We start from the raw sequence: 144,179 nt of genomic DNA, 5'->3' as shown, positions 1-144,179 counted from the left end.
TTCCAACGGTAGTACCGCCAATATACCCTGCTCCGAGCAACATAGTAGTGAAGCCGCAGGAGTGAAAAATCTCGTTCGACGGCACTGGGAGCGTGGCCGATTTCCTTTTTAAACTGAACACCTTGTGTGAGCGCACACAATGCACGGACGAACAAATAATGGCTAGTTTCCACCTGTTTCTTTCCGGGCGGGCCGAAGAATGGTACTGGCTTTTCACGAAACAAAACCCAAACGCGACTTATGCCTTTTTGTGCTACTCATTGAAAAGAGAGTTTGGCACTTTGAAAACTGACCACGAGATCATGATGGAGATCTCCCTGCGGAAGCAAAAAGCAAGTGAGTGTTATGACGTGTTTCACACGGACATAATCTCCTTGAACGCGCGCTTAAGAGAGCCAATGTCGGAGCTTTTACTGATTGACATAATCAAAAGGAACGTCAACAGTAGCCTTAAACTAATGCTTTTTAATGCGGACGTATGGACCCTTCATGATCTACGCGATGTAGCACGCAGAGGAGAACAAGTGCTGGAAGAAAGCAAGCTGCTGGCAGCCACTTACCCAGGACGGCATGTAAACGAAGCACGCGCGACAACCCCAGACATGAGGAGGGAAAGCGAGGACGGCGAAATGGATCCACAAATAGAGGCGCTGGAATATCGACGCAACAGAAGACCGGACTATTCGGGAATCCAATGCTGGAATTGCCAGGGAATGGGGCACTCCTATATATATTGTGAAGAACCCATAAAAAATCCTTTTTGTTTTAAATGTGGGTATAAGGGTGTATTTACTCCTAAATGCCCTAGGGACCATCGCAGGCAGGGAAACCAGTAACCGAGCGAGAAGGCGGGGGAACCTCGTTCGGCTTCATAGCTCCCACATCAGCCAGTGCTCGAGGCGTCGTCCCGTGCGCTGAACCAGAGGGTAAATCTCTGCATGGAGGTGATACGCTTCCGAGGTGCAGTAATACCCTGGCAGAAGAGCCATCAAAAGTGATAATAACTTACCCTGACAGTACGGACAGTTCGAATAGTTCTGAAGCCGAGAGTCAAACGTCTTCATTCGCGATGGGCGAGCCGACTAAAGTTCTGCGACGCCGGCATAGGGATGTCGCTTGCCAGACGCAACTTTCACCAAACCTAGAAGAAAGGGAACATAGGTATGAACAAATAAGACATACCATTTTTGAACACTACCCGGTATCGGAAAATATTTTGAAGTGTAGGAAGAGATACCACAGGAGAGTACAGGAGCGTAGACTGCTGCGAGGACGAAAGGCCTTTAGTAAAGGCCAAAATTAAAGATAGTTTTCTTGTAGGGTTGTTAGACTCGGGAGCCAACGTCTCCATCTTAGGGAAAAATGGAGTAGAATTCCTAGAGGATAACGGCTTCGAATATCAGCCCTTACACGCGTTCGTATATACCGCGGGCGGCAACAAGCAAAAAATTTTAGGCTCAGTATCCCTACCAGTTACCTTCAAAAATATCACAAAGGTTATTCGTTTTTACCTTGTTCCCTCATTGCTCCAAGAAGCATACTTCGGGTTAGATTTTTGGAGAGCATTTGCGTTAGCTCCCGAAATATTCCCAAGCGTAGAGTGTTTAGAGTTTAGACTTGAGAAGGAAGAAGAACTTAACCTGCACGAATTGTCACCAACGCAAAAATTAGAATTGCAAAAGGTCACCGAGACGTTTCCTTCATACGAGAAATTAGGCCTAGGGCAAACCAAATTAGTGGAGCATCACATCGACACCGGTGATGCTGTACCTATAAAAAGCAAACATTTCCCTCTTTCGCCACCGAGGCAAGCCGAAGCTTTTAGAGAACTAGACAGGTTACTCGAATTAGGAGTTATAGAAGAATCCAACTCCCCGTGGTGTAGTCCTGTAGTACTGGTGCGGAAACCAGGTAAAGTTAGGCTGTGCATAGATTCCAGGAAGGTCAACGCAGTGACTAAGAAAGACTCGTACCCCCTGCCTCATATCAACGGCTTATTCAGCAGACTGAAAGATACGCATTTTATTAGTGGCATTGATCTGAAGGACGCGTTCTTCCAGATCAAACTGACAGAGTCCTCCAAGGAAAAAACAGCATTCGCAGTTCCGGGGAGGCCTCTGTACCACTTCAAGGTGATGCCATTTGGTCTGTGCAATGGACCGCAGACTATGAGTAGGCTGATGGACAAGGCAATCCCTTCGCGTCTGCGAGAGAATGTCTTCGTCTACCTAGATGATCTAATGGTGTGTAGTACAGATTTTGAACACCACCTGAAATTGCTGGCGGAAGTGGCTAACTGTTTGAGAGACGCAGGTCTGACAATAAACGTCGAGAAAAGTAAATTTTGCCAGAAAGAAATACGCTATTTAGGGTACCTGATAGGCAGCGGGTGTTTGAAAGTGAATCCGGGAAAAATAGAAGCAATGCAAAACTTCCCGATCCCTAAATCCCCTCGGCAAGTGCGTAGGTTTGTGGGCATGGCGAATTGGTACCGAGCCTTTATTACCAATTCTGCTGACTTGGCAGGTCCCTTGACCGACTGTCTCCGCAAGTCAGCAGGCCCGTTTAACCTTACTCCTGAAGCTATAGAGGCATTCGAAAAACTAAAAGTAGCCTTGAGTTCGGCGCCTGTCTTGGCCCAACCAGACTTTTCCAAAGAATTCGTAATACAATGCGACGCTTCCAAAATAGGTGTTGGCGGAGTGTTGTTACAAGTCGATGATGAGGGCGCTGAGCATCCAATCGCGTTCATGTCGAAAAAGCTGAATAATTCTCAACGCAATTATACAGTAACCGAGCTGGAATGTCTTGCAGCCATAATCAGCGTGAAGCGTTTCCGACCCTATGTCGAAGGATTACCTTTTCGGATTATACACAATGCGACGCTTCCAAAATAGGTGTTGGCGGAGTGTTGTTACAAGTCGATGATGAGGGCGCTGAGCATCCAATCGCGTTCATGTCGAAAAAGCTGAATAATTCTCAACGCAATTATACAGTAACCGAGCTGGAATGTCTTGCAGCCATAATCAGCGTGAAGCGTTTCCGACCCTATGTCGAAGGATTACCTTTTCGGATTATTACGGACCACTCTAGTCTCAAGTGGTTGATGACACAAAAAGACTTGAGCGGGAGGTTGGCGATATGGTCACTCTTACTGCAAAGGTACGATTTTAGAATGGAACATCGTAAGGGCACCCTGAATGTAGTACCAGACGCGCTGTCGCGCTTTGATGCCGATGAGTTGTCTTTCACTACCACACCCGGAGAAATAGATTTAGTCTCTCCCGAATTTAGCAGCAACGAGTATTTAGACTTGATTCGGACCGTCACCGAAAACGAGGAATCACTTCCGGATTTACGAGTTGTGGACGGTGTAATTTTCAAAAGAGTTAAGTTTCGCAAGGGGATGGAAGGGGAAGAAGACTCGCTGTGGCGTTTATGGTTGCCAAAAGGGTTGACTAAGGAAGCAGTGAGATTAGCACATGACGCTAACCGGAGTTACCATGGCGGATGGCAGAAAACCTTAGAACGTGTCAGGCAGCAGGCTAAGGACGTCAGGGACTACGTCCAGCGTTGTGACACCTGCAAAACGGTAAAACCCACCAATCAGCAGTCGAGACCACCAATAGGGAGTACCTTTGAATCCGAAAGGCCATTTCAGCGGTTGTATTGCGACTTTCTAGGGCCGTATCCAAGATCTAAGCGGCGTAATCAATTTCTTTTTATAGTATTAGACCATCTTTCAAAATACGTTTGGCTAAAGCCCATGCAAAGAACCACCACTGTTAACGTTATAAATTACTTCGCCTCCGAAATTTTTCCGACTGTAGGGGTTCCTGAATTTATCCATAGTGACAATGGTAAACAGTTTATCTCGAAGGAAATGAACCAATTTTTAGTAAATTACGGGGTGACGCACGTGAGGACGGGGCTATATTCTCCCCAAGCAAACGCATCTGAACGCGTCAATAGAGAAATTGTTTCTAAGATTAGGATTTTCCTGAAGGATAAGCCTGACCACACCCATTGGGATAAGCATATACCCGAAATTTTATCAGTTTTGAGAAGTGATTTTCATACGGCGATTCAGTGTTCTCCATACTTTGCATTATATGGCCAAAATATGGTCCAGCATGCCGCAACGTACAAAATTTTAGCGAAGCTCGGAAGCCTTCGGGAAGACCAAGTTACGATAGTAAGCCGAACTGACAAGTTGACTAATATTCGTGAGCAAATCCGTAAAAATTTAGATCAGGCTACGGATAGGGGAGTAACCACCTATAACAAGCGCTCTAGGCAAGTCAACTACAAGGAAGGTCAGGAAGTTTTCCGAAGAAACTTTGCCTTAAGTAACTTTAAACAGGGTATTAACGCCAAATTCCTGCCGAAATACCTTAAGTGTCGTGTGCTCCGAAAAATAGGCAATGCATTGTATGATCTCGAGGACCTAAACGGGAAATTGATAGGTCGCTTCCATGCTTCGGACATTCGTCGGCAATGAACCATCAAGGGCATTTCTTTTGCTAAATTGCAATTTGATCTTTTTTATATATCTACCAATCGGACTTTTTTTTTGTCTGGGCGTTTTGGCGGTCGGGGACATCTCGCCCAATATTCTCCCCGAGCACTGACCTCATAGGATGTTCACACGCGTACTCACCGAGGACCGTGAACACCCTGGCAGTCCACGCTTAGGTCGGACTAAGTCGGACGAGTTCGAGGTCGGAGTTTGGACGAGTTCTCCAGATCAAAATGTCTACACTTTTTCTTGTTTTGCATTCCAGTGGGAGCGATACCCACTAGAAATCATCTTTCGGAGTTTTGACGAGTTCTCCATAACAAATGTCTAATTGCCGCAAAGCCCTTTTAACTAGGAAACAGAAATAATTCCCAACTTGACTGAACTTTTTTTTGATGGACCCATGTTGCCCGGCTAGCTTCGTAGTAGGACTTTGAGACTTTTATATCAGGGGTGAGTCGTGCCACACGTTGCTTGTCGTCGGAGATCCCTGGCAGTAGCTTCCCACAGATGATCCGGTTTCCTGTTCGCTTCATCGTCAGGTCTTCAAAGCGAAGCAGGTTTGTTACGGTCTGCTGCTACGGTCTACGTCTACGATCCACTTGGGAGCGTGTTCACGCGAACACACCTAGTGATGTGGCGAAAGTTGCGATAAAAAGATATCGAAAAACAAGAAAAAGACAGACCGGCGATCACTAGCGAAAAAATTGCATGCGTTTCCGGGCTTAAAAAAACGAGAAAGGTGGAAAAGTTTTGTGAAGCTAGAAATATAGAAGACATCCATATTTCCTTTTTGCTTCACGACAACGCAAACGAAGAAATATTAGAAAAGCTACATTCACCGAAACAAATAAAGAAAAGAAGCGACATTTAAAGCCGACGGCAATGAAAAACCTATTAATTGTACACTGCTTGCCGTTTAACTGAGTCCCACATTCTTATCGACCAACTACCCGGTCAGCACATTGGTAAAATAAGTGTTGTGAATAATTTTACGCCCTTTAATTGTGGCGAAGCTTTTAACCAGTATCGAACAGTTTGGAATCTTCCGTTTTTTTTGCAATTTCCTGCGGACCAAAAAGGACATTTAAGGAACATTTAACGAATCTTGCTGATACGACAGCATCGACAAGTCCGAATCCAAATAACAACCTTTTAGTATTACAGGGTCAAGCGAATTACTAGAAGACTTTTAAACCAACACCTCCGCCTCCAGGGCCAGCAGTACGCTGCAGCGTAATACAACGAACACCCAATTAGCATCAAGTCATCCAGGTCGTAAAAGTCAACACGAAGTTTTTATTGTCACCAGGTTCACTCGATCACCTCGAACCACGAGCGCAACAACCACCAGGTGGTACCACCGACTCCAATACTACTAGCGCATCCTTATTAGCTGCGTTCATACCGGCTATAACAATACTAGCACAACCCTTATCAGCTACGACCAGATGGGCTACAATAAACCAGCTACAATGACAATCACAGGGCAGCGAATATAGGCCTGCGGCCAGTCCAATTGCGATAACGAACATCAGCGGTTAAGCGGTGAGTTCGTTCTAATACTGAACTAAAATTATGTATTTGTAGCCTTAACCTTGTCTTATAAAATTATGTTTTTGACTCCGCAACATTATATAATGTCAATATACCAACATACTCAAGTTTAAGGCTATCACCCTAGTGTAGAATTAAAGCGAATGTGAATACGAATGCAATATGAACAATGACCAAAGGAAATGAAAAGTTTAGAAAAAAAAGCAATTCTTGTTGTACGTTCAAAATTGTTGCATACAAAAAAAAAAAAATTGTTTACCCAACAAAAAAACAAAGCATATTTTAATGGTCATAGGGGTGCAATTTTTACTGCCTATGAAACAAAAAAAAGTGTTTCAGTTATTAAAATTTGCTTTGCGTTACGGTAGAATTTTACCATTACATTTTTGTTTAATTGATGCAATCGTTGCGAATATGATTTTGGAATGAGCAAAAGTGTTGATATTGTTTCGGTAAGGAATAAAGTTTTATTGGTAGTTCAAGTTCAGTTGCATTACCAGCTAAAATGCATTAAATCTATATTAAGAGACGCAGATAACAAGTAATGCGGATTAGCTTGCGTTATCAAAACAAAGACTTTCTTTTTGTATACATTTTTGTTGACTGAGTTGAACTAAACCCGAAACAATACCAACCCTGACTGTTACATGTAAAACAGTTTACGTTTCACTTGAACAAATAAAACGATTTCATTAATTGTACTATAAGTTTAAAAGGTTCATGTTTTACCTGAACCTGTAAAACAATTTCGTTGAGTTCACAATAAATTTAAAAGTTCACGTTCTACCTGAACAGGTGTATGACTCCCGTAATTTTTCCATGAATTTAAAAGCATACGTTTTACTTGAACTTGTGAAACAATATTTTTTTGAGGGGTAGGATTTACCCCAAGTTTAGTCCTAGTCGCGTTTATAATAAATTTCCTTGTGCATAGTACATATTAGTGTCATTATACTATGTGTAATACCAAATTGATGTTCTGTTAAACTTAAAGTAAATCTAATACAACAACCCATTAATTTTGTAAGGGGGCCCCAATTATCAGAAGTTGTATCCAAAATGTACAGCCCTAAGGTAGATTTGTGAAAAAAAAGAGAAAAGGGCATTTAACCAAATTTCTACAAAAAAAAGATTTTTTTTATTACACATATAGTATAGTAGATTATAAAACAAACCACTTATTATTACTTTCAATGGACCGTCGCAAAATGCGGCTCACAATAAATTTTTCTTAAAACTTACAAACAGGAATAGAGTTCCTCTTTAATTAGGCTCGCATTTTCGATTGCTATATTTTTTTATAAAATTATTTATAAGCTTAAGCATATTCAAAAACCTTGCAGTAAGAACAGAAAAAGAAAGCTATGTTAGTAATAATGAATATTGAATAAATTTGTTAACAATATGGGAATGCTGGCGTCACCATTCATTTAGAAGGCACGTAGGGTGAACAGGTAAGGGGCCACCAGAATTTTAGGTGCGACGGTGGCCATGGATTTTGAGGGTGGGCATAGCACCGGGCGTCGCAACACCACCCGCGGCGCCCCTATATATATTCGGCCCTTTTTGTTTATTTTCCTTTTGGTTCTTTTATTTTATTTTCAGCAGTTTTTTTTTGAATTTTGATTTCAGAGTAGTAACCGGTCATGTCCGGTTCGGTAATTTTTTTGGCGTTAGTTTTTTTTGAATTTCGAATTTTTGAATATGTCAACGGTCTGTCCGTGGCGTTTTAATTTGTATTGATAAGCGTTTTGAGTCGGTCTCTGCGCTTCTGTCGGTTTATTTTAAATTTGACAGCTTTTAGTTTTGATAGGCATGATAGGAATTTTTTTCTGTTTATGGCGCAGGAACAGTAAGGTTGGCAAGGACCCGCCCCAGCCGACAATGACTAGCCACTGTGCACCACAAAATCATGCCGACCGCCTTCCTTACTGCTTCCATAGTAAATGCGTTTCCATAACATAACTTAAGCTACATGTACATAATGGGGTTACAGAAGTAAATTGAAAATTATGTGTGGGTAATAGATTTGCCGACAATTTTATTAGCAGTATTTTGAATTTTTGTTTCAGTGAAAAAAAAATAAAAGTACCAAATCCGTGCCGAACAAGAACCAAAATTGAGAAAAAGGGACCAGCGGACCATATGGAGTTGAAAAGGGCCATTTTTTGTCAGCCGGCCATTTTTTGTCATTTTTGGCCAGCGGACCATATCGGGTTTAAAAGGACTTTTTTGGTCCAAATGGACTGAGGTGGCAACCGTGTTCTAAATGCTAGCTTCCACATCAAATACACATATAAGTACTTCGACATTACGAAATACATTGTCGCGTTGTAAATCGTCAAATACACGACACGAACATTTCCGCGAACATTCCCGTTATGTCATGTTTCTGCGACCTTTTCTGTCGTGTATGGTGGTGTTTGCCAGTTCGCGCAAATGTTCGCCAAAAATCAAGATATTTTAATTTTTGGCGAACATTTGCGCGAACTGTTCGTGCGTGTATGGCGAAATAGCTCATAATCGTAGTAATTTCTGAACGGAACAGACGTGCGCGGAAAAGTAAAATGGACAATAAAAAATTTCTGAGTGAATTTATTAATCTCTCTTTTTTTACGCTTAATTGCCACAGCGAGCAATATTGCTGCAGCACAATTGTTGTCCGTATTCATCGCTGTCTGAAAGAGAACTAATGTTCGGCCAAAAGTTGGTACGGTGTATGGCCAAAGCTGCGAACAAGATTGCGGAATGTTCGCGGAAATGTTCGTGTCGTGTATTTGGCGCTTAAGCCAAAGTATTTTTGCATAAAACCTTTTTATTTTGTCTCGTTATTGGCCGTTAGTGTTTAGAAAAACTGAAATTTTATAAAACCTTTTTGACCACCACAATACCACAGATTAAGTGTAAAATTTCACGAAAATAATACATTTTTTCGAAAAATCACACCGAATAACTGCAGTCCTTGTTTACGAATTTAGAAACAATGAGAATGGCAAACACGAACGAGTATGAAATATAATGTCAAAACGTATATGCACATGATTGTATTTCAATGCACGAAATTAAAGCCATTGTTTACTATATAGTTTGGCAGCTTAATTAGAGGTTATGTTGCGAATAGAGTGGAAGGCAGTGGACTAGGCAGTCGAATGTCATATAATGAAAGAATGGTGTTCGGAGTTTATTCAAAGTTAAAAAAAAAAGATAAAACCTTTAATATAAATAAAACTATTGTTTTAATAACAACAAAAATGCCTTACATATTCTATATACATAAATTCTTAAGGATTATCTCACTTTAAAATTTGAGTTAAATAATCTAAAGTTTTTTTTGAAACTGAGTCGAGAACTGTGCGTGTGAATGTGCGAATTTTCACCGATCAGCTGTTAGTTGCGCTACTTGGTAAAATTTACAATGATTAAAGCATTTTGAAGCATGAAATTGTTAAATTAAAGTTGAAAAAATGTTAAAAACTTTAATATAAATAAAAAGCTTCTTTAATAACAACAAATACGCATCAATTGGTAAGGTTTATCTCACTTTAAAATTTAAGCTAAATAGTCTAAAGTTTTTTTTTGAAATTGATTCGAGAACTGTGCGTGTGAATGTGCGAATTTCACCGATCAGCTGTTAGTTGCGCTACTTGGTAAAATTTACAATGGTCTGGTGATGGTAAGAGCAATTCACAGCTGATCGACGATTGTGAACTCCGCATCTTCAACAAATGAGTGTTTCAAGTTTTAATCAACTGCAAGTATAATAATTTATTTACATCCGCAAGCATCTTTCGTCGTGAATCCATCATCATATGTTCCTGATCTTATGTAAAATTTACAAATTGTAGGTGAATAATAGGAATATATACAATACTAGCACGACTAATTTAAGTAGAAACTATTGGCTATTTAGATGCTATTTGTGATTGTTCCCTTTTTATTTTTTACGACTAATTTATGTCGATATTGGGAAGTCTGATTATAGCGGGAGTCATTGGAGCCGTATGTCGTATCGCTGTAGTCTTATCCCTAACGTAGTCAGCTGTTTATCGTTACGACGGTATACAAAGAATCAATTGGTTGGCTACGATACGGTTACGACCTTAACGGCACCAATAATCGATTGCATTGATTCCCATAAGGTTGGTCGAATCAGCTGTTATAAGGTTACCGATACGGTTACCCATAAAGCACCAATGTCTGCAGCTTATAACTAGAGATAGGAGTTTAATCAATTTGTATCAACCGGTTGTGTCTTTAGAACAAAGTCAACAACCGATAATTTCTCTAGAACAAAATCAACAACCTATCATATCTCTAGAAGAAAATCAACCACCGGTCATGTCTCTAGAGCAAAATCAGAATTCTTCGCCCGCTCTTCAAATTCAGCATTCAAATTCCTCAGGTTTGAAACTACCCTTTTTATAATAAATATCCTCACCAATGGTTTATTTTAGATGAGACTCAATTTCGTATTAAAAATATTACTAGCGAAATTTCCAAGTATGAATATCTTATAGTATCGCTATCACAGGATATGACTGCAAAGGTTTTTGATATCATACAGGCTATTAATGATAATTGGAATTATTCGGCCTCGATAGCATATTCTACACTGAAAGAAGCTCTTTTAGAAAGAAATTCTCTTAGTGAATCTCAACGCTTAAGGGCGAATTAATGGTTACTTATAACCATAAAGCCATAACCAGATAAATCAGCTGATCGAACCTACCTTATGGAAAGGAATGTAATCGATTAATGGTGCCATACCATAACGCTAACGACATAGCCAATCAATCAGCCCAATTCTGAATATTCCCATGGGAGTTCAAATTTGTTTCTCCCAAAAATAAATTCTTCCAATTATAAACTCCGTGGGAGAAGATTTTTCCCAAAAGTTTTGGGAAGAAGAATTCGTAGTTCGAATCAGCTGTTACGGGTAAATTTGACATTTCGTTTACAAGTTTTTATTTACCGCGAGAAAGAGTTAATTTATCAAAAATTATAAAAGCGTCAATTTACCTACAAATAAATTATTACAACTCGCGTCTGGTCGACTGTGCGTACTCGCAATAAAGTAATACACTTGTAATATATTTTCTACGGTTTCTATATTTTCTAGACCCAAACTCGTAAAATTTTAAACATTTTTTTGTGCGCGGCATTTTCCAAATAAAACTGTGTTACGGAATATATTCCTTTTTTGCTAAATGCAGTGCTATTTCGCGGGGTGATCAGTTGTGGAAGTGGTTTTTGTTGTTGTTTTAGCAGTGCTTCAACCCATCAAAGTGCAAGGGGCAAGAGGATAGTATTTTGGCAGGCTCGGGGACGCGTAGCATGTAATCGGCCGGCCAATTGCTTTGTAAGTGGTAATGAGCGTTTACTCCAAGTGCTTCCGGAAAGAGATTTGAGGATTTTATTACGGCTCTGGATTTTAGGAACCAATGCAGTTGCATGCTCCATATGCCATAGATCATGGTGGGCATTGAAATCGCCGGAAGTTCTATACGACAGCATGACACTGCTAATACGCTTCCAAAAATATCGAAAGAGGTGTCAAAAGACGGGTATTAATCTCGACAACAATAATCCAAAGCCGGAAAATAAAAATTTTATCTTATTTTGTTTAAAGCTGGCTTCAGGTCAAATTGAGTAAAACACAATATGTTTAAGTTTTACTACCAATATATTTCGGCCACTCTTCCGGTAACCGTCTTCAGGGCGTAAATTGCATTTATTTACACGTCTGCTCTGTCTGACGTGGAGCTGTGTACAAATTGTAAAAATGTGTAAAAATTTTATCTCTGTCCGAAGATATTTGCAGTTGAAGTTGGCAATTTTCTTGTGGTTGTTGTAATGTTGGGTACCCACAAAAAAAGGTAAAAGTCTAGTTGAGGGGTCGACTGCTATTTTTATAAGCGCGGCCGAAGGCTGCCAACGCAGAAAGGTGTTCTGCGAAAAAATACTATGGATTCCACCCCCGGTTTCGGAGGTATCCGCGGGCCTTTTTTTCGGTTTTTCGTTAATATCTTTTGAACGGATTATTAATACTGATGTCAAGACGCATCGTTTGACAGCTTTCTCGATATTTTTGGTAGCGTATTAGCAGTCGACCCCTCAACTAGACTATTACCAAAAAAAATTGTGAACATAAGTGTTTTGCGCGGGTATAGGTTTGGGCTCCAAACCGGTGTTGGAGCCACCCAGGGTAATTTTTTATAAGCGTGGCCGAGGGCCGCCAACCCAGAAAGGTGTTCCGCGCAAAAATACGGTAATTCTTTACTTTAGCTCACAATTGCTAAAACTCGTCCTAAAATATCAGGAGAAGTCTCAAAAGACGCGCTTTGGACCCAGGATCACGAATCCGAAAGCGGAAATTGAAAATTTTATTTCGTTTCGGAGATATTTGCAAACAAAATTTAAAATTTTCATATGGTTGTTGTTGTTTTGATGATTTTGTGTACCCACAAGAAAAACTGTGGGTAAAAGTGTTTTACGCGGATATAGTTTTGGTCTCCAAACCGGTGTTGGACCCACCCAGGATAATTTTTTATAAGCGCGGCCGAAGGCCGCCAATGCAGAAAGGTGTTCTGCGCAAAAATACTATGGATCCCACCCCGGTTTCGGAGCGCTCTGGGCCATTTTTCGTTTTTTTGGAAATAACTTTTGACAGAAATAAAATTTTGAATTTCCGCTCTCGGATTCGTGGTCCTGGGATCAAAACGCGTCTTTTGACACCTCCCGATATTTTTGGTAGGGTTTTAGTAGTTGTGAGCAAAAGTAAAGAATTACCCAGTTTCGGAGGTACCTGCGGGTCATTTTTCGGTTTTTCGTTAATATGTTTTGAATTATTAAATTTTTATTTTCCGGCTTCGGTTTATTAATACTGATGTCAAGACGCGTCGTTTGACACCTCTCTCGATATTTTTGGACGCGTATTAGCTGATCCGTACTGAGTTGATCCGGATATAAACAGATCCTGCAAGCTGCCAGATTACTTTAGTGTTTTCCAAGCTGAAGAATGAGCCGTAAACAAAACAGTAGAAACACTGGAAGAGAATAGCTTAAACTGCAGATGTGTCAACTTTTATATTGAGAGTCAAGCAGCAATTAAGGCAATAATCTCGCATAGCATAGCATCTAAATGCGTGTTAGAGTGTAAGCAGTGCCTGGAGGGAATCGGGACAAGGAGAAGCATACATCTATATTGGGGCTGTAAAGTGTCGAAGATTGTAGGTCCTACAACCTGGTCAATAATATTAATTCTCTCATACCACAAAATTATTTATTTTCATTTTTTCATTAGGAGACGCTGGATACCCATTAGAACCGTGGTTGATGACACCTCATAAGTCGCCAGCGGAAGGCTCAAATCAAATGAAATTCAATGAAGCGCATGCAAAATGTCGAAACATTATTGAACGTACGAATGGTGTGCTGAAAAACCGCTGGAGGTGTATCCTAGGTGCACGAGAGCTTCACTATTCGCCGAAGAAAGCTGTGCAAATAGTGAACGTTTGCTGTACTTTAAATAATGTATGCATACATTATAAGTCGGATCATGATGTATCTGAGTGTGAGGTTTTAGATCCTTCGGACGCGGATGCAATTTCAACAATTTCATCGCAATACACGACTGTGGCGCAAGCAACAAGAGCAAACATAGGAAATAGTCTATAACTATATAATTCAACAATGATGTGGTAGCGTTTTTTAACTCAACAGTAACATACTTACTGATATATAACGATTCTTTTCTTATATTATAGAGTTTCGGCACCTGGATTGATAGTAGTGGAGATCAAACATTTATCAAAATTGATGAATCGCCCATTACAACGCACATTTTGCCGAAAGTCAATGTAGTAGCGAAAAAGAAAACCATATGTTAGTATTAAAATCGGCAGAAAAATAAAAGGATATTAATATTTCACTCTCCTTCAAATAGTACTCATTCCTACAATACCACTAACATTTCACATCATCATCAATTTGGCGATCAACAACACCAACAGCAACGGCGACGGCGACGGCAACGGCAACGTGGACGTGAACAGGCTAAAAGTCCAGGCGAACCGCATTGCTGGACCATCGTCAGACTGCGGCTCATGTGGCCAGGCTTCAGTCACCACTGAGGATCAAGTTGTCTCCACTTTTAAACCATCGAAAAGGGCTAATAATGACACTGATATAAATTCAGGTCAAATACCATCTATAGTATGTCGCCTGATTACACAAGAATCAAAATAACCAAGTGTAGCGGTCGACGTGGATTCGGTACAAGATGTACTACTACCACAATTGCAAAATTAAAACCATTATGTAAAATGAGATACTGAATTGTCAATCTTTTATTTTTTTTTTAATTCATGGATATATAGATCACAAAACAAATTCGACTATATATATATATTTCAGTAATTTTTACTAAATAATATTAAAATATAATAACAAATAATTCACAGCAACAAATTTTTTTAATAATAGTGGTGTATAAAATATTTTAAAATTATTTTCAAAAAGCCCCATCTCAAAATTTGGGAATTTGATCGAAGAACATCCTAATTTAGAATTTGTTTCAAAAAGCCCCTCAGTATAAATTCAATATATTTTGACATGAGATAGGGCGTTTTTGAAATGAATTCGTCCTGTCTGAGAATGACTTTCAAAGAAACAATTTCCTACGCCAAAATTTTTTAACATTGGTTCTGACTGGGGTGATATATTGAAAGATTTTCCAGCTCTTCTCAATGAAATCGATTTCAATCTCCCTGTTAAACACAATGTTGTCCGTCATATCATAACAAATAGTCATTTGCCTATCCACAAAGCTAGACGACTTCATCCTGCAAAGCTTAAGATTGCTAAAGAAGAGTTCGATTTTATGTGTCAGAAAGAAATCTGTCGTCCGTCTTCATCACCATGCTGGTCGCCTCTGCACATGGCGCCTAAAGGTATCGATGACTGGAGACCTTGTGGCGACTATAGGAAAGTAAACGCAATAACAATTGCAGACAGATCCTATTCCCCATATTCAAGACATTTCAAATTTTCTTGAAGGGTGTATAATTTTCTCGCCCCAGTTTCTATTAGCACTGATGCTTCAAACACAGCATTTGGGGGTGTTTTACAGCAATATATTAAAAACCAGTGGCAGCCTTCGTCATTTTTCAGTAAACAACTGAACCTAGCTCAAATAAAGTATTCCACTTTCGACAAAAACTTTTAGCTATTTAAGAAGCAATTAAACAGTTTCAATATTTTGTTGAGGGCCGAGAATTGTTGGTTCTTATGGATCATAAACCCCTTACAACAGCTCTCTTCACAAAAACGATCGCCAAGGCAAGCTCGCCAATTGGATTCCATTTCGCAATACACTGGAGATATTCGATACATTAAAGACAGTGATAATATTATTTCAGATTCATTATCGCGACCAGGAATAGATTCTGTTAAATTGGATATTCCTTACTTTGAAACTTTAGCTAAAGAAATCGGAAAGTTCGTCTTATCAATTAAGACGAATAGAATTTTCCCCCGGCAAGCTCCTTTGGTGTGATTTGTCCACTAGCATAAGCCGACCTTACGTCCCTTCCACTGTTCGAAAGAAAATATTTAATTTAATTCATGATGTTTCCCACTCTAGAATAGGATCGACTCGGAAGAAAATCACCCATTTATATTTTTGGCCTAAAATTAATAAAGATATAAATGAAAGATATAAATGAATGACACGCCTTGGCGATGGCGAGTACCGAAGAAGATTTAATGATGAGCTGTACGAGCTATACGCAGACATCAACATAGTCTAGCGAATTAAAACGCAGCGCTGCGCTGGCTAGGCCATGTTATGCGAATGGAAGATGATGCTCCGGCCAAGAAAGTGTTTTTATCGGAACCCGCCTATGGAAGCAGAGGTAGAGGGCGGCCCCCACTCCGTTGGAAGGACCAGGTGGAAAACGATTTAAACTCCCTTGGTGTGACCAATTGGCGCCGGTTGGCGGAGCGAATGAGCGACTGGTGCGCCTTGTTGGACGGCCATAACCGTTTAGACGGTTAAGCGCCAATTAAGTAAGTAAGAAATAAATGAATGGTCTAAGCAATGTTTACAATGCCAAAAATGTAAAGTTGGCAGACACACGAAATCTCAGTTAGAGAAGATACCCCCTGGTCATTTCGAACATATACATATAGACTTGGTTGGACCTTTAACACCATCCAATGAGTACCGATACATTTTGTCAGTAATTGCTCGTTTTTCAAGGTGGCCAGAAGCTTATCCTTTAAAGGACATTGAGGCTAAAACTGTTGCTCAGTGTTTGGTAAGGGAACTAGTAAGCCAACTTGTATCACAACAGATCAAGGTTCTCAATTTGAGTCCACGTTGTTTCGCGAACTCTGTAATTTTCTAGGTACTATAAGAACTAGGATATCACCCTACCATCCCCAAGCAAATGGGATGGTAGAGCGATTTAATAGGACATTAAAGACTTCAATAAGATGTTCTAACAATTCTGTTAAATGGACAGAACAATTACCATTAATTTTGCTATGTCTTAGAACCACGTTCAAAGAGGAAATTCGTGCTACTCCAGCTGAAATGCTCTATGGTGAGAATATTAAAGTTCCAGGAGCAATTTTTCCAACCAAATAGTGATCCATTAAATTTTGTTAACAAAATTCGTGATTATTTTGAAAATATACGTTTTGAAATATACGTTCATACTGATTAGAAGTCCTGCTCACACGTTTTTATTAGAATAGACAGGACGAAAAAAGGATTGGAACCATCATATGAAGGTCCATTTCCTGTGATTAGATGCTTTCGAAAAACATTCTTGGTGCGGAAAAACAATAGTAATATAAATATTTCAATCGATAGGCTAAAGCCAGCTTATATTTATTCGGAAAACAAAAAGAAGGTGGCAGATTTTAATTTATAAAATTTTCACTTAAATTTTTTTTTGGGGAGGGGGTAATGTAACGGGCTTTACTCACTTTGTCTGTTAAAACTTTGTTGATTTATTGATATTTGAAATATATAAAAAGAGATCAAATAGGCGTTAGAAAATATGTTAATAAAAATTTGTAAAACGAAAATTATTCTACAATATTTTCTCAACTTAAAAAGTTCAGTTAAATAAAATATTTGTTAATAAAATAAAATCAGCCCTATTCTGCATTTCGACTTGGATTGGAATTCTTTCGATTTAGCAATTTTGGTATTCTGTGTTCCCATCTCTTTCGATCCAACTTCGAATCTAAGTTGCAAATTTGTTGGCGGAAAAATTGTTTCTTTTTATTTTTTTTATTAGTTTATAACAGAATTTTAACAAAAATGTAAGTAAACCATGTTAAGAAACGTAAAAGGCTTGATGATGATTGTTTTTTATATGTTTCCAGGTCAAAAACAACATGTCGATATCGAAGTCCTTGGACGTATTTGCCCCGAAACATACTTGAAAGCATCCTTATTAAGTCGAAAGTTTTTTTTTGAACCTAAATAAGAAAATAAGTCATTAAACTTTACCACTTTTAAGGTCAATTTCTTACAATTCGTCACTCATCTCAAATGGATTACACAAATCTCGCAATATTTGCCTTTCCATTCTCGCCTGGCCATTTTCGTATTCGTTGCTTTCCAACTCCACAAATAATGCCGCGGCTATTGATTTATTGATTTCAGTGTAATAGACAGCTATAATTTGTGTATGTTCGTTGGGTCCAGTTATATGCCAAAGCAAGCTGCCGGAGTAGAGGAAGGTGAAGCGAAAATGAAATTAGTATCCATAAAATTCAGAAAATGTCAACTATATTTGTACAGGAATCCGTTTTAACAAAACTTGGTGGCCACGGAAAGGAATTGGCCAAAAGAACGACAAAAACACACATACAATTATGAAAGCACTTCACTCAAAAAAACATAACATATATTCTATTGCTTTGTTTTGTACAAAATGGCGTGGATAATAAAATATAAACGTTTTTCAGTGTTTTTTACAAATTTTCTTTAATTTATTTTGTTCCAATGTTCACACCATTGTAAATTTTACCAAGTAGCGCAACTAACAGCTGATCGGTGAAAATTCGCACATTCACACGCACAGTTCTCGACTCAATTTCAAAAACAAACTTTAGATTATTTAACTCAATTTTTAAAGTGAGATAATCCTTACGAATTTATGTATATAGAATATATAAGGCGTTTTTGTTGTTATTAAAACAATAGTTTTATTTATATTAAAGCTTTTAACATTTTTTTTTTTTAATTTTAAAAAAACTCCGAGCCCATTCCTTCATTATATGACATTCTTCTGCCTAGTCCACTGCCTTCCACTCTATTCGCAACATAACCTCTATTTAAGCTGCCAAACTATATAGTAAACAATGGTTCACACATTCCATACAAACAGCTGATTTCGAAAAATTATTTGCTTTTCCTCTTCTCGTTACGATTCCGTCGTAATGCAGAATACCCAACTTCGATTAAAGCGGAGCGTAGAACGGGAACGTAATCGAAATGCAGAATAGGGGTGAATATTTATTAAAACAACAAATAAAATTGGTGACTAATCCAATAAAAGGTATAACAAATATGAATATGTGAGGTTACAATAGACATAATAGTGTAAATGAGCTTTATGCGGTGTAGGGCAAATGGGAGCTCTGCGACAACGCCTTTAAATAATTTTAAGGCTGGGTGCGAGTCCGGCTAATTTTAGGTACCTAAATTAATATTCCACTGGGACTTTTCAGAACTGCAATAATTTAGGTAAAAAGCTGTCAGAACTGTGCGAGTTAAAATGATAAGAAAATTTTAGATTTTTCCCGTTTGCAATATTTATGCATGCACAGAGTAGGGAGCACCACGTTCCATGACAGGTAAATAACCTCTACAGAGAAAACATGAAGATTCAGCGGTTCCGGGGAAGTTGGCCACATTTTTATCAGCTGGTGGAGTGGAACGTCCACCATAATATTGCTGTGAACTATTTCTCACTAATACTCTAGGTCCACATGGCTGGTCATTGTGAGAAGATTGTGATGGGCGCTTGATCCTTCTAGTCTTCTAAATCCAGCATCCACCAAAAACCATTTGGAGACTGCGCCAACAGCACGGCACTATATTGGAAGCCCAGTCGCCACACCAACTAAAGCACCAGCCATCGTCCACTGAACAATACCGTACATGCCATGGTACATGCATAAGCGCAAATCAACAAAAATAAATAAAAACAAAAATCAATTTGTTTAGGTTGAAAAGTATGCTGGAAAAAATTCTAAATTTTTTCTTTTGCATTACCTTGCCGACAGTTTCCACTGATTTCGGTTTTTTGTGTATTTAGGTAGCAATTTAGGCAAATTCGCACACAGCCTAAATTATGAAGAATAAATGCATTTAACACATTTTTACGCAGAACATAATATTTCAACGTTGACGGCCTTCGACCGCTCTTTAAAAAAGAAAACCCCTCAGTGGATCCACAATCGGTTTGGGATACAAAATTAACACCTAAGACGCGGCGAGGCGGAAGATGGACGTTTAGTTTAATTTTTATTTTCTTTATCCGATGGCGGCCAATGGAATATGTAAGTTAATTTAAGAACCAAACTTGGTTTAAGGCCAAAGAAATGCTTTCCAGAGATTATAGTTACGTTCCATTGAGACTTGAACGAGATACGGATAGAAATTTAACATGCAAATGCATCAACAACGTTGTGATCCTGATATTTATCTGGTTCAATTTCTGATCTGTATAGCAGTTTTGTTCGTTTTGTTTTCTGTAGTAGATTTTTTGACAGCTAACCACTTTTGAGTTGGTAGCACTGAAATAAATATATGTATATATGTATATACATAAAAGATTTCGCCATATTTTGTTATGGTCCGCTTGGGATAGTCACCTTTGGAACGCACCCAGTGGCTAGTGATGGCAAATACATGGTTCCATGGCATGTTGATCGAAATCGGTCGCCACGGCCGCGAAAATGATAATCTCTAGTAAGAACCATGCTGTTTCCGGGAGATGGAAAAAGGAGGAACAAAAAATTTGGCACGCTGACGAAGAGGTCAGACGAAAATTACAGATTTTGCGGTTGGAAAGAAAGAATTGAAGGAGCATAGGAGTGTTTGCGGGTTCGTATGCGAGGGGCCACTTGACATATTGGCAACAACGACAATTCGAGCAAGGCGTATTAGCCAAATCGTTTGATGCCCCGAAAAGTGTTTAAATTCTGCGAAAATTATGGGTTGCGTTCGTACCAGCAGCAACGACAACAATAACCACATCACCCCTAAAATAACAACGAGAGGTAGCACCGCACCCACATTTCAGGCAGCAAAGTGTTAAAGAAGTTGGGAATACAGCAGCCAGCACAACAACAAATGCGCATGCTAGCCGACAACAATTCTATGCAATTGATAATCAATTGGTAACCCATAAGCAGCGCTGTAACCCCGCCAATATTTGGCAGACACGCCAGCTCAAATTCGCTCCCGCCAGTCGTCTTTATAACAACAAACGCGCTACCAACCGCTATAGCGCCAACGAAACCACCAGTCGTGTCCACTTTGCGTGCAAACCCGTTCACGGCTACTAGAAACCGCGCGCAACCATTATCCGTGGCGCCAACAACCCCACGAGGGCAACCACCACCCACTGCGCCAACCACCCTTGCCAGTGCCGGCAACCACTACCAGCGCGCCACCGCGCGCACGCTACCATACTCGACGGCGACATCTTCGAGCGCAACGACCACCAGCGTGCTATCATCATCGACGGAGTCATCCAACAGCGCCAACAACCACCAACCACTGGCAAAAACAAAAACAGCAGGGCCCCATCCATAGGCCTGCTGCAACGAACCCATATAGGCCTGCTGTAGCATCGACCGTTGCAACAGCAACCAGCAGACCAGCCGTGACACCAAGGCCAGCACGAAATCGGTGAGTTCGTTCCGGATACGGAAAATATCTCATAAAGTAGGTGTTTTTGAAACAGATTTTCTGTAGATGCTTCTGAAATTTTACTTATTTTTTTAATCTTAATAAGACTCATTTCCTTACTCAATGTGTATTGTAGTTACAATTACTCAAATGCACTTCCCCACAAACGAAAATTACACAAATCAATAAATGTTTGAGTTTGCGCTGTTACATTTGTTTAAAAGCTGTTAAGTACTATAAAATTATTGTTTGAGAAAATTTTGTAAGAACCTCCTATTAAGGTTATCGTCTCAAGGGGTATATTCACGATACATACATACGTACGTACATATAAAGTGTTCAATAAAAAGGTGTAATAATTGGATTTTTATAAAATACGCCTTTCCCAGATTTTTGTCTAAATAGTATATACCTATATACGTACATAAAATACCTATAAATTTAACTTGTAATTACTTGCTATGTATAAGTTACTTGACGAACATCTGCAAAATGATAATAGTTACAAAAGATAAAGCAAGCATTAATTTGGTAAAACTTAAATGGAAAAAATTAGAATTAGAATATAAGATTTAAAATAGATTTTAATTGGGAAAATAATTGGACTGGTTTAAATAGAAACAGAAAAAGAAAGTTTAAAGTTAGAAACCAGAACGTAAACTTAATTAGAGATAAGATGAAATTTTGAAGTTGGAAAAACTAAAATTTAAAATAGATATAAACTTAATTAAATACATAGAAAATGAAAATTTGGAGTAATGAAACTAAAGCTCAAAATAGACTTGAAATGGGAAAATAGTTAAACCTAATTAATTTCAACCAAACAGGAAAAGGGAGTAGAGCTTAGAAAACTAAAGTAAGATGAATTATAAATAAGGCGAGCAAAAAAATTACTTCATTTTTTTTTGGGAAATAACAAAGAAAAGTTAATAATAATAATAATAATAATAAAAATAATAAAAATAAAATAAACTTAAACTAAAATAAAATGAAATAAACGAAATTGCAAAAAAATAAATAAATATACCAAAAATAAAGTAAACTATAATAAAATAAGATGTAATGAAATAATAGAGTTCATAAAATAATAGATTTAAAAATAGAATAAAATTTAAAATTAATCCAAATCAACTGTAATAAAATAAAATTTAATTATAATAAATAGATACATTAAATAAATAAATACCAGAAATAAACACAGTAAATAATATCATAATATACGTGACTACAAAAAAAAAATTGTTTTAAAAAAATAAATTTTACTTAAAATTAATAACAAAAGAAAAAACCCCAGCAGAGCCCCAATTATAGAAATTAGGATTTAAACTTTATACTTCTAAAATATGTTTTGTGAATGGAAAAAAATTCAACCAAATTCTTACTTTGTATGTAGTATATTTACTATACATAAACACATTTATTTACATATTTTTCTTACACAAAGTGTTTATACCGATTATCAAAAAACATAAATATATGTATAATTTGAAACATTATGAGCAAAAGTAAGAGAAAAAAACCTCCCAACAGAACAAGCTTCGCCAGACTTAAGTATTCATATTCCCATTGTCCCCATATACATCCACGCATTAAATAATCAAAGTTAAGATGCAATGTTGCTATGAGTCATCATGTTATATTACAACAATTAATAATTTTTACTGTTTAGGTAAAACCAGGATTTCGTTTTCGATTTCGGCCCAATAAAGTGTGAACTGTTGAATCATTTTTTTTCTCACTTTATACACTACATACTCTTACATACATTTTCATAGTGAAAATAGCTGTTCGTAGTTCAGCATTTTTGTTTCTCGTTCTGAATTTGTCTTGGGACGATGCTATAAGCAGCCTTGTTTTGGCTTTGGAGCCTATGCTGTAGCCCCCTGGTTAAAAAACCTAAACTATCTTATTTTTTAAGCTGCATACATACGTTAATACCAATGAATTGTAAATAAAATATTGAAGTAATGGGAATGCTGGCGTCCACCTTTATTAAGAAGGCACTTAGGTATTCAGGTAAGGGGCCACCGAAATTTTAGGTGTGACGGTGGCCATGGTTTTGAAGGTGGGAATAGCACCGGGCGTCGCAACAACATTCGGCCTTTCCCTTCCTTTCTATTTTCAGCTTTTTTTTATTTTCAGCGTTTTTTTTTTTTTGTATTTTAAATTTTATCAGTTAGTAACCGGTCATTTCCGGTTCGGTTAGTTTCGTCTTCTTTTGCGTTAGATTTTTTTTTGAATTTCTTTTTTTTGAATTTTAAATTTTGAATGTTTAACGGTCTGTCCGTGGCATCCGGTTCTGCCGGATGTCGTTTTAGTTTGAATTTATAAGCGTTTTGAGTCGGCTCTGCGCTTCTGTCAGTTTTTTGAATTTGACAGCTGTTAGTTTTGAAAGGCATGATAAGAACTTTTTTTTTGTTATGGCGCAGGAACAGTAAGGTTGGCAAGGACCCCGCCCAGCCGACATGACTAGCCACTGTGCACCACCAGATCATGCCGACTGCCTTCTTTACTGCTCCCTTAGAAGATGCGAATCCATAACAGATGGCGCCCAACGTGGCTCTTGAGGCGCTGGTCGCGAGGGCCATTTCGGGTCAGCTTGTGAAGTTGACCATCCCACCAGTCCGAGGTGGGCAGCCGCAGGAGCAGCCACCTGCGTTGCGGTGGGATGGTTGACGGATCAAGTTGTCCGGAGGGCCATCGGGGGCAGTAGCTGAGGCATCCACGTGACTTAACGTCAGTCCTCCGGATTTTTGTATTCAACCGATGAGGCAGTGCTGAACGCACTTAGTTTTTTTTTAGATTTGAGGTTTTTTTTGTTTTCCCGGAAGTTGTCCGTTAGTCGGCTTAGGTAAAATATATGTCCGCTAATTGGGGTTTTTTTGTCTGCTTAGAAAATGTTTATTTCTTTTTTTTTGCCGAATTTGTGTCGTTGGTGTGAGTGCGTGAGTGTGTGAGTTGTAGGACCCCAGCTCAGTTTTTAATACCGATACTAGGATTTGACAAATAGCATCTTTTTCCCTGATTATAATGTCGCGTGACCAGTCATTTGGGCACCCGGGCCGGAATACTCCGTTCGGGAGTGCGGGGAACTTCAAAGGACACCAGAACCCGGGTGGAAATAATAGGGGGCTTTTTCAAAGACCAAGCGTCCCCTGGTGATGCATACGCCAGTAGGTGGCCAGTGTGGTGACCCCGCTAGGACGAATGTAGGCTCGGACTTAAACGACCCCGCGAAAAATTGGATAGACCGGGAAGCACCAGTAATTTGAACGCGCCCCTACTAAACGCGCATGATATCTCGGGGCTAATGACCAATGTGTCGACCTACGCACCGGAGGGAGCTGGTGCTTTACCACCAAATCATGGAATCGGAAATTTTAGAGAAGCTGCAAGCGACAGGACGAATACCCCACGGATCTATAACGAAGCTCCTCGTGGGGACTCGTGGGCGGAAGTGTTACACCAGCTATTCAGGACCTCGCAGGAAGAGATGCGGAGGGAGACGGGGACGATCCGAAGCAATATGGACCAGCTCAACGCCGCTCTCGGATCTGCGCAGCAATCCATGTATTTGAACCGGAACGCGAATAGAACGGAACGCAATCCACTTCCAGCAGTAGTACCACCAATGAACCCTGCTCCGAGCAGCATAGTAGTGAAACCTCAAGAGTGGAAGATATCGTTCGACGGTACTGGAAGCGTGGCAGATTTTCTTTTTAAGCTAAACACCCTGTGTGAGCGCACACAATGCACGGACGAACAAATAATGGCTAGTTTCCACCTATTCCTTTTTGGGCGGGCCGAAGAGTAGTACTGGCTGTTCACGAAACAAACCCCAAATGCGACATATGCCTTTTTGTGCTATTCCTTGAAGAGAGAGTTCGGCACTCTAAAAAGTGACCACGAGATCATGATGGAGATCTCCATGCGGAAGCAAAAAGCAAGTTAGTGCTATGACGTATTCCACCCGGATATAATCTCCTTGAACGCGCGCTTAATAGAACCCATGTCAGAGGTTTTGCTGATTGACATCATAAAAATGAACGTCAACAGTAGCCTTAAGCTTATGCTCTTCAACGCAATGTAAGAACCCTTCATTACCTAGCAAGCTGTTGGGAGCCACTTACCTAGGACGGCATGTGAACGAAGCCCGTGTGACAACCCCGGACATGGGGATGGAAGGCGAGGATTGTGAAGTGGATCCGCAGATAGAGGCGCTGGAATATCGACGCAGCAGGAGACCGGACTATTCAGGAATCCAATGCTGGAATTGCCAGGCAATGGGCCATTCTTATATATACTGTGAGGAACCCATTAGGAATTATTTTTATTTTAAATGCGGCCATAGGGGAGTATTAACTCCAAAATACCCTAGGGACCATCGCAGGCAGGGTAACCAGTACCCGAGCGAGAAGGCGTGCGAAACTCGTTCGGCATCATAGCTCCCACACCAGCCAGTGCTCGAGGCGTCGTCCCGTGCACTGAACCAGAGGGTGGATCTCTCGCAGGTACCGAGTTGCATGGAGGTGGTGAGCTTCCAAGGTGCAGTAGTACCCTGGCGAAATAATCCCCAAATGTAATAATAACCTTCCCGGACAGCGCGGATAATTCCAATAGTTCTGAATCCGATAGTCAAACGTCATCATCCGTGAGGGACGAACCGACCAAAATTCTGCGACGCCAGCATAGGGATGTCGCTTGCCAGACACATCTTGCACCTGATCTAGAAGAAAGGGAACATAGGTACGAGCAAATAAGACATGCCATTTTCGAACAACAACCGGTATCAGAAAATATTTTGAAGTGCAGGAAAAGATACCACAGGAGAGTACAGGCCTCTCGTAAAGCCAAAAATCAAGGATAGTTTTATTGTAGGGTTATTGGACTCGGGAGCCAACGTCTCCATCTTGGGGAAGAATGGTGTAGAATTCCTAAAAGATAACGGCTTCGATTACCAGCCCTTACATGCATTCGTATATACCGCGGGTGGCAACAAACAAAAAGTCTTAGGCTCAGTATCTCTACCCGTCACTTTCAAGAAACCCCAAAGGTTATTCGTTTTTACCTTGTTCCTTCACTTCTCCAAGAAGCTTACTTCGGGGTAGATTTTTGGAGAGCATTTGCGTTAGCTCCCGAAATATTCCCAAGCATAGAGATTAGAAATGAAATGGGCGAAGAACTTAATCTCCATGATTTGTCACAAACCCGGAGAATAGAATTACAAAAAGTCATAGAGACGTTCCCCTCATTCGAAAAGTTAGGCCTGGGGCAAACGAAGTTAGTGAAGCATCACATTGACACCGGTGATGCCGTTCCTATAAAAAGCAAACATTTCCCTCTTTCGCCACCGAGGCAAGCCGAAGTTTTTAGCGAATTAGATAGGTTACTCGAATTGGGAGTTATAGAAGAATCAAACTATCCGTGGTGTAGTCCTGTGGTACTGGTTCGGAAACCAGGTAAAGTTAGGCTGTGTATAGATTCCAGGAAGGTCAACGCGGTGACTAAGAAGGACTTATACCCCCTGCCTCATATCAACGGCTTATTGAGCAGACTGAAGAAAACGCATTTTATTAGTGGCATTGATCTGAAGGACGCGTTCTTCCAGATCAAATTGACACAGTCCTCCAAGGAAAAAACAGCATTCGCAGTTCCGGGGAGGCCTCTGTATCAGTTCAAGGTAATGCCATTTGGTCTGTGCAATGGACTGCAAACTATGAGTAGACTGATGTACAAGGCAATCCCTTCGCGTCTGCGGGAGAATGTCTTCGTCTACCTGGACGACCTGATGGTAGGTAGTACAAATTTTGAAGACCACCAGAAATTGCTGGCGGAAGTGGCAAAATGTTTGACAGACGCAAGTCTGACAATAAACGTAAAGAAAAGTAAATTTTGTCAGAAGGAAATACGATACTTAGGGTACTTGATAGGCAGCGGGTGTTTGAAAGTGGATCCAGGAAAAATAGAAGCGATACACAACTTTCCGATCCCTAAATCCCCTCGGCAGGTAGGTAGGTTTGTGGGCATGGCGATTTGGTACAGGGCGTTTATTACCAATTTTGCTGACTTGGCAGGTCCCTTGACCGACTGTCTCCGTAAGTCATCAGGCCCGTTCAAGCTTACCTCTGAAGCTATAGAGGCCTTCAAAAAACTAAAAGTAGCTTTGAGTTCCGCTCCTGTCTTGGCCCAACCAGACTTTTCCATAGAATTCGTAATCCAATGCGACGCGTCCAAAGTAGGTGTTGGCGGAGTGTTGTTCCAGGTCGATGACGAGGGCGCTGAGCATCCAATCGCGTTCGTGTCGAAAAAGCTGAATAATGCTCAACGCAGTTATACATTAACCGAGATGGAATGTCTCGCCGCCATAACAAGCGTGAAGCGTTTCCGACCCTATGTTGAGGATGTACCGTTTCGGATTATCACGTACCACTTCAGTCTCAAGTGGTTAATGACACAAAAGGACTTGAGCGGGAAGTTAGCGAGGTGGTCACTTCTGCTGCAAAGATACGACTTTAAAATGGAACATCGCAAAGGCACCCCAAATGTAGTACCCGATGCGCTTTCGCGGTTTGATGCCGATGAGTTGACTTTCACTACCACACCCGGGGAAATAGATTTAGTCTCTCCCGAGTTTAGCAGCCACGAATATCTAGATTTGATTCGGACCGTCACCGAAAACGAGGAATCGCTTCCGAGTGGTGGACGGTGTAATTTTCAAAAGAGTTAAATTTCGTAAGGGAGTGGAAGGGGAAGAAGACTCGCTGTGGCATTTGTGGTTGCAGAAAGGGTTGACTGAGGAAGCAGTGAGATTAGCACATGGCGCTAACCCGAGTTACCATGGCGGGTGGCAGAAAACCTTAGAACGTGTTAGGCAAAAGTACTTCTGGCCACAGCAGGCTAAGGACGTCAGGGACTACGTCCAGCGTTGTGATACCTGCAAAGCTGTAAAACCCACTAATCAACAGTCGAGACCACCTATAGGGAATACCTTTGCATCCGAGAGGCCATTTCAGCGATTATATTGCGATTTCCTAGGGCCGTATCCGAGATCTAAGTGGCGAAATCAATTTCTTTTTATAGTACTAGGCCATCTTTCAAAATACGTTTGGCTAAAGCCCATGCAGAGAGCCACCACTGTTAACGTTATAAATTGCTTCGCTTCAGAAATTTTTCCCGCTGTAAGGGTCCCTGAGTTTATTCATAGCGACAATGGTAAACAGTTTATCTCGAAGGAAATGAACCAATTTTTAGTAAATTACAGGGTGACGCATGTGAGGACGGGGTTATATTCTCCTCAAGCGAACGCATCCGAACGCATTAATAGAGAAATTGTTTCGAAGATTAGAATTTTCCTGAAGGATAAACCAGACCATACCGATTGGGATAAGCAATTACCTGAGATTTTATAAGTTTTGAGAAGTGATTTTCACACGGCGATTCAGTGCTCTCCTTATTTTGCATTATATGGCCAAAATATGGTCCAACATGCCTCAGCGTACAATATTTTAGAGAAACTCGGCAGCCTTCGGGAAGACCAGGTTACGATAGTGAGCAGAACTGACAAGTTGACCAATATTCGGAAGAAAATTCGCCGGAATTTAGATCAGGCAAAAGATAGGGGGATAAACACCTATAACAAGCGCTCTAGGCAAGTCAACTACAAGGAAGGTTAGGAAGATTTCCGGAAAAACTTTGCTTTGAGTATTTTCAAACAGGGTATTAACGCCAAATTCCTGACAAAATACCTTAAGTGTCGCGTGCTCCGAAAAATAGGCAATGCACTGTATGATCTTGAGGACCTAAACGGGAAATTCATAGGTCGCTTCCATGCTTCGGATATACGTCCACAATGAACCAACAAGAACATTATTTTTGCTAAATTACAAATTGACTTTTTTTTATATAAACCTACCAATCGGACTTTTTTGTCTGGGCGTCTTGGCGGTCGGGGACATCTCGCCCAGTATTCTCCCCGAGCAATGACCTCATGGGCTGTTCACACGCATACTCACCGAGAACCGTGAACAGCCTGGCAGTCCATGAGTGGGTTGGACTAGCCTTTCGGAGTTTGGACGAGTTCTCCTTATCACAATGTCTACACACATAATTTTTTGTTTGCCTTTCTGTGGGGGCGATAACCACTAGAACTATACGGAGTTTTGACAAACGTCTAACTGCCGCAAAGCCTTAAACTAAGAAACAAAATTAATTCCCTACTTGACTTAACTTTTTTTTTGATGGACCTATGTTGCCCGGCTAGCTTCGCGGTAGAACGTTGAGACTCTTATCTTAGGGGTGAGTCGTGCCCCACGTTGCTTGTCGTCGGAGGTTCCTGCCAGAGGCTTCCCACAGATGATCCGGTTTCCTGTTCGCTTCACCGTCAGGTCTTCAAAGCGAAGCAGGTTTGTTGTGGTCCTCTTGGGAGAGACCTTTGGAACGTACCTAGTGGCTAGTGATGGCAAATACATGGTTCCATGGCATGTTGATCGAAATGAACACTAGAGGTCGCCACGGCCGCGAAAATGATAATATCTAGTAAGAACCATGCTGTTTCCGGGAGATCGAAAAAAGGAGGAAAAAAAATCTGGCACGCTGACGAAGAGGTCAGACGAAAATTACAGATTTTGCGGTTGGAAAGAAAGAATTGAAGGAGCATAGGAATGTTTGCGGGTTCGTATGCGAGGGGCCACTTGACATATTGGCAACAACGACAATTCGAGCAAGGCGTATTAGTGTAAGTATGGGTTGCGTTCGTACCAGCAGCAACGACATCACCCCTAAAATACCAACGAGAGGTAGCACCGCACCCACATTTCAGGCAGCAAAGTGTTAAAGAAGTTGGGAATACAGCAGCCAGCACCTCGTCGTCGTGCACCTCACAATTTGTCGACAAATGCGCATGCTAGCCGACAAAAATTATATGCAATTGATAATCAATTGGTTACCCATAAGCAGCGCTGTAACGCCCGCCAATATTTGGCAGACACGCCAGCTCAAATTCGCCCACGCCAGACGTCTTTATAACAACAGCGCTACCAACCGCTATAGCGACAACGAAACCACCAGTCGTGCCCACCTTGCGTGCAAAACCGTGCACGGCCACTAGAAACCGCGTGAAACCATTAGCCGTGGCGCCAACAACCCCACGAGGGCAACCACCACCCACTGCGCCAACCACCCTTGCCAGTGCCCGCAACCACCACCAGGGCGCCACCGCGCGCACGCTACCATACTCGACGGCGCCATCTTCGAGCGCAACGACCACCAGCGTGCTATCATCATCGACGGAGTCATCCAACAGCGCCAACAAACACCAACCACTGGCAAAGACAACAACAGCAGGGCCCCATCCATAGGCCTTCTGCAACGAACCCATATAGGTCTGCTGTAGCATCGACCGTGGCAACAGCAACCAGCAGACCAGCCGTGACACCAATATCAGCACGAAATCGGTGCGTTCGTTCCGGATACGGAAAATATCTCTTAAAGTAGGTGTTTTTGAAACAGATTTTCTGTAGATGCTTCTGGAATTTTACTTATTTTTTTTTAATCTTAATAAGATTCATTTCCTTACTCAATGTGTATTGTAGTTACAATTATTCAAATGCACTTCCCCACAAACGAAAATTACACAAATCAATAAATGTTTGAGTTTGCGCTGTTACGTTTGTTTAAAAGCTGTTAAATACTATATAATTATTGTTTGAGAAAATTTTGTAAGAACCTCCTATTAAGGTTATCGTCTCAAGGGGTATATTCACGATACATACATACGTACGTACATATAAAGTGTTCAATAAAAAGGTGTAATAATTGGATTTTTATAAAATGCGCCTTTCCCAGATTTTTGTCCAAATAGTATATACCTATATACGTACATAAAATACCTATAAATTTAACTTGTAATTATTTGCTATGTATAAGTTACTTAACGAACACCTGCAAAATGATAATAGTTACAAAAGGTAAAGCAAGCACTAATTTGGTAAAACTTAAATGGAAAAAAATAGAATTAGAATCTAAGATTTAAAATAGATTTTAATTGGGAAAATAATTGGACTGGTTTCAATAGAAACAGAAAAGGAAAGTTTAAAGTTAGAAACCAGAAAGTAAACTTAATTAGATATAAGAGGAAAATTTGAAATTGGAAAAACTAAAATTTAAAATAGATATAAACTTAATTAAATACATAGAAAATGAAAATTTAGAGTGATGAAACTAAAGCTCAAAATAGACTTGAAATGGGAAAATAATAAATTAGATATTTGGAGATAGTCCTGTGATTTCCAACAAGCACTCTATAAATTTGTATGGAAAGCCTTTGAGCCCTAATGAAACATCAAGTTCGGATTCCAGCAGTTCGCAACCAACACCACGAAATTCGGAGCAAACACCAAGCACTTCGCAGACTACGTGAACCACTTCGGAGATAATGCCAATCACTTCAAGAGTTGATTCTTCGAGTTTGCAGCCAACAAATGGTAGCAGACACCGACCCAATTTTAAACAAAAAATGTCGGCCATGAAGTTACAACAGAAAAAGGAAGCTGCTGAAAAAAAACCGAAACTGCTGGAGGATTACACCAAGAAGAAGCTGGAGAAAATGGAATAGGCGCAGCAGCTTAAGCAGAAACGCCATGAAGAAAAAATGGCCATGTTAAAAGCTTTCATGGATTCTAGAAAGATGTGACCGTGTTTATGGTGAATGTATTTTTTGTGTGATATTTCTTTTTAATAGCTAAATTAATTTTTTAGTTAACATGTAAATATGTGATATTTTATCTATATATGGTGAAGGTATTTATAAGAATAATTGAAATGTCCTTTTTTATCTAGTTAGAATGTAAATATGTGATATTTTGTCTGTATATAGTGGAGGTATTTATAAGAATAATTGAAGTCTCGTTTTTGTTGTATTGTGTAAATAGAATAGCTTTAAGAAATTTTTAGTCTGGGTTATTTTGTATTTATAATAGTTTTAAGAAAATTTAAGTCAGATATTTTTGTTATTTTGTGTATATCGAACACTTTTACGAAAGTTTGAATTCTGAGATACTTTTTTTTATATTTGATGCAAACCAAAGGGAAATTTATGTTATGGATTTTAAGTAACCTTAGTAAACCCAAATTCACGTTAAATTTTTAACACTGTAAATATGTACTACTTTTATTGCAAACTTTGCGGCACAGTCAAAAGCTTTTGTTGTCTTGAATTATTTAAATAAAAACAAAGAGGATTTATTTATTGAACCATACAAACCTTTATTTTCATTATTTTCTTATATGGATTAAAATTTTCAACAAAAGAGATGGTTTATATTTGAAGCAAGAGAAATGCTAATGCAAATGGATAACATTTAAATTTATAAGCTCTTGAAAAATTACGTCACGCCGATTTTCAGATGAATTATCATTGTCTTCAGAACGCCCAATATTCACAATCTCTTCTTCTATCCGAGATTCATCTTCAATACTGTCGTGCTCTAAACAGCAAATGTTGTGAAGAATAAATCCGCATATACTTATTTTGACTACTGAACTTAAATCTACAATTACGTTGAATGAAGTAATCGTCGGAATCTTGTTTTGAGCAGCCCGTATGCATTTTCAACAACAATTCTTGTAGAAGAGTGTATAAAATTAAACTGCCTTTGTGCCGGTGTCAAACATCCATTATCAAGAAAGGGACTTATTAACCATTGGGAATTTCCATACGCTGAGTCCCCAAGCAAAAACGAATTAAAAGGAAATGTCGATTCCATATCACCCGTCGCTCTTTCATATAAGCTGGAACGTCTCAAAATTCGACTGTCGTGTAACGAGCCTGGTTCCCCGGCGAATACATTTATAAACATTTTATCCGCATCCACAACGGCTTGCAACTGCAGACTATAAAAGTGCTTTCGGTTGAAATAAGCCTTGTTATTTGAAACTGGAGTTTTGATTTTAATATGAGAGCAATCAATGCATCCCACAACATTCGGTATATTCTTCGTCGCTTTAAATTTTCGCATATTATCTTGTACCTTGGAAGCAGAAGGCCATTGAATATACTCGTGGCCAATCGACAACAACCACTCGACCACTCTCCTTAATATACTCCATGCGGATGTTTTGGACATATTGAAAAGATTTGCAATCTCACGAAATGTATTCGTGTTTGCCATATACCATAGCAGTATATATATTTCTTTGGATGCACCAACCTTAGGCAAACCACCATGCTCCTTGTATGTATAAAAAGAGCTTGTATTATAGCGATCTATAAAAAAAAAGATATTGTATAAATAATGAAGGAACTTTTTTATGTAAAATTTACCAATTAACATGCGTGCCGTTGAACGATTCAGTCTAAAATGCCGTCTGAATTCTTGATCAGTATAACTTTCTATAACTTGTGGAAAATTTGTTATTTTATCTCGCTCCTCTTCATTTTCAGAAGTGTCTACTGTATTCGCAGAAGAATCTAGAAATTCCTCCGTCATGCCGCTGGTGTTTGCCGATTCGGACGATGACGTTTCACACATCAGGTATAAATTTATAATTAAATAAAAAATTATAGTAATCCCTTTAAAATATTTGATATTACTTACTTCAAAGAATTGATCTTCCATTTTCTCTTTTTTAATTTTGCGTTTTGCTATCTGTATCTTTAATTTTTGTGTACGTTTCTTCTTCTTATTTTCAACAAAACAGATGTTTTATATTAGTGCTGCCAGCTCTCATAAAGTTGATCCAGATCGTTCCAATGAGATTTGAGCCAGAGGGAGAGCTCGATAAGCCAATGGAACGGCCCTTATATTTTTGAAGGGAGCATGCCCATGAATGCCATATTAAAAAGCAAGCTGCGAATATTCTTAAGTGTTATGAGAAAAATCGCCCACCGAGGATGAGGTTTCACATAAGATTAATGAAATGATGGGAAGTATGTATAAGATAATTGGCATCAGTTTGAGCATGCTATCTGAACGTTTTACCTGTCAGTATTATGATAAAACCAAAGCTTATCAATCGATTGGGCCAATGACTCCTTTAGAGTTTAACGAAAACGAAGTTAAACCATTAAAGCTTTATGATTAAACTTATACAACTTTTTGGTTGTGCTGTAACCTTTGTTTACGTTTTGTATTCTCTATTTCCTTTTGACAATCCCAACGACCATGCAATAAATAAAATAAAATCAGCTGATGCGATGAGCCAACTATATAATTGAGCCATGAATGTAAGCTATCGATAGTTTTGAACTCCTCCATTAAAAAGTTGAAGCTGACATTGTTCTTGAACGGAATTAGGTATAATGGAATTGTCTCCTGGAGGACAACCCGTGGATAAAAAACCAATTTTAACCCCAGACGGCCTTATACAAAATCCAACATCCATCGGCAACAGCACAATACTTGAACAAAATTCCACTCCGTCGTCGCCACAAACAAACGGCAACACAAATTTGACAGCGATCTTACCCGTCATATACGAAATAATTCGCTGGTGAGTGCAAAAAGGTACATCGATACCATCATAAATAAAAGCAATTTCCAGTTCATATTTGCCGTTTTACTTACTAAGCACATAGTTTTGTGATAAAACATTGGTAATAGTCTAGTTGAGGGGTCGACTGCTAATACGCTACCAAAAATATCGAGAGAGGTGTCAAACGACGCGTCTTGAAATCAGTTTTAACGCGTTCAAAAGATATTAACGAATAACCGAAAAAAGGCCCGCGGGTACCTCCGAAACCGGGGGTCGGATCCATAGTATTTTTGCGCAGAACATCTTTCTGCATTGGCGGCCTCCGGCCGCGCTTATAAAAAATAACCCTGGGCTACGCCATGCCAAGTCCGGGTGTGTAGTATAACCGTGGCTACCGCCACGGTGATGCATAATTTTTTTTGGGGGTACGAACACAACAACAACCACATGGAAATCGCCAACTTCAAATGCAAATATCTCCGCACAGAGATAAAATTTTTTTTTTTCCCGCATCGATATTTTTGGTAGCGTATTAGCAGTCGACCCCTCAACTAGACTATTACCAAAACATTATGTAATGATTTAAATTTCAGTGTGGAAAAGGATCCTCTTGACAACGCGGCAAAACAACGGGAGTCACAGGAAGGTAGTCAAAAGGTAATTACGAAACTTAGTACGTGCATTTTTAAATTAAAAATATATGTTCTTAAAACAGATCCTAGAACTGCAGAAACGTTTTGATATTGCCAGAGCTGAAGTAAAACAATTGCCAGGGATAGACTACAATAAAGAGGAACAACTTAATAAATTGGAACTCCTACGTAATCAGCTTTTACTAAAACAACAACTTATTCGCAAATACAAAGACATTCAACTTTAGGAAAAAACCGTTCCCCAATATTGGTTAGTAAAACCTGGCTGTTATATGTCAATCTAAACAACTTGGGAGATGGTACTTCGGTTTTTACTGCGCTACTTGGCAAATAATGATCACCTTGTTCAACGTATGGCCGAAAGTTATCCACTGCGACGTGCTGCTCAAATGGTTGTATCCATAATGTATCGTGCCAAGAATATGGCCCAGGAACGAGGCTTGTATGAAATGAACCCCGAACGTTTTAAGTGAGCTATGGAGGAAAATATCTAAATACTTTAACTATATAATTTAAAATTTTAGATCCTTCATAGCACTTTTTAAAAATAATCTTAAAAAGGAAATAGGAGGAGTAAAAGACGAAATAAAGAAAAAACCATTTAGGTAAAACCATTTCCTCATGCTACAAACCGTCATTCTCCTAACGAAAAGACGGTTGCACTATTTTGATTGTTGATGTGACTTTATTATAAAAAAAATATGTAAAAGAAAATTAAATATTTGTTTGCAATATTTAGTAACTAGGCAACCAATTCTTTAATCCCATACCCGGCGCTACAAGGCAAGCAGGCAAACTGTTATACGGCGTCCACCACATGCATGTATTATACACATATTTGAAAGAATAAACGCTGTAGGCCTGTCAAAGCGCTGCAATCGGAACTGCCACCGGATATCTCCTTATAACCCCCGAACACCACCTACATCACAGGGCCACAGGGTGGTGTCCTATCCCCACTTTTGTTTAATTTCTACATATCTAAGCTACCTTCACCACCGGAAGGAGTCACAATCGTTTCCTACGCCGATGACTGCACAATAATGGCCACAGGCCCAGGCCCAAAGATCGATGCGCTATGCAATAAAATAAACGGCTACCTCCCTGATCTCTCCAATTTTTTCGCCTCGCGAAACCTGGCATTATCACCGACTAAATCTTCCGCGACCTTATTTACAACATGGACGTCCCAAATGTCGACTACCGACTGTCTTACACCCCAAAATCTTGGGTGTGACGTTTGATTAGAATCTACATTTTGGTGAGCACGCAACCGCAATTGTTCCGAGAATTCAGAGCCGTAACAAAATCCTCAAATCCCTCGCTGGCAGTACCTGGGGAAAAGATAGAGAAACGCTCATGACTACATACAAAGCAATTAGCCAGCTGATTACGTGCTACGCGTCACCCATATGGTCGCCAAGCCTAAAAATTACCCACTGGAAGAAACTAAAGGCCTGCCAAAATACTGCTCTCAGAATCGCCACGGGCTGTCTTCTTATGTCCCCAGAACACCATCTGCATAACGAGGCGAGAATACTCCCCATCAGGGAGAGAAATGAGATGCTGACCAAACAGTTCCTGTTGAATACCCAGAAACCTGAGCATCCCAACAGACATCTTATTGATGAACCAGCACCGCCTAGGGGCATAAGGAGTCATCTCCGTAAGCATTTTGAGGAAATACGGGACGTGAGAACCCAGCCGTATCAAGCGAACTCCATAAACAGGCCTCGGACCCTTATGCCGGGAATTGCCCGATGAATCCAGTACTTAAAGAAAAGTATCCAAAACTCGCGGAAGAGGAACGCATGCAGGGAAACGCGTGTCACTCTTGCTCAACTTCGTTCTGGATACTGTAACAGGTTAAACTCTTACCTATCCAGAATCAACCCCGACATTCAAAACGCTTCCCAAGGCAGTCGGTTCTATGTACCGGAGCAACTCGGGATTTTTCTCGACCAAGGACTGTCATCTCAGTGTAACCTCATTTATTTTGTTGCGTCCCTCCCACAAATTGTCATCCTCCCAGCAGCTCCTTGCAGCAGGACTGCTCCATATTCTCTTGCTCCGGGAAGGTATCGACCCCCAAATAAGGGATATAAACCAACGCATCAGATTGCTTGTAGATGAACACAAGCGGGCGAAATGGGAGGAGCACCTAAGAGGTTGTAACCTCTCTACCGGTGTGGGTAAACTTTGGTCCACCGCAAAGTCCCTATCGAATCCGACTAAGCACAAAGACAAAGTTTCCATCGCCTTTGGCGACAAAGTGCTGTCGGACGCGAAAAAATGTGCGAGCGCTTTCTGCCGACAATATATAATGCATCCTACGGTCGACAAAGATAGACGGAGAGCCAATAGACGCGCACATAAACACAAATTCAGCGCGTCACCAATCACCATCACCGCTAAAGAGGTTGAGGACGCCATTGGTCGTGCTAAACCATCCAAAGCAGTGGGCCCAGACGGCATAGCCATGCCGATGCTTAAAAACCTAGGGAAAGAGGGGTTCAAATATTTAGCACATGTCTTCAATCTGTCTCTTTCCACCTTTGTCGTACCTGAGAAATGGAAAATGGCCAAGGTGGTCCCGCTACTAAAGCCTGGGAAACCAGCTAACATAGGTGAGTCGTATCGTCCGATATCTCTCCTATCGCCAGTGGCAAAGACGCTTGCAGCCATTCTGCTCAAACAGGGGGTGCCACAGGGTGGTATCCTATCCCCACTTTTGTTTAATTTCTACATATCTAAGCTACCTTCACCACCGGAAGGAGTCACAATCGTTTCCTACGCCGATGACTGCACAATAATGGCCACAGGCCCAGGCCCAAAGATCGATGCGCTATGCAATAAAATAAACGGCTACCTCCCTGATCTCTCCAGTTTTTTTGCCTCGCGAAACCTGGCATTATCACCGACTAAATCTTCCGCGACCTTATTTACAACATGGACGCCCCAAATGTCGACCATTTTGAACATCCACGTCGATGGCACTACGCTACCGACTGTCCGACACCCCAAAATCTTGGGTGTGACGTTCGATCAGGATCTACATTTTGGTGAGCATGCAGCCGCAATTGTACCGAAAATCCAGAGCCGTAATAAAATCCTCAAATCTCTTGCTGGCAGTACTTGGAGAAAAGATAAAGAAACGCTCATTGCCACTTACAAAGCAATTGGCCAGCCGATTGCATACTACGCGTACCCGATATGGTCGCCAAGCCTAAAGACTACTCACTGGAAGAAGCTACAGGCCCGCCAAAATACTGCCACCTTTAAAACCACGAATTGTATAAATTAGGAACGTTTTGGTTTAACAATTGGAGACTTCCATGGAACTCTGCCCGAACTACCTGCCGAACTTATTAAGACTTCCAGTATAGATAACCATAGGCTCGGGTCCTATTGGCTTTCCGGCCGCTGCCAACATGGCAAGCTCGTCCGCTCGCTCGTTACCATCCACTCCTCTGTGTCCAGGTACCCATGCCAGATGGATGGTGTTATTGACTCCTAGATTGTTTAACCTCTCCACGCACTCAAGGACTGTTGATGATTTAATCCCAACCGAAGATAATGCCTTGAGTGCAGCCTGACTGTCGCTGAGTATAGCGATTTTCTCGTTGGTATATCCCCGCTGTAAATTTATCTCTGCACACCGGCTTATGGCGACAACTTCGGCCTGGAAGATGCTCGGATATTTTCCGAGTGGTAGGGATATTTTGGTTCGGAGCCCGAAGATCCCCGCTCCTATGCCCTCCGGTGTCTTCTAGCCATCGGTGTACCATATTAGAGTGTGTTCCTGGTGAAGCGCTTCAATCCTGGAGGTGTCCCACGTACATTTGTTCCCCAGCTCTATTTTGAAGCGCTTCTCAAACTTAATTATCTTGCTCGTATCATCTCTGGGAAGTTGGATAGGTGGAATCTGCTCCTGCAGCTTCGCCATGCTCCGTGACTGTATCACTTTGCCTCTTCCACATCCCTTTTTAGCTATGTTTACTAAAGTACTCCTGGCTGCCTGCTCAATTATTATATTGTAACGAATTTGCTGCAAATCCTCTTATTTGCAATCCTCTGCTAAGTTCGAATCACTAAACTGTTGAATAAATAACTCCAATTTGTAATAATGCAAAATGGCCTTTATTAAAGTACTTCACAATACACTCAAACTGTGCAACGAATAGCTTGCTTAATAACCACACTGATTGATAGCTCAATGAAACTCTACTATTCAAAATAATACTGCTATTGCTCGCTAGATATCGTCTTAATCGCAACTGCTTGACAACTCAAATCAAACTGAATTACTTCTTACTCGCCTGCCCCGCTTTTATAGTTTACGCTGCATACTTCTAGGCTCTTCCATTTCCAGAACTTACCAACTATATTCGTGTGTGTATAGTTCTCATATAGTTTCTACTTATTTACAATTGTCTACTTTTTAGCGCTTCTCAGATGTACATATGTGAGTTTGTAGTTTACAGTCTCCCGCACACACATAAGCGTATAAGTAAATTCATCTGTGTGTGACATCTCATCTCTCGCTGCCTGGTATGTAAATGTTGCTCGTCGGAATGTGTACATATGTGTAGACGCAATTATTGATTCGCCCATGCAGACACATAATGATTGAACTACTGATGTGAATTCACGTCACCGCCTAGCATCGCCTAGAGATAGCAGCACCCCTTTGTTTTGTCAATATTCGTAACACTGCCCTCCACCTAAGTCTGATCGTCCCGATCAGACAAATCTCCCGATCTAACTGCCGCTAGCATCTCCAAATGTACCACTCTTCTAATCCGTGGTTTCCCAGTGGTTTGTATGCGGTAGATGGTATCACTGATCTTCTTCACAACTTTGTACGGGCCTTCCCAACTGCACCGAAATTTAGCTGGAACACCTTTCCGCCGGTGAGGGCTGTTTAACAGTACCAAATCTCCCGCCAAGAAACCTTCCGAATTAAAGTTCTTGTCATGCCAGTGTTTCATCTTACTACTCATTACCCTTGGCCGTTCCTTCACACTCTGTTGTTTGGTCAATGAACCACTTCGTAGAGATTGCGCTGGACGGATTTGCTTTGCATAATCGGTATCGTTCCCACATTTCACAACAGTAGTGCGCTCCGGCTTGAAACTACCCTCGCATTCTTTCCCGGAAATTCGTTGCTTCGTTTTCCTGCGTCTTTTAGGTTTTGTCAATGACAGTGTTTCTCTCGCAGGTACTTTTGATTTTGATTTATTTGGCCCATTCGATCTATCAACCTTTGCCTTTGACTTTTTTTTTTTTTTTTTTTTTTAATGGACGTTGTGGCAGGGCGCTGCCCTCAAGTGGCCCAATGAAACCAGGCTAATCCTGTTCACGCGATCGATTTATATATATATATAATAACTTTTTTTTTTTTTTTTTTGCCGAGTCTTTGATGGGCAGCGGTTTGTCAAGCGTCACGATCTGAGACTGCTCAGCTACAGAAGAAATTTCATCAGCCAAGCGTAATACTTAAAGAGAACAGAAGCAAACGTATTATACATTAATTTAGAGAAGTGAGAACAATCTTTTTTATAGAAAAAAGGGAGTCCGAGCTATCAAATGTGTTTGAGTGAGAGTTATAATCTTGGCATAAACGCCGAAAAGGTTCATTTTGTTCGAAATTCGTTCTACATTGTTTCAGCAGAAGAGGTTTGAAGTGTCTCGATGTCCGAGAGGGAACGCAAAAGTTCACTTCATTCAGAAGGAATGGGCTCGAAATTGATCCATTTAAAAGTTTTGTCATAAATATCACACCAAGCATTTCCCTTCGACTAGCAAGAGTTGGAAGATTGATAAGCTTTAATCGATTAGTATAAGGTGGAAGATTAGTTAAAGAGTCCCATTGGAAATTTCTTAAGGCAAATAGTAAAAATTGTTTTTGTATTGATTCGAGACTGTCTGCATGGACTTGATAACGCGGATTCCAAATTATCGAGCCGTATTCTAATATTGGCCTAACTAATGTTGTAAAAAGTGCTTTAGTTATGTAAGGGTCGTTAAATTCTTTTGACCACCGTTTAACAAATGCAAAAACACCTTTGCCTTTATTCACTGTAGCATTAATATGAAGATTGAAACTAAGTTTGGAATCCATCATGACTCCCAAGTCAATAAAATTATTTACAGTTTCTAGACTATAGTTGTTAATTGTATATGAAGCTGGTGGCGAAACTCTCCGAGAAAAACACATGAATTTACATTTTTTGAGATTGAGCGGCATATAATTTACATTGCACCAGGTAACCAAGTGATTTAAATCCATTTGAAGCAAGGAATGTTCCTCAACCGAGGCAACTTTCGTGGTCTTTGTCGAGTCTTTTCCACCAGTACCCGATTACTGCTGAACCCTTTTTCCAAACTAAAGTTAAGTGGTATGTCCTGGTTCTTATAGCGCATAATTTTTCTCTGCATATCGATCCTGATGTCATGGTCAACCAAGAAGTCCACTCCCAATATGACTTCATCAACGATATGACACACAACGAATTTGTGTAGAACAATGACTTTCCCAATTAATACCTCACATACCACTTCGCCTTGGACTTGATTATACTCGCCTGTGACCGTACGCAACCTTGCTCCAGGTAATGACTTGACTCTCCTGTAGACCAAATCAGATCGAATCAAGGAATGAGATGCCCCCGTATCTACAGTCAGTACACGCTCTTTACCATCCACACTCCCTCTGATGGTAAGACTGCTTGATTTCCTTCCAATCTGCGACACAGATATCACAGGACATTCAATAGCCGGGACAAGCTTTCGTTCTTTACATTCGACACGCTCTTGCTCATTTCCGCCAGCTTTGCGTTTACGGCCACCCACATTGTTGGAACTATTGGAATTGCTACTGCAATGACGTGCAATGTGACCTAGGTTACCGCACTTGAAACATTTCATAACTCCGGCATTTTTCTCTTGTGATCCCTTCAGAGCTTCCAAAATTGTATCTACCCAATCTGGTCTTTCCACTTCCACACGATGAGCTTTGTATGCTGGTTTACTCAATAGTGAGGCCGTTTCCTGAGTCAATGCATGTGATACCGTTTCAGAAAATGTCAGTTTTGGGTTTGCGTATGTAGCTCGTTTCGTTTCCACGTCTCGTATGCCATTTATAAAACTCTGGATTTTTACCCTCTCGGTGTATTCCACGGGTGCGTCCGCATTTGCGAGATGAGCCAACCTTTCAACATCTGAAGCAAACTCTTGCAATGTCTCATTTGCTTTTTGGTAGCGGTTTTGCAACTCAATTTGGAATATCTGTTTTCTATGCTCGCTTCCATAACGTCTCTCGACAGCGGCCATCAATGCTTCATAGTTGTTCCGCTCTCCTTCGGGAATCGTCTGTAGGATTTCGGCTGATGGCCCTTTCAATGCCACGAACAGAGCTGCAACTTTATCTTCAGCATTCCAGTTATTCGCTGCCGACGTCTTCTCAAATTGGAGCTTAAATACCTGGAATGGAACAGAACCATCAAACTTTGGGGATTTTACCTTCAGAGTAGACGTTGAAGTGATTGGACGGTTCAATTGTAACTCCTGAATCCGATCTTTCAAAGCATCCATCTCGGCCTCCACTTTATTTTGTCGTTCACTAACAGCCTCCAGCTGCGATGAGAATTTTGTTTCCTGTGCCTCCAGCTATGTTGATATACGCTCTTCTTGTGCTTCGAGCTGTAATGTTATGCGTGCCTCTTGTTCTTTTAATTGTTCTGCAATTTGTGACGCCATGTGTGTTTTCTGTTCTTCCATCTTCGATGTTATTCGTGTCTCTTGGGATTCCATCTGTGATGACATATACGTTTTCTGTTCTTCTAGTTGAGATGACATATACGTTTTCTGTTCTTCTAGTTTAGATGACATTGTCGATGTTTGAGCAGATATTGCAGCCAAAATCATGTTCAAGTCTGTGCTCGTAACTGTCTGCGTAACTGTATCTTCCATTTTTGTTGTTTCCTCGCCATCAAGATGAAAGTCATACTCTTCCACGTCAATTCCTTCTACTTCCATTGCCTCTCGTAGCCGTGCCTGAAGTTCAAGTTTAACGCCGCTTGTATTCAATCCACGGCTCTCCAACTCCCTCTTCAGTTGCTGGATCTTCAATTCACTGAACTTTGCCATGTCCTTGTTGTCCTCTGGAATTTATTCAACAATTCCTCTTCTGACACCAATTGTAACGAATTTGCTGCAAATCCTCTTATTTGCAATCCTCTGCTAAGTTCGAATCACTAAACTGTTGAATAAATAACTCCAATTTGTAATAATGCAAAATGGCCTTTATTAAAGTACTTCACAATACACTCAAACTGTGCAACGAATAGCTTGCTTAATAACCACACTGATTGATAGCTCAATGAAACTCTACTATTCAAAATAATACTGCTATTGCTCGCTAGATATCGCCTTAATCGCAACTGCTTGACAACTCAAATCAAACTGAATTACTTCTTACTCGCCTGCCCCGCTTTTATAGTTTACGCTGCATACTTCTAGGCTCTTCCATTTCCAGAACTTACCAATTATATTCGTGTGTGTATAGTTCTCATATAGTTTCTACTTGTTTACAATTGTCTACTTTTTAGCGCTTCTCAGATGTACATATGTGAGTTTGTAGTTTACAGTCTCCCGCACACACATAAGCGTATAAGTAAATTCATCTGTGTGTGACATCTCATCTCTCGCTGCCTGGTATGTAAATGTTGCTCGTCGGAATGTGTACATATGTGTAGACGCAATTATTGATTCGCCCATGCAGACACATAATGATTGAACTACTGATGTGAATTCACGTCACCGCCTAGCATCGCCTAGAGATAGCAGCACCCCTTTGTTTTGGTCAATATTAGTAACAATATGTAGAGGCGTTAACTCAAGCAGCACTTCTATTGCTGCCGTCGGCCATGTTCGCATGGCTCCCGTAATGCAGACACACGCTAAGCGTTGAAGCTTCGTGAGCGATTTTTGTACGGTCACCATGGTTGTTCTTGATGCCCACGCAACTGCTCCGCACACTATGATAGGTCTCACTATCATAGTGTACATCCATCTTAGGATCTTTGGGCTGCATCCCCAGGATCTTCCTGCAATACGTCTGCACACCATTATTGCTCTTGTGGCCTTTGATATGGTGTTGTCGACGTGTTTCTTCCATAAGAGCTTAGAGTCAAACGTGACTCCCAAGTATTTCACCTCAGACGTGTACTCCATCTGTACTCCATCCATTGTGATTTGCCTAATCCCTTCCAGCTTCCTTTTCCTGGTGAAGGGCACAATGGATGTCTTGTTAGGGTTGATGCTTAGCCCTACCTCAGTACACCATTCTTTCGTTAACCTCAATGCCCTTTGCATTATGTCGCAAAGGGTGCTCTCAAATTTGCCCCTTACAATGATAACAATATCATCCGCGTACCCTTGACATCGGATTCCGTTGTCTGAGAGCCTCTGTAGAAGTTCATCTACTACCAGGCTCCACAGCAGGGGTGAAAGGACGCCCCCTTGTGGACATCCTTTCGTTGTTTTAATCTCTACTGTACCGTCCCCACTTGAGGTTTCGGCAATCCTCGTACGCAATAATACGGATTGGACGCTGTATCTCTCTTCTCTCGAGTACCCGATTCACACTTTCGTGTGTCGTGTTGTCGAAAGCCCCCTCTATGTCCAAAAATGCGCATAGAGTTATTTATTTATTTATTTATTATTTAAAGTCGACGACAAACTATGGTCGACTGCATAATATAAAAGATATATAAATATACAACTCAAAAGATAAAATTTAAGATATATCGAGCTTTCAACAATGTTATATTACAAACAAAGAAATATTAATGAACATTACTATTTAATTTCAGAATATAATAATAATAAGAAATATGAGCAGAAATAAGATCTTATGCCGAAATCTTATACTGGCGGAATGCATCAGATTCCGCTCAGCATGATTTCGGAGTGCAGTGGATTCCAATCTCCCTGTTGGAATGCAACAAGATTCCAATCAGCATGTCATGGGAATCCGGCAGTGCTAAGAGTAGTGTAATGAGGATACGCCATCACAAGGCATAAAAAAGTAACATGACCTGTGTTGTTGGAATGCACCGGATTCCAATCAGCTCGATGCCTGACCCATAAGATTATACTGCCGGAATGCATACGATTCCGGTCAGTGACTCTTGAAAAAGCATGTTTTTTACGTTGTTGGAATGCACCAGATTCCAATCAACACAGTACTGTCTTGTTCCTTCTTAATGATACATGTTGATAAATGTTCCTCCATCCTTAAGCGAGATAGTTCCTGTTTTTTTTCGAAGGAATAAAATGCCGGCAAATTAAATTAGCTTGTATCTCTTTAATTAGATAGGCAAGTATTGCATTACGTATAGTGGCAAAAGTACATTCAAGACTGATGCAGCTATACAAGTCATTGTAGTGCGCGCACCAGATAAGAAGAGAATTATTTTTAGCAAAGTTTCGTCGACAAAGGGGTAAATAGAAAGGAACGTAGTGTCTGGATACTCTAGGGGGAACCGCAAAAAACAAGCGGCTGAGGAGGTCCGCGGAATCAATTTCTCCAATAATGAGCTTATGGATGAACAATACCCCCAGTAATATTCTCCGATTTTCCAGAGTGGGTAAGTTAATAAGAAGAAGTCTACTTCTGTATGGAGGAAGGTGGAGACTTGAGTCCCAATTAAGGCCGCGCAATGCAAATATCAAAAATTGCTTTTGAACTGACTCAAGACGCTTTATATGCTTTTGAGAAACAGGGGACCAAACGCATGAGCAATACTCGAGTATTGGACGAACCAGCGATGTGTAAAGAACCGTAGTGAGGTACGGATCATAGAACTCTTTAGCCCATCTTTTAACAAATCCAAGTAAACCCAACGCTTTGTTGGCTATAGATGAAATATGCATGTTAAAATACAATTTCGGATCAAAAAGGACACCTAGATCATTTGCAATAGATATACGCTCCAAAGGCGTACCATCTATTACATAAGATTTCAATGCTGGCTTCACTCGGTGAAATGTCATATGCTTACATTTAGAGCAATTTAAAGCTAATAAATTTGTTGTGCACCAACATTGGAACGAGTCCAAGTCGGCCTGAAGAAGATCCAAGGAACTCAATTCGGTAGGACAGTAAGTGTAGCAAAGTTTTACATCATCCGCAGTTATCTCCCCGCACTCGAACACACTTTGGATTTCTGTGGACAGCTGATACAGTGCAGTTTCTGTCGACCTGCCTGTTCTGTATGCATGCTGATTTTTATGTAGTGGCACTCTATCGAGAGCCTTTGATCTAATCTCATGGTCTACAATATTCTCCATTGCTTTGAGAGCAAAGGATGTCAGGCTTATAGGCCTAAAGGACTTAGTAGTCCTTTTTAGCCACCTTAGGTATAAAGACCACTTTTGCTCTTCTCCACACCGTCGGGATGTATGCCAGTGCGAGGCTATCCCTCATAATCCTGACCAGGTGTGGGATCAATTCCTCGCCCTGCTGCAGAAAGGTTGGATATATACCATCCACTCCCGGAGATTTGTAGCTCTTGAAAGACTTTACTGCCCACTTAACTGTGCCATCGTTGAAGAGTTCTTTAGCGAGGTTCCAATCTGTGGGTGTTGGTCTCCCTTCTCGAGCCTCCTCCGTTGAGGTATCCGAGGATGCGTCCGTGAAATGAGCTGCAAGCAGGGCACGTGCTCTTTCTTCCTCAGTCCTTGAGTAGGTTCCATCAGGGAGCTTAATTGATAGTCGTGTCTCCCTTTGGTCCTTGGCTAGGGCTTTGTGGAGCCTTGCCGCCTCTGGAACCTCCGAAATACCCTCGAAAAATTTCCTGAAGCTCTTTCTTTTAGCTTTTCTAATCTCTTTGTTATATGCTGTTAGATTCGCTGTGTATTGCTCACAGTTTCTCGTGCGCCTCGCTTGGTTGAAGAGTTTGCGCACGGTTTTCCTCATTTCCGAGAGTTTCCTCGACCACCAGGGGGTTTTATTTCCTGGGCCTTTGGATTCTCGACAGCTAGAGTTAAACGCTTCAATAATGACACGGTTGAAGTTATTAACTCTTGTCTCTAATCCCATATAACTTGTTCCTCTGTTCCTACTATCTATAATAGAAAGATTTCCCTGTATTATGTTCCTGAACATGTCCCAGTTTGTGTTCCTGGGATTTCGCCTTGGTGGTCCTTCTATGGGTATAGCTCCGATGACGAACTGGATAATAAGATGGTCCGACATTGAGGGTTCAGAGGAAACCCCCCATCCAGAGACCAGCTCATCAGCCAGATCGTTACCCAGGGTTATGTCCAGGACTTCTTCTCTAGACCTAGTGATGAAGGTTGGTGAATTCCCAACGTTGTATATGCTTAGGTCATTACTAATAATAAATTCAAGAACGGACTCACCCCTCGAATTGGTGTCTGTACTGTTCCATACCTCGTGGTGCGCATTCGCGTCGCATCCCATGATCAACGGTAATTTTGCCCATCTGCAGTATTCCGTCAGTTTCTTCACACCCTCTGGAGGGACCTCGTAGTTGTCTCCCGCAAAGTAGGCCGCTGCGAAGACGATGTTCGTTGACTCTCCTAGTATTACCATCGTCGCCTGAACTGCTACGAGGTCTTGACTCATAAACTCTGTAATGCAAAGATAGTTAATGGAGTTGTTAAGCACTACACACGCTCTTGGTCTTTCTTGAGAAAGATCCTAAATTACCTTATTATTTTTCTCTTTTAAGCCTCTCACCTGACCTTTGTACACCCAAGGTTCTTGGATGAGTGCTATGCCCAGATCTTCCGAGGCAAATCTGCGTGCTATTACTGCCGAAGCAGCTTTAGCATGGTGCAGGTTGATCTGGGCAACCTTTGTGTATGGGCCGCTCAGTGCTGAAGCCTTACCGGCTCGTCCTCATCGGACAGCCGCAGGTTTTCCTCTCCTCTGTCCTCCAACCCTAGGTGTTCTAAGTTTAGACCTTCCAGCAGCTCATCTGTTGATGGAGCTTGCGTAGGCTCTTTACCGGTGATTAACCCAACTGTTGACCCTGTGGCTGACGAGACACTGGTTGGGCACTGGTTGGATGTTGCTGCCCTGCATGTTGTTGCTGCCTCCTCGCTTTGCTCCCCAGTGCTCTGGACTTGTCCTGTAACGTGGGTTGTTCCACACTGGCTGAGGCTTTTTGCTTCCAAGGTCTGACCGGGACGAAGATGAACCGGTAGTTCACCTTGAAGCTAGCCTCCTTTTTTTTAATGAACGATGCCTCGTCAATTACCATGTTTACCCGCAGGCCCCCCTGCTCAGCACTGCTGCTGATTATACGCCACATCCCAACATTTAAGAAGATGTTCTGTGCCTTCAGCAGTTTAAGTGCGAATTCTTGGTCACTACTTCTGGGGAGATACATAGTGGCGGTATGCGTCGGCGGTATATCATCCCCTTTCCTCGTAATAAGGGCGGGGCCCTCCCAACTATGCAGAGTTGGTGTGACTCTGGCCAGCCATTCGGCTGTTTCCTCATCCTTGCAGTCTACAAGGAGTAATCCTGGCCTAAAGTACACGCCGCAGAAAGCCAGAGATTGCTTTACCCATCCCTTCGATACCTCGATCATTATCGTGTCTTGCAGCCGCGTCAGCTCTTCCTGGCTCAAGACCTCCGCCGGGTATTGCTTTGGAAGCACCGCCATCCGTATGCCCTTTAAGGCATCCGAGTAGCCTTGCATTTTTGGCCTCCCCTGCGCAGTTGATGTACCAGGTGCTGGCAGCGGCGCATTCGCTCTTCTCGAGGTAGACGGTGTGGGGTAAGCTCTCTGTCCCCTGGTCTGTGTTGCGTCCTCCCGTCGTGCCTGACCTCTTCTCCGGTTGTCAGCGGGAGCGCTTTGCTTCTCATAACGGCTTCTTTGTTGATGCCCGCGGTTATGTGACCCGCGGTGGTGCGATGCGTGCTCGCCTCTTGCCGTATCCCTCTCACCCGCCTTGATTTCCAGGCGGATGGGTTCTTCTTGCTCGGCCTCATGTGTTGCAGTGCCTTCTCGCGTGCACTGTCCGGAGTCCTTCTCTGCTTCAGATATCGAAGGTACCACTTCTTTCCTGCTCCACTTAGCCCGATTCTTCTTGGGTCGTCGAAGCCACCTGGCTCCCCCGTGGCGATGCTCTGTGCCAGAGTCCTCGAACGACGATGACCTTGCTCTGGCGTTCGCACTTTCCTTTGGTGATCGTCTTCCGCGTTCTAAACTCGACCTCTTCCTTCCTCCGTCACGGTCGGCTTTGTCGTCCCTTGACTTGGAACGTCTTCTTTCCCCTAGGTACTGGCGATAATGCACTTCACCCAGGTGTCTCTTGGCCGCTCACTCCCTGCTACTATGGCGATGTCTCTCCCTTGAGGTTGAGCGTTTGCGGTTGTGACTTTCCCGCTGCTCTTCCGTCTCCTCTCGGGGTCTCCTTTGCCGGGTTTCGCAAAGGCTGTTGCTGGCTGCGCTTTTTGCCTCTGCCCGGCTTGGCCCACTGGTGATTAACCCACCATGCTGTGGTTTGACGCTGCTCTCCGCTTTGGTGGTGCTCTGCCCACTGTGCTTCTGATATCTGCTGGCTGTGTTATTCTTCACGGTGGTGATTAACCCACTGTGATGTTTGCCTTCTCTATTCGCCTTGGTGGTGCTCTGCCCACTCTGGTGCTGGTTCTTGCCTGCCGTGTCTTTTTTGACCTTCTTGACCGTCTCGCTTCCGGACGTTTGGTCATCGTCGTCCCTGGCATGCTCCTCAAAAAGGGCAAGTTCTTCCGCAGTCAGGTTTAGGTGGCTTAGGGAGTAAGTTCTCACGCCATGCTTTTCCCTTCGGCGTTTGTTGTTACCGCCACTCTTTGCGCTCAACTTGTTATCCCTCCCTTCAGTTTGTTTTTGTTGATTTTTGTTGTTGTTGTTGTTTTTATTTGTGTTTGTATTCATCATCTTGTTCGTACGAACACATGCCTGCCGTGGCAAGCGTAGTGATCTATTTAGTATAATAGGGGAACTCGGTTCGTTCACCGCGGCAGAGCCCCTTGACGCGTTAAGGCCATAGTTACTCCCCAAGGTGGCCCGGTGTCAGGGAGGCGTCGTTATAATACAGCCGGTGTTGTAAACCTCCTGGCTACAAACCAGTCCAATGGGCACGGTGTCGCATAACACCCTGGATTAGGAGGTGACAGTTCCTAGTTACCGCTCGCATGCGCGACGAATCAGTCGGATGTGAGTAGCGAGGCTGCTCCCATCCGGCCGGCTCGCGACAACTTGTGATCGGCGTAAGCCCCTGCACCACTACAAGGTGTCTGTCAAAAAAAAAAATGCCCCTAAATTCCTGTGGGCCTACTGGCAGGAACGGTTCGGGACCAATGGGTCGTGTCGTTGCTGCCTCTCTGGCCAGGCTGTCCACCTGCTCATTACCCTCAACTCCCCTGTGACTTGGGACCCAGGCCACCAGTAGTTCGTTGTGTGCTCCTAGTTGGTTTAGCTTTTCAACGCACTCAAGGACCAGTGCTGACAATTACAATTATTGTAATTGTAATGTTTTATTATTTATTTATATATATTTATATATTTTTTATTTATATATATTTATATATTATTTATTTTATATTGTTGTTGTTATATTATGTAATTATTGTAATTGTAAATGTAATGTGGAACCAACGCCTCTAACACCCCTTTCATTATGGTCCACCACTGTCGAAACAGCAAGTTTCCTTGGACTCCGGTTAGAGGATATTGATGACAATTTGTGATCGGTCGCAGCTATTAGGTGGGGCAAAACAATGGTACAACAACAACAACAAACAGTGCTGACATCCCAGCGGGTTAGGGGGTCAGAATATAGCCGCGGTAGGTATGCCTGTCGTAAGAGGCAACTAAAATACCAGATTCAAAGGGTTATGTAGCGCAACCCTTCAGGTTGCCAGCGCAATATACAGCTGCTCCAAACCCAATTGTCAACATCACCTATCCGCGGCGAATCCTGGTTCACTAACAGGCGAGGCTCTGGCGACCCAAGCTCCTCATGGAACTTGGGGTTGGGGAGGAAGGGATGATGGCCTGAAGGTTTAATGTGGCCATATAAATCGTGACCGAGATGGTCGGGCTAGCACCTTAATTAATGGTGCTTGTTACCGGAGCGTACCGGATCTGTATCTGGCAAAGGAACATTACATTGATAACACTCCCCGAAGGCTTTGGGCAACCTTATCGCTACAACAACAACAGCAATAATCAGTGCTGACTTTATTTTTAACGCCGAGACTGAGGGCCGACTGACTGTCACTGAATATAGCGATTGTTCCATTGGAGTATTCGCGCTGGAGGTTCAGGCCAGTGCACTGGCTTATGGCGAATACTTTTGCTTGAAAAATGATCGGATATGCTACCAGAGGTGCTGATAACTTGGCTTTGGATCCGAAGACTCCGGCTCCAATCCCCTCTGACTTCTTCGAGCCATCGGTGTACCATACTATTTTATGTAGCCGCTGAATGCTCTCAAGTCTACTTTCCTTCCATGTCTCCCAATTCTACTTTATACCTTTTCTCAAAAACTATCTGCCTCCGTATATCACCCCTCGGGGTGACAACAACAACAGTGAAGATATTGGGATCTCTCTGAGTTCTTCCATACTCCGGGACGATATATCTTTACCTTTTCCCGAGCCCTCCTTTGCGATATTCAGGAGGGTTCGCTGGGCTGACAGCTATCGATATGTGCAGCGGCGTTAGATCGAGGATAGCCTCAAGGACGTTGTGGAGCATGTGCCCATAGCTCCAGTGATGCACACACATGCCAGTCGCTGAAGTTTTGTCAGTGCTTGCCTCGTCGTGGCTCGAGTTGTTCTCGATGCTCAGGCTATCGAGCCATATGTTATCATAGGTTTTACTATCATGGTATACATCCATCCTAGTACATGTGGGTTGCAGCCCCATGATTTGCCTGCTAGACGTTTGCATACCATGATGGACTTCATGGCCCTAGATTTCATGGATTCGAAGTGTTGCTTTCAGACGAGCTTGATGTCAGATATGACACCCACATCTATTGTTATTGCTGGTTGTTGTTGTAGCAGTGCTTCGCCCCATCCAATAGGTGCGGCCGATCACAAATTGTCGCTTCCCAAGGCAGTCGGTTCTATGTACCGGAGCGACTCGGGATTTTCCCGACCAAGGACTATCATTTCAGTGTAACCCCATTTAATTTGTTGCGTCCCTCCCACAAATTATCATCCTCCCATCAGCTCCTTGCAGCGGGACTGCTCCATCTTCTCTTGTTCCGGGAAGGTATCGAATCCAATCCGGGTCCGTCTCCTGACCCCGGTCCTGGGAAATGGTTTTGCTGCGTCTGCCAGAAAAGAATCTTTTTGCGACGGTCATACTCTTGTCAGTGTGTCTCGTGTAAAGGATGGTTTGCCAGCACAGAATATATATGTTTGCGATATTCGACCAATGCACCTCTAGCCTTGGACGGTGCCACTTTCCTAGATGTTCTGGTCTCCGCTACGGCAACCCCCCTACGGGTTTCATTGCACCATGTTGCCAGGCCGCATATCCAAATACACCGGGTACCCCAATGCTTACCCAAGGACGTCTAGTCCCAGGGCCACAACAGCAGTTGCGTTCTAGCCTTTCACAACCCAGGCGTAGTCACCCGCCACTTACTCCCAGAGTGACGGCGTCTCCCCCGTTGCACTTCAGAATTCTGCAGTTCAACTGTAATGGATTAACTGGGAAGATCACGGAGACAGTCGATTTCATGAAGCGGCACAACATCCGCATTGCTGCGATTCAAGAGACTAAACTCACAGCTCTGGGTATAATGTCCACAGAAAAGATTGCGGGGGCGGAAATGGAGGCGGTCTCGCGTTTATCATACACCACTCTGTGCAATATCATGTATTTGATCCCGACATCGGCCGCAGGGACAGTGTCTTAGAACGTCAAGGCTTATCTGTCCGGTCAGGCGATGCAAACCCAGAAATCATCAATATCTACATACCTCATGCCACCTGTTGCCCCAGTGGATACCGCCCTAATATCAGCGCCTTACTCACTGGCAATAATAGCATTATCTTGGGCGATTTCAATGCCCATCACGATTTATGGCATTCAAACTTGCAGGCATACACTAGGGGTGAGATGTTGGCGGATCAAATAGAAGAAACGACGTTCTGCACAATAAACGGAGACGCCCCCACACGTATGGTAGGAAGCTGTCACAGTTCGCCGGATATATCAATCGTGAGCGCAGGACTCGCAAACTGCGTCAACTGGCAGCCGATAGTAACATTGGCATCTGACCACCTGCCTATACTTATTTCGCTCGAGCGTACCGCCGACTTCATCGTCACAGGAAAACGCACTTTTATAAACTTCAAAAAAAGGAAAGTGGTACGAATACAAATCCTTTACAGACAACCGCTTTGCTGACCTCCCTATCCCGACTGATGCTCGCCAAGGGGAACGTTCTTTCCGCAAGGTCATTGAATCCGCCTCGGCTCGCTTGTTGTTGTTGTTGATGTAGCAATGTTTCGCCCACCTAATAGCTGCGACCGATCACAAATTGTCATCAATATCCTCTAACGGGAGTCCAAGGAAACTTGGTGTTTCGACAGGGGTGGACCATAATGAAAGGGGCGTTAGAGGTGTTGGTTCCACATTACAATTAAAGAGATGGTTGGTGTCATGTGGGGACACATTGCAAGCGGGGCATACATTTTGTATGTCGGGGTTGATTCTGGATATGTAAGAGTTTAACCTGTTACAGTATCCAGAACGAAGTAGAGCCAGAGTGACTCGCGTTTCCCTGGGGAGTATGCGTTCCTCTTCCGCAAGTTTTGGGTCCTGTTCCCCGAGTACTGGATTCACCGGGCAATTCCCGGCATAAAGGTCCGACGCCTGATTGTGGAGTTCACCAAGGACCTGCTTGTGTTTTTTTGCTTCATACGGCTGAGTTCTCAGGTGCCGTATTTCCTCAAAATGCTTACGGAGATGACTCCTTAAGTCCCTAGGCGGTGCTGGCTCATCAATCAGATGCCTGTTGGGATGCCCAGGTTTCTGGGTATTCAACAGAAACTGTTTGGTTAGCATCTCATTTCTCTCCCTGATGGGGAGTATTCTCGCCTCATTATGTAGATGGTGTTCTAGAGCCACCCTTGGTCCACCTTTATGGCGATATCTCGAAAAGGCGAACTTAGGCCCACTCCCTTTTAAAATTATCATTAACACATTTCATTTGATACCCATATCGTACAAACAAATTCTAGAGTCAGGCCTGGTCCACCTTTATGGCGATATCCCTAAATGGCGTCCATCTATAGAACTATGGCCCACTTCCTCTTAAAATACTCTTTAATACCTTCCATTTGATACACATGTCATACAAACACATTCCAGGGTTACCCTAGGTTCTTTTTACAACGTGGTGATTTTCCCTTACTTTGTCTCCACAGCTCTCAACTGAGTATGTAATGTTCGGTTACACCGGAACTTAGCCTTTCTTACTTGTTTTAATTAATATTTTCTATAACATGCAAAATAATACAGGTGGTCGGATTCCAATGTTACCATCGGTTGCCAGTTGATGCAGTTTACGAGTCCTGCGCTCACGATTGGTATATCTGGCGAACTGTGACAGCTTCCGACCATACGTGTGGGATCGTCTCCGTTTATTGTGCAGAACGTGGTTTCTTCTATTTTATCCGCTAACATCTGACCCCTACTGTATGCCTGCAAGTTTGAATGCCATAGGTCGTGGTGGGCATTGAAGTCGCCTAAAATAATGCGATTATTGCCAGTGAGTAAAGCGCTTTTGTTAGGGCAGTATCCACTGGAGCAGCAGGTGGAAGGAGGGATGTAGATGTTGCTGATTTCTAGGTTTGCGTCGCCTGAACGGACAGATAAGCCTTGACGTTCTAAGACACTGTCCCTGCGGCCGATGTCGGGATCAAATATATGATATTGCACTGAGTGGTGTAAGATAAACGCGAGGCCGCCTCCATTTCCGCTCTCGCGATCTTTTGTGTGGACATTATACCCAGAACAGGTCTGCAGAGCAGATCTTGCTGTGAGTTTAGTCTCTTGAATCGCAGCAATACGGATGTTGTGCCGCTTCATGAAATCGACTATCTCCGTGATCTTCCCAGTTAATCCTTTACAGTTTAACTGCAGAATTCCGAAGTGCAACGGGGGGACGTCGTCACTCTAGGAGTAAGTGATGGGTGACTATGCCTGGTTGTGAAAGGCTAGGAGGCAATTGCTGTTGTGGCCCTGGGACTGGACGTCCTTGGGTAAGCATTGGGGTACCCGGTGTGTTTGGGTTTCCGACCTGGCAACATGGCGCACTGAAACCCGTCGGGGGTTGCCGTCGCGGAGACCAGAACAACTAGGAAAGTGACACCGTCCAAGGCAGGAGCTGCATTGGGCGGATGTCGCAAACATATATATACTGTGCTGCCAAACGGTGCAAAAGGGGGTAGGGACTAAGAGTCTGTTTGTCTGTTTCCCTGACCTACGGGGCAAGAGAATATGGAGCAGTCCCGCTGCAAGGAGCTGGTGGGAGAATGACAATTTGTGGGAGGGACGCAACAAATTAAATGGGGTTTCACTGAAATGACAGTCCTTGGTCGCGAAAATCCCGAGTAGCTCCGTTACATAGAACCTACTGCCTAGGCTGCTCTTAGGGCGCCGTTTTCAATCGCGAGGCTGATAGGTGGGCCTCCAGTTGAGCAAGACGTTTCTCCATGGGTTGGAGATTGATGACTATACTGATTTCATTACGGTGCTCGGCGTTATTGGCGATTCCAGTGGCATTGGAATCCTTGGCTGGCATACTTACATTGTTGGATTGGGTGTTTGAAGTGGATGCCCCATCACCAAATTACTTCACTTCCATTGTGGATAAATTCAAACATATATATGGGGTATTCCATTCCATTTCAACCAATTTTGAACCCGACCCCTTTAGAATTGGCTGAAAGTTTTTCTTCTTTTTCTAGCTTACGAAAGACGTTTTTCAGAATTTTTTCAAATTTTTTCATCCAACTCAAAAAAAGTTATGAATTTAAAAAAAAACACCGTTCTTGCTTTCAAATTCTATAACTTTTTCAAAAATTGACCGTTTGGGATCTTTTTTTTTTTTAATTTTTCTTTAAATGTACTTTTCGGAAAAAATACAAAAAAATTTGTAAAGATTTTTTTTTTTTTTGTAATTTTTCAGTTTTCGAGATTTTTCGAATTTCGTTGGAAGAAGAAAAACTTTCAGCCAATTCTAAAGGGGTCGGGTTCAAAATTGGTCGAAATGGGATGGAATACCCCATATATATATATATGATGAGTAGGCAATAAGGATAAAGAAGTTTCAAAAAGAAATGAAAAAAAGGGAGGACGGGCTGTGCCGAAGACTTCATACCTTTCATGAATTAACGTGAACAATAATCTTATCCCATTCGTAATCTCCAAATAATCGGCTGTATAAGATAAGAAATATATAATGAACAGATGTACATACCTATAAGATAAATATAAAATAAAAAAATAGGTAGGTACTTTGTGTGAGGATGCAAAGTTTCACGTGTTTTGTGGTCTGCATGTATAAACTATGATTAAGAATCACGTATTTCAACAATATATTACATAAACGTAAGTATCTGATGAAATTTGAATCTTCTAGCCGTAAAAAAGGGACAAAAATTACAGTTTATATGGGGTATATAATATATGTACCACCGACACAAATCACACACAGAAGATTGCGCATTGCACATGTAAACAAAAGATCAGCTGTTTTTGATGACGTAGCAATTGCTCATTTTCATTTAGCCGCGCTTTGATATACGTATATTTTTGAAGGTTTTAATTAAATAATTATATTAATAATGCATTGTTCTGTGTTTGGGTGTGATAACGACAACAAGAAAACCAGTGAAAAGAAATGGAGATTTTTCCATTTTCCAAAGGATGCAGTAGTGGCTAAGAACTTGCTTAGTTTTTGCCACCGAAGGGGCGTAGTGAATCTCAAAACAGCATGCATATGTGAAGTGCAATTCAGTCCCGAAGATTTCGAAAGAAATATGCAATATGAATTAATATTTTATAATTACATATATAATATAATTATTAATAGCAGCCTAAAATAAATTTGATATATGATATGATTATTAATATATCCACATCTTTTTATAAACACCACTGTCCGGTATGGAGTCTTCTGTTTGTTGCGTAGATGCTGGTTGTTCGGCGGATGCACCCGCTGCTGAACCTGATTGTGGTGTGTCTGTTTTTTGGTGGTCCGATTGGTAAATTTGGCGGTCACCGTAGTGTGATGGTAGCGTGCTCCGCCTACCACACCGTATGCCCTGGGTTCGCACCCCGGGCAAAGCAACATCAAAAATTTTAGAAATAAGGTTTTTCAATTAGAAGAAAATTTTTCTAAGCGGGGTCGCCCCTCGGCAGTGTTTGGCAAGCGCTCCGAGTGTATTTCTGCCATGAAAAGCTCTCAGTGAAAACTCATCTGCCTTGCAAATGCCGTTCGGAGTCGGCATAAAACATGTAGGTCCCGTCCGGCCAATTTGTAGGGAAAATCAAAAGGAGCACGACGCAAATTGGAAGAGAAGCTCGTGCCTTACATTTATTTATTTTTTTTTTTTTAATTGGTAAATTTTCCTCGAAAATTTCACGTAAAACACGAAATTTGTTTGGTTCTCCTATATCCACGAATAAATCATGCTTAACACCATATTCTAGTGGATATTCCCACACCCAAGCTTGTTAAGCTTCCTCGTACCGGGAAGGATGTTGTAATACAGATGGCGGCATTAATATATCATCAAGAAATCCAAGGGTATGTATGTATGGGAAGCGCCATCCCCCTGTAGGATTATTAAATCTTTAAGCGATACGATATCTTTGAGCACAATGCAGAGACCCAAATTTAATAAAACCTGTTACATTAAAATGCAAGTTTAGTAATTTCACATACACATACACATATATTGAACTTACTTTATTGGCCAATTTTCGTCCCTTATTGCCTCCATCAATTCCAAGTGAAATTGATCCGGTGCTATTCGGATGGTGTCCTTCAATTCTGCGTTCTGTAAAAATTAAAGTGGTTATTAAAAGTGTATAGGGCATTAATAGACCTCTCGAAAGATAACCTAAGAATCCTAACAACTATTCTTACAGGACACTGTAGACTGAACAGTCACATGCAAAAGCTGTGTATATTTTCGAACAACACATACCGATTTTGTGATCGTACTGAAGCCAATTTCATTTCCCAATTCCTCGCCCATTTCTGAGCTATAGGCGCTGCAACCCACATGGCACCTACACGTCCAGGTTGTGTAAAACATATTTGTAAAACCAGCCACAACTATTCAAATCTGAGAATATGAGATATTAAGTTTTTAATTTTTCAAATTCTGATATATTTTACCTGATGCTCCTTTACTGCAGCTATTAGATCCTCTTTAAATGGATTAACGATATTGAATATAATTTAGCACCATTGCGTGCTATTATCTGTATCAAGTCATTGATTATAGACTTGCAACAAACTCAAATGGTCACCATGCATATGATTGAAGTTCTTACGAGCTGTACCGGCATGTATTTTATCTTTTGGACGATAGAATATTGCGCTATTCACAGAAAGCATCGCTGCAATTTAAACCAATTCTTCGGAACATTTGTACCTAAAATTACGGAATTCAAATTTAATAATCCGGTTTACAAAGTATGGAATTCCGAGTATTAAATCAAACTAAATTATACGCATTAGTTAATTACATTTCAAACTCGTAAAGCAAAATTTTCCAAACTTCTACTACTTCTCACTAGCAAATAGCATTTTACCCATCATTGGATCAACTGGAAATTCGGCCATACGTCTACCCAATTTCGTTAGTTCACCATGATGGTTGAGAGCACCCAAAGCGTATAATTACTAAGGCAAGCGGTTCATGTGGCTGTGGATTTAAAAAGTCAAAGTGAATTAGATAACTTACACCAAGTGCTTTAAGCATAAGCACAGCATTCCCAAGATTTATGCGCCGTATCTCTGGTACAGAGCTGTAAAACTGTGCAATCATTTGAAATTTGTTATCATTGATTTAAGAATGCTTGCTCTTCAATCATTCATCCCTTGTTATACGCCAATTACACGGCTAAAGTGTCCGTGTGCCAATTACCAATTTGCACAAGGATTTGCCCGGTGTATGCACTGGTTGCGCTATTTGCGCAGAGAACTTCGCTTAAATCAAAACGAGTTTGATATTTACGCATGTCTGCAAATATCGCACATGCTTTTTTCTTCGTGTGTGGTGAATGTTATACAGTTTACCTGTGGTTTCTGATAATATAAAATCAGTAATTATTGCTTAAAAATGTTAATATCGAAGGCGTAAGGACCATCTCTAGCTTGTAACAGGAATTCACACAAATTCAATAATACATAATAATTTAAATGAATATTGCGCAGTGCTGCAATGAGTTGAACTGGTCTTGCAACTAAACTATATACATATATTATAAATGCAATAGAAAATAAACACTTCTGGTGCGAGTTTTTCGACTTATACTGTGAATTACCAGCACTGTGGAAAATAAAGACTGGTTTTTTATACAATTAGTGCCTTTTTTATACATTTAAAACACATGTTTCATTTGTTGCGCTACTTTAAAACTGAATATTGCGCAGTGTTTTTGAGCCGTTTATGTCAAAATTTTCATTTGCACAAATTTCGTCGTTTTATATTTGCGCATGGCTTTTGTGTCATGTATGGGCCGTACTAAGGAATGTGGCTTAAAAGTAAACCCATTCTTCGTTCAGTAGTGGAAAAAAGAATAATTCCTGAACTCATTAGAAAAACAATGAAGTAATTGAATGAAACAAACATTTTTCAACACAGAATAAGCGTTCAAATGAATGCAGCCTTTGCTGAGTGTGCACACACTTTTCTAGTACCAATCAATTATGAAAAATGTCGTACATGCACAAAACCCTTTCAAATAACACATGGTTGTATTTAATTAAAGCCCCTTCAAAATATAAACCCAAAAACTTAATTATTGTACGTGATGACCAGTTTATTCGTTATTTAAATGGTAATAAAGCACAAAGAAGTTGAAAAGTATTTTTATTGAACTTTTCCTAAAAATTTAATAATAAAAAAAGCAAATGACAAATATTACAACATCCCTGTTTGTCATCGTTTCAAATAAGTGTTGCCAATGTGCCACATAAAAGGTGCTTGCATGAAAAACTACTAACCTACATTTGAACGTCCTCAGTTGGTGATTAAACAATTGAAGAAAAGGCAATTCAAAAAAAAAAGCTCTTAAGTTCCTTCATATATTCTTCTTAGCGGTATATGGTCAAATACTGTATCTATACTGGTTTGTGGGTTTGTAAATTGTAATAGCAATATACTATTTTTCTCTAATTTCTAAGAAAAATATTCTTCTAAACACAATAGTTTGTAATTGCAATCAACTAACCTAGGCTCTATTGGTAGCAAAGAAAAGTGACTTTGAATAAAAATCTGCTCAAGTAAGATAGAATTCGGCGGCCACCGTGGTGTGATGGTAGCGTGCTCCGCCTACCACACCGTATGCCCTGGGTTCGCACCCTGGGCAAAGCAACATCAAAATTTTAGAAATAAGGTTTTTAAATTAGAAGAAAATTTTTCTAAGCGGGGTCGCCCCTCGGCAGTGTTTGGCAAGCGCTCCGGGTGTATTTCTGCCATGAAAAGCTCTCAGTGAAAACTCATCTGCCTTGCAGATGCCGTTCGGAGTCGGCATAAAACATGAAGGTCCCGTCCGGCCAATTTGTTGGGAAAATCAAGAGGAGCACGACGCAAATTGGAAGAGAAGCTCGGCCTTAGATCTCTTCGGAGGTTATCGCGCCTTACATTTATTTTTTATTTTAAGATAGAATTCAACCATCCAAAGCAATTTCAATATTTTACCAATGCTGTGCAAATAGGCATATAGACTAATGGTCCTTGTCAATCACTCGGGTCCTATATTTATATCCCGTCAAATACTGTCAAAACATCAGCTTTAAAAAAACTGTAGTCCGATGGAGGCAGTCAATCTCTTTGTGGGGAGGGAAATTAATAACCTCTGCAGAGCTTCTACCAATTTTTGTGGCACAGATGAAGGAAAACGGGGAAGGTGACTGAGGTGAATAGAAAAAGCCTGAATCGCTGTAGGACGATGCCATGGAAATAGACATAATTTTATCGAAATTCTCTGAACTAGGAAGCTCCAAAGAAATCGCCGATAGACCTATGTACTTTGATGAATTTAAATGACTTAAACTCAAGTATTTGTTTTTGTTATATGATCGACAAAAAACAACCACATATTACTCTATTTGGTCAATGCACAATGTGTTCATTTACATAATCAATTTTACAGCAATAGCAAAATAAGTAGGACATATAGTAACATCTTGACACATAGGGAGAAAGCAATAGATTGTCTTTGCGAAGTTTCAGCAAAATTCGACTATATCTTTATGTTTTTAGTATACTTTATATAATCAAGAGCCCTATGCTTTTATATATGCAAGTTATCCGCGAGATATACCAAAAAAGGAAACCAGTCAACCCACAAGAGCCTAAATTTTTTTTATCTTACACGATTAATGAAAGAAACATCAAGCCAATCATGATGTATACAAAATCTGCTATGAAGTACTATTTCTTGTAAGTCTTATGTTTGGACACCATGAAGATGATTTAAGACTTTCTAGTTTTATAATAATTAACTTGAATATTTAGAAGGGGTTATTATTTCTATTGACCAGTTTTACGCCTTTTGTGCACCCAACTCCTAAATTGATTTAACATATCTGGGGGCAATGAAAGTATACAAAAAAAATAACCTTGGGGAAAAATATTTAGTACTGAATGAAAAAAAATGTGCATTCATTTCAAGTTTACACTCAATAAAGATTGCGAATGGTTCGTAAATTCACACTCTATATTGAATTATATTTTAGCATTCAATAACATACACAATTTGGTTTTGAGTTGAAAGTATTTTAAGCCATTCAGGAATGGAGATTTATAATATGCAACCAAACAATTACAATTTTTAAAAGAATGCTGAGATAATGCACACTCAATTGATTCAATCTTTTTATAGCTCTGCTCTGGTACAGTATTATCTTCTGATTAATGTTTGTAAGCCCAAGCAGTATAGAGGCGAAAGCATTTGCCTGGCGCAGTGCGTCCAGTACGTTCTCCACGCTGATTTGCTGTTGCTTTAGAAATCGGTACATGATTCAATACCAGTACGATAATTAAAATTAATTCGCTTGGCAAAACCAGGATCTATCACATATGTATATAATGTTGTCAATTGTGAGCGAAGTTTCGGCGATATTTGTTTAGATATGATACAATTATAGTTGACCGATAAGAACGATATATTTACGGTTAAAAACATTTTAGTGATTAAATTATTAATTAAAATAGAATAAATTTACAAAAAAACATGCTCTTGTATTTTTCAATAAAAACAGCATATCAGCTGTTCGAAGCAATTTTGAACTCGTGAACATAGTGTACAAGTGTGTTGACTTCTTTCTGACAGGCACTCGATTAAGTGAGCATAACGGGAAAATCTTAGTTGCCATTGTTATTTCGGTTGAAAACGGATCTTAGGGTTCTGTGCAGAGACGTATAAGATTGAAACAGGGTTTATGTAGTCACAAAAGTGTTGCTCCTGTTCCACAGCATTTTAATTTTATATCATGTGGAAAAGTGTTCAGTTCAGAGTTATTGATTTTCATTAAAAGTTTAATTTATTACGGAGGGTCACTCCTTTAAGTTTAAAAAGCAGAGAAAACGTTAAGTTTTTCAAATTATTGTGAAAAACTTTTTAATTTGAATTTCTGTACCCAAGTTCACTATATCTGTGTAACACAAGAATCTGGAGGTCAATTCCTTAATACTGAAAAATGTACACTTATTGAAAACTCATTTGCACACACAATTTACACTTTGAATTAAGTTGTGTTTTTATGCAGAAAATTTTTAAACTAAAAATAAAATTTTCATTTGTCAGAAAAAATAAAGAAAAAACAGCCTAATGTCAAAAAACCCTTTCGAAATACAAACTGGCTTGTTTGTTTCTTATGAACTACGTTGTATTTTTCTTGTATTTCGTTAGTTTTTTTTAAATATAGTTCACACATTTACACCAATACTGAAACCTTATTGGCTCCCTCGACAAAAAATATAAGAGAAAATACAAGAAAAATACATAGAAAATAAAGTAGTGTCATATAGGAGTTTGATTTGTTTGCACTTACAGCACCATTTTATTTGCAGGAGACTTTTACAGCTACAACAATTAAGGCGGATTTACACAGACGCTTTGGTTGTGTTGCATTCATTAGTTCATCTGTCGGGCGAAGTATCGAAAAATTTACATAAATGCTTTGGTTGCGTGCCTACGCTTTGACAACGCCAGACAAAAACAATGAAATGCCGTACGTTATCTTTGCATTGAAGCGACCAAAGCCTTTATATAATTTTGCCCTTCTGCATTTGTATAAACAGCCTTATACTAATTTCACACAGACGGCTTATTGAATAATAAAGGCAATTTTCTACATTAAGACGCTTATTGAGCTCCATCTTCCCTACAAAATTCGAATCTATTATTATTTCATTAGTAGCTAATCGAATGCCTAATGAAGTCCAAAGCACAATGCAACTCGGTTGGCAGCGTTCCGCTTCCGTTTCCGCTTCTTAGTTTTCAAAGCAAATGTCATTGTCTGCATGGCGGAACGATACAAGGTGGCCGCATCGAACAGCTGATTATAACCTTTTTTATTTGATTTGATACATCAACTGCCGGCGCAGTACGATTTTGACATTTGTCCATCGAATTTACAAGTACATGGCATTTTTGTTGTTTGTAGGTATGTCACCATGCTCCCACCTTGTATCATTTCGCAATGATTGTCTGTCTCATCCTTCATACTAATCGAGCAGTTACTTCTGTGTGAAAGCAAAAAAATTACGATTTCATTAGCAGGTGAAATGAGATCATTAAGTTTCTGTGTGAAAACAGTATTGGAAGTGAAATTTTTCCATGTTACTCGTGTGGCGCTTTATATTTTGACTCTAATTTAAATAAATTTTTCTTCCCGTATGTTGTTGCAGGCTAGAAATCTTCTAGTATTCTTATTTCCGCGGAAATATATGCAACTATTTCATCTGTAAATACTACAAAGTTTTATTAAACTATCAAATGCAACTCAGCTTGAAGTACTCTTGCGTACCAAAAATGCAACCCTAGACCTGAGATTTGCATCAGGTGAGCGAGGCTCTTTGTAGTTTTGACGTTTATCGCTTAGCTGACACACTTGTATAGGTACACTATGCTCGTTAATGCGCAATCTTGGTAAGTGATTTGTGTACCACCGATCTCTATGATTTTTTTAGACAACAATATCTGCTATATAAGTAAGCATTTGGTGAAATTTGAAGCTTCTAGCTGTTATGATGGGGTAGAAATTGCGAACAGTTTCTTATCTGAACAAATGTTTGTATGAGATATATACTTTATATACCACCGATCTGTATGATTTTTTCAGACAACAATATATGCTATATACGTAAGCAATCGTTGAAATTTCAATCTTATAGCTTTTAAAATGGGGCAGTAATTACGAAAAGTTTCTTATCTGAACAATCGGTTGTGGGGGATATATGGTATATATACGACCGATCTCATCCATTTTTTCAGACAACAATATGTGCAATATTGTTTAGGTCAGGACCTAAATATCTTTATACTGCAAACACGGCCACCCTAATACATAACTTATTTAGTGCAAATACATTCTTACATCATTTCATGTACTGCACACCCACATGCATAACAAATATCCATTGGAAAACCCTCGCACGATCTCCAGTTCGACAACACGGAGATCACTTTCCATTTTCTGTTCTATTTCAACCAAGGAGGAAGAAAGTCGCTGCTGCTGTCACGCCACATCATATACCAAAGGTAAAATATTGTACCAACTTAACACAAAATAAAATTAATTATTGTCATCATTACTAATATAACTATTTGCCTTTTATTTCTTTTTCCATATCCACATATATATATATATATTCTCCGTGCTACCACGCACCGTGCGAGAATATACATTTGATCCTTTCTCACCGTGAGATTTTTTTACAAGCGACAAGAACTTTACATATACAGTCCACATCACAGAAAAGGCAAATAAAGATTATCTATTATAATTTTTGGCACAACAAACAAGACCTTCGAGATAGAGCAGCATTTGGAATAAAAACAAAATCATCTTTGCAAACCATCTACCAAGCATAGATAGCCGCAACAACAAACAAGGTACGTGGTTATAATTTACAGCGCACAATTTTTTTTAAGTGAACATTTTTTTTTAAGTGAATTAAGTGTTAAAAAGGCCTTTTGTCTATCAGCATTATCCCCCCACCCGCGGTAAGGTTTTGCTGACACAGCTTAAGGTAACATAGTGCAGAATTTTTAGTAGAAACAATATTAATTTTAAGTTAAACTGCACTATTTTCGGTTTCACATAACCATATATTCTTTTTAGTTTCCTTGTTTGTTAATTTTCAACAACAACAACAGCACTTCACTTTGGTTCACATACCCAACAAAAAATTCTGCAATAATTTTAACTGCTTATTTGTTGCTTATTATTTTTACACTTTGCCTTTTTTTTGCGGTTAACATATACTGGATTAACACAACGAAGTCCAGGTTTTTTGTTGTAAAAAATAACCATTACATCTGTGTGGGTGGCGAATCGGCATTTTTTATATACATCCGCGCATACAAAATTACACTAAAAGAAATAGATAGTGAAAATTTAAAAACTGCATTGCATTTTAGTCTGCGTTTGCTTTTGTTGCCCTCCTTTCTCTAGCTTTCTTTTCAGTAGCTTAGCTAGTTATACGAGTCGGTGGAATTTTAACACCTATTATTACGCAATTGCGGGTTTCTCCTTAATTGCGTTAACATTTTGCTAGGTATACGAGTCGGTGGGTTTCTACCACCGATCAATACGCAACTGAGGGTTTCTACCTTACTTGCGGTAGCACTTAGCTAGGTATACGAGTCGGTGGGTTTCTACCACCGATCAAAACGCAACTGAGGGTTTCTACCTTACTTGCGGTAGCACTTAGCTAGGTATACGAGTCGGTGGGTTTCTACCACCGATCAAAACGCAACTGAGGGTTTCTACCTTGCTTGCGGTACTTAATTACATAACACTAGCTGAGCAGAGAGGGCAACAAGAGGTTTTTACCTCAAAAGTATACATTAAATCTTCCGGATTTCTATCTGTATACATATCATAAGTAAAAATGGATGCATACATACTTTTTGCTGAGGCAATTGTCGAATTCGAATCAGATATCGGTATCGTGACTGATCTCGATAAACACACTCTTTCCTTTCAACAAGAGGAGTTAAAAAATATGTGAGTAAAAACCAAAAATGCTTATGACGCGTTAATCTCCGCGGATTTGTCCAAAGATGAAATTAAAGCCATAAAAAAGAAGCATAAGCTTTCTATGGCTAGTTATTTTAAATGTATGTCTGCTATGTCGGCTCAGACAGAGACCCTTAATAAGGCAGAAACAGAGAAAATTGACCAGCCTGCCCAAAAACAGACTGATCGCAAACACCATCTTCGCCTCCCTCCATGTGATACCGAAGTCTTCAAGGGTGACTATTTGTCTTGGCCAACATTCCGAGATATGTTTACGGCCATTTACATTTCGAACGACGATATTTACCCCATTGAGAAACTATATTACCTCAGTCAGAAAACAAAGGGGGAGGCCAACGAAATTGTTAGCAACGCACCTGTCACAAATGAAGGGTTTGAAATGGCGTGGAAGAACCTCACTGAAAGGTATGAAAACATGCGTAGTTTAGTTAAAGCTCAGCTCGACACTGTCTTCGGAATAAAACCTATTGAAACGGATTGCGGTAAATCTATTAAAGATTTACAATTAAAATTAAATAATTGCATGAATGCATTAAAAGGGCATAATATAGATTTATGGGATGCACTTTTTGTGTACCTTTGCGCAGAAAAATTGCCCGAAAGCAGCCTCTCGCTTTGGGAACAGTCTTTGGGGAACAAGACAGAGATAGCTAAATGGGAGGACATGAATAAATTTCTTTCTGACCGATTTCTTCCGTTGGAAAACGTGTCTGGCCATAGAGGCAATAAGACTTCAAAAAGTTTTAAGCCTCATATTACAAAACCAACTCCTGAACCCCAACAAAAAAAGGTTGGCAGCTTCCAAACAAGCGTCAAGAAATTTAATTGTAAAATGTGTCACACAAATGAGCATAAACTACGCAACTGCACGAAATTCCTTAAACTTTCACCTGCCCATAGAGTCGATTTTATTAAGAGCAATAATAGCTGCCTGAATTGTTTATCGTCTGGACATACTGTGTCGAAATGTACTAGTTCTTATAACTGTAGTACATGCCATTCTCGACACAACACGCTCCTACATATACAAAAAATTCAGCAAAAAGCAGCAGTTCATAGAAGTAAGGAAGATGATACCCCTTCAACATCGCGACAAGCACGAGAGAAGCAAAACTCAAAGTCCAATGACAAGCAAACCTCCAATGTGCAATCTTGCCATGCGCATAATACCGCTGGTGTACTGTTAGGCACCGCTCGTATCAACATACATTATAACAATACCAAAATTTCAGCCAGAGCCCTAATTGATTCAGGTTCTGAATGTTCATTTATTACCGAACGTCTCAAACGTCGAATTAACCTGGCATCCAAGAAAATTCGCGCTCAAGTTTCCAGTATAACTAACTCATTCTCTGCACAGGTCAAAGAGTCTTGTTCAATAGAATTGCGGTCACTAATTGACCCATTATTTTCTTTGAACACAAAAGTTCTTGTCCTGCCAAAGCTTACAGGGGATCTTCCAACATGACAGATCAGTGCGATGACCAGACAATCATTCCCTGATCTCGAGTTGGCAGATAAAAGATTCTTTGTCAACGAACCAGTGGATCTAGTTCTTGGAGGGGACATTTACCCTTAAATCATCTTGAACGGATTGCAGAAGAATGTCCTTGGTACGCTCTTAGCACAATAAACTGTTTTCGGCTGGATACTTACAGGCCGTAAAGATGTGCAAGAGCAACCCAAAGAAATCGTCTCCTATTACAGTGACGTATCGTTGGATAAGCAATTATCCACCTTTTGGGAACTGGAAGAAATCCCTAAAAACAAACGCTTTAATGCGGACGAACAATACTGCGAGGAATTATACAGAAGTACCACCACTAGGGATAATACCGGGAAATACACAGTCTCATTACCTTTTAAACGAGAATTCCTCTCAAATATATCCCTAGGGCCTTCTCTTAAAAGAGCATGCTCTCAGTTCTTCCGGAACGAGACACGCCTCGCGAAAAATCCTACTTTACAAACGGAGTACAATCGAGTTGTGACCGAATACGAGGAATTGGGACATATGTCAAGGATCAACAGCTGTGTGCCACCAGACTTCTCTGACCATTATTTTCTACCTCATCACGCCGTCATCAAGGACGAAAGTACCTCCACGAAAGTTCGCGTTGTTTTTAACGCATCTAGTCGGACCGCAAACGGAGTAAGTCTGAACGACGTTTTGTATACAGGTCCTACGCTACAAGCTGACCTAACTATTCTTATGATTCGCTGGAGACTTTACAAATATGTCTTCAACAGCGATATCGAGAAAATGTACCGACAAATTATGGTACAACCAAACCAAACCATATACCAGCGCATAGTATTACGTACTAGCTCTGAAAGCCCTGTCAGCCTTTACGAACTGAAGACTGGGGTTAACTGTGCTCCTTATCTAGCAATAAGGACACTTTTACAATTGGCAAAGGACGTCGAAGACACCTTTCCAATTGCATCCACAATACTAAGAGAATACATGTATGTGGATGATATTCTTGCTGGTGGACACTGCATCCAATCAACAATTACTGCCAGAGATCAAATATCTCAGGCATTGCAATCAGCCGGCTTTCCACTAAGAAAATGGACAGCCAATTCCGACCAAATACTAAAGGATATCCATAAACAGCATCTCCTTAACAAATATTTCCTGGAATTCGAAGACGCAAGTTCAGTGAAGGCACTAGGAATCAGGTGGAATGCACATAATGATGAGTTTTACTTCATCGCAAAACCAATGGAAAATTGCGACACTTTAACCAAAAGAGCGATCTTATTGGCAATCCGTTAACTGTTCGACCCATTAGGATGGCTTGCTCCAATAGTAGTTGTAGCCGAAATAATCATGCAAAACATTTGGCTTGAAGGTACAAAATGGGATGAAGATGTATCACCAACTACTAGGGAACGTTGGAACACCCTTATGGAAAAGTATCATGAAATTAATAACATTGGGATACCGCGCTGGACTCACTTTTCCCCGCACAACAAAGTGGAAATTCACGGTTTTTGTGACGCATCAGAGAAAGCGTATGCCGTGGCGGTATACCTGCGAGTGGAAAACAACGACCAAGTTCTGACCAAGTAGCTCCTGTAAAAACTATATCGCTTCCCCGACCGGAATTATGCGGAGCCGCACTACTCTCCGAAATGATGGAAACAATTCTAACAAATCTCAACTTAGGGAATCCAAAAACCTACTTATGGACCGATTCAACGATTGTACTGGCATGGATACGAAAACCCCCTTGTTCGTGGTCAACTTTCGTAGCACACCGTATCACGAAAATCGTCGAAAAGGTAGGAAAGGATAATTGGCGTCATGTGGATTCGGGATCAAATCCAGCCGATATGGCTAGCAGAGGACTCCCTGCACATGAACTGGTCAACAATTCCTTGTGGTGGCAGGGACCTTCTTGGTTACAAGAAGATATCTCAAAATGGCCTACACAAGATATATCTCCCAACACAACCATCGAGGAGAAACGAGTGCAAGCACATGCAGTAACTACCAAAACGGATTTTGATATTCTGGATAGATTTTCGAACCTACCCCGAGCCTTAAGGGTGATATGTTATGTCTTGAGATTTCTCGAAAGAACTCATCCAAAGACAATATTATTTTAATAAAACGTCATATCTGGTTTCATCAGATGAAATCGAAATCGCTACGCAACGCTTAGTTAAGATGTCGCAACAAATGTTTTATCCCACAGAATACAAAAATCTGAAGTCAGGCAAGCTAGTAGATTGTAAAAGCGAAGTGCTTCCTCTTGACCCTTTTCTAGACAAGTATGGCATTATAAGGACTGGTGGTCGCATCCGCGCGGCTCTAGACCTACCATACAATAATCCTACCTTACACAAGCAAATTTTCTCGCATGAAATCTCTTTACATGGAGAAAATCAACTAATGTTTAGGCTTATTAGAACCCAATACTGGATTCCTAGGGTTAAAAATATGATAAAATCCATCATTCACAATTGTAAGGTCTGCACAATCTATAAAAAACGTGTACAAACCCAACTTATGGGTAACCTTCCCAAGGAACGTACCACATTTTCCCGACCATTTACTAATTCAGGGGTAGATTTTGCAGGACCATTCGACATAAAAAGTTATAGAGGTAGAGGTTGTCGAATTTCGAAAAGTTATGTCTGTCTGTTTGTCTGCTTGACAACGAAAGCCATACATTTGGAAGCCACGACCTTAGCACCCAATCCTTTCTCGCGGCACTCTCCAGATTTATCGCCAGGCGAGGATGTCCGAAAAATATATATTCCGACAATGGGACTAACTTTGTCGGAGCCTCACGATCACTTAGATCTGAGTTTAAAGCATTTATAGCTGATTCGCGTGAGAACGCATTGTCTAAATATGCTCATCAACTTCTGCAATGGCATTTCATCCCTACTGCCTCTCCTCATATGGGAGATCTGTTGGAAGCAGGAGTAAAAAGTTTCAAAAGCCACTTTCGAAAAGTGGCAGGTAGGGATAAATATACTTTTGATGAATTCACAACCCTACTTTGTCGAATAGAGGCTTGCCTCAACTCGCGACCATTAAGTCCAGCGTCGAACGAATCGACCGACTTAGAACCCTTAACCCCTGGTCATTTCCTGGTAGGCGGACTTCTTCTCGCTCCTCCAGAAATAGATTCCAACGAGAATCCTGCCTACATAGTCAATAGGTGGCATAAATTAAAAGCTTTGCATCAAACCTTTTGCAAAAGATGGAAAAGAGAATATCTCTTAGAAATGCAAAAGCGGGTCAAATGGAAACACCCGAAAGCAAACATCAAAATAGGGGATTTCGTCGTCGTGAAAGACGACAATGTATCTCCAAACGAATGGAGACTTGGAAGAGTGGTCAAACTCCACCCGGGAGCAGATGACCTTGTACGAGTTGTCGACATCACGACTGAAAAAGTTCAAATTACAAGGCCCTTGGCCAAACTGATTCTACTTCCACCAGCCAATGAAACAAGTGGAGAGGTATCCACCGATGACCAAACCGATCCTTAAATTAGGACATTACACTTCTTTAAAATATGTAATGCCACTTCGAATTATCGGCATAAAATAAAAATTTATTGAAACGAAACCCTCGCAGATAGCCAAGCTTATCCGCCACAGAATGAAAAATAATAATTAAAAACATTAACTAACTACAAGCCAAACTACACAACAATCTACAAACAGTTTACCACGTTTTCGTCCATAAGCTGCAGGAAAATAAATTCAATTCGCCATTTTTATTTCAAAAATCGGCCATCTTTATTTTCTTCATCAAAATGTACCTAAATAAAAAAGGGTTTAATGTTTCAATTACAAGGTACAACTACAACAACTTAAAAATTTCACGTCACGTTGGTGTAATTGGACAACTACCATACATAAGCATTTTTTTCTTATTCAATTCCATTATTTTTCATTAAAAACCAAATTCGCAAGTAGGTATAAACCTCACATGCAATCGGGTATAAACCCACCACTCGTTCAGAGTATTAATAATGCGTAGCATTGAAATTGCAAACAAATTTACATCTTTATTTTAAACGGGAATCGATTATAATATTTTTAGAGTTTAATTGCTGTTTCTTATTGCTCATAATAACTTACAACATTTTGTGTAGGGCATTGGGAGACACAGCAAATGAACCAGAAACAATACAAATAACGTGCTTATTTTCCACTCAAAATAACACAATTGTGCACAAAGCATTTATTTCCGGATTTCCTAATCAATTAAATTATGCAAACCTGATGGACGAACTCCATTAATTAGTCCTTAAGGTTTATTCTTGCCTACTCTTTGTTGTTGTTGGCTGTGCAGCGACCGGTAATACTGCAACTTAAATCCCTTCTTGGGTGTTAATTGCAGCATAGTGTATATGCATACATATGTACACACAGGGACATCATTTAATTGGCATAATCTGAAAAGAAAGGTAAATACAAGTTAGTGAAATCATACAATTAATGTAAATTACAAAATTCCTCTATGTTTACCTACCGGCATGTTTACATTTCGCTTTTGTCATTTACATGACATTTTCATCTACGTGGTATGGTATTACCATAGCGAACATTTTTTTTTACACCAATATGGCTGTTTAAGTGGAACATGATCCGTTCCAAATTTTTTTTAATGATTGTAACTACTGATTTCACGAATACTTTAGTGAAAACAGTATTACAAAATAAGTACAAATTGCAAGAAAATCGTTCAAAACTCGAAAGGCTTGAATTTTTTCGCAACAAAAATTTTTTCAACTACAATATTTTTACCGAAATCCACGAACTTAGGTGGAAAAGGCGAAACTTTCTTGGGTGGCAGGAAACTTTGTGACAAATTAAATCACAAAAATAAAAACCAAATTATAAATTTTCGATCAGATTCGAATATACAAATTTTTATTTATTGTTTTCAGTAGAAATTATAAATTAATCACTCGCAAGTGTAATTTATTGATTTTCTATGTATCCAATGCAGAAACACGAAATTTAATACAAAGAAGAGATAGGATGTACTCAGGGAGCACTTAGAAAGTGATCAATAACCCATTGATAAACAGTTGTGCGCTCACGCGGTCATTCTTGCATCACTGCCCGAACTTTGGACAACCCATAAGCAGGTCCATGCACATGGTCAATCTGCTATAAGCGCCTGTCGGAGGGTCAATACGAATATAAAGAGTTTCATATCAATATGTATGCCATTCAGCGTTCGCCACCAAACCAAAAATTAAAATTCACATATAATATAACAAAATAAATCCAATCTGGCACGGAGACACGTCCTTTTCGTCTGGATATAACATTTAACCTCATAAAGTTAAAATCTGGAACAGAGACTTGGCCTCTTTGTCCAGATGGAAAATTAATTGTCACATAATCTAACAAAATAAATCCAATCTGGCACGGAGACGCGTCCTCTTCGTCTGGATATAACATTTAACCTCATAAAGTAAAATCTGGAAGAGAGACTTGGGCTCTTTGTCCAAATGGAAAATTAATTTACATTCGTCGAAATCTGGAACGGAGACGTCCAGACTACGAAAAATCTCGGAACACAAAAGAGATAAATACAGTCCAAATATGTATACTGTATAAGGTGCGCTGAATTATAACCCGTTCTTGTTTTCAGCTTTAATATGTTGCTTCTTTTTCCTACAGCGGCTACTATATGCAAACAAGTCCGGACGTGATCAGCCAACAAATTTTCATTCAATAATACAAACATATTGTATCTAGTTTTAAGTAATACGTCCGCGTGACCGCTTCAGCATGACTCCTTCATTTTAAGATGTTGCTTACCGCAAGGGGGCCGGCATGTTTAGGTCAGGACCTAAATATCTTTATACTGCAAACACGGCCACCCTAATACATAACTTATTTAGTGCAAATACATTCTTACATCCTTTCATGTACTGCACACCCACATGCATACACATTCATGTATGTTCATCACATATATTCAACGTTAACACGGGTAACTGAGTTTTCCATCGGATAACAAATATCCATTGGAAAACCCTCGCACGATCTCCGGTTCGACAACACGGAGATCACTTTCCATTTTCTGTTCTATTTCAACCAAGGAGGAAGAAAGTCGCTGCTGCTGTCACGCCACATCATATACCAAAGGTAAAATATTGTACCAACTTAACACAAAACAAAATTAATTATTGTCATCATTACTAATATAACTATTTGCCTTTTATTTCTTTTTCCATATCCACATATATATATATATATTCTCCGTGCTACCACCCACCGTGCGAGAATATACAATATGGTGAAGTTTGAAGCTTCAATCTGATAAATTGAGGAAGATATGACAAAAATCCTCTTTTTGTGAAAAATCTGTTGTATGGAGGATATATGCTAAAGTGGTCCGATCCGGCCGGTTCCCACAAATGTCTAATCGGACACCTAAATACACCCACACCAAATTTTATCAAGATATCTCAAAAATTGAGGGACTAGTTTGCATACAAACAGACAAACGGACATGGCTAAATCAACTCAGCCCTTCATCCTGATTATTTCGGTATACTTAATGGTGGGCCTATCTATTTTCCTTTAAGGACTTACAATTTTGGGATTCGTGACGAAATTAATATATACAATTTCATTTTCATAAAAGGTGTAACGGGCTTTACTCACTTTGTTTGTTAAAACTTTGTTTATTTATTGATATTTTAAATATATAAAAAGAAATCAAATAGGCTTTAGAAAATATGTTAATAAAAATTTGTAAAACGAAAATTAGTCTACAATATTTTCTCAACTTAAAAAGTTCAGTTAAATAAAATATTTGTTAATAAAATAAAATATTTATTAAAACAACTAATAAAATTGGTGACTATTCCAATAAATTGGTGACCCCGATAAAAAGAACATTCTTAAGCAGTTCCAGCGGAGGAACGACCTAATTTCCTGCAACAATGGCATACTTCAGCAGGATTCTACTTCAATGAATATTATCATCTATAATCCGTCCACTAGCATCAACAACTCATCGTTTTCTGCATTTAAGCCAACGGATACAAATTCATAAAACCTATTTATACAGCAGCTAACCAGACCGATGGATAATTTTGTATACACAAAATAGTTGCTGATTTCATTGCAAAGGTCTACAAGTAGGATATGAAGCAACACGCACATACACAGCCACGCTCGCCTGATAAAATGCTTGTTCTTGTTCGTTTTTTTTTGTGGATGCTAAATCTGTTGCTTTAGAAATCGTTACAACCATTAATGATTCCATACCAGTACGATAATTAAAATTATTTCCAAGAAAAGTGTAGTAGCTGCTAACGAAAACTGCGTAAAATTTTTATAGTAAAATTACAAAGAAATATCCTTATTTACTTCGAAACGAGCACTTAATTACATCTCTCTTTAAAATCCATATGTTTTGGACAATTTTAATTAACAAATTGTAATACTTTATTACCGGGGACGATTGATAAAACACGACTAAATCCGTCGGGGGAGGTCTTAATAGACGCGTTTTTGCCTCGCTTCCAATAATTTGAATACTTTTTCGCCTTTGGACTATTGATAACAGGACAAAATCCGTCTTTTCATTTCTCTCCCCAGACCTCGGTTTCAAACTGTTTTTCGCGGAGAACTATTGAACGGGTAGAAAAACTTAGCACCGGTGTTTGTATTCTTAATACTGGAATAAGTACGCGTCCTCAGATACCCTAATTGAAGACTTTTGTATAATTTTCTGTAGAACCCTTATAGGTAAACTACATTTTCATACTAAATTCGTTCAAAAAAATTTACCATCACAGCAACCCATATATAATATTCCGCTCCTTTGTTTGTTTCCCTGCGTCGCTTTCCACGACGGCAACCCCGATATTTTTGACATTTCGGTCACTGTCAAACGCATGTTCCACGCCCGTTCCACTGAGTTCCACAATAGTTTCACACTGACCGAAGTGTCAAACGGCAGTGTGTTGGAAAGAGAAAGGAATCGTTTCCTTCTCATACATATCATACTTGTAAACCTGCCAAAGATCACTTGATACGAAACTCTCTCACTTTTTGCGCTCTCACGAGGGATTTATCTCAAATTTGTGCTGGCAACAATCACAGATAAATACCTCGCGCCAGCTGAAGCGGGTGCCAGAACAAAAAATGTGCGAGCCAAAACGGAAAACGGGCCAAAAATTTCGGTAAACTTTTGTTTGACCTAAAACTGTAGAATAGCTTTCAGACATTATGGGAAAAGGGATAAAAATACTTTTTTTAGTGTAAATATTATTAGTTCGAAGGCGGAAGGTAAATATTATTTCCCAATCAAAATTTATCACTAAAAACAGGTTTTGTAAATATGAAGTCCCGATGCAACCAGTCCATTTTGATCACAGAACCTGGAACATCAGACATGTAAGATAAAACCTATCCACTAAATGATGTTAACTATTATATCCTAGGTCCGATTTACTCAAATTTCAAAAGAATATTTGGTTTTCACTGTGAGTTAAATGCGTTACAATTTTTGACCAATTGATTTAATCAAAATATAAATTTTACTTAGATTTGTTTATTTTTAACTCTAACTAGTGGTATTATTGTAAAATAAGTTTAAAGAAATGAATATTTTACGACTATCATTTTATTAAATGATTGAAACTATAATCGCCGAAATGTATGTCAAAAATCCCCATATTCAAATCTATTCATTTTCGTTTGGAATGGCACAATTGACAAAAATTTGCATTTTGACAGCGCTCTCTCAAAACAAAGAGTTGCAAATCCAATCATCTATGCGTACGACACATGTCGGTGCATACTTGCAGCCATTGTAAAGATCTACAAGTACGATATGTAGCAGCACGCACATACACAGCCACGCTTACCTGATAAAATCCTTGTTCTTGTTCGTTTTTTTTGTGGATGCTATTTGGCACTGTTGTACTTTTTAGGTCCAAGAAAAGTGTAGTAGCTGCTAACGAAAACTGCGTAAAATTTTTATCGTAAATTTACAAATAATTTTCCTTATTTACTTCGAAACGAGCACTTAATTACAAATTGTGATACTGACCGAAGTGTCAAACGGCAGTGTGTTAGAAAGAGAAAGGAATCGTTTCCTTCTCATACATATCATACTTGTAAACCTGTACTATGGCCGAATTCATGTTATATGGTCAATATACATATTAATGTACTACGCTAATTACATGATATTTTAAAGAAAGAAAGTCTGGTGCATTGTTTACTTTATAGTTTGGCAGCTTAAATAGAGCTTATGTTGCGAATAGAGTGGAAGGCAGTGGACTAGGCGGTCGAATGTCATATAATGAAGGAATTGATGTTCGGAGTTTTTTCAAAATTTGTCCGAAATCCTGAATCACAAAAGGGAGTGTAGTTAAGTACGAAAATGAAAAAATATAGTTAGGTTTTGCTCCTTTTTAGCAGGAGATTTTCATTTTAAAAATGTAATATACAAACCAATGTTCATTCTATTACTTTTTAGCAGGAGATTTTCATTTTAAAAATGTAATATATAAACCAATGTTCCTTCTATTACTCATTTTATCTATGGAGCTTCACATGCACTTTATAAAAACGTGCTTTTTATTTTTACGAACTTATTCCTCAATGAAAATAAATGAAACACCTATTAATGTAAGCATTAATCATGTTTCTTACTTCTTAAATGTTCTTCTTAAATATTATAAATGTGTTAAAAGTAGCAGGACTAAAATAATATTGACAAATCTGATATGTCAAACTAATTTTATATAATAAAAATGAATTCATAAATTGCATGCATTTTATACATATGCATTATATTTTAAATTTTCTCTAACTATTCGTTTTGTGCTGACTAAATTTTGCTTATGCATAACTTTCTTTGGCTATATAAGATAACAATTCCAAGGGGCCGTTTTCACCATCTTCGGTGAACGCTAACAAATACTTTATTTGAAAGAAATCGTTCAGTGAATCGTCAAATAAGGGTTACTTTAAAATAACGGACGTTAAAAGTTCCCCTGTTACATGAGGAAAAATGAAATACAACTATTTTTATAACTTGAATATAGATAGAAAATTTATTGGAGATTCCACTGCGACCGTTGATCTATTGTGCCCTCATCAGATTGCGTCGCGTTCCAGGAGGATATGTTCCACCGTGTCTCCTGATCGATCACGAAATCGCCATTAATACAAAATTATGTTTTTTATTTAGTTGAACGGCAATAGAAATTCTTATATTTTTCAAGAAATCCTAAGTTTTTAATTATTTGTGTTTTGCTTTGATGTTGGCGGTGCGTTTCTTATAGATTGATGTACTTAAAGCGCGTGGGTTCAAAGTCAGATGTAAACGCAACGCAAGTTTAGTTGCTTCACGTGTTATTCATCATTATTAATTAAAATTGCTGGATCTCGTAAGAAGCTAAACTTAGTCCAGATACACACGAGACATAGACATAGCTTCGTAGACGCGTACAAAATATGGAATGCAGCTACGATTTTCTGCGCCTCAAGATTTCTTATGCTGTACCTAATACCCGTCTATGAAGATACGCCTCGTGTGCATCTTCCCTTAGATTATTTTCAAAGAAAAAATGCTTTGTTTTTTAAACTTTGCTAATATTCACATACATGTCTACTACTATGGCTCTCGCTTCCATAATACTATTTCATTATTAAAAAAAAAAAATTTGTTCTGAAAAATGAAACCTTGTCCCATGCGTTCCCAAACACGGTTGCCACACCTTGTTTTCATTTAGGACCAAAATGCATCGGAAAAAAGACCGGATCACAAAAAAAAAGGAGCAAATTTTAGGTTTTTTATTGGTATACAAACAATTGGGATGTTTCAATGGTTTAATATATAAAATTGTAATGAAGTAGAAACTTGGTTTTAATTCAAACTGCACAAATAAAAATAAAGTGCATCTTTAGGTATTATATGTTCACATTTCTAGGATTAGTCTATGTCTTTCACCAACCAAACGTTGTGAACCTAGTTTTGCTTGATTGCAATGGAATAAAGTACATAGCGCAGTTATACGGCCCATACATGACACAAAAACCATGCGCAAATATAAAACGACGAAATTTGTGTAAATGAAAATTTTGACATACACGGCTCAAGAACACTGCGCAATATTCATTTTTAAGGTAGCGCAACAAATGAAACATGTATTTTAATTGTTTAAAAAAGGCACTAATTGTATAAAAAATCACTCACTATTTTCCACAGTGCTGGTAATTCACTGTATAAGTTGAAAAACTCGCACAGAAGCGTTTATTTTGCATTGTATTTATAAAATATATATTTTAGTTGCAAGACCAGCTCAACTCATTGCAGCACTGCGCAATATTCATTTTTCAACTAGCGCAACAAATGAAACATGTGTTCTAATTGTATAAAAAATTATTATTTATTATTGAATTTATGTGAATTCCTGTTACAAGCTAGAGATGGTCCTTGCGCCTTCGATATTAACATTTTTAAGCAATAATTTCTGATGTTATATTATCAGGAACCACAGGTAAACTGTGTAAGATCCACCACACACGAAGAATAAAGCATGTGCAATATTTGCAGACATGCGTAAATATCAAAATCATTTTGATTTTAGCGCAGTTCTCTGCGCAAATAGCGCAACCAGTGCACACACCGGGCAAATCCTTGTGCAAATTGGTAATTGGCACGAGGATACTTGAGCCGTGTAATTGGCGTATTAGGTTTTATTAAAGAACGGTTAAAAAATTTGCGTTGTGGCAAACTCAGTAAATCGTAAATAAAACTAAGCAGTGGTGTTAATTCTATTTTTATAGATGTTTACTTTTTCCCTAACAGTTTAAACTTCATACCAGAGCCTAGATTCAGTAAGTGTGAGTTGGAACTCAGACTAAAAATCAAGCGTCTTAAAAGTTTCAACTATGTAATAACTGCATACTGATCGAAATATCTAACCACTAAAACAAATCTTTTTTCTGATAAGTCTGTTGTTTTATCAAAAATTAATGACAATGTGTTTGCCCGCACATTCAAGACTTCCCTTTTTAATGCCTTGCCTAAATTATCTACTGTGTGAAATGTCATTGTTCTGCTACATTTTATAGATAGAGGAATTTTCGTGGTAAGAATTCCATTGAAGTGTAAATTGGTTAGGTATTTCAATTATTTTATACGATGTTTAATGATTAAGTTGAAACACGACTTTTCTAGTGTTTAGATTTACCGGAAGTGCCGGCCACCATATTTATTTTCAAGGTTGCCCTCTATTTTCATATCGATAGTTTTACAATATTTACAATAACTTAACTTCTAATAACTGTTACGGTCTGCTGCTACGGTCTACGTCTACGATCCACTTGGTAGCGTGTTCACGCGAACACACCTAGCGATGTGGCGAAAGTTGCGATAAAAATATATCGAAAAACAAGAAAAAGACAGACCGGCGATCACTAGCGAAAAAATTGCATGCGTTTCCGGGCTTAAAAAACGAGAAAGGTGGAAAAGTTTTGTGAAGCTAGAAATATAGAAGACATCCATATTTCCTTTTTGCTTCATGACAACGCAAACGAAGAAATATTAGAAAAGCTACATTCACCGAAACAAATAAAGAAAAGAAGCGACATTTAAAGCCGACGGCAGTGAAAAACCTATTAATTGCACACTGCTTGCCGTTTAACTGAGTCCCACATTCTTATCGACCAACTACCCGGTCAGCACGTTGGTAAAATAAGTGTTGTGAATAATTTTACGCCCTTTAATTGTGGCGAAGCTTTTAACCAGTTTCGAACAGTTTGGAATCTTCCGTTTTTTTTGCAATTTCCTGCGGACCAAAAAGGACATTTAAGGAACATTTAACGAATCTTGCTGATACGACAGCATCGACAAGTCCGAATCCAAATAACAACCTTTTAGTAGTACAGGGTCAAGCGAATTACTAGAAGACTTTTAAACCAACACCTCCGCCTCCAGGGCCAGCAGTACGCTGCAGCGTAATACAACGAACACCCAATTAGCATCAAGTCATCCAGGTCGTAAAAGTCAACACGAAGTTTTTATTGTCACCAGGTTCACTAGATCACCTCGAACCACGAGCGCAACAACCACCAGGCGTTACCACCGACTCCAATACTACTAGCGCATCCTTATTAGCTGAGTTCATACCGGCTATAACAATACTAGCACAACCCTTATCAGCTACGACCAGATGGGCTACAATAAACCAGCTACAATGACAATCACAGGGCAGCGAATATAGGCCTGCGGCCAGTCCAATTGCGATAACGAACATCAGCGGTTAAGCGGTGAGTTCGTTCTAATACTGAACTAAAATTATGTATTTGTAGCCTTAACCTTGTCTTTTAAAATTATGTGTTTGACTCCGCAACATTATATAATGTCAATATACCAACATACTCAAGTTTAAGGCTATCACCCTAGTGTAGAATTAAAGCGAATGTAATATGCACAATGACCAAAGGAAATGAAAAGTTTAGAAAAAAAAGCAATTCTTGTTGTACGTTCAAAATTGTTGCATACAAAAAAAAAAAATTGTTTACCCAACAAAAAAACAAAGCATATTTTAATGGTCATAGGGGTGCAATTTATACTGCCTATGAAACAAAAAAAAGTGTTTCAGTTATTAAAATTTGCTTTGCGTTACGGTAGAATTTTACCATTACATTTTTTTTTAAGTGATGCAATCCTTGCGAATATGATTTTGGAATGAGCAAAAGTGTTGATATTGTTTCGGTAAGGAATAAAGTTTTATTGGTAGTTCAAGTTCAGTTGCATTACCAGCTAAAATGCATTAAATCTATATTAAGAGACGCAGATAACAAGTAATGCGGATTAGCTTGCGTTATCAAACAAAGACTTTCTTTTTGTATACATTTTTGTTGACTGAGTTGAACTAAACCCGAAACAATACCAACCCTGACTGTTACATGTAAAACAGTTTACGTTTCACTTGAACAAATAAAACGATTTCATTAATTGTACTATAAGTTTAAAAGGTTCATGTTTTACCTGAACCTGTAAAACAATTTCGTTGAGTTCACAATAAATTTAAAAGTTCACGTTCTACCTGAACAGGTGTATGACTCCCGTAATTTTTCCATGAATTTAAAAGCATACGTTTTACTTGAACTTGTGAAACAATATTTTTTTGAGGGGTAGAATTTACCCCAAGTTTAGTCCTAGTCGCGTTTATAATAAATTTCCTAGTGCATAGTACATATTAGTGTCATTATACTATGTGTAATACCAAATTGATGTTCTGTTAAACTTAAAGTAAATCTAATACAACAACCCATTAGTTTTGTAAGGGGGCCCCAATTATCAGAAGTTGTATCCAAACTGTACAGCCCTAAGGTAGATTTGTGAAAAAAAAAGAGAAAAGGGCATTTAACCAAATTTCTACAAAAAAAAGATTTTTTTTATTACACATATAGTATAGTAGATTATAAAACAAACCACTTATTATTACTTTCAATGGACCGTCGCAAAATGCGGCTCACAATAAATTTTTCTAAAAACTTACAAACAGGAATAGAGTTCCTCTTTAATTAGGCTCGCATTTTCGATTGCTATATTTTTTTATAAAATTATTTATAAGCTTAAGCATATTCAAAAACCTTGCAGTAAGAACAGAAAAAGAAAGCTATGTTAGTAATAATGAATATTGAATAAATTTGTTAACAATATGGGAATGCTGGCGTCACCATTCATTTAGAAGGCACGTAGGGTGAACAGGTAAAGGGCCACCAGAATTTTAGGTGCGACGGTGGCCATGGATTTTGAGGGTGGGCATAGCACCGGGCGTCGCAACACCACCCGCGGCGCCCCTATATATATTCGGCCCTTTTTGTTTATTTTCCTTTTGGTTCTTTTATTTTATTTTCAGCAGTTTTTTTGTGAATTTTGATTTCAGAGTAGTAACCGGTCATGTCCGGTTCAGTAATTTTTTTGGCGTTAGTTTTTTTTGAATTTCGAATTTTTGAATATGTCAACGGTCAGTCCGTGGCGTTTTAATTTGTATTGATAAGCGTTTTGAGTCGGTCTCTGCGCTTCTGTCGGTTTATTTTAAATTTGACAGCTTTTAGTTTTGATAGGCATGATAGGAATTTTTTTCTGTTTATGGCGCAGGAACAGTAAGGTTGGCAAGGACCCGCCCCAGCCGACAATGACTAGCCACTGTGCACCACAAAATCATGCCGACCGCCTTCCTTACTGCTTCCATAGTAAATGCGTTTCCATAACATAACTTAAGCTACATGTACATAATGGGTTTACAGAAGTAAATTGAAAATTATGTGTGGGTAATAGATTTGCCGAAAATTTTATTAGCAGTATTTTGAATTTTTGTTTCAGTGAAAAAAAAATAAAAGTACCAAATCCGTGCCGAACAAGAACCAAAATTGAGAAAAAGGGACCAGCGGACCATATGGAGTTGAAAAGGGCCATTTTTTGTCAGCCGGCCATTTTTTGTCATTTTTGGCCAGCGGACCATATCGGGTTTAAAAGGACTTTTTTGGTCCAAATGGACTGAGGTGGCAACCGTGTTCTAAATGCAAGCTTCCACATCAAATACATACACATATAAGTACTTCGACATTACGAAATACATTGTCGCGTTGTAAAGCGTCAAATACACGACACGAACATTTCCGCGAACATTCCCGTTATGTAATGTTTCTGCGACCTTTTCTGTCGTGTATGGTGGTGTTTGCCAGTTCGCGCAAATGTTCGCCAAAAATCAAAATCAAGATATTTTAATCTTTGGCGAACATTTGCGCGAACTGTTCGTGCGTGTATGGCGAAATAGCTCATAATCAGAGTAATTTCTGAACGGAACAGACGTGCGCGGAAAAGTAAAATGGACAATAAAAAATTTCTGAGTGAATTTATTAAATATTCTCTCTTTTTTTACGCTTAATTGCCACAGCGAGCAATATTGCTGCAGCACAATTGTTGTCCGTATTCATCGCTGTCTGAAAGAGAACTAATGTTCGGCCAAAAGTTGGTACGGTGTATGGCCAAATGTGCGAACAAGATTGCGGAATGTTCGCGGAAATGTTCGTGTCGTGTATTTGGCGCTTAAGCCAAAGTATTTTTGCATAAAACCTTTTTATTTTGTCTCGTTATTGGCCGCTAGTGTTTAGAAAAACTGAAATTTTATAAAACCTTTTTGACCACCACAATACCACAGATTAAGTGTAAAATTTCACAAAAATAATACATTTTTTCGAAAAATCACACCGAATAACTGCAGTCCTTGTGAACTCCGCATCTTCAACAAATGAGTGTTTCAAGTTTTAATCAACTGCAAGTATAATAATTTATTTACATCCGCAAGCATCTTTCGTCGTGAATCCATCATCATATGTTCCTGATCTTATGTAAAATTTACAAATTGTAGGTGAATAATAGGAATATATACAATACTAGCACGACTAATTTAAGTAGAAGCTATTGGTTATTTAGATGCTATTTGTGATTGTTCCCTTTTTATTTTTTACGACTAATTTATGTCGATATTGAGAAGTCCGATTATAGCGGGAGTCATTGGAGCCGTATGTCGTATCGCTGTAGTCTTATCCCTAACGTAGTCAGCTGTTTATCGTTACGACGGTATACAAAAAATCAATTGGTTGGCTACGATACGGTTACGACCTTAACGGCACCAAAAATCGATTGCATTGATTCCCATAAGGTTGGTCGAATCAGCTGTTATAAGGTTACCGATACGGTTACCGATAAAGCACCAATGTCTGCAGCTTATAACTAGAGATATATATATACAGGCTATTAATGATAATTGGAATTATTCGGCCTCGATAGCATATTCTACACTGAAAGAAGCTCTTTTAGAAAGAAATTCTCTTAGTGAATCTCAACGCTTAAGGGCGAATTAATGGTGACTTATAACCATAAAGCCATAACCAGATAAATCAGCTGATCGAACCTACCTTATGGAAAGGAATGTAATCGATTAATGGTGCCATACCATAACGCTAACGACATAGCCAATCAATCAGCTCAATTCTGAATATTCCCATGGGAGTTCATCTCCCACAAATTTGTTTCTCCCAAAAATAAATTCTTCCAATTATAAACTCCGTGGGAGAAGATTTTTCCCAAAAGTTTTGGGAAGAAGAATTCGTAGTTCGAATCAGCTGTTACGGGTAAATTTGACATTTCGTTTACAAGTTTTTATTTACCGCGAGAAAGAGTTAATTTATCAAAAATTATAAAAGCGTCAATTTACCTACAAATAAATTATTACAACTCGCGTCTGGTCGACTGTGCGTACTCGCAATAACGTAATACACTTGTAATATATTTTCTACGGTTTCTATATTTTCTAGACCCAAACTCGTAAAATTTTAAACATTTTTTTATGCGCGGCATTTTCCAAATAAAACTGTGTTACGGAATATATTCCTTTTTTGCTAAATGCAGTGCTATTTCGCGGGGTGATCAGTTGTGGAAGTGGTTTTTGTTGTTGTTTTAGCAGTGCTTCAACCCATCAAAGTGCAAGGGGCAAGAGGATAGTATTTTGGCAGGCTCGGGGACGCGTAGCATGTAATCGGCCGGCCAATTGCTTTGTAAGTGGTAATGAGCGTTTACTCCAAGTGCTTCCGGAAAGAGATTTGAGGATTTTATTACGGCTCTGGATTTTAGGAACCAATGCAGTTGCATGCTCCATATGCCATAGATCATGGTGGGCATTGAAATCGCCGGAAGTTCTATACGACAGCATGACACTGCTAATACGCTTCCAAAAATATCGAAAGAGGTGTCAAAAGACGGGTATTAATCTCGACAACAATAATCCAAAGCCGGAAAATAAAAATTTTATCTTATTTTCTTTAAAGCTGGCTTCAGGTCAACTTGAGTAAAACACAATATGTTTAAGTTTTACTACCAATATATTTCGGCCACTCTTCCGGTAACCGTCTTCAGGGCGTAAATTGAATTTATTTACACGTCTGCTCTGTCTGACGTGGAGCTGTGTACAAATTGTAAAAATGTGTAAAAATTTTATCTCTGTCCGAAGATATTTGCAGTTGAAGTTGGCAATTTTCTTGTGGTTGTTGTAATGTTGGGTACCCACAAAAAAAAGGTAAAAGTCTAGTTGAGGGGTCGACTGCTAATACGCGTCAGAAAATATCGAGAGAAGTGTCAAAAGACGCGTATTAATCCGAAGGCGGAAAAGAAATTTTATCTCTGCCCAGAGATATTTGCAGTTGAAGTTGGCGATTTTCATATGGTTGTTGTTGTGTTAATACCCACAAAAAAATTGTGCATCACCGTGGCGGTAGCCACGGTTATACCACACACCCGGTCTTGGCATGGCGGCCCGAAGGCCGCCAACGCAGAAAGGTGTTCTGCGAAAAAATACTATGGATCCCACCCCCGGTTTCGGAGGTATCCGCGGGCCTTTTTTTCGGTTTTTCGTTAATATCTTTTGAACGGATTATTAATACTGATGTCAAGACGCATCGTTTGACAGCTTTCTCGATATTTTTGGTAGCGTATTAGCAGTCGACCCCTCAACTAGACTATTACCAAAAAAAATTGTGAACATAAGTGTTTTGCGCGGGTATAGGTTTGGGCTCCAAACCGGTGTTGGAGCCACCCAGGGTAATTTTTTATAAGCGTGGCCGAGGGCCGCCAACCCAGAAAGGTGTTCCGCGCAAAAATACGGTATTTCTTTACTTTAGCTCACAATTGCTAAAACTCGTCCTAAAATATCAGGAGAAGTGTCACGAATCCGAAAGCGGAAATTCAAAATTTTATTTCGTTTCGGAGATATTTGCAAACAAAATTTAAAATTTTCATATGGTTGTTGTTGTTTTGATGATTTTGGGTACCCACAAGAAAAACTGTGGGTAAAAGTGTTTTACGCGGATATAGTTTTGGTCTCCAAACCGGTGTTGGACCCACCCAGGATAATTTTTTATAAGCGCGGCCGAAGGCCGCCAATGCAGAAAGGTGTTCTGCGCAAAAATACTATGGATCCCACCCCGGTTTCGGAGCGCTCTGGGCCATTTTTCGTTTTTTTGGAAATAACTTTTGACAGAAATAAAATTTTGAATTTCCGCTCTCGGATTCGTGGTCCTGGGATCAAAACGCGTCTTTTGACACCTCCCGATATTTTTGGTAGGGTTTTAGTAGTTGTGAGCTAAAGTAAAGAATTACCCGGTTTCGGAGGTACCTGCGGGTGATTTTTCGGTTTTTCGTTAATATGTTTTGAAGGAGTTAAATTTTTTATTTTCCGGCTTCGGTTTATTAATACTGATGTCAAGACGCGTCGTTTAACACCTCTCTCGATATTTTTGGACGCGTATTAGCTGATCCGTACTGAGTTGATCCGGATATAAACAGATCCTGCAAGCTGCCAGATTACTTTAGTGTTTTCCAAGCTGAAGAATGAGCCGTAAACAAAACAGTAGAAACACTGGAAGAGAATAGCTTAAACTGCAGATGTGTCAACTTTTATATTGACAGTCAAGCAGCAATTAAGGCAATAATCTCGCATAGCATAGCATCTAAATGCGTGTTAGAGTGTAAGCAGTGCCTGGAGGGAATCGGGACAAGGAGAAGCATACATCTATATTGGGGCTGTAAAGTGTCGAAGATTGTAGGTCCTACAACCTGGTCAATAATATTCATTCTCTCATACCACAAAATTATTTATTTTCATTTTTTCATTAGGAGACGCTGGATACCCATTAGAAGCGTGGTTGATGACACCTCATAAGTCGCCAGCGGAAGGCTCAAATCAAATGAAATTCAATGAAGCGCATGCAAAATGTCGAAACATTATTGAACGTACGAATGGTGTGCTGAAAAACCGCTGGAGGTGTATCCTAGGTGCACGAGAGCTTCACTATTCGCCGAAGAAAGCTGCGCAAATAGTGAACGTTTGCTGTACTTTAAATAATGTATGCATACATTATAAGTCGGATCATGATGTATCTGAGTGTGAGGTTTTAGATCCTTCGGACGCGGATGCAATTTCAACAATTTCATCGCAATACACGACTGTGGCGCAAGCAACAAGAGCAAACATAGGAAATAGTCTATAACTATATAATTCAACAATGATGTGGTAGGGTGTTTTAACTCAACAGTAACATACTCACTGATATATAACGATTCTTTTCTTATATTATAGAGTTTCGGCACCTGGATTGATAGTAGTGGAGATCAAACATTTATCAAAATTGATGAATCGCCCATTACAACGCACATTTTGCCGAAAGTCAATGTAGTAGCGAAAAAGAAAACCATATGTTAGTATTAAAATCGGCAGAAAAATAAAAGGATATTAATATTTCACTCTCCTTCAAATAGTACTCATTCCTACAATACCACTAACATTTCACATCATCATCAATTTGGCGATCAACAACACCAACAGCAACGGCGACGGCGACGGCAACGGCAACGTGGACGTGAACAGGCTAAAAGTCCAGGCGAACCGCATTGCTGGACCATCGTCAGACTGCGGCTCATGTGGCCAGGCTTCAGTCACCACTGAGGATCAAGTTGTCTCCACTTTTAAACCATCGAAAAGGGCTAATAATGACACTGATATAAATTCAGGTCAAATACCATCTATAGTATGTCGCCTGATTACACAAGAATCAAAATAACCAAGTGTAGCGGTCGACGTGGATTCGGTACAAGATGTACTACTACCACAATTGCAAAATTAAAACCATTATGTAAAATGAGATACTGAATTGTCAATCTTTTATTTTTTTTTTTTAATTCATGGATATATAGATCACAAAACAAATTCGACTATATATATATATTTCAGTAATTTTTACTAAATAATATTAAAATATAATAACAAATAATTCACAGCAACAAATTTTTTTAAAAATAGTGGTGTATAAAATATTTTAAAATTATTTTCAAAAAGCCCCATCTCAAAATTTGGGAATTTGATCGAAGAACATCCTAATTTAGAATTTGTTTCAAAAAGCCCCTCAGTATAAATTCAATATATTTTGACATGAGATAGGGCGTTTTTGAAATGAATTCGTCCTGTCTGAGAATGACTTTCAAAGAAACAATTTCCTACGCCAAAATTTTTTAACATTGGTTCTGACTGGGGTGATATATTGAAAGATTCTCCAGCTCTTCTCAATGAAATCGATTTCAATCTCCCTGTTAAACACAATGTTGTCCGTCATATCATAACAAATAGTCATTTGCCTATCCACAAAGCTAGACGACTTCATCCTGCAAAGCTTAAGATTGCTAAAGAAGAGTTCGATTTTATGTGTCAGAAAAAAAACTGTCGTCCGTCTTCATCACCATGCTGGTCGCCTCTGCACATGGCGCCTAAAGGTATCGATGACTGGAGACCTTGTGGCGACTATAGGAAAGTAAACGCAATAACAATTGCAGACAGATCCTATTCCCCATATTCAAGACATTTCAAATTTTCTTGAAGGGTGTATAATTTTCTCGCCCCAGTTTCTATTAGCACTGATGCTTCAAACACAGCATTTGGGGGTGTTTTACAGCAATATATTAAAAACCAGTGGCAGCCTTCGTCATTTTTCAGCAAAAAACTGAACCTAGCTCAAATAAACTATTCCACTTTCGACAAAAACTTTTAGCTATTTAGGAAGCAATTAAACAGTTTCAATATTTTGTTGAGGGCCGAGAATTGTTGGTTCTTACGGATCATAAACCCCTTACAACAGCTCTCTTCACAAAAACGATCGCCAAGGCAAGCTCGCTAATTGGATTCCATTTCGCAATACACTGGAGATATTCGATACATTAAAGACAGTGATAATATTATTTCAGATTCATTATCGCGACCAGGAATAGATTCTGTTAAATTGGATATTCCTTACTTTGAAACTTTAGCTAAAGAAATCGGAAAGTTCGTCTTATCAATTAAGACGAATAGAATTTTCCCCCGGCAAGCTCCTTTGGTGTGATTTGTCCACTAGCATAAGCCGACCTTACGTCCCTTCCACTGTTCGAAAGAAAATATTTAATTTAATTCATGATGTTTCCCACTCTAGAATAGGATCGACTCGGAAGAAAATCACCCATTTATATTTTTGGCCTAAAATTAATAAAGATATAAATGAAAGATATAAATGAATGACACGCCTTGGCGATGGCGAGTACCGAAGAAGATTTAATGATGAGCTGTACGAGCTATACGCAGACATCAACATAGTCTAGCGAATTAAAACGCAGCGCTGCGCTGGCTAGGCCATGTTATGCGAATGGAAGATGATGCTCCGGCCAAGAAAGTGTTTTTATCGGAACCCGCCTATGGAAGCAGAGGTAGAGGGCGGCCCCCACTCCGTTGGAAGGACCAGGTGGAAAACGATTTAAACTCCCTTGGTGTGACCAATTGGCGCCGGTTGGCGGAGCGAATGAGCGACTGGTGCGCCTTGTTGGACGGCCATAACCGTTTAGACGGTTAAGCGCCAATTAAGTAAGTAAGAAATAAATGAATGGTCTAAGCAATGTTTACAATGCCAAAAATGTAAAGTTGGCAGACACACGAAATCTCAGTTAGAGAAGATTCCCAAACCCCCTGGTCATTTCGAACATATACATATAGACTTGGTTGGACCTTTAACACCATCCAATGAGTACCGATACATTTTGTCAGTAATTGCTCGTTTTTCAAGGTGGCCAGAAGCTTATCCTTTAAAGGACATTGAGGCTAAAACTGTTGCTCAGTGTTTGGTAAGGGAATATGTCTCTAGATTTGGTGTGCCAACTTGTATCACAACAGATCAAGGTTCTCAATTTGAGTCCACGTTGTTTCGCGAACTCTGTATTTTTCTAGGTACTATAAGAACTAGGATATCACCCTACCATCCCCAAGCAAATGGAATGGTAGAGCGATTTAATAGGACATTAAAGACTTCAATAAGATGTTCTAACAATTCTGTTAAATGGACAGAACAATTACCATTAATTTTGCTATGTCTTAGAACCACGTTCAAAGAGGAAATTCGTGCTACTCCAGCTGAAATGCTCTATGGTGAGAATATTAAAGTTCCAGGAGCAATTTTTCCAACCAAATAGTGATCCATTAAATTTTGTTAACAAAATTCGTGATTATTTTGAAAATATACGTTTTGAAATATACGTTCATACTGATTAGAAGTCCTGCTCACACGTTTTTATTAGAATAGACAGGACGAAAAAAGGATTGGAACCATCATATGAAGGTCCATTTCCTGTGATTAGATGCTTTCGAAAAACATTCTTGGTGCGGAAAAACAATAGTAATATAAATATTTCAATCGATAGGCTAAAGCCAGCTTATATTTATTCGGAAAACAAAAAGAAGGTGGCAGATTTTAATTTATAAAATTTTCACTTAAATTTTTTTTTGGGGAGGGGGTAATGTAACGGGCTTTACTCACTTTGTCTGTTAAAACTTTGTTGATTTATTGATATTTGAAATATATAAAAAGAGATCAAATAGGCGTTAGAAAATATGTTAATAAAAATTTGTAAAACGAAAATTATTCTACAAGATTTTCTCAACTTAAAAAGTTCAGTTAAATAAAATATTTGTTAATAAAATAAAATCAGCCCTATTCTGCATTTCGACTTGGATTGGAATTCTTTCGATTTAGCAATTTTGGTATTCTGTGTTCCCATCTCTTTCGATCCAACTTCGAATCTAAGTTGCAAATTTGTTGGCGGAAAAATTGTTTCTTTTTATTTTTTTTATTAGTTTATAACAGTATTTTAACAAAAATGTAAGTAAACCATGTTAAGAAACGTAAAAGGCTTGATGATGATTGTTTTTTATATGTTTCCAGGTCAAAAACAACATGTCGATATCGAAGTCCTTGGACGTATTTGCCCCGAAACATACCTGAAAGCATCCTTATTAAGTCGAAAGTTTTTTTTGAACCTAAATAAGAAAATAAGTCATTAAACTTTACCACTTTTAAGTTCAATTTCTTACAATTCGTCACTCATCTCAAATGGATTACACAAATCTCGCAATATTTGCCTTTCCATTCTCGCCTGGCCATTTTCGTATTCGTTGCTTTCCAACTCCACAAATAATGCCGCGGCTATTGATTTATTGATTTCAGTGTAATAGACAGCTATAATTTGTGTATGTTCGTTGGGTCCAGTTATATGCCAAAGCAAGCTGCCGGAGTAGAGGAAGGTGAAGCGAAAATGAAATTAGTATCCATAAAATTCAGAAAATGTCAACTATATTTGTACAGGAATCCGTTTTAACAAAACTTGGTGGCCACGGAAAGGAATTGGCCAAAAGAACGACAAAAACACACATACAATTATGAAAGCACTTCACTCAAAAAAACATAACATATATTCTATTGCTTTGTTTTGTACAAAATGGCGTGGATAATAAAATATAAACGTTTTTCAGTGTTTTTTACAAATTTTCTTTAATTTATTTTGTTCCAATGTTCACACCATTGTAAATTTTACCAAGTAGCGCAACTAACAGCTGATCGGTGAAAATTCGCACATTCACACGCACAGTTCTCGACTCAATTTCAAAAACAAACTTTAGATTATTTAACTCAATTTTTAAAGTGAGATAATCCTTACGAATTTATGTATATAGAATATATAAGGCGTTTTGTTGTTATTAAAACAATAGTTTTATTTATATTAAAGCTTTTAATATTTTTTTTTTTTAATTTTAAAAAAACTCCGAGCCCATTCCTTCATTATATGACATTCTACTGCCTAGTCCACTGCCTTCCACTCTATTCGCAACATAACCTCTATTTAAGCTGCCAAACTATATAGTAAACAATGGTTCACACATTCCATACAAACAGCTGATTTCGAAAAATTATTTGCTTTTCCTCTTCTCGTTACGATTCCGTCGTAATGCAGAATACCCAACTTCGATTAAAGCGGAGCGTAGAACGGAAACGTAATCGAAATGCAGAATAGGGGTGAATATTTATTAAAACAACAAATAAAATTGGTGACTAATCCAATAAAAGGTATAACAAATATGAATATGTGAGGTTACAATAGACATAATAGTGTAAATGAGCTTTATGCGGTGTAGGGCAAATGGGAGCTCTGCGACAACGCCATTAAATAATTTTAAGGCTGGGTGCGAGTCCGGCTAATTTTAGGTACCTAAATTAATATTCCACTGGGACTTTTCAGAACTGCAATAATTTAGGTAAAAAGCTGTCAGAACTGTGCGAGTTAAAATGATAAGAAAATTTTAGATTTTTCCCGTTTGCAATATTTATGCATGCACAGAGTAGGGAGCACCACGTTCCATGACAGGTAAATAACCTCTACAGAGAAAACATGAAGATTCAGCGGTTCTGGGGAAGTTGGCCACATTTTTATCAGCTGGTGGAGTGGAACGTCCACCATGATATTGCTGTGAACTATTTCTCACTAATACTCTAGGTCCACATGGCTGGTCATTGTGAGAAGATTGTGATGGGCGCTTGATCCTTCTAGTCTTCTAAATCCAGCATCCACCAAAAACCATTTGGAGACTGCGCCAACAGCACGGCACTATATTGGAAGCCCAGTCGCCACACCAACTAAAGCACCAGCCATCGTCCACTGAACAATACCGTACATGCCATGGTACATGCGTAAGCGCAAATCAACAAAAATAAATAAAAACAAAAATCAATTTGTTTAGGTTGAAAAGTATGCTGGAAAAAATTCTAAATTTTTTCTTTTGCATTACCTTGCCGACAGTTTCCAGTGATTTCGGTTTTTTGTGTATTTAGGTAGCAATTTAGGCAAATTCGCACACAGCCTAAATTATGAAGAATAAATGCATTTAACACATTTTTACGCAGAACATAATATTTCAACGTTGACGGCCTTCGACCGCTCTTTAAAAAAGAAAACCCCTCAGTGGATCCACAATCGGTTTGGGATACAAAATTAACACCTAAGACGCGGCGAGGCGGAAGATGGACGTTTAGTTTAATTTTTATTTTCTTTATCCGATGGCGGCCAATGGAATATGTAAGTTAATTTAAGAACCAAACTTGGTTTAAGGCCAAAGAAATGCTTTCCAGAGATTATAGTTACGTTCCATTGAGACTTGAACGAGATACGGATAGAAATTTAACATGCAAATGCATCAACAACGTTGTGATCCTGATATTTATCTGGTTCAATTTCTGATCTGTATAGCAGTTTTGTTCGTTTTGTTTTCTGTAGTAGATTTTTTGACAGCTAACCACTTTTGAGTTGGTAGCACTGAAATAAATATATGTATATATGTATATACATAAAAGATTTCGCCATATTTTGTTATGGTCCGCTTGGGATAGTCACCTTTGGAACGCACCCAGTGGCTAGTGATGGCAAATACATGGTTCCATGGCATGTTGATCGAAATCGGTCGCCACGGCCGCGAAAATGATAATCTCTAGTAAGAACCATGCTGTTTCCGGGAGATGGAAAAAAGGAGGAACAAAAAATTTGGCACGCTGACGAAGAGGTCAGACGAAAATTACAGATTTTGCGGTTGGAAAGAAAGAATTGAAGGAGCATAGGAGTGTTTGCGGGTTCGTATGCGAGGGGCCACTTGACATATTGGCAACAACGACAATTCGAGCAAGGCGTATTAGCCAAATCGTTTGATGCCCCGAAAAGTGTTTAAATTCTGCGAAAATTATGGGTTGCGTTCGTACCAGCAGCAACGACAACAATAACCACATCACCCCTAAAATAACAACGAGAGGTAGCACCGCACCCACATTTCAGGCAGCAAAGTGTTAAAGAAGTTGGGAATACAGCAGCCAGCACAACAACAAATGCGCATGCTAGCCGACAACAATTCTATGCAATTGATAATCAATTGGTAACCCATAAGCAGCGCTGTAACCCCGCCAATATTTGGCAGACACGCCAGCTCAAATTCGCTCCCGCCAGTCGTCTTTATAACAACAAACGCGCTACCAACCGCTATAGCGCCAACGAAACCACCAGTCGTGTCCACTTTGCGTGCAAAACCGTTCACGGCTACTAGAAACCGCGCGCAACCATTATCCGTGGCGCCAACAACCCCACGAGTGCAACCACCACCCACTGCGCCAACCACCCTTGCCAGTGCCGGCAACCACTACCAGCGCGCCACCGCGCGCACGCTACCATACTCGACGGCGCCATCTTCGAGCGCAACGACCACCAGCGTGCTATCATCATCGACGGAGTCATCCAACAGCGCCAACAACCACCAATCACTGGCAAAAACAAAAACAGCAGGGCCCCATCCATAGGCCTGCTGCAACGAACCCATATAGGCCTGCTGTAGCATCGACCGTGGCAACAGCAACCAGCAGACCAGCCGTGACACCAAGGCCAGCACGAAATCGGTGAGTTCGTTCCGGATACGGAAAATATCTCATAAAGTAGGTGTTTTTGAAACAGATTTTCTGTAGATGCTTCTGAAATTTTACTTATTTTTTTAATCTTAATAAGACTCATTTCCTTACTCAATGTGTATTGTAGTTACAATTACTCAAATGCACTTCCCCACAAACGAAAATTACACACATTAATAAATGTTTGAGTTTGCGCTGTTACATTTGTTTAAAAGCTGTTAAGTACTATAAAATTATTGTTTGAGAAAATTTTGTAAGAACCTCCTATTAAGGTTATCGTCTCAAGGGGTATATTTACGATACATACATACGTACGTACATATAAAGTGTTCAATAAAAAGGTGTAATAATTGGATTTTTATAAAATGCGCCTTTCCCAGATTTTTGTCTAAATAGTATATACCTATATACGTACATAAAATACCTATAAATTTAACTTGTAATTACTTGCTATGTATAAGTTACTTAACGAACATCTGCAAAATGATAATAGTTACAAAAGATAAAGCAAGCATTAATTTGGTAAAACTTAAATGGAAAAAATTAGAATTAGAATATAAGATTTAAAATAGATTTTAATTGGGAAAATAATTGGACTGGTTTAAATAGAAACAGAAAAAGAAAGTTTAAAGTTAGAAACCAGAACGTAAACTTAATTAGAGATAAGATGAAATTTTGAAGTTGGAAAAACTAAAATTTAAAATAGATATAAACTTAATTAAATACATAGAAAATGAAAATTTGGAGTAATGAAACTAAAGCTCAAAATAGACTTGAAATGGGAAAATAGTTAAACTTAATTAATTTCAACCAAACAGGAAAAGGGAATAGAGCTTAGAAAACTAAAGTAAGATGAATTATAAATAAGGCGAGCAAAAAAATTACTTCATTTTTTTTGGGAAATAACAAAGAAAAGTTAATAATAATAATAATAATAATAATAATAATAATAATAAAAATAATAAAAATAAAATAAACTTAAACTAAAATAAAATGAAATAAACGAAATTGCAAAAAAATAAATAAATATACCAAAAATAAAGTAAACTATAATAAAATAAGATGTAATGAAATAATAGAGTTCATAAAATAATAGATTTAAAAATAGAATAAAATTTAAAATTAATCCAAATCAACTGTAATAAAATAAAATTTAATTATAATAAATAGATACATTAAATATATAAATACCAGAAATAAACACAGTAAATAATATCATAATATACGTGACTACAAAAAAAAATTGTTTTAAAAAAATAAATTTTACTTAAAATTAATAACAAAAGAAAAAACCCCAGCAGAGCCCCAATTATAGAAATTTGGATTTAAACTTTATACTTCTAAAATATGTTTTGTGAATGGAAAAAAATTCAACCAAATTCTTACTTTGTATGTAGTATATTTACTATACATAAACACATTTATTTACATATTTTTCTCACACAAAGTGTTTATACCGATTATCAAAAAACATAAATATATGTATAATTTGAAACATTATGAGCAAAAGTAAGAGAAAAAAAACCTCCCAACAGAACAAGCTTCGCCAGACTTAAGTATTCATATTCCCATTGTCCCCATATACATCCACGCATTAAATAATCAAAGTTAAGATGCAATGTTGCTATGAGTCATCATGTTATATTACAACAATTAATAATTTTTACTGTTTAGGTAAAACCAGGATTTCGTTTTCGATTTCGGCCCAATAAAGTGTGAACTGTTGAATCATTTTTTTTTTTCTCACTTTATACACTACATACTCTTACATACATTTTCATAGTGAAAATAGCTGTTCGTAGTTCAGCATTTTTGTTTCTCGTTCTGAATTTGTCTTGGGACGATGCTATAAGCAGCCTTGTTTTGGCTTTGGAGCCTATGCAGTAGCCCCCTGGTTAAAAAACCTAAACTATCTTATTTTTTAAGCTGCATACATACGTTAATACCAATGAATTGTAAATAAAATATTGTAGTAATGGGAATGCTGGCGTCCACCTTTATTTAGAAGGCACTTAGGTATTCAGGTAAGGGGCCACCGAAATTTTAGGTGTGACGGTGGCCATGGTTTTGAAGGTGGGAATAGCACCGGGCGTCGCAACAACATTCGGCCTTTCCCTTCCTTTCTATTTTCAGCTTTTTTTTTATTTTCAGCGTTTTTTTTTTTTGTATTTAAAATTTTATCAGTTAGTAACCGGTCATTTCCGGTTCGGTTAGTTTCGTCTTCTTTTGCGTTAGATTTTTTTTTTGAATTTTAAATTTTGAATGTTTAACGGTCTGTCCGTGGCATCCGGTTCTGCCGGATGTCGTTTTAGTTTGAATTTATAAGCGTTTTGAGTCGGCTCTGCGCTTCTGTCAGTTTTTTGTATTTGACAGCTGTTAGTTTTGAAAGGCATGATAAGAACTTTTTTTTTGTTATGGCGCAGGAACAGTAAGGTTGGCAAGGACCCCGCCCAGCCGACATGACTAGCCACTGTGCACCACCAGATCATGCCGACTGCCTTCCTTACTGCTCCCTTAGAAGATGCGAATCCATAACAGATGGCGCCCAACGTGGCTCTTGTGGCGCTGGTCGCGAGGGCCATTTCGGGTCAGCTTGTGAAGTTGACCATCCCACCAGTCCGAGGTGGGCAGCCGCAGGAGCAGCCACCTGCGTTGCGGTGGGATGGTTGAGGGATCAAGTTGTCCGGAGGGCCATCGGGGGCAGTAGCTGAGGCATCCACGTGACTTAACGTCAGTCCTCCGGATTTTTGTATTCAACCGATGAGGCAGTGCTGAACGCACTTAGTTTTTTTTTAGATTTGAGGTTTTTTTTGTCCGTTAGTCGGCTTAGGTAAAATATATGTCCGCTAATTGGGGTTTTTTTGTCTGCTTAGAAAATTTGTATTTCTTTTTTTTTGCCGAATTTGTGTCGTTGGTGTGAGTGCGTGAGTGTGTGAGTTGTAGGACCCCAGCTCAGTTTTTAATACCGATACTAGGATTTGACAAATTGCATCTTTTTCCCTGATTATAATGTCGCGTGACCAGTCATTTGGGCACCCGGGCCGGAATACTCCGTTCGGGAGTGCGGGGAACTTCAAAGGACACCAGAACCCGGGCGGAAATAATAGGGGGCTTTTTCAAAGACCAAGCGTCCCCTGGTGATGCATACGCCAGCAGGTGGCCAGTGTGGTGACCCCGCTAGGACGAATGTAGGCTCGGACTTAAACGACCCCGCGAAAAATTTGATAGACCGGGAAGCACCAGTAATTTGAACGCGCCCCTACTAAACGCGCATGATATCTCGGGCTAATGACCAATGTGTCGACCTACGCACCGGAGGGAGCTGGTGCTTTACCACCAAATCATGGAATCGGAAATTTTAGAGAAGCTGCAAGCGACAGGACGAATACCCCACGGATCTATAACGAAGCTCCTCGTGGGGACTCGTGGGCGGAAGTGTTACACCAGCTGTTCAGGACCTCGCAGGAAGAGATGCGGAGGGAGACAGGGACGATCCGAAGCAATATGGACCAGCTCAACGCCGCTCTCGGATCTGCGCAGCAATCCATGTATTTGAACCGGAACGCGAATAGAACGGAACGCAATCCACTTCCAGCAGTAGTACCACCAATGAACCCTGCTCCGAGCAGCATAGTAGTGAAACCTCAAGAGTGGAAGATATCGTTCGACGGTACTGGAAGCGTGGCAGATTTTCTTTTTAAGCTAAACACCCTGTGTGAGCGCACACAATGCACGGACGAACAAATAATTGCTAGTTTCCACCTATTCCTTTTTGGGCGGGCCGAAGAGTAGTACTGGCTGTTCACGAAACAAACCCCAAATGCGACATATGCATTTTTGTGCTATTACTTGAAGAGAGAGTTCGGCACTCTAAAAAGTGACCACGATATCATGATGGAGATCTCCATGCGGAAGCAAAAAGCAAGTTAGTGCTATGACGTATTCCACCCGGATATAATCTCCTTGAACGCGCGCTTAATAGAACCCATGTCAGAGGTTTTGCTGACTGACATCATAAAAATGAACGTCAACAGTAGCCTTAAGCTTATGCTCTTCAACGCAATGTAAGAACCCTTCATTACCTAGCAAGCTGTTGGGAGCCACTTACCTAGGACGGCATTTGAACGAAGCCCGTGTGACAACCCCGGACATGGGGATGGAAGGCGAGGATTGTGAAGTGGATCCGCAGATAGAGGCGCTGGAATATCGACGCAGCAGGAGACCGGACTATTCAGGAATCCAATGCTGGAATTGCCAGGCAATGGGCCATTCTTATATATACTGTGAGGAACCCATTAGGAATTATTTTTATTTTAAATGCGGCCATAGGGGAGTATTAACTCCAAAATACCCTAGGGACCATCGCAGGCAGGGTAACCAGTACCCGAGCGAGAAGGCGGGCGAAACTCGTTCGGCATCATAGCTCCCACACCAGCCAGTGCTCGAGGCGTCGTCCCGTGCACTGAACCAGAGGGTGGATCTCTCGCAGGTACCGAGTTGCATGGAGGTGGTGAGCTTCCAAGGTGCAGTAGTACCCTGGCGAAATAATCCCCAAATGTAATAATAACCTTCCCGGACAGCGCGGATAATTCCAATAGTTCTGAATCCGATAGTCAAACGTCATCATCCGTGAGGGACGAACCGACCAAAATTCTGCGACGCCAGCATAGGGATGTCGCTTGCCAGACACATCTTGCACCTGATCTAGAAGAAAGGGAACATAGGTACGAGCAAATAAGACATGCCATTTTCGAACAACAACCGGTATCAGAAAATATTTTGAAGTGCAGGAAAAGATACCACAGGAGAGTACAGGCCTCTCGTAAAGCCAAAAATCAAGGATAGTTTTATTGTAGGGTTATTGGACTCGGGAGCCAACGTCTCCATCTTGGGGAAGAATGGTGTAGAATTCCTAAAAGATAACGGCTTCGATTACCAGCCCTTACATGCATTCGTATATACCGCGGGTGGCAACAAACAAAAAGTCTTAGGCTCAGTATCTCTACCCGTCACTTTCAAGAAACCCCAAAGGTTATTCGTTTTTACCTTGTTCCTTCACTTCTCCAAGAAGCTTACTTCGGGGTAGATTTTTGGAGAGCATTTGCGTTAGCTCCCGAAATATTCCCAAGCATAGAGATTAGAAATGAAATGGGCGAAGAACTTAATCTCCATGATTTGTCACAAACCCGGAGAATAGAATTACAAAAAGTCATAGAGACGTTCCCCTCATTCGAAAAGTTAGGCCTGGGGCAAACGAAGTTAGTGAAGCATCACATTGACACCGGTGATGCCGCTCCTATAAAAAGCAAACATTTCCCTCTTTCGCCACCGAGGCAAGCCGAAGCTTTTAGCGAATTAGATAGGTTACTCGAATTGGGAGTTATAGAATAATCAAACTATCCGTGGTGTAGTCCTGTGGTACTGGTTCGGAAACCAGGTAAAGTTAGGCTGTGTATAGATTCCAGGAAGGTCAACGCGGTGACTAAGAAGGACTTATACCCCCTGCCTCATATCAACGGCTTATTGAGCAGACTGAAGAAAACGCATTTTATTAGTGGCATTGATCTGAAGGACGCGTTCTTCCAGATCAAATTGACACAGTCCTCCAAGGAAAAAACAGCATTCGCAGTACCGGGGAGGCCTCTGTACCAGTTCAAGGTAATGCCATTTGGTCTGTGCAATGGACTGCAAACTATGAGTAGACTGATGTACAAGGCAATCCCTTCGCGTCTGCGGGAGAATGTCTTCGTCTACCTGGACGACCTGATGGTAGGTAGTACAAATTTTGAAGACCACCAGAAATTGCTGGCGGAAGTGGCAAAATGTTTGACAGACGCAAGTCTGACAATAAACGTAAAGAAAAGTAAATTTTGTCAGAAGGAAATACGATACTTAGGGTACTTGATAGGCAGCGGGTGTTTGAAAGTGGATCCAGGAAAAATAGAAGCGATACACAACTTTCCGATCCCTAAATCCCCTCGGCAGGTAGGTAGGTTTGTGGGCATGGCGATTTGGTACAGGGCGTTTATTACCAATTTTGCTGACTTGGCAGGTCCCTTGACCGACTGTCTCCGTAAGTCATCAGGCCCGTTCAAGCTTACCTCTGAAGCTATAGAGGCCTTCAAAAAACTAAAAGTAGCTTTGAGTTCCGCTCCTGTCTTGGCCCAACCAGACTTTTCCATAGAATTCGTAATCCAATGCGACGCGTCCAAAGTAGGTGTTGGCGGAGTGTTGTTCCAGGTCGATGACGAGGGCGCTGAGCATCCAATCGCGTTCGTGTCGAAAAAGCTGAATAATGCTCAACGCAGTTATACATTAACCGAGATGGAATGTCTCGCCGCCATAACAAGCGTGAAGCGTTTCCGACCCTATGTTGAGGGATTACCGTTTCGGATTATCACGGACCACTTCAGTCTCAAGTGGTTAATGACACAAAAGGACTTGAGCGGGAAGTTAGCGAGGTGGTCACTTCTGCTGCAAAGATACGACTTTAAAATGGAACATCGCAAAGGCACCCCAAATGTAGTACCCGATGCGCTTTCGCGGTTTGATGCCGATGAGTTGACTTTCACTACCACACCCGGGGAAATAGATTTAGTCTCTCCCGAGTTTAGCAGCCACGAATATCTAGATTTGATTCGGACCGTCACCGAAAACGAGGAATCGCTTCCGAGTGGTGGACGGTGTAATTTTCAAAAGAGTTAAATTTCGTAAGGGGGTGGAAGGGGAAGAAGACTCGCTGTGGCGTTTGTGGTTGCAGAAAGGGTTGACTGAGGAAGCAGTGAGATTAGCACATGGCGCTAACCCGAGTTACCATGGCGGGTGGCAGAAAACCTTAGAACGTGTTAGGCAAAAGTACTTCTGGCCACAGCAGGCTAAGGACGTCAGGGACTACGTCCAGCGTTGTGATACCTGCAAAGCTGTAAAACCCACTAATCAACAGTCGAGACCACCTATAGGGAATACCTTTGCATCCGAGAGGCCATTTCAGCGATTATATTGCGATTTCCTAGGGCCGTATCCGAGATCTAAGTGGCGAAATCAATTTCTTTTTATAGTACTAGGCCATCTTTCAAAATACGTTTGGCTAAAGCCCATGCAGAGAGCCACCACTGTTAACGTTATAAATTGCTTCGCTTCAGAAATTTTTCCAGCTGTAAGGGTCCCTGAGTTTATTCATAGCGACAATGGTAAACAGTTTATCTCGAAGGAAATGAACCAATTTTTAGTAAATTACAGGGTGACGCACGTGAGGACGGGGTTATATTCTCCTCAAGCGAACGCATCCGAACGCATTAATAGAGAAATTGTTTCGAAGATTAGAATTTTCCTGAAGGATAAACCAGACCATACCGATTGGGATAAGCAATTACCTGAGATTTTATAAGTTTTGAGAAGTGATTTTCACACGGCGATTCAGTGCTCTCCTTATTTTGCATTATATGGCCAAAATATGGTCCAACATGCCTCAGCGTACAATATTTTAGAGAAACTCGGCAGCCTTCGGGAAGACCAGGTTACGATAGTGAGCAGAACTGACAAGTTGACCAATATTCGGAAGAAAATTCGCCGGAATTTAGATCAGGCAAAAGATAGGGGGATAAACACCTATAACAAGCGCTCTAGGCAAGTCAACTACAAGGAAGGTTAGGAAGATTTCCGGAAAAACTTTGCTTTGAGTATTTTCAAACAGGGTATTAACGCCAAATTCCTGACAAAATACCTTAAGTGTCGCGTGCTCCGAAAAATAGGCAATGCACTGTATGATCTTGAGGACCTAAACGGGAAATTCATAGGTCGCTTCCATGCGTCCACAATGAACCAACAAGAACATTATTTTTGCTAAATTACAAATTGACTTTTTTTTATATAAACCTACCAATCGGACTTTTTTGTCTGGGCGTCTTGGCGGTCGGGGACATCTCGCCCAGTATTCTCCCCGAGCAATGACCTCATGGGCTGTTCACACGCATACTCACCGAGAACCGTGAACAGCCTGGCAGTCCATGAGTGGGTTGGACTAGCCTTTCGGAGTTTGGACGAGTTCTCCTTATCACAATGTCTACACACATAATTTTTTGTTTGCCTTTCTGTGGGGGCGATAACCACTAGAACTATACGGAGTTTTGACAAACGTCTAACTGCCGCAAAGCCTTAAACTAAGAAACAAAATTAATTCCCTACTTGACTTAACTTTTTTTTTGATGGACCTATGTTGCCCGGCTAGCTTCGCGGTAGAACGTTGAGACTCTTATCTTAGGGGTGAGTCGTGCCCCACGTTGCTTGTCGTCGGAGGTTCCTGCCAGAGGCTTCCCACAGATGATCCGGTTTCCTGTTCGCTTCACCGTCAGGTCTTCAAAGCGAAGCAGGTTTGTTGTGGTCCTCTTGGGAGAGACCTTTGGAACGTACCTAGTGGCTAGTGATGGCAAATACATGGTTCCATGGCATGTTGATCGAAATGAACACTAGAGGTCGCCACGGCCGCGAAAATGATAATATCTAGTAAGAACCATGCTGTTTCCGGGAGATCGAAAAAAGGAGGAAAAAAAATCTGGCACGCTGACGAAGAGGTCAGACGAAAATTACAGATTTTGCGGTTGGAAAGAAAGAATTGAAGGAGCATAGGAATGTTTGCGGGTTCGTATGCGAGGGGCCACTTGACATATTGGCAACAACGACAATTCGAGCAAGGCGTATTAGTGTAAGTATGGGTTGCGTTCGTACCAGCAGCAACGACATCACCCCTAAAATAACAACGAGAGGTAGCACCGCACCCACATTTCAGGCAGCAAAGTGTTAAAGAAGTTGGGAATACAGCAGCCAGCACCTCGTCGTCGTTCACCTCACAATTTGTCGACAAATGCGCATGCTAGCCGACAAAAATTATATGCAATTGATAATCAATTGGTTACCCATAAGCAGCGCTGTAACGCCCGCCAATATTTGGCAGACACGCCAGCTCAAATTCGCTCACGCCAGACGTATTTATAACAACAGCGCTACCAACCGCTATAGCGACAACGAAACCACCAGTCGTGCCCACCTTGCGTGCAAAACCGTGCACGGCCACTAGAAACCGCGTGAAACCATTAGCCGTGGCGCCAACAATCCCACGAGGGCAACCACCACCCACTGCGCCAACCACCCTTGCCAGTGCCCGCAACCACCACCAGGGCGCCACCGCGCGCACGCTACCATACTCGACGGCGCCATCTTCGAGCGCAACGACCACCAGCGTGCTATCATCATCGACGGAGTCATCCAACAAACACCAACCACTGGCAAAGACAACAACAGCAGGGCCCCATCCATAGGCCTGCTGCAACGAACCCATATAGGTCTGCTGTAGCATCGACCGTGGCAACAGCAACCAGCAGACCAGCCGTGACACCAATATCAGCACGAAATCGGTGCGTTCGTTCCGGATACGGAAAATATCTCTTAAAGTAGGTGTTTTTGAAACAGATTTTCTGTAGATGCTTCTGGAATTTTACTTATTTTTTTTAATCTTAATAAGATTCATTTCCTTACTCAATGTGTATTGTAGTTACAATTATTCAAATGCACTTCCCCACAAACGAAAATTACACAAATCAATAAATGTTTGAGTTTGCGCTGTTACGTTTGTTTAACAGCTGTTAAATACTATATAATTATTGTTTGAGAAAATTTTGTAAGAACCTCCTATTAAGGTTATCGTCTCAAGGGGTATATTCACGATACATACATACGTACGTACATATAAAGTGTTCAATAAAAAGGTGTAATAATTGGATTTTTATAAAATGCGCCTTTCCCAGATTTTTGTCCAAATAGTATATACCTATATACGTACATAAAATACCTATAAATTTAACTTGTAATTACTTGCTATGTATAAGTTACTTAACGAACACCTGCAAAATGATAATAGTTACAAAAGGTAAAGCAAGCACTAATTTGGTAAAACTTAAATGGAAAAAAATAGAATTAGAATCTAAGATTTAAAATAGATTTTAATTGGGAAAATAATTGGACTGGTTTAAATAGAAACAGAAAAGGAAAGTTTAAAGTTAGAAACCAGAAAGTAAACTTAATTAGATATAAGAGGAAAATTTGAAATTGGAAAAACTAAAATTTAAAATAGATATAAACTTAATTAAATACACAGAAAATGAAAATTTAGAGTGATGAAACTAAAGCTCAAAATAGACTTGAAATGGGAAAATAATAAATTAGATATTTGGAGATAGTCCTGTGATTTCCAACAAGCACTCTATAAATTTGTATGGAAAGCCTTTGAGCCCTAATGAAACATCAAGTTCGGATTCCAGCAGTTCGCAACCAACACCACGAAATTCGGAGCAAACACCAAGCACTTCGCAGACTACGTGAACCACTTCGGAGATAATGCCAATCACTTCAAGAGTTGATTCTTCGAGTTTGCAGCCAACAAATGGTAGCAGACACCGACCCAATTTTAAACAAAAAATGTCGGCCATGAAGTTACAACAGAAAAAGGAAGCTGCTGAAAAAAAACCAAAACTGCTGGAGGATTACACCAAGAAGAAGCTGGAGAAAATGGAATAGGCGCAGCAGCTTAAGCAGAAACGCCATGAAGAAAAAATGGCCATGTTAAAAGCTTTCATGGATTCTAGAAAGATGTGACCGTGTTTATGGTGAATGTATTTTTTGTGTGATATTTCTTTTTAATAGCTAAATTAATTTTTTAGTTAACATGTAAATATGTGATATTTTATCTATATATGGTGAAGGTATTTATAAGAATAATTGAAATGTCCTTTTTTATCTAGTTAGAATGTAAATATGTGATATTTTGTCTGTATATAGTGGAGGTATTTATAAGAATAATTGAAGTCTCGTTTTTGTTGTATTGTGTAAATAGAATAGCTTTAAGAAATTTTTAGTCTGGGTTATTTTGTATTTATAATAGTTTTAAGAAAATTTAAGTCAGATATTTTTGTTATTTTGTGTATATCGAACACTTTTACGAAAGTTTGAATTCTGAGATACTTTTTTTTATATTTGATGCAAACCAAAGGGAAATTTATGTTATGGATTTTAAGTAACCTTAGTAAACCCAAATTCACGTTAAATTTTTAACACTGTAAATATGTACTACTTTTATTGCAAACTTTGCGGCACAGTCAAAAGCTTTTGTTGTCTTGAATTATTTAAATAAAAACAAAGAGGATTTATTTATTGAACCATACAAACCTTTATTTTCATTATTTTCTTATATGGATTAAGATTTTCAAGAAAAGAGATGGTTTATATTTGAAGCAAGAGAAATGCTAGTGCAAATGGATAACATTTAAATTTATAAGCTCTTGAAAAATTACGTCACGCCGATTTTCAGATGAATTATCATTGTCTTCAGAACGCCCAATATTCACAATCTCTTCTTCTATCCGAGATTCATCTTCAATACTGTCGTGCTCTAAACAGCAAATGTTGTGAAGAATAAATCCGCATATACTTATTTTGACTACGAACTTAAATCTACAATTACGTTGAGTGAAGTAATCGTCGGAATCTTGTTTTGAGCAGCCCGTATGCATTTTCAACAACAATTCTTGTAGAAGAGTGTATAAAATTAAACTGCCTTTGTGCCGGTGTCAAACATCCATTATCAAGAAAGGGACTTATTAACCATTGGGAATTTCCATACGCTGAGTCCCCAAGCAAAAACGAATTAAAAGGAAATGTCGATTCCATATCACCCGTCGCTCTTTCATATAAGCTGGAACGTCTCAAAATTCGACTGTCGTGTAACGAGCCTGGTTCCCCGGCGAATACATTTATAAACATTTTATCCGCATCCACAACGGCTTGCAACTGCAGACTATAAAAGTGCTTTCGGTTGAAATAAGCCTTGTTATTTGAAACTGGAGTTTTGATTTTAATATGAGAGCAATCAATGCATCCCACAACATTCGGTATATTCTTCGTCGCTTTAAATTTTCGCATATTATCTTGTACCTTGGAAGCAGAAGGCCATTGAATATATTCGTGGCCAATCGACAACAACCACTCGACCACTCTCCTTAATATACTCCATGCGGATGTTTTGGACATATTGAAAAGATTTGCAATCTCACGAAATGTATTCGTGTTTGCCATATACCATAGCAGTATATATATTTCTTTGGACGCACCAACCTTAGGCAAACCACCATGCTCCTTGTATGTATAAAAAGAGCTTGTATTATAGCGATCTATAAAAAAAAAGATATTGTATAAATAATGAAGGAACTTTTTTATGTAAAATTTACCAATTAACATGCGTGCCGTTGAACGATTCAGTCTAAAATGCCGTCTGAATTCTTGATCAGTATAACTTTCTATAACTTGTGGAAAATTTGTTATTTTATCTCGCTCCTCTTCATTTTCAGAAGTGTCTACTGTATTCGCAGAAGAATCTAGAAATTCCTCCGTCATGCCGCTGGTGTTTGCCGATTCGGACGATGACGTTTCACACATCAGGTATAAATTTATAATTAAATAAAAAATTATAGTAATCCCTTTAAAATATTTGATATTACTTACTTCAAAGAATTGATCTTCCATTTTCTCTTTTTTAATTTTGCGTTTTGCTATCTGTATCTTTAATTTTTGTGTACGTTTCTTCTTCTTATTTTCAACAAAACAGATGTTTTATATTAGTGCTGCCAGCTCTCATAAAGTTGATCCAGATCGTTCCAATGAGATTTGAGCCAGAGGGAGAGCTCGATAAGCCAATGGAACGGCCCTTATATTTTTGAAGGGAGCATGCCCATGAATGCCATATTAAAAAGCAAGCTGCGAATATTCTTAAGTGTTATGAGAAAAATCGCCCACCGAGGATGAGGTTTCACATAAGATTAATGAAATGATGGGAAGTATGTATAAGATAATTGGCATCAGTTTGAGCATGCTATCTGAACGTTTTACCTGTCAGTATTATGATAAAACCAAAGCTTATCAATCGATTGGGCCAATGACTCCTTTAGAGTTTAACGAAAACGAAGTTAAACCATTAAAGCTTTATGATTAAACTTATACAACTTTTTGGTTGTGTTGTAACCTTTGTTTACGTTTTGTATTCTCTATTTCCTTTTGACAATCCCAACGACTATGCAATAAATAAAATAAAATCAGCTGATGCGATGAGCCAACTATATAATTGAGCATGAATGTAAGCTATCGATACATTGTTCTTGAACGGAATTAGGTATAATGGAATTGTCTCCTGAAGGACAACCCGTGGATAAAAAACCAATTTTAACCCCAGACGGCCTTATACAAAATCCAACATCCATCGGCAACAGCACAATACTTGAACAAAATTCTACTCCGTCGTCGCCACAAACAAACGGCAACACAAATTTGACAGCGATCTTACCCGTCATATACGAAATAATTCGCTGGTGAGTGCAAAAAGGTACCTCGATACCATCATAAATAAAAGCAATTTCCAGTTCATATTTGCCGTTTTACTTACTAAGCACATAGTTTTGTGATAAAACATTGGTAATAGTCTAGTTGTGGGGTCGACTGCTAATACGCTACCAAAAATATCGAGAGAGGTGTCAAACGACGCGTCTTGACATCAGTTTTAACGCGTTCAAAAGATATTAACGAATAACCGAAAAAAGGCCCGCGGGTACCTCCGAAACCGGGGGTCGGATCCATAGTATTTTTGCGCAGAACATCTTTCTGCATTGGCGGCCTCCGGCCGCGCTTATAAAAAATAACCCTGGGCTACGCCATGCCAAGTCCGGGTGTGTAGTATAACCGTGGCTACCGCCACGGTGATGCACAATTTTTTTTGGGGGTACGAACACAACAACAACCACATGGAAATCGCCAACTTCAAATGCAAATATCTCCGCACAGAGATAAAAATTTTTTTTTTCCGCCATTGATATTTTTGGTAGCGTATTAGCAGTCGACCCCTCAACTAGACTATTACCAAAACATTATGTAATGATTTAAATTTCAGTGTGGAAAAGGATCCTCTTGACAACGCGGCAAAACAACGGGAGTCACAGGAAGGTAGTCAAAAGGTAATTACGAAACTTAGTACGTGCATTTTTATATTAAAAATATATGTTCTTAAAACAGATCCTAGAACTGCAGAAACGTTTTGAAATTGCCAGAGCTGAAGTAAAACAATTGCCAGGGATAGACTACAATAAAGAAGAACAACTTAATAAATTGGAACTCCTACGTAATCAGCTTTTACTAAAACAACAACTTATTCGCAAATACAAAGACACTCAACTTTAGGAAAAAACCGTTCCCCAATATTGGTTAGTAAAACCTGGCTGTTGTATGTCAATCTAAACAACTTGGGAGATGGTACTTCGGTTTTTACTGCGCTACTTGGCAAATAATGATCACCTTATTCAACGTATGGCCGAAAGTTATCCACTGCGACGTGCTGCTCAAATGGTTGTATCCATAATGTATCGTACCAAGAATATGGCCCAGGAACGAGGCTTGCATGAAATGACCCCCGAACGTTTTAAGTGAGTTATGGAGGAAAATATCTAAATACTTTAACTATATAATTTAAAATTTTAGATCCTTCATAGCACTTTTTAAAAATAATCTTAAAAAGGAAATAGGAGGAGTAAAAGACGAAATAAAGAAAAAACCATTTAGGTAAAACCATTTCCTCATGCTACAAACCGTCATTCTCCTAACGAAAAGATGGTTGCACTATTTTGATTGTTGATGCGACTTTATTATAAAAAAAATATGTAAAAGAAAATTAAATATTTGTTTGCAATATTTAGTAACTAGGCAACCAATTCTTTAATCCCATACCCGGCGCTACAAGGCAGGCAGGCAAACTGTTATACGGCGTCCACCACATGCATGTATTATACACATATTTGAAAGAATAAACGCTGTAGGCCTGTCAAAGTGCTGCAATCGGAACTGCCACCGGATATCTCCTTATAACCCCCGAACACCACCTACATCGGAGAATTAAACAAGGGGTGCCACAGGGTGGTGTCCTATCCCCACTTTTGTTTAATTTCTACATATCTAAGCTACCTTCACCACCGGAAGGAGTCACAATCGTTTCCTACGCCGATGACTGCACAATAATGGCCACAGGCCCAGACCCAAAGATCGATGCGCTATGCAATAAAATAAACGGCTACCTCCCTGATCTCTCCAGTTTTTTCGCCTCGCGAAACCTGGCATTATCACCGACTAAATCTTCCGCGACCTTATTTACAACATGGACGTCCCAAATGTCGACTACCGACTGTCTTACACCCCAAAATCTTGGGTGTGACGTTTGATTAGGATCTACATTTTGGTGAGCACGCAACCGCAATTGTTCCGAGAATTCAGAGCCGTAACAAAATCCTCAAATCCCTCGCTGGCAGTACCTGGGGAAAAGATAAAGAAACGCTCATGACTACATTCAAAGCAATTAGCCAGCTGATTACGTGCTACGCGTCACCCATATGGTCGCCAAGCCTAAAATTACCCACTGGAAGAAACTAAAGGCCTGCCAAAATACTGCTCTCAGAATCGCCACGGGCTGTCTTCTTATGTCCCCAGAACACCATCTGCATAACGAGGCGAGAATACTCCCCATCAGGGAGAGAAATGAGATGCTGACCAAACAGTTCCTGTTGAATACCCAGAAACCTGAGCATCCCAACAGACATCTTATTGATGAACCAGCACCGCCTAGGGGCTTAAGGAGTCATCTCCGTAAGCATTTTGAGGAAATACGGGACGTGAGAACCCAGCCGTATCAAGCGAACTCCATAAACAGGCCTCGGACCCTTATGCCGGGAATTGCCCGATGAATCCAGTACTTAAAGAAAAGTATCCAAAACTCGCGGAAGAGGAACGCATACAGGGAAACGCGTGTCACTCTTGCTCAACTTCGTTCTGGATACTGTAACAGGTTAAACTCTTACCTATCCAGAATCAACCCCGACATTCAAAACGCTTCCCAAGGCAGTCGGTTCTATGTACCGGAGCAACTCGGGATTTTTCTCGACCAAGGACTGTCATCTCAGTGTAACCTCATTTAATTTGTTGCGTCCCTCCCACAAATTGTCATCCTCCCAGCAGCTCCTTGCAGCAGGACTGCTCCATATTCTCTTGCTCCGGGAAGGTATCGACCCCCAAATAAGGGATATAAACCAAAACATCAGATTGCTTGTAGATTAACACAAGCGGGCGAAATGGGAGGAGCACCTAAGAGGTTGTAACCTCTCTACCGGTGTGGGTAAACTTTGGTCCACCGCAAAGTCCCTATCGAATCCGACTAAGCACAAAGACAAAGTTTCCATCGCCTTTGGCGACAAAGTGCTGTCGGACGCGAAAAAATGCGCGAGCGCTTTCTGCCGACAATATATAATGCATCCTACGGTCGACAAAGATAGACGGAGAGCCAATAGACGCGCACATAAACACAAATTCAAACAAAGAGGTTGAGGACGCCATTGGTCGTGCTAAACCATCCAAAGCAGTGGACCCAGACGGCATAGCCATGCCGATGCTTAAAAACCTAGGGAAAGAGGGGTTCAAATATTTAGCACATGTCTTCAATCTGTCTCTTTCCACCTTTGTCATACCTGAGAAATGGAAAATGGCCAAGGTGGTCCCGCTACTAAAGCCTGGGAAACCAGCTAACATAGGTGAGTCGTATCGTCCGATATCTCTCCTATGGCCAGTGGCAAAGACGCTTGCAGCCATTCTGCTCAAACAGGGGGTGCCACAGGGTGGTATCCTATCCCCACTTTTGTTTAATTTCTACATATCTAAGCTACCTTCACCACCGGAAGGAGTCACAATCGTTTCCTACGCTGATGACTGAACAATAATGGCCACAGGCCCATGCCCAAAGATCGATGCGCTATGCAATAAAATAAACGGCTACCTCCCTGATCTCTCCAGTTTTTTCGCCTCGCGAAACCTGGCATTATCACCGACTAAATCTTCCGCGACCTTATTTACAACATGGACGCCCCAAATGTCGACCATTTTGAACATCCACGTCGATGGCACTACGCTACCGACTGTCCGACACCCCAAAATCTTGGGTGTGACGTTCGATCAGGATCTACATTTTGGTGAGCATGCAGCCGCAATTGTACCGAAAATCCAGAGCCGTAATAAAATCCTCAAATCTCTTGCTGGCAGTACTTGGAGAAAAGATAAAGAAACGCTCATTGCCACTTACAAAGCAATTGGCCAGCCGATTGCATACTACGCGTACCCGATATGGTCGCCAAGCGTAAAGACTACTCACTGGAAGAAGCTACAGGCCTGCCAAAATACTGCCACCTTTAAAACCACGAATTGTATAAATTAGGAACGTTTTGGTTTAACAATTGGAGACTTCCATGGAACTCTGCCCGAACTACCTGCCGAACTTATTAAGACTTCCAGTATAGATAACCATAGGATCGGGTCCTATTGGCTTTCCGGCCGCTGCCAACATGGCAAGCTCGTCCGCTCGCTCGTTACCATCCACTCCTCTGTGTCCAGGTACCCATGCCAGATGGATGGTGTTATTGACTCCTAGATTGTTTAACCTCTCCACGCACTCAAGGACTGTTGATGATTTAATCCCAACCGAAGATAATGCCTTGAGTGCAGCCTGACTGTCGCTGAGTATAGCGATTTTCTCGTTGGTATATCCCCGCTGTAAATTTATCTCTGCACACCGGCTTATGGCGACAACTTCGGCCTGGAAGATGCTCGGATATTTTCCGAGTGGTAGTGATATTTTGGTTCGGAGCCCGAAGATCCCCGCTCCTATGCCCTCCGATGTCTTCTAGCCATCGGTGTACCATATTATAGTGTGTTCCTGGTGAAGCGCTTCAATCCTGGAGGTGTCCCACGTACATTTGTTCCCCAGCTCTATTTTAAAGCGCTTCTGAAACTTAATTATCTTCCTCGTATCATCTCTGGGAAGTTGGATAGGTGGAATCTGCTCCTGCAGCTTCGCCATGCTCCGTGACTGTATCACTTTGCCTCTTCCACATCCCTCTTTAGCTATGTTTACTAAAGTACTCCTGGCTGCCTGCTCAATTATTATATTGTAACGAATTTGCTGCAAATCCTCTTATTTGCAATCCTCTGCTAAGTTCGAATCACTAAACTGTTGAATAAATAACTCCAATTTGTAATAATGCAAAATGGCCTTTATTAAAGTACTTCACAATACACTCAAACTGTGCAACGAATAGCTTGCTTAATAACCACACTGATTGATAGCTCAATGAAACTCTACTATTCAAAATAATACTGCTATTGCTCGCTAGATATCGTCTTAATCGCAACTGCTTGACAACTCAAATCAAACTGAATTACTTCTTACTCGCCTGCCCCGATTTTATAGTTTACGCTGCATACTTCTAGGCTCTTCCATTTCCAGAACTTACCAACTATATTCGTGTGTGTATAGTTCTCATATAGTTTCTACTTGTTTACAATTGTCTACTTTTTAGCGCTTCTCAGATGTACATATGTGAGTTTGTAGTTTACAGTCTCCCGCACACACATAAGCGTATAAGTAAATTCATCTGTGTGTGACATCTCATCTCTCGCTGCCTGGTATGTAAATGTTGCTCGTCGGAATGTGTACATATGTGTAGACGCAATTATTGATTCGCCCATGCAGACACATAATGATTGAACTACTGATGTGAATTCACGTCACCGCCTAGCATCGCTTAGAGATAGCGGCACCCCTTTGTTTTGTCAATATTCGTAACACTGCCCTCCACCTAAGTCTGATCGTCCCGATCAGACAAATCTTCCGATCTAACTGCCGCTAGCATCTCCAAATGTACCACTCTTCTAATCCGTGGTTTCCCAGTGGTTTGTATGCGGTAGATGGTATCACTGATCTTCTTCACAACTTTGTACGGGCCTTCCCAACTGCACCGAAATTTAGCTGGAACACCTTTCCGCCGGTGAGGGCTGTTTAACAGTACCAAATCTCCCGCCAAGAAACCTTCCGAATTAAAGTTCTTGTCATGCCAGTGTTTCATCTTACTACTCATTACCCTTGGCCGTTCCTTCACACTCTGTTGTTTGGTCAATGAACCACTTCGTAGAGATTGCGCTGGACGGATTTGCTTTACATAATCGGTATCGTTCCCACATTTCACAACAGTAGTGCGCTCCGGCTTGAAACTACCCTCGCTTTCTTTCCCGGAAATTCGTTGCTTCGTTTTCCTGCGTCTTTTAGGTTTTGTCAATGACAGTGTTTCTCTCGCAGGTACTTTTGATTTTGATTTATTTGGCCCATTCGATCTATCAACCTTTGCCTTTGACTTTCGTGGTCTTTGTCGAGTCTTTTCCACCAGTACCCGATTACTGCTGAACCCTTTTTCCAAACTAAAGTTAAGTGGTATGTCCTGGTTCTTATAGCGCATAATTTTTCTCTGCATATCGATCCTGATGTCATGGTCAACCAAGAAGTCCACTCCCAATATGACTTCATCAACGATTTCCGCCACAACGAATTTGTGTAGAACAATGACTTTCCCAATTAATACCTCACATACCACTTCGCCTTGGACTTGATTATACTCGCCTGTGACCGTACGCAACCTTGCTTCAGGTAATGACTTTACTCTCCTGTAGACCAAATCAGATCGAATCAAGGAATGAGATGCCCCCGTATCTACAGTCAGTACTCGCTCTTTACCATCCACACTCCCTCTGATGGTAAGACTGCTTGATTTCCTTCCAATCTGCGACACAGATATCACAGGACATTCAATAGCCGGGGCAAGCTTTCGTTCTTTACATTCGACACGCTCTTGCTCATTTCCGCCAGCTTTGCGTTTACGGCCACCCACATTGTTGGAACTATTGGAATTGCTACTGCAATGACGTGCAATGTGACCTAGGTTACCGCACTTGAAACATTTCATAACTCCGGCATTTTTCTCTTGTGATCCCTTCAGAGCTTCCAAAATTGTATCTACCCAATCTGGTCTTTCCACTTCCACACGATGAGCTTTGTATGCTGGTTTACTCAATAGTGAGGCCGTTTCCTGAGTCAATGCATGTGATACCGTTTCAGAAAATGTCAGTTTTGGGTTTGCGTATGTAGCTCGTTTCGTTTCCACGTCTCGTATGCCATTTATAAAACTCTGGATTTTTGCCCTCTCGGTGTATTCCACGGGTGCGTCCGCATTTGCGAGATGAGCCAACCTTTCAACATCTGAAGCAAACTCTTGCAATGTCTCATTTGCTTTTTGGTAGCGGTTTTCAACTCAATTTGGAATATCTGTTTTCTATGCTCGCTTCCATAACGTCTCTCGACAGCGGCCATCAATGCTTCATAGTTGTTCCGCTCTCCTTCGGGAATCGTCTGTAGGATTTCGGCTGATGGCCCTTTCAATGCCACGAACAGAGCTGCAACTTTATCTTCAGCATTCCAGTTATTCGCTGCCGACGTCTTCTCAAATTGGAGCTTAAATACCTGGAATGGAACAGAACCATCAAACGTTGGGGATTTTACCTTCAGAGTAGACGTTGAAGTGATTGGACGGTTCAATTGTAACTCCTGAATCCGATCTTTCAAAGCATCCATCTCGGCCTCCACTTTATTTTGTCGTTCACTAACAGCCTCCAGCTGCGATGAGAATTTTGTTTCCTGTGCCTCCAGCTATGTTGATATACGCTCTTCTTGTGCTTCGAGCTGTAATGTTATGCGTGCCTCTTGTTCTTTTAATTGTTCTGCAATTTGTGACGCCATGTGTGTTTTCTGTTCTTCCATCTTCGATGTTATTCGTGTCTCTTGGGATTCCATCTGTGATGACATATACGTTTTCTGTTCTTCTAGTTGAGATGACATATACGTTTTCTGTTCTTCTAGTTTAGATGACATTGTCGATGTTTGAGCAGATATTGCAGCCAAAATCATGTTCAAGTCTGTGCTCGTAACTGTCTGCGTAACTGTATCTTCCATTTTTGTTGTTTCCTCGCCATCAAGATGAAAGTCATACTCTTCCACGTCAATTCCTTCTACTTCCATTGCCTCTCGTAGCCGTGCCTGAAGTTCAAGTTTAACGCCGCTTGTATTCAATCCACGGCTCTCCAACTCCCTCTTCAGTTGCTGGATCTTCAATTCACTGAACTTTGCCATGTCCTTGTTGTCCTCTGGAATTTATTCAACAATTCCTCTTCTGACACCAATTGTAACGAATTTGCTGCAAATCCTCTTATTTGCAATCCTCTGCTAAGTTCGAATCACTAAACTGTTGAATAAATAACTCCAATTTGTAATAATGCAAAATGGCCTTTATTAAAGTACTTCACAATACACTCAAACTGTGCAACGAATAGCTTGCTTAATAACCACACTGATTGATAGCTCAATGAAACTCTACTATTCAAAATAATACTGCTATTGCTCGCTAGATATCGCCTTAATCGCAACTGCTTGACAACTCAAATCAAACTGAATTACTTCTTACTCGCCTGCCCCGCTTTTATAGTTTACGCTGCATACTTCTAGGCTCTTCCATTTCCAGAACTTACCAATTATATTCGTGTGTGTATAGTTCTCATATAGTTTCTACTTGTTTACAATTGTCTACTTTTTAGCGCTTCTCAGATGTACATATGTGAGTTTGTAGTTTACAGTCTCCCGCACACACATAAGCGTATAAGTAAATTCATCTGTGTGTGACATCTCATCTCTCGCTGCCTGGTATGTAAATGTTGCTCGTCGGAATGTGTACATATGTGTAGACGCAATTATTGATTCGCCCATGCAGACACATAATGATTGAACTACTGATGTGAATTCACGTCACCGCCTAGCATCGCCTAGAGATAGCAGCACCCCTTTGTTTTGGTCAATATTAGTAACAATATGTAGAGGCGTTAACTCAAGCAGCACTTCTATTGCTGCCGTCGGCCATGTTCGCATGGCTCCCGTAATGCAGACACACGCTAAGCGTTGAAGCTTCGTGAGCGATTTTTGTACGGTCACCATGGTTGTTCTTGATGCCCACGCAACTGCTCCGCACACTATGATAGGTCTCACTATCATAGTGTACATCCATCTTAGGATCTTTGGGCTGCATCCCCAGGATCTTCCTGCAATACGTCTGCACACCATTATTGCTCTTGTGGCCTTTGATATGGTGTTGTCGACGTGTTTCTTCCATAAGAGCTTAGAGTCAAACGTGACTCCCAAGTATTTCACCTCAGACGTGTACTCCATCTGTACTCCATCCATTGTGATTTGCCTAATCCCTTCCAGCTTCCTTTTCCTGGTGAAGGGCACAATGGATGTCTTGTTAGGGTTGATGCTTAGCCCTACCTCAGTACACCATTCTTTCGTTAACCTCAATGCCCTTTGCATTATGTCGCAAAGGGTGCTCTCAAATTTGCCCCTTACAATGATAACAATATCATCCGCGTACCCTTGACATCGGATTCCGTTGTCTGAGAGCCTCTGTAGAAGTTCATCTACTACCAGGCTCCACAGCAGGGGTGAAAGGACGCCCCCTTGTGGACATCCTTTCGTTGTTTTAATCTCTACTGTACCGTCCCCACTTGAGGTTTCGGCAATCCTCGTACGCAATAATACGGATTGGACGCTGTATCTCTCTTCTCTCGAGTACCCGATTCACACTTTCGTGTGTCGTGTTGTCGAAAGCCCCCTCTATGTCCAAAAATGCGCATAGAGTTATTTATTTATTTATTTATTATTTAAAGTCGACGACAAACTATGGTCGACTGCATAATATAAAAGATATATAAATATACAACTCAAAAGATAAAATTTAAGATATATCGAGCTTTCAACAATGTTATATTACAAACAAAGAAATATTAATGAACATTACTATTTAATTTCAGAATATAATAATAATAAGAAATATGAGCAGAAATAAGATCTTATGCCGAAATCTTATACTGGCGGAATGCATCAGATTCCGCTCAGCATGATTTCGGAGTGCAGTGGATTCCAATCTCCCTGTTGGAATGCAACAAGATTCCAATCAGCATGTCATGGGAATCCGGCAGTGCTAAGAGTAGTGTAATGAGGATACGCCATCACAAGGCATAAAAAAGTAACATGACCTGTGTTGTTGGAATGCACCGGATTCCAATCAGCTCGATGCCTGACCCATAAGATTATACTGCCGGAATGCATACGATTCCGGTCAGTGACTCTTGAAAAAGCATGTTTTTTACGTTGTTGGAATGCACCAGATTCCAATCAACACAGTACTGTCTTGTTCCTTCTTAATGATACATGTTGATAAATGTTCCTCCATCCTTAAGCGAGATAGTTCCTGTTTTTTTTCGAAGGAATAAAATGCCGGCAAATTAAATTAGCTTGTATCTCTTTAATTAGATAGGCAAGTATTGCATTACGTATAGTGGCAAAAGTACATTCAAGACTGATGCAGCTATACAAGTCATTGTAGTGCGCGCACCAGATAAGAAGAGAATTATTTTTAGCAAAGTTTCGTCGACAAAGGGGTAAATAGAAAGGAACGTAGTGTCTGGATACTCTAGGGGGAACCGCAAAAAACAAGCGGCTGAGGAGGTCCGCGGAATCAATTTCTCCAATAATGAGCTTATAGATGAACAATACCCCCAGTAATATTCTCCGATTTTCCAGAGTGGGTAAGTTAATAAGAAGAAGTCTACTTCTGTATGGAGGAAGGTGGAGACTTGAGTCCCAATTAAGGCCGCGCAATGCAAATATCAAAAATTGCTTTTGAACTGACTCAAGACGCTTTATATGCTTTTGAGAAACAGGGGACCAAACGCATGAGCAATACTCGAGTATTGGACGAACCAGCGATGTGTAAAGAACCGTAGTGAGGTACGGATCATAGAACTCTTTAGCCCATCTTTTAACAAATCCAAGTAAACCCAACGCTTTGTTGGCTATAGATGAAATATGCATGTTAAAATACAATTTCGGATCAAAAAGGACACCTAGATCATTTGCAATAGATATACGCTCCAAAGGCGTACCATCTATTACATAAGATTTCAATGCTGGCTTCACTCGGTGAAATGTCATATGCTTACATTTAGAGCAATTTAAAGCTAATAAATTTGTTGTGCACCAACATTGGAACGAGTCCAAGTCGGCCTGAAGAAGATCCAAGGAACTCAATTCGGTAGGACAGTAAGTGTAGCAAAGTTTTACATCATCCGCAGTTATCTCCCCGCACTCGAACACACTTTGGATTTCTGTGGACAGCTGATACAGTGCAGTTTCTGTCGACCTGCCTGTTCTGTATGCATGCTGATTTTTATGTAGTGGCACTCTATCGAGAGCCTTTGATCTAATCTCATGGTCTACAATATTCTCCATTGCTTTGAGAGCAAAGGATGTCAGGCTTATAGGCCTAAAGGACTTAGTAGTCCTTTTTAGCCACCTTAGGTATAAAGACCACTTTTGCTCTTCTCCACACCGTCGGGATGTATGCCAGTGCGAGGCTATCCCTCATAATCCTGACCAGGTGTGGGATCAATTCCTCGCCCTGCTGCAGAAAGGTTGGATATATACCATCCACTCCCGGAGATTTGTAGCTCTTGAAAGACTTTACTGCCCACTTAACTGTGCCATCGTTGAAGAGTTCTTTAGCGAGGTTCCAATCTGTGGGTGTTGGTCTCCCTTCTCGAGCCTCCTCCGTTGAGGTATCCGAGGATGCGTCCGTGAAAAGAGCTGCAAGCAGGGCACGTGCTCTTTCTTCCTCAGTCCTTGAGTAGGTTCCATCAGGGAGCTTAATTGATAGTCGTGTCTCCCTTTGGTCCTTGGCTAGGGCTTTGTGGAGCCTTGCCGCCTCTGGAACCTCCGAAATACCCTCGAAAAATTTCCTGAAGCTCTTTCTTTTAGCTTTTCTAATCTCTTTGTTATATGCTGTTAGATTCGCTGTGTATTGCTCACAGTTTCCCGTGCGCCTCGCTTGGTTGAAGAGTTTGCGCACGGTTTTCCTCATTTCCGAGAGTTTCCTCGACCACCAGGGGCTTTTATTTCCTGGGCCTTTGGATTCTCGACAGCTAGAGTTAAACGCTTCAATAATGACACGGTTCAAGTTATTAACTCTTGTCTCTAATCCCATATAACTTGTTCCTCTGTTCCTACTATCTATAATAGAAAGATTTCCCTGTATTATGTTCCTGAACATGTCCCAATTTGTGTTCCTGGGATTTCGCCTTGGTGGTCCTTCTATGGGTATAGCCCCGATGACGAACTGGATAATAAGATGGTCCGACATTGAGGGTTCAGAGGAAACCCCCCATCCAGAGACCAGCTCATCAGCCAGATCGTTACCCAGGGTTATGTCCAGGACTTCTTCTCTAGACCTAGTGATGAAGGTTGGTGAATTCCCAACGTTGTATATGCTTAGGTCATTACTAATAATAAATTCAAGAACGGACTCACCCCTCGAATTGGTGTCTGTACTGTTCCATACCTCGTGGTGCGCATTCGCGTCGCATCCCATGATCAACGGTAATTTTGCCCATCTGCAGTATTCCGTCAGTTTCTTCACAAAGTAGGCCGCTGCGAAGACGATGTTCGTTGACTCTCCTAGTATTACCATCGTCGCCTGAACTGCTACGAGGTCTTGACTCATAAACTCTATAATGCAAAGATAGTTAATGGAGTTGTTAAGCACTACACACGCTCTTGGTCTTTCTTGAGAAAGATCCTAAATTACCTTATTATTTTTCTCTTTTAAGCCTCTCACCTGACCTTTGTACACCCAAGGTTCTTGGATGAGTGCTATGCCCAGATCTTCCGAGGCAAATCTGCGTGCTATTACTGCCGAAGCAGCTTTAGCATGGTGCAGGTTGATCTGGGCAACCTTTGTGTATGGGCCGGTCAGTGCTGAAGCCTTACCGGCTCGTCCTCATCGGACAGCCGCAGGTTTTCCTCTCCTCTGTCCTCCAACCCTAGGTGTTCTAAGTTTAGACCTTCCAGCAGCTCATCTGTTGATGGAGCTTGCGTAGGCTCTTTACCGGTGATTAACCCAATTGTTGACCCTGTGGCTGACGAGACACTGGTTGGGCACTGGTTGGATGTTGCTGCCCTGCATGTTGTTGCTGCCTCCTCGCTTTGCTCCCCAGTGCTCTGGACTTGTCCTGTAACGTGGGTTGTTCCACACTGGCTGGGGCTTTTTGCTTCCAAGGTCTGACCGGGACGAAGCTGAACCGGTAGTTCACCTTGAAGCTAGCTTCCTTTTTTTTAATGAACGATGCCTCGTCAATTACCATGTTTACCCGCAGGCCCCCCTCCTCAGCACTGCTGCTGATTATACGCCACATCCCAACATTTAAGAAGGTGTTCTGTGCCTTCAGCAGTTTAAGTGCGAATTCTTGGTCACTACTTCTGGGGAGATACATAGTGGCGGTATGCGTCGGCGGTATATCATCCCCTTTCCTCGTAATAAGGGCGGGGCCCTCCCAACTATGCAGAGTTGGTGTGACTCTGGCCAGCCATTCGGCTGTTTCCTCATCCTTGCAGTCTACAAGGAGTAATCCTGGCCTAAAGTACACGCCGCAGAAAGCCAGAGATTGCTTTACCCATCCCTTCGATACCTCGATCATTATCGTGTCTTGCAGCCGCGTCAGCTCCTCCTGGCTCAAGACCTCCGCCGGGTATTGCTTTGGAAGCACCGCCATCCGTATGCCCTTTAAGGCATCCGAGTAGCCTTGCATTTTTGGCCTCCCCTGCGCAGTTGATGTACCAGGTGCTGGCAGCGGCGCATTCGCTCTTCTCGAGGTAGACGGTGTGGGGTAAGCTCTCTGTCCCCTGGTCTGTGTTGCGTCCTCCCGTCGTGCCTGACCTCTTCTCCGGTTGTCAGCGGGAGCGCTTTGCTTCTCATTACGGCTTCTTTGTTGATGCTCGCGGTTATGTGACCCGCGGTGGTGCGATGCGTGCTCGCCTCTTGCCGTTTCCATCTCACCCGCCTTGATTTCCAGGCGGATGGGTTCTTCTTGCTCGGCCTCATGTGTTGTAGTGCCTTCTCGCGTGCACTGTCCGGAGTCCTTCTCTGCTTCAGGTATCGAAGGTACCACTTCTTTCCTGCTCCACTTAGCCCGATTCTTCTTGGGTCGTCGAAGCCACCTGGCTCCCCCATGGCGATGCTCTGTGCCAGAGTCCTCGAACGACGATGACCTTGCTCTGGCGTTCGCACTTTCCTTTGGTGATCGTCTTCCGCGTTCTAAACTCGACCTCTTCCTTCCTCCGTCACGGTCGGCTTTGTCGTCCCTTGACTTGGAACGTCTTCTTTCCCCTGGGTACTGGCGATCATGCACTTCACCCAGGTGTCTCTTGGCCGCTCACTCCCTGCTACTATGGCGATGTCTCTCCCTTGAGGTTGAGCGTTTGCGGTTGTGACTTTCCCGCTGCTCTTCCGTCTCCTCTCGGGGTCTCCTTTGCCGGGTTTCGCAAAGGCTGTTGCTGGCTGCGCTTTTTGCCTCTACCCGGCTTGGCCCACTGGTGATTAACCCACCATGCTGTGGTTTGACGCTGCTCTCCGCTTTGGTGGTGCTCTGCCCACTGTGCTTCTGATTTCTGCTGGCTGTGTTATTCTTCACGGTGGTGATTAACCCACTGTGATGTTTGCCTTCGCTATTCGCCTTGGTGGTGCTCTGCCCACTCTGGTGCTGGTTCTTGCCTGCCGTGTCTTTTTTGACCTTCTTGACCGTCTCGCTTCCGGACGTTTGGTCATCGTCGTCCCTGGCATGCTCCTCAAAAAGGGCAAGTTCTTCCGCAGTCAGGTTTAGGTGGCTTAGGGAGTAGGTTCTCACGCCATGCTTTTCCCTTCGGCGTTTGTTGTTACCGCCACTCTTTGCGCTCAACTTGTTATCCCTCCCTTCAGTTTGTTTTTGTTGATTTTTGTTGTTGTTGTTGTTTTTATTTGTGTTTGTATTCATCATCTTGTTCGTACGAACACATGCCTGCCGTGGCAAGCGTAGTGATCTATTTAGTATAATAGAGGAACTCGGTTCGTTCACCGCGGCAGAGCCCCTTGACGCGTTAAGGCCATAGTTACTCCCCAAGGTGGCCCGGTGTCAGGGAGGCGTCGTTATAATACAGCCGGTGTTGTAAACCTCCTGGCTACAAACCATTCCAATGGGCACGGTGTCGCATAACACCCTGGATTAGGAGGTGACAGTTCCTAGTTACCGCTCGCATGCGCGACGAATCAGTCGGATGTGAGTAGCGAGGCTGCTCCCATCCGGTCGGCTCGCGACAACTTGTGATCGGCGTAAGCCCCTGCACCACTACAAGGTGTCTGTCAAAAAAAAAAATGCCCCTAAATTCCTGTGGGCCTACTGGCAGGAACGGTTCGGGACCAATGGGTCGTGTCGTTGCTGCCTCTCTGGCCAGGCTGTCCACCTGCTCATTACCCTCAACTCCCCTGTGACTTGGGACCCAGGCCACCAGTAGTTCGTTGTGTGCTCCTAGTTGGTTTAGCTTTTCAACGCACTCAAGGACCAGTGCTGACAATTACAATTATTGTAATTGTAATGTTTTATTATTTATTTATATATTATTTATTTTATATTGTTGTTGTTATATTATGTAATTATTGTAATTGTAAAATTATGGTCCACCACTGTCGAAACAACAAGTTTCCTTGGACTCCGGTTAGAGGATATTGATGACAATTTGTGATCGGTCGCAGCTATTAGGTGGGGCAAAACAATGGTACAACAACAACAACAAACAGTGCTGACATCCCAGCGGGTTAGGGGGTCAGAATATAGCCGCGGTAGGTATGCCTGTCGTAAGAGGCAACTAATATACCAGATTCAAAGGGTTATGTAGCGCAACCCTTCAGGTTGCCAGCGCAATATACAGCTGCTCCAAACCCAATTGTCAACATCACCTATCCGCGGCGAATCCTGGTTCACTAACAGGCGAGGCTCTGGCGACCCAAGCTCCTCATGGAACTTGGGGGTGGGGAGGAAGGGATGATGGCCTGAAGGTTTAATGTGGCCATATAAATCGTGACCGAGATGGTCGGGCTAGCACCTTAATTAATGGTGCTTGTTACCGGAGCGTACCGGATCTGTATCTGGCAAAGGAACATTACATTGATAACACTCCCCGAAGGCTTTGGGCAACCTTATCGCTACAACAACAACAGCAACAATCAGTGCTGACTTTATTTTTAACGCCGAGATTGAGGGCCGACTGACTGTCACTGAATATAGCGATTGTTCCATTGGAGTATTCGCGCTGGAGGTTCAGGCCAGTGCACTGGCTTATGGCGAATACTTTTGCTTGAAAAATGATCGGATATGCTACCAGAGGTGCTGATAACTTGGCTTTGGATCCGAAGACTCCGGCTCCAATCCCCTCTGGCTTCTTCGAGCCATCGGTGTACCATACTATTTTATGTAGCCGCTGAATGCTCTCAAGTCTACTTTCCTTCCATGTCTCCCAATTCTACTTTATACCTTTTCTCAAAAACTATCTGCCTCCGTATATCACCCCTCGGGGTGACAACAACAACAGTGAAGATATTGGGATCTCTCTGAGTTCTTCCATACTCCGGGACGATATAACTTTACCTTTTCCCGAGCCCTCCTTTGCGATATTCAGGAGGGTTCGCTGGGCTGACAGCTATCGATATGTGCAGCGGCGTTAGATCGAGGATAGCCTCAAGGACGTTGTGGAGCATGTGCCCATAGCTCCAGTGATGCACACACATGCCAGTCGCTGAAGTTTTGTCAGTGCTTGCCTCGTCGTGGCTCGAGTTGTTCTCGATGCTCAGGCTATCGAGCCATATGTTATCATAGGTTTTACTATCATGGTATACATCCATCCTAGTACATGTGGGTTGCAGCCCCATGATTTGCCTGCTAGACGTTTGCATACCATGATGGACTTCATGGCCCTAAATTTCATGGATTCGAAGTGTTGCTTTCAGACGAGCTTGATGTCAGATATGACACCCACATCTATTGTTATTGCCGGTTGTTGTTGTAGCAGTGCTTCGCCCCATCCAATAGGTGCGGCCGATCACAAATTGTCGCTTCCCAAGGCAGTCGGTTCTATGTACCGGAGAGACTCGGGATTTTCCCGACCAAGGACTATCATTTCAGTGTAACCCCATTTAATTTGTTGCGTCCCTCCCACAAATTATCATCCTCCCATCAGCTCCTTGCAGCGGGACTGCTCCATCTTCTCTTGCTCCGGGAAGGTATCGAATCCAATCCGGGTCCGTCTCCTGACCCCGGTCCTGAGAAATGGTTTTGCTGCGTCTGCCAGAAAAGAATCTTTTTGCGACGGTCATACCCTTGTCAGTGTGTCTCGTGTAAAGGATGGTTTGCCAGCACAGAATATATATGTTTGCGATATTCGACCAATGCACCTCTTGCCTTGGACGGTGCCACTTTCCTAGATGTTCTGGTCTCCGCTACGGCAACCCCCCGACGGGTTTCATTGCACCATGTTGCCAGGCCGCATATCCAAATACACCGGGTACCCCAATGCTTACCCAAGGACGTCCAGTCCCAGGGCCACAACAGCAGTTGCGTTCTAGCCTTTCACAACCCAGGCGTAGTCACCCGCCACTTACTCCCAGAGTGACGGCGTCTCCCCCGTTGCACTTCAGAATTCTGTAGTTCAACTGTAATGGATTAACTGGGAAGATCACGGAGACAGTCGATTTCATGAAGCGGCACAACATCCGCATTGCTGCGATTCAAGAGACTAAACTCACAGCTCTGGGTATAATGTCCACAGAAAAGATTGCGGGGGCGGAAATAGAGGCGGTCTCGCGTTTATCATACACCACTCTGTGCAATATCATGTATTTGATCCCGACATCGGCCGCAGGGACAGTGTCTTAGAACGTCAAGGCTTATCTGCCCGGTCAGGCGATGCAAACCCAGAAATCATCAATATCTACATACCTCATGCCACCTGTTGCCCCAGTGGATACCGCCCTAATATCAGCGCCTTACTCACTGGCAATAATAGCATTATCTTGGGCGATTTCAATGCCCATCACGATTTATGGCAGTCAAACTTGCAGGCATACACTAGGGGTGAGGTGTTGGCGGATCAAATAGAAGAAACGACGTTCTGCACAATAAACGGAGACGCCCCCACACGTATGGTAGGAAGCTGTCACAGTTCGCCGGATATATCAATCGTGAGCGCAGGACTCGCAAACTGCGTCAACTGGCAGCCGATAGTAACATTGGCATCTGACCACCTGCCTATACTTATTTCGCTCGAGCGTACCGCCGACTTCATCGTCACAGGAAAACGCACTTTTATAAACTTCAAAAAAAGGAAAGTGGTACGAATACAAATCCTTTACAGACAACCGCTTTGCTGACATCCCTATCCCGACTGATGCTCGCCAAGGGGAACGTTCTTTCCGCAAGGTCATTGAATCCGCCTCGGCTCGCTTGTTGTTGTTGTTGATGTAGCAATGTTTCGCCCACCTAATAGCTGCGACCGATCACAAATTGTCATCAATATCCTCTAATGGGAGTCCAAGGAAACTTGCTGTTTCGACAGGGGTGGACCATAATGAAAGGGGCGTTAGAGGTGTTGGTTCCACATTACAATTAAAGAGATGGTTGGTGTCATGTGGGGACACATTGCAAGCGGGGCATACATTTTGTATGTCGGGGTTGATTCTGGATATGTAAGAGTTTAACCTGTTACAGTATCCAGAACGAAGTAGAGCCAGAGTGACTCGCGTTTCCCTGGGGAGTATGCGTTCCTCTTCCGCAAGTTTTGGGTCCTGTTCCCCGAGTACTGGATTCACCGGGCCATTCCCGGCATAAAGGTCCGACGCCTGATTGTGGAGTTCACCAAGGACCTGCTTGTGTTTTTTTGCTTCATACGGCTGAGTTCTCAGGTGCCGTAGGCGGTGCTGGCTCATCAATCAGATGCCTGTTGGGATGCCCAGGTTTCTGGGTATTCAACAGAAACTGTTTGGTTAGCATCTCATTTCTCTCCCTGATGGGGAGTATTCTCGCCTCATTATGTAGATGGTGTTCTGGGGACATAAGAAGACAGCCCGTGGCGGTTCTGAGCGCAGTATTTTGGCAGGTCTGTAGCTTCTTCCAGTGGGTAGTTTTTAGGCTTGGCGACCATATAGGGGACGCGTAGCACGCAAACGGCTGGCCAATTGCTTTGTATGTGGTAATGAGCGTTTCTTTGTCTTTTCCCCAAGTACTGCCAGCAAGGGATTTGAGGATTTTATTACGGCTCTGTATTTTCGGAACAATTGCGGCTGCGTGCTCAGCAAAATGTAGATCCTGATCAAACGTTACACCCAAGATTTTGGGGTGTAGGACAGTCGGTAGCGTAGTGCCATCGACGTGGATGTTCAAAATGGTCGACATTTGGGACGTCCAAGTTGTAAATAGGGTCGCGGATGATTTAGTCGGTGATAATGCCAGGTTTCGCGAGGCGAAAAGACTGGAGAGATCAGGGAGGTAGCCGTTTATTTTGTTGCAAAGCTCATCGATCTTTGGGCCCGGGCCCGTGGCCATTATTGTGCAGTCATCGGCGTAAGAAACGATAGTAACTCCTTCTGGTGGCCAAGGTAGTTTTGATATGTAAAAATTATACAAAAGTGGAGATAGGACACCACCCTGAGGCACCCCTTGTTTAATTCTTCTTGTCTTTGATATTTCGTTTCTGAATTGTACCGATGCCTGCCGACCACCCAGATAATTTGCGGTCCACCTTTTAAGACATGGGGGAAGGGTAGACCCTTCCAAGTCTTGCAGTAACGTGCCATGGTTGACCGTATCAAAAGCTTTTGATAGGTCTAGCGCTACGAGTACTGTTCTATGTTGGGGCTTCTGATTTAAACCACAATTTATCTGGGTGCCAATGGCATTCAGCGCGGTGGTGGTGCTATGGAGTTTTCTAAAGCCATGCTGATGACTCGGCTAGCTTTATTCCTGCCGGTAGAATTCCCGAAATTCGGCCTCATTTTCCGGCGGAGGCCGCAAACTTTGCGAGAGAACGTGACCTTATAAGACAGCTCGATCACGGCGACCTCCAAATAAGGGATATAAGCCAACGCATCAGAGTGCTTGTGGATGAAAACAAGCGGGCGAAATGGGAGGAGCACCTAAGCGGTTGTAACCTCTATATAATGCATTCTACGGTTGACAACGTTAGACGGAGGGCCAACAGACGTGCACATAAACATAAATTCAGCGTGTCACCAATTACCATCACCCCCAAAGAGATTGAGGATGCCATCGGTCACGCAAAACCATCTAAAGCAGTGAGCCCAGGCGGCATAGCCATGTCGATGCTTAAAAGCCTAGGAAAAGAGGGTTTCAAATGTTTAGCACATGTATTCAACCTGTCTATTTCCACCTTTGTCATTCCCGAAAAATGGAAAATGGCCAAGATGATCCCGCTACTAAAGCTTGGGAAACCAGCTAACATAGGAGAGTCATAATGGCCAGCAGCTAAGACGCTTGAAGCCATTTTGCTCCCCACTTCAAAGCAAATTTGCAACTAGCCTGTCATCAGCATGGCTTTAGAAAACTTCATAGCGCAACCACCGCGCTAAATGCCATTAGCACCCAGATAAATTGCGGTTTAAATCAAAACCCCCACCATAGAACAGTACTCGTTGCGCTGCACCTATCAAAAGCTTTTGATATGGCCAACCACGGCACGGTACTGCAAGACCTGGAAGGGTCAGGCGATGCAAACCTAGAAATCATCAACATCTACATCCCTCCTGCCACCTGTTGCCCCAGTGGATACCGCCCTAATATCAGAGCATTACTCACTGGCAACAATCGCATTATCTTAGGCGATTTCAATGCCCATCACGATCTATGGCATTCAGGGGTGAGATGTTGGCGGATCAAATAGAAGAAACGACGTTCTGCACAATAAACGGAGACACCCCCACACGTATGGTAGGAAGCAGTCACAGTTCGCCAGATATCTCAATCGTGAGCGCAGAACTCGTAAACTGCGTCAACTGGCCACCGGCTGCCAGTAACATTGGCATCCGACCACCTGCCCATACTTATTTCGCTCGAGCGTACCGCCGACTTCATCGTCACCTAAAAACGCACTTTCATAAACTTCAAAAAAGGAAAGGGGGAAGTAATTGATATTAGAGAAAATTTGTAAGTTTACAAACGGCGATGGTTACTAGGACATGTTTCTGAATTTCACTTCTTCATGAGATAGCTTTTCGGGAACTGAGCGTTGAACTCGAATCTCCAACATTCATATCAGTGCAAGCCTTTAGCTGCTACGCCATATGAATGTTCCGTTGTTCGCTGTACAATTGGTCTCTAAGAGTTGCCTTTTTGCGCTTCCCAAGGCAGTCGGTTCTATGTACCGGAGCGACTCGGGATTTTTCCCGACCAAGGACTGTCATTTCAGTGTGACCCCATTTAATTTGTTTCGTCCCTCCCACAAATTGTCATCCTCCCAGCAGCTCCTTGCAGCAGGACTGCTACATATTCTCTTACTCCGGGAAGGTATCGAACCCAATCCGGGTCCGTCTCCTGACCCCGGTCCTGAGAAATGGTTTTGCTGCATTTGCCAGAAAAGAATCTTTTTAGGACGGTCATACTCTGTTCAGTGTGTCTCGTGCAAGGGATGGTTGCATCGGACAGGTTGTTCTGGGCTTGATCCCAAAACCCGACGTCCACGTAACTTTTATAAATCTTTTGTGGCTCCTTGCTGCTCACGCCCAAGGGCGTCCCGTAGTCTACGCCTAAGCGTATCCCCACTACCTTCCAGCAGCTTCGCTGCTCAGCAAGCCACAACAAGTACCCGCTGCTGCTCGCGCCCCGCGGCGCCAACAACTCAAACAGCTGATACCACTCATAACTACTACCTTCGTAGCAGAGTTGGTAGCAATGCTGAGCATCAGCCCCTGCCCCCGTCTTCTTCTCCCCCCCCCCCCCCCCCCTCTTTTCTGGCAGCAATCGTGCAGGTCAGGGAAACAGACTCTTAGTCCCTGCCTCCGTTTGCACCGCCTGCCAGCACAGAATATATAGGTTTGCGACATCCGCTCAATGCAGCTCCTGCCTTGGGTGGTGCCACTTTCCTAGATGTTCTGGTCTCCGCGACGGCAACCCCTCGACGGGTTTCATCGCGCCATGTTGCCAGGTCGCAAACCCAAATCATCCGGGTACCCCAATGCTTGCCCAAGGGCGCCCAGTCCCAAGGCCACAACAGCAATTGCGTCCTGGCCTTACACAACCTAGGCGTAGTCACCCCTCACTTACCCCTAGAGTGGCGGCGTCACCCCTCATGCACTTCAGAATTCTGCAGTTCAACTGTAATGGACTAACTGGGAAGATTACGGAGATAGTCGATTTCATGAAGCGGCACAACATCCGCATTGCTGCGATTCAAGAGACTAAACTCACAGCAAGATCTGCATTGCAGACCTGCTCTGGTTATAATGTCCACAGGAAAGACCGCGAGAGCGGAAATGGAGGCGGTCTCGCGTTTATTATACACCACTCTGTGCAATATCATATATTTGATCCTGGCATCGACCGCAGTGACAATGTCTTAGAACGTCAAGGCCTATCTGTCCGGTCAGGCGATGCAAATCTAGAAATCATCAACATCTACATCCCTCCTGTCACCTGTTGCCCCAGTGGATACCGCCCTAATATCGAGGCCTTACTCACTGGCAACAATCGCATTATCTTAGGCGATTTCAATGCCCATCACGACCTATGGCATTCAAACTTGCGGGCGGACAGTAGGGGTGAGATGTTGGCGGATCAAATAGACGAAACGACGTTCTGCACAATAAACGGAGACGCCCCCACACGTATGGTAGGAAGCTGTCATAGCTCGCCAGATATCTCAATCGTGAGCGCAGAACTCGTAAACTGCGTCAACTGGCAGCCGATGGTAACATTGGCATCCGACCACCTGCCCATACTTATTTCGTTCGAGCGTACCGCCGACTTTATCGTCACCGAAAAACGCACTTTCATAAACTTAAAAAAAGGAAAGTGGGAAGAATATAAATCTGCAACAGACAGCAGCTTTGCTGCCCTCCCTATCCCGACTGATGCCCACCAAGGGGAGCGTGCCTTCCGTAAGGTCATTGAATCCGCCTCGGCACATTTCATTCCCGCCGAGAGAATTCCCGAAATCCGGTCCCACTTCCCGGCGGAGGCCGCGAGCTTAGCGAGGGAACGCGACCTTATAAGACAGCTTGATCCAGGCGACCCCTAAATAAGGGATATAAACCAACGCATCAGATTGCTTGTGGACGAACACAAGCGGGCGAAATGGGAAGAGCACCTAAGAGGTTGTAACCTCTCTACCGGTGTAGGTAAACTTTGGTCCACTGTAAAGCCCCTATCGAATCCGACTAAGCACAAAGACAAAGTTTCCATCGCCTTTGGCGATAAGGTGCTGTCGGATGCGAAAAAATGCGCGAGCGCCTTCTGCCGACAATATATAATGCATCCTACGGTCGACAAAGATAGACGGAGTGCCAATAGACACGCACATAAACACAAACTCAGCGCGTCACCAATTACCATCACCGCTAGAGAGGTTGAGGACGCCATTGGTCGCGCTAAACCATCCAAAGCTGTGGGCCCAGACGGCATAGCCAAGCCGATGCTTAAAAACCTAGGGAAAGAGGGTTTCAAATATTTGGCGCATGTCTTCAACCTGTCTCTTTCCACCTTTGTTATACCCGAGAAATGGAAAATGGCCAAGGTGGTCTCGCTACTAAAGCCTGTGAAACCAGCTAACGTAGGTGAGTCATATCGTCCGATATCTCTCCTATCGCCAGTGGCAAAGACGCTTGAAGCCATTTTGCTCCCTTATTTCCAAGCACATTTGCAGCTAGCCCCTCATCAGTATGGCTTCAGAAAACTCCATAGCACTACCTCCGCGCTAAATGTCATTAGCACCCAGATAAATTGCGGTTTGAATTAATATCCCCACCATAGAACAGTACTCGTAGCGTTAGACCTATCAAAAGCTTTTGATACGGTCAACCATGGCTCGTTACTGCAAGACCTGGAAGGGTCTACCCTTCCCCCATGTCTTAAAACGTGGACCGCAAATTATCTGGGTGGTCGGCAGGCATCGGTGCAATTCAGAAACGAAACATCAAAACAAAGGAGAATTAAACAAGGGGTTCCACAGGGTGGTGTCCTATCCCCGCTTTTGTTTAATTTCTACATATCTAAGCTACCTTCACCACCGGAAGGAGTCACAATCGTTTCCTACGCCGATGACTGCACAATAATGGCCACAGGCCCAGGCCCAAAGATCGATGAGCTATGCAATAAAATAAACGGCTATCTCCCTGATCTCTCCAGTTTTTTCGCCTCGCGAAACCTGGCATTGTCACCGACTAAATCTTCCGCGACCTTATTCACAACATGGACGCCCCAAATGTCGACCATATTGAACATCCACGTCGATGGCACTACGCTACCGACTGTCCTACACCCCAAAATCTTGGGTGTGACGTTTGATCAGGATCTACATTTTGGTGCGCACGCAACCGCCATTGTTCCAAGAATTCAGAGCCGTAATAAAATCCTCAAATCCCTTGCTGACAGTACCTGGGGAAAAGATAAAGAAACGCTCTTGACCACATACAAAGCAATTAGCCAGCCGATTACGTGCTACGCGTCACCCATATGGTCGCCAAGCCTAAAAACCACCCACTGGAAGAAACTACAGGCCTGCCAAAATACTGCTCTCAGAATCGCCACGGGCTGTCTTCTTATGTCCCCAGAACACCATCAGCATAATGAGGCGAGAATACTCAGGGAGAGAAATGAGATGCTGACCAAACAGTTTCTGTTGAATACCCAGAAACCTGGGCATCCCAACAGACATCTGATTGACGAACCAGCACCGCCTAGGGGCCTAAGGAGTCATCTCCGTAAGCATTTTGAGGAAATACGGCACCTGAGAACCCAGCCGAATGAGGCGGACAAACACAAGCAGGTCCTTGGTGAACTCCATAGACAGGCGTCGGACCTTTATGTCGGGAATTGCCCGGTGAATCCAGTACTTGAAGAAAAATATCCAGAACTCGCAGAAGAGGAACGCATACTCCCCAGGGAAACGCGTGTCACTCTTGGTCAACTTCGTTCTGGATACTGTAACAGGTTAAACTCTTACCTATCCAGAATCAACCCCGACATACAAAATGTATGCCCTGCTTGCAATGTGTCCCCACATGACACCAACCATCTCTTTAATTGTAATGTGGAACCAACGCCTCTAACACCCCTTTCCTTATGGTCCACCCTTGTTGAAACGGCAAGTTTCCTTGGACTCCCGTTAGAGGATATTGATGACAATTTGTGATCGGTCGCGGCTATTAGGTGGGGCGAGCATTGCTACAACAACAACAACAGTTGCCTTTTTGTTTATATTCCTTTTGATCACCATGTAGGCACATACACTCTGTATGTAGTTTATTCCTAATGGTGTGGATATGATTTTTAGGCGCGCTTTTGAAAGCTTAGTAACATTTGTTCGGATTTTTAAAGTATTTGTTTTTAATACTTCCGCTGTTACTATTATATCAACATGATCATATGTATTTAATTAGCGAGCTTTGCTCATATTGCTTTATACAATGGTTTTTGTAATTCATATTAGAGAAAAATTGTAAGTTTACAAACGGCGATGGTTACTATGACATGTTTCTGAATTTCACTTCTTCATCAGCTAGCTTTTCGGGAGCTGAGCGTTGAACTCGAATCTCTAACATTCATATCAGTGCAAGCCTTTAGCTGCTACGCCATATGAATGTTCCGTTGTTCGCTGTACAATTGGTCTCTAAGAGTTGCCTTTTTGTTTATATTCCTTTTGATCACCATGTAGGCACATACACTCTGTATGTAGTTTATTCCTAATGGTGTGGATATGATTTTTAGGCGCGCTTTTGAAAGCTTAGTAACATTTGTTCGGATTTTTACAGTATTTGTAATAGTAACAGCGGAAGTATTAAAAACAAATACTGTAAAAATCCGAACAAATGTTACTAAGCTTTCAAAAGCGCGCCTAAAAATCATATCCACACCATTAGGAATAAACTACATACAGAGTGTATGTGCCTACATGGTGATCAAAAGGAATATAAACAAAAAGGCAACTCTTAGAGACCAATTGTACAGCGAACAACGGAACATTCATATGGCGTAGCAGCTAAAGGCTTGCACTGATATGTATGTTGGAGATTCGATTTCAACGCTCAGCTCCCGAAAAGCTAGCTGATGAAGAAGTGAAATTCAGAAACATGTCCTAGTAACCATCGCCGTTTGTAAACTTACAATTTTTCTCTAATATCAATTACAAACACCATTGCATAAACCAATATGAGCAAAGCTCGCTAATTAAATACCTAGGAAAGTGGGAAGAATATAAATATTTTACAGACAACCGCTTCGCTGCCCTCCCTATCCCGACTGATGCCCGCCAAGGGGAGCGTGCCTTCCGTAAGGCCATTGAATCCGCCTCGGCACGTTTCATTCCCGCCGGGAGAATTCCCGAAATCCGGCCCCACTTCCCGGCGAAGGCCGCAAACTTAGCGAGAGAACGTGACCATTGTACAGGTTTACAAGTATGATATGTATGAGAGGGAAACAATTTCTTTCCCTTTCTAACACACGGCAGTTTGACACTTCGGTCAGTGTCAAACTAGCGTGGAACCCAGTGGAACATGAGTTTTGACACTGAACGAAGTGTCAAAATTACCGGGGTTGCTTCGTCGAAAGCGACACAGGGAAGCAAAAAAGGGATCGGAATATCAGATATGGGTTGCTGTGATGGTAAATTTTTTTGTACGAATTTAGTAGGAAATTTTAAGTGCACCCATATGAGTCCTTCAGAAAATTATAAAAAAGTCTTCAATTGGGGTATCTGAGGACGCGTAGTTATTTCAGTATTAAGAATACAAACACGTGAGTTAAGTTTTTCTACCCGTTCAAAAGTTCTCCGAGAAAAACAGTTTGAAACCGAGGTCGACTGCAATAACCCGTCCAAAAAAGTGGAAAGAAAAATGAATAGACGCATTTTGTCCTGTTGTCAATAGTCCGAAGAGAAAAGTATTCGAATTATTGGAAGCGAGGCCAAAACGCGTCTATTAATACCTCCCCCGACGGTTTTGGTCGTGTTTTAGCAATCGTCCCCGGTAATAAAGTATCACAATTTGTTAATTAAAATTGTCCAAAATATATGGTTATTAAAGAGAGATGTAATTAAGAGCTCGTTTGAAAGTAAATAAGTATATTTCTTTGTAATATAAGAAAAAAAAATTTTAAGCAGTTTTCGATAGCAGCTACTAAACTTTTTTTGCTCCTAAGAAGTACAACAGTGCCAAATAGCATCCACAAAAAAAACGAACAAGAACAAGCATTTTATCAGGTGAGCGTGGCTGTGTATGTGCGTGCTGCTACATAGCCTACTTGTAGACCTGTACAATGAACGTGACCTTATAAGACAGCTTGATCCAGGCGACCCCCAAATAAGGGATATAAACCAATGCATCAGATTGCTTGTGGACGAACACAAGCGGGCGAAATGGGAGGAGCACCTAAGAGGTTGTAACCTCTCTACCGGTGTGGGTAAACTTTAGTCCACCGTAAAGTCCCTATCGAACCCGACTAAGCACAAAGACAAAGTTTCCATCGCCTTTGGCGACAAAGTGCTGTCGGATGCGAAAAAATGCGCGAGCGCTTTCTGCCGACAATATATAATGCATTCTACGGTCGACAAAGATAGACAGAGAGCCAAAAGACGCGCACATAAACACAAATTCAGCGCGTCACCAATCACCATCACCGCTAAAGAGGTTGATGACGCCATTGGTCACGCTAAACCATACAAAGCAGTGGGCCCAGACGGCATAGCCATGCCGATGCTTAAAAGCCTAGGGAAAGAGGGTTTCAAATATTTAGCGCATGTCTTCAACCTGTCTCTTTCCACCTTCGTCATACCAGAGAAATGGAAAATGGCCAAGGTGGTCCCGCTACTAAAGCCTGGGAAACCAGCTAACATAGGTGAGTCGTATCGTCCGATATCTCTCCTATCGCCAGTAGCAAAGACGCTTGAAGCCATTTTGCTCCCTTATTTCCAAGCAAATTTGCAGCTAGCCTCTCATCAGCATGGCTTCAGAAAACTCCATAGCACTACCACCGCGCTAAATGCCATTAGCACCCAGATAAATTGCGGTTTAAATCAATACCCCCACCATAGAACAGTACTCGTAGCGCTAGACCTATCAAAAGCTTTTGATACGGTCAACCATGGCTCGTTACTGCAAGACCTGGAAGGGTCTACCCTTCCCCCATGTCTTAAAAGGAGGACCGCAAATTATCTGTGTGGTCGGCAGGCATCGGTGCAATTTAGAAACGAAACATCAAAACCAAGGAGAATTAAACAAGGGGTGCTACAGGGTAGTGTCCTATCCCCACTTTTGTTTAATTTCTACAAATCTAAGCTACCTTCACCACCGGAAGGAGTCACAATCGTTTCCTACGCCTATGACTGCACAATAATGGCCCCAGGCCCAGGCCCAAAGACCGATGCGCTATGCAATAAAATAAACGGCTACCTCCCTGATCTCTCCAGTTTTTTCGCCTCGCGAAACCTGGCATTATCACCGACTAAATCTTCCGCGACCTTATTTACAACATGGACGTCCCAAATGTCGACCATTTTGAACATCCACGTCGTTGGCACTACGCTACCGACTGTCCTACACCCCAAAATCTCGGGTGTGACGTTTGATCAGGATCTACATTTTGGTGAGCACGCAGCCGCAATTGTTCCGAGAATTCAGAGCCGTAACAAAATCCTCAAATCCCTCAAATCCCTCGCTGGCAGTACCTGGGGAAAAGATAAAGAAACGCTCATGACTACATACAAAGCAATTAGCCAGCCGATTACGCACTACGCGTCACCTATATTGTCGCCAAGCCTCAAAAGTACCCACTGGAAGAAACTACAGGCCTGCCAAAATGCTGCTCGCAGAATCGCCACGGGCTGTTTTCTTATGTCCCCAGAACACCATCTGCATAATGAGGTGAGAATACTCCCCAAGGCAATCGGTTCTATGTACCGGAGCGACTCGGGATTTTTCCCGACCAAGGACTGTCATTTCAGTGTGACCCCATTTAATTTGTTTCGTCCCTTCCACAAATTGTCATCCTCCCAGCAGCTCCTTGCAGCAGAACTGCTCCATACTCTCTTACTCCGGGAAGGCATCGAATCCAATCCGGCTCCGTCTCCTGACCCCGGTCCTGAGAAATGGTTTTGCTGCATCTGCCGGGAAAGAATCTTTTTAGAACGGTCATACTCTGTTCAGTGTGTCTCGTGCAAGGGATGGTTGCATCGGACAGGTTGTTCTGGGCTTGATCCGAAAACCCGACGTCCACGTAACTTTTATAAATCTTTTGTGGCTCCTTGCTGTTCACGCCCAAAGGCGTCCCGTAGTCTAGGCCTAAGCGCCCCCCCCCCACTACCTTCCAGCAGCCCCGCTGCTCAGCAATCCACAACAAGTACCCGCTGCTGCTCGCGCCCCACGGGCCAACAACTCAAACAGCTGATACCACTCATAACTACTACCTTCGTAGCAGAGTTGGTAGCAATGCTGAGCATCAGCCCCTGCCCCCGTCTTCTCCCCCCTCTTTTCCGGCAGCAATCGTGCCGGTCAGGGAAACAGACTCCTAGTCCATACCTCCGTTTGCACCGTCTGCCAGCACAGAATATATAGGTTTGCGACATCCGCCCAATGCAGCTCCTGCCTTGGGTGGTGCCACTTTCCTAGATGTTCTGGTCTCCGCGACGGCAACCCCCCGACGGCTTTCATCGCGCCATGTTGCCAGGTCGCAAACCCAAATCATCCGGGTACCACAATGCTTGCCCAAGGACGCCCAGTCCCAGGGCCACAACAGCAATTGCGTCCTGGCCTTCCACAACCCAGGCGTAGTCACCCGACACTTACCCCCAGAGTGGCGGCGTCTCCCCTTATGCACTTCAGAATTCTGCAGTTAAACTGTAATGGACTAACTGGGAAGATTACGGAGATAATCGATTGCATGAAGCGGCACAACATCCGCATTGCTGCGATTCAAGAGACTAAACTCACAGCAATGCATTGCAGACTTGCTCTGGGTATAATGTCCACAGGAAAGACCGCGAGAGCGGGAATGGAGGCGGCCTCGCGTTTATCATACACTACTCTGTGCAATATTATATATTTGATCCTGGCATCGACCGCAGGGATAATGCCTTAGAACGTCAAGGCCTATCTGTCCGGTCAGGCGATGCAAACCTAGAAATCATCAACATCTACATCCCTCCTGCCACCTGTTGCCCCAGTGGATACCGCCCTAATATCAGGGCCTTACTCACTGGCAACAATCGCATTATCTTAGGCGATTTCAATGCCCATCATGATCTATGGCATTCAAACTTGCGGGCGGACAGTAGGGGTGAGATGTTGGCGGATCAAATAGAAGAAACGACGTTCTGCACAATTAATGGAGACGCCCCCACACGTATGGTAGGAAGCTGTCACAGTTCGCCAGATATCTCAATCGTGAGCGCAGAACTCGTAAACTGCGTCAACTGGCAGCCGATGGTAACATTGGCATCCGACCACCTACCTATACTTATTTCGCTCGAGCGTACCGCCGACTTCATCGTCACAAAAAAACGCCCTCTCATAAACTTCAAAAAAGGAATGTGGGAAGAATATAAATCTTTTACAGACAACCGCTTTGCTGCCCTCCCTATCCCGACTCATGCCCGCCAAGGGGAGCGTGCCTTCCGTAAGGTCATTGAATTAGCCTCGGAACGTTTCATTCCCGCCGGGAGGATTCCCGAAATCCGGCCCCACTTCCCGGCGGAGGCCGCAAACTTAGCGAGAGAACGTGACCTTATAAGGCAGCTTGATCCAGGCGACCCCCAAATAAGGGACATAAACCAACGCATCAGATTGCTTGTGGATGAACACAAGCGGGCGAAATGGGAGGAGCACCTGAGAGGTTGTACCCTCTCTACCGGTGTGGGTAAACTTTGGTCCACCGTAAAGTCCCTATCGAATCCGACTAAGCACAAAAACAAAGTTTCCATCGCCTTTGGCGACAAAGTGCTGTCGGATGCGAAAAAATGCGCGAGCGCTTTCTGCCGACAATATATAATGCATCCTACGGTCGACAAAGATAGACGGAGAGCCAATAGACACGCACATAAACACAAATTCAGCGCGTCACCAATCACCATCACCGCTAAAGAGGTTGAGGACGCCATTGGTCGTGCTAAGCCATCCAAAGCAGTGGGCCCAGACGGCATAGCCATGCCGATGCTTAAAATCCTAGGGAAAGAGGGTTTCAAATATTTAGCGCATGTCTTCAACCTGTCTCTTTCCACCTTTGCATACCCGAGAAATGGAAAATGGTCAAGGTGGTCCCGCTACTAAAGCCTGGTGAGTCGTATCGTCCGATATCGCTCCTATCGCCAGTGGCAAAGGCGTTTGAAGCCATTTTGCTCCCTTATTTCCAAGCAAATTTGCAGCTAGCCCCTCATCGCATAGCTTCAGAAAACTCCATAGCACTACCACCGCGCTAAATGCCATTAGCACCCAGATAAATTGCGGTTTAAATCAATACCCCCACCATAGAACAGTACTCGTAGCGCTAGACCTATCAAAAGCTTTTGATACGGTCAACCATGGCTCGCTACTGCAAGACCTGGAAGGTTCTACCCTTCCACCATGTCTTAAAAGGTGGACCGCAAATTATCTGGGTGGTCGGCAGGCATCGGTGCAATTTAGAAACGTTTAGAAAAAATAAACGGCTACCTCCCTGATTTCTCCAGTTTTTTGGCCTCGCGAAACCTGGCATAATCACCGACTAAATCTTCCGCGACCTTATTTACAACATGGACGTCCCAAATGTCGACCATTTTGAACATCCGCGTCGATGGCACTACGCTACCGACTGTCCTACACCCCAAAATCTTGGGTGTGACGTTTGATCAGGATCTACATTTTGGTGAGCACGCAGCCGCAATTGTTCCGAGAATTCAGAGCCGTAACAAAATCCTCAAATCCCTCGCTGGCAGTACCTGGGGAAAAGATAAAGAAACGCTCATGACTACATACAAAGCAATTAGCCAGCCGATTACGTGCTACGCGTCACCTATATGGTCGCCAAGCCTAAAAATTACCCACTGGAAGAAACTACAGGCCTTCCAAAATACTGCTCTCAGAATCGCCACGGGCTGTCTTCTTATGTCCCCAGAACACCATCTGCATAATGAGGCGAGAACACTCCCCATCAGGGAGAGAAATGAGATGCTGACCAAACAGTTCCTGTTGAATACCCAGAAATCTGGGCATCCCAACAGACATCTGATTGATGAACCGGCACCGCCTAGGGGCTTAAGGAGTCATCTCCGTAAGCATTTTGAGGAAATACGGCACCTGAGAACACAGCCGTATGAAGTGAAAAAACACAAGCAGGTCCTTGGTGAACTCCATAGACAGGCGTCGGACCATTATGCCGAGAATTGCCCGGTGAATCCAGTACTTAAAGAAAATTATCCAAAACTCGCGGAAGAGGAACGTATACTCCCCAGGGAAACGCGTGTCACTCTTGCTCAACTTCAACAGGTTAAACTCCTACCTATACAGAATCAACCCCGACATACAAAATGTATGCCCCGCTTGCAATGTGTCCACACATTACACCAACCATCTCTTTAATTGTAATGTGGAACCAACGCCTCTAACACCCCTTTACTTATGGTCCACCCCTGTTGAAACGGCAAGTTTCCTTGGACTCCCGTTAGAGGATATTGATGACAATTTGTGATCGGTCGCGGCTGTTAGGTGGGGCGAGCATTGCTACAACAACAACAACAATACTCCCCATCAGGGAGAGAAATGAGATGCTGACCAAACAATTCCTGTTGAATACCCAGAAACCTGAGCATCCCAACAGACATCTGATTGATGAACCAGCACCGCCTAGGGGCTTAAGGAGTCATCTCCGTAAGCATTTTGAGGAAATACGGCACCTGAGAACCAGCCGTATGAAGCGAAAAAACACAAGCAAGTCCTTGGTGAACTCCATATACAGGCGTCGGACCTTTATGCCGGGAATTGCCCGGTGAATCCAGTACTTAAAGAAAAGTATCCACAACTCGCGGAAGAGGAACGCATACTCCCCAGGGAAACGCGCGTCACTCTTGCTCAACTTCGTTCTGGATACTGTAACAGGTTAAACTCTTACCTATCCAGAATCACCCCGACATACAAAATGTATGCCCCGCTTGCAATGTGTCCCCACATGACACCAACCATCTCTTTAATTGTAATGTGTAACCAACGCCTCTAACGCCCCTTTCCTTATGGTCCACCCCTGTTGAAACGGCAAGTTTCCTTGGACTCCCGTTAGAGGATATTGATGACAATTTGTGATCGGTCGCGGCGGTTAGGTGGGGCGAAGCATTGCTACAACAACAACAACAACAACAACCTGGAAGGGTCTACCCTTCACCCAAGTCTTAAAAGGTGGACCGAAAATTATCTGGGTGGTCGGCAGGTATCGGCGCAATTTAGAAAGGCAACATCAAAACCACAAGAATTAAACAAGGGGTGCCACAGGGTGGTGTCCTATCCCACTTTTGTTTAATTTTCATATATCAAAGCCACCTTCGCCACTAGAAGGAGTTACTATCGTGTCCTAAGCCGATGACTGCACAACAATGGTCACAGGCCCAGGCCCACAGATCGATGAGCTTTGCAACAAAATAAACGGCTACCTCTCTGATGTCTCCAGTTTGTTCACCTCGCGAAACCTGACATTATCACTGACTAAATCATCGTCGACCTTATTTACAACATGGACGTCCCAAATGTTGACCATTTTGAACATCCACGTCAATGGCAATACGCTACCGACTGTCTTACACCCCAAAATCTTGGGTGTGACGTTCGATCAGGATCTACATTTTGGTGAGAATGCAGCCGCAATTGTACTGAAAATCCAGGGCCGGAATAAAATCCTCAAATCTCCTGCTGGCAGTACTTGGGAAAAAGATAAAGAAACGCTCAGTACCACTTACAAAGCAGTTGGCCAGCCGATTGCATACTACGCGTCCCCGATATGGTCGCCAAGCCTAAAGACTACTCACTGGAAGAAGCTATAGGCCCGACACAATACTGCCCTCGGAACCGCCAAGGGCTGTCTTCTTTTGTTCCCAGAACACCATCTACATAATGAGGCGAGAATACTCCCCATTAGGGAGAGAAATGAAATGCTAACCAAACAGTTCCTGTTGAATACCCAGAAACCTGGGCATCCCAACAGACATCTGAGTGACGAGCCAACAACGTCCAGGGGCTTAAGGAGTCATCTCCGTACGCATTATGAGGAAATACGGCACCTGAGAACACAGCCGTATGAAGCCAAAAAACACAAACAGGCCATTAGTGAACTCCACAAACAGGCGCCGGACCTCTATGCCAGGAATTGCCCGGTGAATCCTGTACTCAAAGAACAATACCCTAAACTTGCAGAAGAGGAACGCACACTCCCCACGGAAACCCCAGTGGGTTAGGGGATTAGAATATACCCGCGGTAGGTATGCCTGTCGTAAGAGGCGACTAAAATACCAGATTGAAGGGGTTGTGTAACGCAACCTTTTCAGGTTGCCAGCGCAATATATAGCTTCTCCAAACTCAATTGTCAACCTCACCTATCCTTGGCGAATCATTAACAGCCGGGGCTCTGGCGACCCCGGCCTCCTCAAGGATCTAGGGGGTGGGAGGCCGGTATAGCCTAGAAGGTCGCATGCGATCATAACAAATCGTTCCCGAGATGGTCGAGCTTGGTACCGGAACGTACCGGATCTGCATCCGGCAAAGGACCTTCAACTCGATAACACTCCCAAGGCTTTCGGGGAGTGTCCTTATCGCTACAACAACATCAACAACAACAAACGCGAGCCACTCTAGCTCAACTTCGATCTGGATACTGTAACAGGTTAAACTCTTACCTATCCAGAATCAACCCCGATATACAAAACATATGTCCTGCTTGTAACGTGTCCCCACATGACACCAACCATCTCTTCAACTGTATTGTGGAACCAACGCCTCTAACACCCCTTTCATTGTCCACCCCTGTCGAAACAGCAAGTTTCCTTGGACTCCCGTTAGAGGATATTGATGACATTTTGTGATCGGTCGCAACTATTATGTGGGGCGAAACATTGCTACAACAACAACAACACAACCGCCTACATAGAGGGGCCAAAGGGCACAACGAAATGCTGAACAGGCAGTTTTTAGCTAAATTGTCACAAACCTGGACATCTTAGCAAACAACAGCTTGATCTAGCCACACCTCCACGGGGGTTGAGGGAACATCTCCATAAGCACAATGACGCGATCCGGCACCTGCCAACACAGCCGTTTGATCCAGACAAGCATAAGCAGGCCCTAAGACAAATCCAAACAGAATCGGTAAACGCTTTTGCAGAAGAAGAAAGCACACTACCAAGGGAGATACGAGTCTCCCTGGCCCAACTTCGTTC

At 41.4% G+C, this 144,179-nt stretch overlaps 8 protein-coding genes and 2 long non-coding RNA genes across 21 annotated transcripts in view; 6 read left to right on the top strand and 4 right to left on the bottom strand.

Annotated features, from left to right (window-relative positions):
* LOC137244405 (uncharacterized) overlaps nucleotides 1-14,324 on the top strand; it is a 40,222-nt gene extending 25,898 nt beyond the window's left edge. Inside the window, exons 3-5 of one of the 2 annotated variants that reach the window (XR_010950971.1) lie at nucleotides 13,380-13,776; nucleotides 13,843-13,960; nucleotides 14,022-14,324. The gene's annotated coding sequence lies outside the window, so the exon portion shown is untranslated. Of the gene's footprint in view, nucleotides 1-12,970; nucleotides 13,777-13,842; nucleotides 13,961-14,021 lie in introns of both variants that reach the window. The other variant, XM_067773381.1, reaches the window with a different exon arrangement.
* A 17,941-nt stretch (nucleotides 14,325-32,265) lies between these two features.
* On the bottom strand, nucleotides 32,266-34,116 carry LOC137244407 (putative nuclease HARBI1). Of its 2 annotated transcripts, XM_067773385.1 has the most exons (4): nucleotides 33,998-34,116; nucleotides 33,614-33,876; nucleotides 33,340-33,509; nucleotides 32,267-33,282 (listed from the first exon to the last, which is right to left on the bottom strand). In XM_067773385.1, the coding sequence occupies exons 3-4, from the start codon at nucleotides 33,503-33,505 to the stop codon at nucleotides 32,573-32,575; spliced, it is 876 nt and encodes a 291-aa protein (XP_067629486.1). In that variant the 5' UTR covers nucleotides 33,506-33,509; nucleotides 33,614-33,876; nucleotides 33,998-34,116; the 3' UTR covers nucleotides 32,267-32,572. The 2 variants fall into 2 exon arrangements, with proteins under 2 accessions (XP_067629485.1, XP_067629486.1); XM_067773384.1 differs by lacking the exons at nucleotides 33,614-33,876; nucleotides 33,998-34,116 and having other exon boundaries at nucleotides 32,266-33,282; nucleotides 33,340-33,607.
* A 112-nt stretch (nucleotides 34,117-34,228) lies between these two features.
* LOC137244415 (mediator of RNA polymerase II transcription subunit 9-like) lies at nucleotides 34,229-35,370 on the top strand. The gene is made up of 3 exons (XM_067773396.1): nucleotides 34,229-34,508; nucleotides 35,084-35,147; nucleotides 35,206-35,370. The coding sequence occupies exons 1-3, from the start codon at nucleotides 34,318-34,320 to the stop codon at nucleotides 35,368-35,370; spliced, it is 420 nt and encodes a 139-aa protein (XP_067629497.1). The 5' UTR covers nucleotides 34,229-34,317.
* A 69-nt stretch (nucleotides 35,371-35,439) lies between these two features.
* LOC137244418 (protein NCBP2AS2 homolog) lies at nucleotides 35,440-35,862 on the top strand. Its single transcript, XM_067773402.1, has 2 exons — nucleotides 35,440-35,612; nucleotides 35,668-35,862. Exons 1-2 carry the CDS (start codon nucleotides 35,440-35,442, stop codon nucleotides 35,750-35,752), a joined length of 258 nt encoding a protein of 85 aa, XP_067629503.1. The 3' UTR covers nucleotides 35,753-35,862.
* Nucleotides 35,863-57,343: 21,481 nt separating this feature from the next.
* On the bottom strand, nucleotides 57,344-65,767 carry LOC137244399 (uncharacterized). Of its 3 annotated transcripts, XR_010950965.1 has the most exons (6): nucleotides 65,585-65,767; nucleotides 63,500-63,591; nucleotides 58,610-58,868; nucleotides 58,416-58,556; nucleotides 58,174-58,265; nucleotides 57,344-58,112 (listed from the first exon to the last, which is right to left on the bottom strand). It is a non-coding gene; the product is annotated as an uncharacterized lncRNA (long non-coding RNA). The 3 variants fall into 3 exon arrangements; XR_010950966.1 differs by lacking the exons at nucleotides 63,500-63,591; nucleotides 65,585-65,767 and adding an exon at nucleotides 59,181-61,336; XR_010950967.1 differs by lacking the exons at nucleotides 63,500-63,591; nucleotides 65,585-65,767 and adding an exon at nucleotides 58,963-59,161.
* LOC137244389 (uncharacterized) lies at nucleotides 65,086-108,627 on the top strand. Of its 7 annotated transcripts, none has more exons than XM_067773337.1 (5): nucleotides 65,086-65,211; nucleotides 65,416-74,356; nucleotides 87,933-88,329; nucleotides 88,396-88,513; nucleotides 88,575-88,877. In XM_067773337.1, exon 2 carries the CDS (start codon nucleotides 66,777-66,779, stop codon nucleotides 68,181-68,183), a length of 1,407 nt encoding a protein of 468 aa, XP_067629438.1. In that variant the 5' UTR covers nucleotides 65,086-65,211; nucleotides 65,416-66,776; the 3' UTR covers nucleotides 68,184-74,356; nucleotides 87,933-88,329; nucleotides 88,396-88,513; nucleotides 88,575-88,877. The 7 variants fall into 7 exon arrangements, with proteins under 7 accessions (XP_067629438.1, XP_067629437.1, XP_067629441.1 ...); XM_067773336.1 differs by having other exon boundaries at nucleotides 65,087-65,565; nucleotides 65,623-74,356; XM_067773340.1 differs by having other exon boundaries at nucleotides 65,087-72,657; nucleotides 73,203-74,356.
* LOC137246695 (uncharacterized) lies at nucleotides 91,921-92,663 on the bottom strand. Its single transcript, XR_010951650.1, has 2 exons — nucleotides 92,200-92,663; nucleotides 91,921-92,145 (listed from the first exon to the last, which is right to left on the bottom strand). It is a non-coding gene; the product is annotated as an uncharacterized lncRNA (long non-coding RNA).
* Nucleotides 106,815-108,644, bottom strand: LOC137244392 (putative nuclease HARBI1). 2 transcript variants are annotated; one of them, XM_067773347.1, is made up of 4 exons: nucleotides 108,536-108,644; nucleotides 108,152-108,414; nucleotides 107,878-108,047; nucleotides 106,815-107,820 (listed from the first exon to the last, which is right to left on the bottom strand). In XM_067773347.1, exons 3-4 carry the CDS (start codon nucleotides 108,041-108,043, stop codon nucleotides 107,111-107,113), a joined length of 876 nt encoding a protein of 291 aa, XP_067629448.1. In that variant the 5' UTR covers nucleotides 108,044-108,047; nucleotides 108,152-108,414; nucleotides 108,536-108,644; the 3' UTR covers nucleotides 106,815-107,110. The 2 variants fall into 2 exon arrangements, with proteins under 2 accessions (XP_067629448.1, XP_067629447.1); XM_067773346.1 differs by lacking the exons at nucleotides 108,152-108,414; nucleotides 108,536-108,644 and having other exon boundaries at nucleotides 107,878-108,145.
* Nucleotides 108,645-108,765: 121 nt separating this feature from the next.
* On the top strand, nucleotides 108,766-109,873 carry LOC137244394 (mediator of RNA polymerase II transcription subunit 9-like). Its single transcript, XM_067773359.1, has 3 exons — nucleotides 108,766-109,011; nucleotides 109,587-109,650; nucleotides 109,709-109,873. Exons 1-3 carry the CDS (start codon nucleotides 108,821-108,823, stop codon nucleotides 109,871-109,873), a joined length of 420 nt encoding a protein of 139 aa, XP_067629460.1. The 5' UTR covers nucleotides 108,766-108,820.
* A 69-nt stretch (nucleotides 109,874-109,942) lies between these two features.
* On the top strand, nucleotides 109,943-110,365 carry LOC137244396 (protein NCBP2AS2 homolog). The gene is made up of 2 exons (XM_067773360.1): nucleotides 109,943-110,115; nucleotides 110,171-110,365. Exons 1-2 carry the CDS (start codon nucleotides 109,943-109,945, stop codon nucleotides 110,253-110,255), a joined length of 258 nt encoding a protein of 85 aa, XP_067629461.1. The 3' UTR covers nucleotides 110,256-110,365.
* Nucleotides 110,366-144,179: the final 33,814 nt, after the last annotated feature.

This window comes from Eurosta solidaginis, chromosome 3, assembly GCF_040869045.1.
Source record: "Eurosta solidaginis isolate ZX-2024a chromosome 3, ASM4086904v1, whole genome shotgun sequence".
Lineage (NCBI taxonomy): Eukaryota > Metazoa > Arthropoda > Insecta > Diptera > Tephritidae > Eurosta > Eurosta solidaginis.
The sequence above is the reverse complement of the archived record's forward strand: the minus strand, read 5'-3'. Positions and strand labels throughout refer to the sequence as shown.

Excerpts from the sequence above, each read along its gene's own strand:
- LOC137244407 (XM_067773384.1), bottom strand. The coding sequence starts at position 33,547 with ATGTGTGAAACGTCATCGTCCGAATCGGCAAACACCAGCGGCATGACG. Across the intron at positions 33,283-33,339 it reads AACGGCACGCATGTTAATTG|ATCGCTATAATACAAGCTCT; the intron begins GTAAATTTTACA and ends TTTTTTTTATAG.
- LOC137244415 (XM_067773396.1), top strand. The coding sequence starts at position 34,318 with ATGGAATTGTCTCCTGGAGGACAACCCGTGGATAAAAAACCAATTTTA. Across the intron at positions 34,509-35,083 it reads ATATACGAAATAATTCGCTG|TGTGGAAAAGGATCCTCTTG; the intron begins GTGAGTGCAAAA and ends TTTAAATTTCAG. Across the intron at positions 35,148-35,205 it reads CACAGGAAGGTAGTCAAAAG|ATCCTAGAACTGCAGAAACG; the intron begins GTAATTACGAAA and ends TTCTTAAAACAG.
- LOC137244418 (XM_067773402.1), top strand. The coding sequence starts at position 35,440 with ATGGTACTTCGGTTTTTACTGCGCTACTTGGCAAATAATGATCACCTT. Across the intron at positions 35,613-35,667 it reads ATGAACCCCGAACGTTTTAA|ATCCTTCATAGCACTTTTTA; the intron begins GTGAGCTATGGA and ends TTAAAATTTTAG.
- LOC137244389 (XM_067773338.1), top strand. The coding sequence starts at position 66,777 with ATGGCTAGTTATTTTAAATGTATGTCTGCTATGTCGGCTCAGACAGAG.
- LOC137244392 (XM_067773346.1), bottom strand. The coding sequence starts at position 108,085 with ATGTGTGAAACGTCATCGTCCGAATCGGCAAACACCAGCGGCATGACG. Across the intron at positions 107,821-107,877 it reads AACGGCACGCATGTTAATTG|ATCGCTATAATACAAGCTCT; the intron begins GTAAATTTTACA and ends TTTTTTTTATAG.
- LOC137244394 (XM_067773359.1), top strand. The coding sequence starts at position 108,821 with ATGGAATTGTCTCCTGAAGGACAACCCGTGGATAAAAAACCAATTTTA. Across the intron at positions 109,012-109,586 it reads ATATACGAAATAATTCGCTG|TGTGGAAAAGGATCCTCTTG; the intron begins GTGAGTGCAAAA and ends TTTAAATTTCAG. Across the intron at positions 109,651-109,708 it reads CACAGGAAGGTAGTCAAAAG|ATCCTAGAACTGCAGAAACG; the intron begins GTAATTACGAAA and ends TTCTTAAAACAG.
- LOC137244396 (XM_067773360.1), top strand. The coding sequence starts at position 109,943 with ATGGTACTTCGGTTTTTACTGCGCTACTTGGCAAATAATGATCACCTT. Across the intron at positions 110,116-110,170 it reads ATGACCCCCGAACGTTTTAA|ATCCTTCATAGCACTTTTTA; the intron begins GTGAGTTATGGA and ends TTAAAATTTTAG.